Source organism: Zootoca vivipara, chromosome Z2 (assembly GCF_965207765.1).
Source record: "Zootoca vivipara chromosome Z2, rZooViv2.hap1.1, whole genome shotgun sequence".
Lineage (NCBI taxonomy): Eukaryota > Metazoa > Chordata > Lepidosauria > Squamata > Lacertidae > Zootoca > Zootoca vivipara.
The window spans coordinates 31,162,948-31,307,126 of NC_142585.1; the positions used below are offsets into that span (position 1 = coordinate 31,162,948).

Sequence of the window (144,179 nt, forward strand, 5' to 3'; positions counted from 1 at the left end):
GGGCAGCTCCTCCCCCCCAAAAAAAGAAGAGGCCAGGCACTCTGCTCTGCAGCCGCCGGTTACGGCGGCGGGGCGGCAGGCCTCGGGCAGCTCCCCCCCCCGCAAAAGAAGAAGCCAGGCGCTGCAGGGCGCTCTGAGCGCTCGCTGCTTCGGAGCGCTCCGCTCTGCAACCGCCGGTTCCGGTGGCGGGGCGGCAGGCCTCGGGCAGCCCAAAAAAAAGAAAAGAAAAGAAGAGGCCAGGCGCTGCAGGGCACTCCATGCGTTCTCTGCAGCAACAGCAGCCAGTTCCAGGCCCCTCTGGCTGGCTGGGGCGCTCGGCGGTCTCGCATGGAGGTATGTCTTATTTTCGGGGGGTGTCTTAGATCTCACTAATGCTAAAAAATGCTGCCATGGCTTACTTTCTGACTACGTTTTAAAAAGGGGGAAACACGGTATGACAGATGGCCATCTGACTTCTCCTTTAAAAACCTCCAAGAAAGCAAAGCCCAGGGCATGCCGGATGTCTCTGCAGCCAGTAAAAGCTTTTCCCATTGTGTCTCCTCCAGTGGGCATGGAGATGGTTGCCCAAAGGACTAAATCATAGAATTGTTGTGTCAGAAGGGACCTCCAGGGGCCATCTATTCCAGTCCGCTGCATTGCAGGAATCACAGCTAAAGAATCCCTGACAGATGGCTAGCCAAGCTCAGCAGGGAGTAGGAAAACCCAGTGCCACTTGTGGTATCATGTGCACTCTGAGCCACAATTGTGTTTGGCAAAAAATGCCAGCAGAGAGGATGCCTCGCAATTGTCAGGGTCTTCTGTGCAGTGCAATCTCTAGTAGGAGATACAAAGGCTGTACTGTATTGCCATCTTTCATGGATTGTTTAGTTGTGATTTCTCATTGCAGAAGGTTGGATTAGATGACCCTTGGGGTCCTTTTCCAACACTCCAATTCTCTGGTTCTATAATTCCAAGCCCCATATTTGGAATGCAGCCATGTAAGGCTAGTACTGGCTCCACAAAAAGAGATAAAACAGAAATGGGAGGCGGAATAGAATTACATAATCTGTCCCCATCCCCACCCTGTGTGCAAAAAGACACCTCAAAAAGTCCAACACCCTCCTGCCTGAGAGCCGGTGTGGTGTAGTGGTTACAGCATCTGTCTGAGAAGGACCAGGGTTCAAATTCCCACTCAGCCATTAAGTCACTGCTTCTCTGCCTAGCCTATGTCACAGGTTTTTTTTATTAGAGATTAAATGAGGAGGTGGGGAGCCCTGTAAACCACCATGAGCTCCTTGGAGAAAAGGCTGGGATATAAATTAAATAAATTAAATGTATTAATTGCTTACTGAAGGAGTGGTGACAGTGAGAATTAAAAGATTTTTGGAATTTGAAGGATAAGGCTTAAGGTTTGAATGGCATAGATATTTGTGGTATGATAAAAAGGTAAAGGGACCCCTGACCGTTAGGTCCAGTCGCGGACGACTCTGGGGTTGCAGCGCTCATCTCGCTCTATAGGCTGAGGGAGCCGGCTTTTGTCCGCAGACAGCTTCTGGGTCATGTGGCCAGCATGACTAAGCCGCTTCTGGCAAACCAGAGCAGTGCACAGAAACACTGTTTACCTTCCCACCGGAGCAGTACCTATGTTTCTACTTGCAGTTTGACATGCTTTCGAACTGCCAGGTTGGCAGGAGCTGGGACCGAGCAAAGGGAGCTCACCCCGTCACGGGGATTCAAACCGCCGACCTTCTGATCGGCAAGCCCTATTTAACCCACAGCGCCACCCATGTCCTTATGATAAAGTTAATGTAAATTATGTAAATGTAGATGTTAAGAACCACTTTATTAAATGTGTTAAATTAATAATCTGGAATAGATATAAACTTAGGTGATGCACCAAGACACCATTATAGTTTTCACTGCCAGAAGCTTTCTGTAGAAAAGAGTTGATGGGTAAAGAGAAATGGTTAACTTATCAAGAGTTATTAGAGTGGAAGAAAGGGTATTGCAAAATTAAAACAAGGGAACAATTAACAGTGGTTTTTTTCATTTACAATTAGCAGAGAGATTAAAGTTGGATAAAAAGACTTGGGGTATGGAACAAAGTAAGATGGATTTTGTGATACAATTGTGTAATAATGATGAACATGTTAAATCAAAAATGTATAAACTGTTGTTGAAAATAGAAATGGAAGAGGGACAGGTTAATTAATGCATGATTAAATGGGCAAAAAAATGTTAGTAATACACAGATGAAACAGTGGGAACACATGTGGACAAAGGGGTTAAAATACACACTAAGTTATTATTTAAAAGAGAATTTTTACAAAATGATGTACCTTTGGTATCTAACTCCTGATAAGTAATTTAGAATGTTAGAATGCACAAAAATGTTCCAAATGTTTGTTGGAAGTGTCAAGTACATGAAGGGGCATTTTATCATGCTTGGTGGATGTGTAAGAAGCTAAAAAAAATGGATACAAATACATACATTGATACAAATTATTTTGAAGGTTAGCGTTCAACTGAAATCAGAACTGGGACTAATGGATATACAACTAGAAAAAGAGTTTAGGAGATTATTTCAATAAATCATCACAACGGTGAGATTGTTCTATACACAAAGTCAGAAGGATTTATTGTTGTGAGAGCCAGTGTGGTGTAGTGGTTAAGAGCGGTAGACTCATAATCTGGGGAACCGGGTTCGCTTACCCGCCCCTCCACATGCAGCTGCTGGGTGACCTTGGGCTAGTCACACTTCTCTGAAGTCTCTCAGCCCCACCCACCTCACAGAGTGTTTGTTGTGGGGGAGGAAGGGAAAGGAGAATGTTAGCTGCTTTAGACTCCTTCCGGTAGTGATAAAGCGGGATATCAAATTCAAACTCTTCCTCAAAAAAAAAAAAGAAGAAGAAAAAGAAGGACCTGTTGTTGTTGTTGTTGTGTAGTTTAAGTGATGGATATTTATATTTCAGTAGTTTGTGCCACTTGTGAATCTCTTATGAGACTATTTTGGTACTGAACGAATTATAAATAGATTAATCATGTGATAATCAAAAGACATTTCCAGAAACAAATGACAGATATGATATGCAATTCCTGCCTTGCCAGAGGTTTCTCCTAGATTACACTTTCGGCCGCTTCCAAGTCTGTGATTCTATTATTCATTGGAGGTTTTTATACCAAACTTGGATGACCATCTGTCAGGGATTGTTTAGCCCAGGGGTCAGCAAACTTTTTCAGCAGGGGGCCGGTCAACTGTCCCTCAGACCTTTTGGGGGGGCCAGACTATATTTTGAAGGGGGGAAATGAACGAATTCCTATGCCCCACAAATAACCCAGAGATGCATTTTAAATAAAAGGACACATTCTACTCATGTAAAAACGCACTGATTCCCGGACCGTCCATGGGCCGGATTTAGAAGATGATAGGGCCCCCAGGCCTTAGTTTGCCTACCCATGGTTTAGCCACAGTTCCTACATTACATATATTTGGTCTAGATGACACTTTGGAGTTCCTTCCAATCCTACAATTCTAGGACTTCAAGGAAGCAGCTAGCTATGAGGGACATAAAATACCTTGATATCTACTTGGAGACAAAATAAAAAAATTCCTTCAGTAGCACCTTAAAGACCAACTAAGTTTTTATTTTGGTATGAGCTTTCGTGTGCATGCACACTTCTTCAGTTAGAAGTGTGCATGCACATGAAAGCTCATACCAAAATAAAAACTTAGTTGGTCTTTAAGGTGCTACTGAAGGAATTTTTTTTATTTTACTTCGACCCAGACCAACACAGCTACCTACCTGTAACCAGTACTTGGAGACAAGCACTCTTAAAGTGTGCAATCACCAATGATCTCCTAATAGCCTCAAACCTGCCTTGAACCCAGACTAAAATAGTTAAAGAAACTCCATTTCCTCCAAGCAGATCTGTAGCTGGACTTGTCACTACCCTAATCAAGCACCTTACCCTCCACCTTTCAAATGTGGTATTTGTGACGAGACAGTCGTTTTCAATTACCTGATGGTTTAGAGAGGACTTCTTTAAAAACAAAAGAGCCATCTGGATCAGTACAATGGCCAGTGACCAACCAGATGCCCCAATGGGAAACTAGCCAGCAGAATTCTAGCACAATAGCTCCTGTGGTTTCCAGCAACTGCTATTCAGCAAGTATTGCTACCTCCAACCATGGAGGCAGAACATGGCCACTGTGGCTAGCAGCCATCAACAACCTTCTCTCAACAACCTTCTCCTCCATGAATTTCATAGAACTATAGAGTTGGAAGGGGCCTCAAGGTTCATCTAGTCCAACCGATTTGTGCAATCCTCTTTTAAAGCCATCCAAGTTGGTGGTCATCACAGCCTCCTGTTGGAGAAAGTTCCACGGTTGAACTAAGAAGGACTTTCTTTTATCTGCCCTGAATCATCCAACATTCAACTTTGTTGGATGTCTCCAAGTTCTAATATTATGAGAAAGGAAGGAAAAAATTCTCCATTTGCTTTCTCCATGCCATGAATCATTTTATAAACTTCTATCATGTTGTCTCTTACTCACCTTTTCTCTGAACTAAAAGGTCCCAAACACTGCATCCCCTAGATCATTTTGGTTGCCCTTTTCCAACTCTACAATATGAGTATGTTTCTGGAGCCAAATTATAAATTAAATTTCAATCTATTTTTGTTGCATCTGCTGGGATCTCTTAAGGAGCTTTTGGACAGCAGCTTTTGGCTTTCTGCTGTAATCTTTATCTTCTTGCAGTAAGATAAGGCCAGAGGGTGGAGCTGAGTCTTCAGGAGGAGTTCTTAAATGACCAGGGAAAACTCTTGACCAGGCATCCCCAAACTTCAGCCCTCCAGATGTTTTGGCCTAGCTAACAGGACCAGTGGTCGGGGAAGATGGGAATTGTAGTCCAAAACACCTGGAGGGCTGAAGTTTGGGGATGCCTGCTCTTGACTCTGGTTTTGGTGGTGGGGCTTTCCCCCACTGCTTTTCCAAGCACCCGCCCACCACAACAGAAGTTTTCTCCCTTTGTATTTCATAGAATTGTAGAGTTGGCTCCCTATGGTCACCTTGCCCAACTCCTTGCAACACAGGAACCACAGCTGAAGAGCTCAAAAGCCTCTAACAAAGGAGAGTCCACCTCTTCATTGTCAGGAATTTTTTAGCAGTGATTCCTGCATTACAGAGGGTTGAACTACATTATCCTTGGGGTCCCTTTCAACTCTACAACTCCATTATCCCCTTATTCTAAGACTAGAGTGATGGGCTCTGGTCACCAGATTCCAGCCATAATCTGCGTAAAGTGCTGCCTTACTTCACAAGGTTTCACTACTGGAAAAAGTTGTAGCCCAAACCGATCTTCATTGTTAGTTACCTTATCCTAGGATAGTTTACTGTGGGGTTTTTAAAGTTATATGTGATTAGTTGCAGAGGCGTAGCCAGGATTTTTGTTAGGTGAGGGCAGGACTTGGTTGGGGGGGCAGAACCAATGTGATTGATCAGTTAGTTTTTTCTATTGTTTTACTTTACCTAATGGGGGCAAATGCCACCCCACCCCACCCCGCTCCCCCCTTGGCTATGCCCATGATTAGTTGTGATTCTAATTGGTTGGACAAAGTGACCTGTGGGGCTATCTTCAATTCTACAATTCTTGCACACATCAGAAGCCGAATGTTGGAAGGTTTGGGAAAGATGAAAGTGCATGGTTAAACTGCAGAACTTGCTGCCGCAGGAGGCTGTGATAGCCACCAACTTGGACGGCTATAAAAGAGGACTGGACAAATTCACGGAGGAGGAGAGGGCTATTGATGACTACTAACCACGGTGCCAACCTAGCAGTTCGAAAGCACGTCAAAGTGCAAGTAGATAAATAGGTACTGCTACAGCGGGAAGGTAAACGGCATTTCCTGTGCTGCTCTGGTTTGCCAGAAGCAGCTTTGTCATGCTGGCCACATGACCTGGAAGCTGTATGCTGGCTCCCTCGGCCAATAACACGAGATGAGCGCCACAACCCCAGAGTCAGTCACGACTGGACCTAATGGTCAGGGGTTCCTTTACCTTTAACCACGGTGGTTATGCTTTGCCCTGCACAGTTGGATACAGCAATGCTTTGGAATGTGAGTTGCTGGAGACCAGAGGAGAGGGAAGTGTTCTTGTGCTCAAATACTACTTGACAGTTTCCTATAATGGGCATCTGGTTGGCCACTGTGGGAACAGGATGTTTGGCCTGATCCAGCATGGCTCTTCTTAAGCTCTCTTAATTCAGAATTGCACCTAAACACAGACCTTCCAAGTGCCCTATTTTCCAGGGACGTCCCTATTTTCACTGGATAAATGTTGGAGGGTATGGAGTTATGTAACCCCCCAAGCCATCTGAAGGCAATCCTGCATAGGGAAGGTTTTTTAAAGTTTAATATTTCATTATGTTTTTATATATGTTGGAAGGTGCCCAGAGTGGCTGGGGCAACCCAGTAAGATGTGTGGGGTATAAATAGTAAAAATATCGTTATGGAATAGGTCCCTATTTCCCTCAGAGAAACGTTGGAAGGTATGTAAACAGCAACAAATTTTTCTGTCCCCAGCTCGGGAGCTCTTAGAATTTGGCAACAATATCTCAAGAGGCAGCCAATCTGACAGTGAACAGACAGATGGGAAGGCAGACAAACCACTTTCCAAAATATGGAAATAAATCTCAGGATGCAGCAGTTGTGCCACTTGTTTTGGACCTCCTATGGGGTTCCCTTGTGGGTGCTGACTTGAGCACAGCAGAAAACCCTGTTCCACAGGCCATTTTTGGGTCCCCCAAGGCTGCTCTGCTTCTAACCTTTCTGCAAGGCAGCATTTCACCTCTGCCATGCTCCATTACTCACAGCTCCTTGCTCAAGCCCTGCAAATGCATACGTTGATCACAGAGCAATTGGGCAGGGCAGCTGGCTCGCCCAAGCTGGTGCAAGCCAAAACTTGCTGTGTTCAAGTGTGTATCTCTCTCTGCTTGCCCTATTTGCCGCATCACTAATTTTCAAGTGAAAGAGCTCTGTGGCATCTTTGCCCAATGCTATTGGCAGCCTTCAAAAGCAACAATAAATTCTGTGTGGAGTTTTGGAGGCAGCTGACAATTAAAGGGACATAGCACTGTGGTTTCAGGTGGCGCTGTGGTTAAACCACTGAGCCTAGGGCTTGCTGATCAGAAGGTCGGCGGTTCGATTCCCTGTGACGGGGTGAGCTCCCGTTGCTTGGTCCCAGCTCCTGCCAACCTAGCAGTTCGAAAGCACCTCAAAGTGCAAGTAGATAAATAGGAACCGCTACAGCGGGAAGGTAAACGGCGTTTCCATGTGCTGCTCTGGTTTGCCAGAAGCGGCTTTGTCATGCTGGCCACATGACCTGGAAGCTATACGCCGGCTCCCTTGGCCAATAATGCGAGATGAGCGCGCAACCCCAGAGTCGGTCACGACTGGACCTAATGGTCAGGGGTCCCTTTACCTTTTTAGCACTGTGGTTTAAGAACATAAGATGGAGCCTGCCGGATCATAGAATAGAATCCCTAAATTTTTAGAGTTGGAAGGATCCTGAGGGTGATCTAGTCCAAACCTTTGCAATATAAAGCATTGCGAGCAGTAAATGCATTAAAATTATCAGGCCAATGGCCTATTGAGCCTAACAGCATGTTCTCACAATGGCCAGCCAGATGCCCCAAAGTAGGGTGACATGGGCATAGTCAAGAGAGGCAGCTGCCCACACAAATTAAGTAAATCAATAAAAATACTTACCTAGCTGAGGTTCTCCCCCACACACACACACACAACATAAAGCCTGCTTCCCTCCAACATAAATCCTGGCTACTCCCATGTAGGGTGGTCCAACTCTTCAAACCAACTGGACCGCAAGAGTACTTTGACACAGAATCCATGGGATGCACACTGCAGGGTGGGGAGCAAGGCCAAATTTGATGCCCCCCCTCTGCCCTCGCTCTGCTTTCCCAAAGCTGGCGAAGTGAGGTGATGGGCTTTGGGAAGAAGGTGTGAGGCTCTGGCAGGGTCCCCAAACCCTCCTCCCAAAAGCTGGGAAATTGCTAACTAGGTTTTAGGAAGTAGACAGAAGGACTCTAGGACCCTGCCAGAGCCCTCACACCTCCTTCCCCAAGCCCAGAAACCTTGATTATCAGCCTTTGGGAAGGCAGTGTGAGGGCTGCGGATTGGGGGGGGGGAGTGTTGCCAAGGACCACTGACAAAGGCCTTGAGGCCAAGCAATGGGCCACCCTGCTGTAACGGACAGCAATGCCAGACTAGATAATCTGTGGTAAATTGTAGAATTTTGTGTAATTGTACTGTGAGGTGGGTGCACTATATTTAATTGGGGGCAGCTGGCTGAGTGGATCTGCCACAATATTAATTGGTGGTGAAAATAGGTGGGTCCGCTACACCTGCTCCAGAGGGAAACCTTCTAGCAGTATCAATGGCATTTCAAGTACCATTTTACAATCCCATGGCGGGGCAGGGGCTTTTAACTGATTCTTTATGTATTGTTAAACCAGTTTTGAGTCATATATATATATATATATATATATATATATATATATATATGGTTCACTGCTGTAACATCATAATGCTATCCTATTTTTAAAAAAGAAACTTTCCTAATCATTGCAATTAACTACATTGCAAAAATGGCAATGACCCAAGATATATTTAAAATATATTAATTACCATTATCGTGTAATGGTACAATTGTGTAATAGCACTGTTATATAAAAATTAACAACATGTTAATTTTCTATTATTATTCCTTTCATTAAAAATATGTAGCTGGGAAAGCATTTTAGCAATAATTAAAATACTGATTTTTTTTAAAAAAAACCAAAGGTCTTAAAATAGCACTGATCTCAAGCACTTGAGTGAACATAAGATCATAAGGAGAGAGCCTGCTTGCTGGATCAGGCTAGTGGCCCATGGAGTCCAGCATCCTGTTCTCACAGTGGCCAACCAGATGCCGCTTATGGGAAACCCACAAGCAAGACCTTAAGAGCACTCTCCCCTTGTGTGGCTTCCAGCAACTGGTATTCAGAAGCAACCCTCTTTTAAAGCCATCTGAGTTGGTGGACATCACTGCCTCCTGTGGGCATGAGTTCCATAGTTTAACTTTCTTTTATTGATCCCGAATCTTCCCTTGTTCACCTACACTGGGTGTCCGTAAGTTCTAGTGTTAGGAGGGAGGAAGAAAGCCTTTTCTTCTCCATGGCATGCATAATGTTACGGATCTAAGGTAATAGAACTTAAACCACAGGTTAAACCAGGAAATCACCTGGGGAGAAGGGCCATCCAGGTGTAATTACTGGACAATGGCCAGTCATTGACCCTCTGTCTGAGCTCTGAGCAGAGTTAGAAGGGGGAGGTTTCAGGAGGCATGATGTCACACAGGAAAAAATGTGTCCGTTTGAAAAACAGAAGTCTGGATAAGGGGAGCGAGCTGTCAGATGGGGAGCAGTTACTTGGAGCAAGGGTTGTTGGGAAGAAGCAAGGAAGTGGGCGGAACTTCAGGAGCTGCTATGAAGGCCAGAACCATAATGGCAGGCTGGGAATGAGGCATGGAGATGGCATGCTGGATTCTTTGGACCCCACTGTTGTGGGGAACAAGCCCCTCTAGAGATGCAGCACTCTGAACTCTCTCCCAAGTAGACCCAGGTGTAAATATGCATGCAAGTTACAACAATAACAAACCATATTTCTTAAAGATACTAGTCTCTGCTGAGCCTTGATTTCCCAATGGAAACACAACCCTCGGTGGGCTCTGGAACCCCCTTGGAATATTGCTACTGCTCGGCAGATATTAGGGGTGGCGAACAAAACTCTGCAGCAATAATTTTATACGCTTCTACACATGTCGCCTCTTACTCGCCTTTTCCCTAAGCGGAAAAGTCCCAAACACTGCAACCGTTCTTCATAGGGGAGTCGCTCCATCCCATTTGCTTGCATATGCCCGGTGCAGAATCAGCTAGCATATGCCTGGAAGGTTGCCAGCTTCCCCATCACCCGAGCAGGGTTTGCTCTTTGGAGCGGAGTCGCGCTCTGACACATGGCTCCCAGCTGCCACGGCTGGATGCCACGTGGGCTTGGAGAGCTTGTGCATGAAACGGAGCCAGCCAGGGATGAGCCAAGCCTGGGAGCAACACAAAGAGCTGGCTTGTTTACTTCCGTTCGGTGTTTAACAAGCAGGATCTGGTGCAGCGCCTTGTTTACAAAGGATCTTGGCTCTCAGGTGGCGGCAGAGGCGTCTGACGCTTTCTTTCATTTCCTCGCAACTGCTGTCATAGAAGCCTAGAAGCCTAGGGGTGGACGGGACCCCTGGCCCTAGGGGGTCATCTAGTCCAGCCCCCTGCAATGCAGGGCACAGCTAAAAGATTCCTGACAGATGGCCATCCAACATCTGCTGAAAAGCTCTAATGAATCATAGAATTATTGAGCTGGAAGCGATCCCAAAGGACATCTAGCCCAACCTCCCGCAATGTAGGAATTGCAGTTAAAGAATATCTGACAGATGGCAATCCAATCTCTGTTTTTGGGGTGGGGGGGTGGGGAGCTCACCCTTTACAGCTACACCTCTCCTGCTTGTAGGGCCCTCAGCAGGGCAGATGGTCTGTTTCCCCAACTTATTAAGGGCTAATTATCCCTCTATTGGTTTTAGGGGAGGATACCAGTGATATTTGTGAATCAAGGCTCATTCCCACCCCCCTTTTCACCCCGCCTGAGATTCATTTCCCCTTGACCCTCAAGCTGGACAACCCACTTCCAGGGGGAGATTTGCTCACAGAGGAAGACACTGCGGCCTTTGTTTGGACTGCCCTTTTGAATGGAGGATCACTTTTCTCATCAAAAGTTCCAAGTCCGCTACCAAATATCCAAGATAAGCAAAGGCCACCCAGCCTGGAGGATCATTTGAATCCAAGGGAGGAGGAGATCAAGCTCCGTCACAGTCCAGCCTCCACACACTCTATGCCTTCTAAGATTTAGGACAGATAAAAGGAAGGACTTCTTCAACACTGTGCATAATTAAACTGTGGAACTCACTCCCACAGATGGTCACCAACGTGGATGGCTTTAAAAAAGGGCTGGACAAATTCATGGAGGAGGGGGGAGCAATCAATTGCTACTAGCCATGATGACTATGCTCTGCCTTAAAGGCCAGAGGCAGCAATGCTTCTGAATACCAGTTGCTGGAAACCACAGAAGGGGAGACCTGCTCTTTTTTTTTGCAGATCCTGCTTGTGGGTTTCCCATCTGGTTGGCCTCTGAGAGAAGAGAATGAGGGACCATGTGGGCTTTGGCCTGATCCAACAGGGCTGTTCTGATGCTCCTGTGGAACCTTCAGGTTCAGATACACTCTACGTAGAATAATTGAATCATAGAATTGTAGAGTTGGAAGGGACTCCAAGGGTCATCTAGTCCAACTCTCTGCAATGCAGGAATCACAACTAAAGCATTCATGACAGTTAGCCATCAAAACCCTCCAATGAAGGAAGACGCACCACCTTCCAAAGGAGTCTGTTCCACTGTCAAACAGCTCTTAGCACCTGAAAGTTCTTCCTGATGTTAGTTGGAATCTCCTTTCTTGTAACTTGAAGCCATAGGTTCGGGTTCTACCCTCCAGAGCAGGAGAAAACAAGCTTGCTCCCTCTTCCATGTGACAGCCCTTCAGGTATTTGAAGATGACTCTCATGTTACGTCTTAGTTTCCAGGCTAAACATGCCCAACTCCCTCCATTGTTCCTCCTAAGGCTTGGTTTCCAGACCTTTGATCATCTTGGTTGCCCTCCTCTGCACACGTTCTAGCATGTCAATTTCCTTCTTAAATTGTGATGCCCAGAACTGGACCCAGTATTCCAGGTGTGATCTCACCAAGGCAGAATAGAGTGTTACTTCCCTTGATCTGGATGCTAACTTCTGTTGATGCAGCTTAGAATAGCATTAACCTTTTTTCTGCTGCAACACACTGTTGACTCATGTTCAGCTGATGGTCTGCTAAGACCCCTAGATGCTTTCCATATGTACTATTGGCAAGCCAGGTGTCCCCCATCTTATTTTTGTGCAGCTGGTTATTCCTGCCTAAGTGCAGAACATGACTTTTGTCCCTATTGAAATTTATTTTTTAAGCAGATGTTTGGTGGCTATTTGTCATGGATTTGTCATGGATGCTTTAGTTGACATTCCAGCATTGCAAGGAGTTGAACTAGATAACCCTCAGGGTCCCTTACCAACTCTACAATTCTATGACCTTATGGTTTGATGATGCTTCAATGCTTGGAGAGACCTCTTGCCTGAGGTTCAGTGATACTCCAAGGCCACCCAAGAATCAGAACCTGGTCTTAGCTGTGATTCCTGCAATGAAGAGGACTGGACTGAAGGACACTTGAGGGTCCGTCCAACTCTACCATTCTATTATTCTTTACTGGACCTTGAGGCAGGGTCCATCTGCAATCTCCTTCCCCACAGTGAAGCACTCATGGGCCTTCGAGAGGTTCTTTGGGCTAGCGTCTGAAATATTTTCTCTGCTCGGGAGAACCTGACCCCAGTAGGAGAGCCGAGAGCCTCCACCATCCTGTTTCCTTTTGGAATCAATCGATGGCTCTCTTCCTTTGCTGGCTCCGGAACATCGCAGAGACCTGGGAGTCCTAACGACAGTCAATTCTGCAGCAAGAACTTGGCACTCAGCTTGCTTCTTGGGAAAGTGGGTGGGGCAATTACACCAGCCTGCAAGAATTGGGGGTGGAGGTGAAATTCTAGGTGCCTGCACTTCATCCCACCAGAGTCTGAACAGGGCTGAGTCCAAACCATTTCCAGCAGGATTAAATGGGTGAGTGGTGAGGTCACATCCACACCAGACATTCAGGCATCGAAGAGCCACAGTTTCCCTTCCAGAAACCCCTGAGAACTGTAAGAACATAAGAAGAGCCTGCTGGACTGGGCCAATGGTGTAGCTAGTCCAGCATTCTGACCCCACAGTGGCAAAGCAGGTGCTTCTTGTGGGAAACTAGCAAGCAGGATTTGAGCACAACAGCGGTTCTCCCCTCCAGCAGTTTCCAGCAGCACCTGAGAGAACTACCGTTCCCAGGATTCATTTGGGGGTGGGGGTGGGGTGACCAATGTGATTGGGGGGATGGAGAGACTCCCCTATGAGGAAAAGTTGCAGGATTTGAAGGCCAGGGTGGCTATGCTCTGTCTCCATAGCTGGAGAAAGCAATCCTTATCCAGTTGCTGGAAACCACAGGAGGGGAGAGTGGCTCTTGGATCCTGCTATGAGTTTCCCATTGAGACATCTGGCCATTGTGAGAACAGGATGTTGGACTAGATGGTCCATTGGCATGATCAAGCAGGATATTCTTATGTTCTTGTGACTGGCCTGGAGAGCCTTACTTACTTACACTTACTTACTTACGTATTTATTTTATTCATTTTCATTTATAGCCCAGCTTTTTTTCTGCAAAGAACTCAAGGTGGTGCACATAGGTTCTCCCCCTTCTCATCCAATCCCTGCAACAACCCTGCGAGGGTAGCTTAGACTGAGAGGCTGGGACTGTAACATAGCGCCATCCAGTCAACTTCAATGAGTGTGGATTTGAACCCTGGTCTCCCAGGTCCCAGTCTAATCCTCACAAGAACCCTATGAGGTAGGTCAGGCCAAAAGGCAGTGACTAGCCCTCAACATCACACCCAGTGAGCTCCATAGCAGAATGGGGATCTCTGCCCTGCTCTCTCACAGGTCCTAGCCTTGACACTCTAACATTATGCCACACTGGATTCTCCCAGGTTCTTCCATGCATGAACACCCCAGTGCAGCTTTGCAGGGTTGGCGGTCAGGTCAGGTCTTGCATGTTGCAAATGCACTGTACACCACAGCCCTTACATTATGCTGGAAGAGAAAGGAGACTGGCCATCCTCATCCTTACTGCAACATCTGGCTCGGGGAAATTTATCAGCAGGGAATTGCATCATTTTAATCTTTAAAGCATCTCTCTCCTCCCCTGCTAAAACCTTTCCCCCCTGCAGAATTGCTCAAGGAAAGGAGGCAGGTTTTTGGGGGGGGGTGGAATTACTCCCCTCCCCAAATGCGGAGATGGTAAAGGATCTCTTTACTGGCAAGCAATGGGGGGCTGGGAAGGGGCTCCCCAAATGCCATTGAGTGCTGAGACAGAAGAGGGGGGTCTGAACATTCATGTCAACGAGAGATTAGTGGGGGGAGCATTTTAGGTCTCTTGCCAGCGGCCAGGTTGCCATGGTGACCTGCTCAACCTTTCAACATCAAAGGGCTGCCTGTCAGTTTGCTGCCATTGAAGTGGGAGATGGGAGTCCCCCCTTTTTCCTCTTCTGCAAGCCCTCCTGTGGGGCAGGAGCGGTGTGTGGTGAAGAGCAAAAGACACCCTCCTCCTTGAGCAGAAGGCAGACTGGCCTGGCAAGAAGCCAGCCTCTACCCCCACCTTGAAACTGGCGGCCACTGACTTCTGGAAGCCTATAAAGGACCCTCACCTGCCAAGCTGGGGTGTTTGGGAGTGGGGGAATGGAAGAAAAGGAGCTAGCCCTGGGAATTGGGGGCAGGCTTTGTCCCTGTGACAGATGTCAGGATTTCCACTCAACTCAGCTTTCCACACCAACACAGGCTACCCCCACCCCAAGGAACCATTTTTTCGCTCCTTTCAACCTTTTCTCTCCTCTTATTCCTCCTGCTAAAGACTCAGGTTCATCTCGTGGGAATTGAGGGGGGAATGACGCTACTTGCCAGAAGAGAAGTAACGGGGGCCCCACTTGGATGCTTGCAGCCAGCAAGGGAGAACAGCTGATCTGTCCTTTGAAGCACAGATCCCACTGTTGGTTTCCATGATTGCTGGGCGGGGGGGGGGGGAGGGGCGTGGCATGTCCGTACGATGGAATGGCCACATTTTACACATAAGAGACATTCCAGCATTGCAGGGGGTTGGACTAGATGTCCCCCAGGGTCCCTTCCCACCCTACAATTCTATCATTCTATGACATAAAGACATAAGAAGAGATTGATGGGCCCATCTAGCCCAGCATCCTGTCCTCACACTGGTCAAATGCCCCAGAGAACCTAGGAAGCTAGGTAGGCTACCTCTTTGCCTGGAGGCTCCAGAAGAACATCATAAGAACCCCGCTGGGTCAGGCCAATGTGCCATCTAGTCCAGAATCCCATTCTCACAGTGGACAACCATATGCCCATGGTGGGAAACTTACAGGCATGATTCAAGCATAAGAGCCCTCTTCCCTCTTGTGTTTCCAGCAACTGGCGTTCAGAACATTGCTGCCGTCAACGGTGAAGGCAGAGAATGGCCACCATGCCTAGCAGCTGCAAATAGCCCCTTTCCCCATCCAATGTGTCTTTCTCCCTGGCCACCATTTTGAATCTCTGCACCCGTTCCAGGGCTCCTTGTGGGGTGAAAATGGGAGCAGCCACAAAAATGAAATAATGATATATTTTTGCATACATAGAATATATATTCTATGTGGGCCTTTTTCTTTTTTTCTTTTCCTGGGGGAAGGAGGGAAAGAAACATCTCTAAAATTCTAGAGTGTTTTCCAGAGGGAAGGACTTTTATGGAAGGATTTTGCCCAGCTGGTGAGCCTTGCACAGTGGACATTGTAGAATAATGGAATTGTAGACTTGGAAGGGACCCCAAGGGTCATCTGAAAAAATGCTCTGCAATGCAGGAATCACAGCTAAAGCAATCATGACAGATGGCCACCAGACCTCTGCTTAAAAGCCTCAAACAAAGGGGAGTCCACCACTTTCCAAGGGAGTCTGTCTCACTGTTAAACAGATCTTCCTCGCAGAAAGTTCTTCCTTTCTTGTCATTTGAACCCATTGGTTTGGGTCCTCCCATCTGGAGCAGCAGAAAGCAAGCTTCTTCCATGTGACTCAGGTGTTTGAAGATGGCTCTCATGCTACCTCCAAACTCCCACAGTCGTTCCTCATAAGGCTTGGTTTTCAGACCCTTTGTCATCTTGAATCACCCTCCAGCTTATCAATATCCTCCTTAAACTGGGGCACCCACAACTGGACACAGTTATCCAGGTGGAATCTGACAAAGGCAGAATAGTATGGCACTAATTCTTCCCTTGATTTGGACACAATACTTTTCTTGACGTGGGCTAGAATTGCATTGACTTTTTTCTTCTTCTACTGCTGCTGCATCATACTGTTAACTCATGTGAAGCTTGTGTAAGACCCCAGGATCCTTTTCATATGTGCTATTGACAACCCAGGTGTCCTCCATCTCACATTCCTGCAGCTGGTTCTCCCTGCTTAAGTGGAGAACCTGACATTTGTCCCTGTTGAAAGCAGCCTTGGCAGACCTAAGGAATATGTGAAGGCAAATATGATTTTTGTCTAGTTATATTGATATTTTTGCAACCCCATTTTTCTTTCTTTTTCAGCTCATTTCCTTTTGTAAAGTAGAGGAGACACTAGACATTAACATTATCTATACTGCATCTGCTGTCCATCAAAATGTGGTTGCCATTTCTCCCGCATTGTGTTTAACGTTTTCTAAACTATGTGCAAAACTGGTAAGAGAGTATTTTTTAAACGTTTTGTTAGTTTTGGCCCAGTTCTCCAATCTGTTAAGGTCATCTTGAATCCCAAATCGGTTTTCTGAGGCATTACGTAGCTAGCCCTCTTGGTTTGGTGTCATCTGCAAATTGGTTGAGCGTCCCCTCAATTCCTTCACCCTAGTAATTTATAAAGATGTTGAACAACAACAATGGGCCGAGGACAGAACCTTGTGGCACCCCTCTTGTCCTCCCTCCCCCCCCCCGGATGAAGAGGAACCATTAATGAGCCCTCTTTGGGTTCGGTCAGCCAACCAGCTACAAATCCACCTAACAGTTACCTCATCCGGCCCACGTTTCTGACACACAGCAGGAACCTGCTTTACACGAAATGAATGTGGCATCTTATATTCCCTCAAATCCTTTCCACCAAGATTGCATGTGACAGAAAACTCAGCCTTTCTTCACATCTTGCGTGGTGACTGCCATATTAATTTCGCATGCAAGAGCAAGCAGAGGCATAGGGGCTCTTCTCTGGATTGGTGTCACCTGGAGTGGAGATGCAGCATACGGTGAAGCAGGAGCAGAGAGGGCTGTTTACATTGCACAAACATCCCACTATGAGACAGAGAATGGTCTGTAAAATGGCACACCTAAAAAAACACATGTTTTTTAAAAATATATTCTTAGAATCATAAAATTAAAGAGCTGGAAGGGACTCAAAGGCTCATCTCGTGCAACCCCCCAGAAATGCAGGAGTGTTGCATGTAGTCACACCAATTTTTCTCAACCCATAAGGGAGCAGCAAATCCAAAAATTCATAACAAAAGAAGTCCCCTGCTCAATTAGGTCAATGGCCCATCTAGTCTGGAGTCATGTTTTCACAGTGGTCAACCAGATGTCTCTGGGAAACCCACTATGAGGACCTAGCACAAAAGCCCTGTCCCCTCCTGCAGTTTCCAGCAACTGAGATTAAGCATTGCTGTCTCCAACTATGAAGGCGGAGCACAGCCATCATGGCTAGTTGCCCTCAATAGTCGTCTTCTCCATAAAATTCTCATCTTCTTTGGAAGCCACCCATGTTTGTGGCCCTCACTGCCTCCTGCAGAAGCAAGTTCCATAATTATCTATGCACTGGGTGAATGACTTTATCTGTCCTGAATCTTCCAGCATTCAGGTTCCTGGGATGTCCATGAATTCCAGCACTAGGAGAGCGGAAGGAATGCTTTCCCTATCCCCTTTCTCCAGGTTATGTGTATTTTTAGGAATTTTTATGAGCCTCCCATTCGATTTTTTCCCCCTAACCTAAAAAAGTCCCAAACATTGCAGCCTCTCTTCACAGGGCAGTTGCTTCATCCTCTGTATCATTTTGGTTGCCCTTTTCTGAATTGTTTTTCCCAACTCTGCAACATCCTCTTGATGCTTGATGCTGAGGCAACCAAATCTGTACCGAGTTACACCATAGATTTCTATCATGGGGAGTCACTTTGCCCCCTTGATCATTTTAGCAGCCTTTTCCTTTCACCACTGCACCTTGCTTTATCGTCTTTCTGCTCAAAGACTCAGAGAGAGGCACAATTAAAATACGAGAGACAAATTATCCTTTAGGGATCTTAAAGCAAATCCAAAGGACCACAAGAAACTCAAAATGTGCCCTATAGATGTTCCCTAACCCCACTAATGCAGAATACTGCCAAATAGGCTACCAATTATTTCCCAGGCCCAATTTAAAGTTCTGGTTTTGACCCTTAAAGCCTTGTGCAGCTCAGGACCCCAACCTTTTGAGGACCATCTCTCCATCTTCTCTGGCCTCTCTGCAAGGGTGGCAGCTGATGTGCTGGACCACTGTCTTGTCTTGGTAATGGACTGGATAAGAGCCAACAAACTGAAGCTCAATCCAGATAATACAAAGGCACTGTTAGAGGGCGGTTTCCTAGAATGGATGAATGGGAGGTTGTCTCCTCTTGATGGAGTTACACTTCCTCTGAAGGAGGCGGGTACACAGTTTGGGGGTACTTCTGGAGCCACTGCTGTCGCTTGAAGCTCAGGGTGGCTTCAATGGTGCAGTGCCTTCCATCAGCTTCAGCTGGTGGCTAAGCTGTGCCCCTATCTGAATAGGAAGAGGCTAACTGAGCCTAGGGCTTGCCGATCAGGTTGGCGGTTCGAATCCCCATGACGGGGTGAGCTCCCGTTGCTTGGTCCCAGCTCCTACCAACCTAGCAGTTCGAAAGCACGTCAAAAGTGCAAGTAGATAAATAGGTACCGCTACAGGTGGAAGGTAAACAGCGTTTCTGTGTGCTGCCCTGGTTCACCAGAAGCGGCTTAGTCATGCTGGCCACATGACCTGGAAGCTGTACGCCGGCTCCCTCGGCCAATAACGCAAGATGAGCGTCGCAACCCCAGATCGGTCACGACTGGACCCAATGGTCAGGGGTCTCTTTACCTTTTTAACCATTGTTAACTATGCTCTGGTAACCTCTACAAGATGTTATACATGGAGCTGCCTCTGAATATAGTTCAAAAACTTCAGCTGGTGCAGAATTTGGCGGCCAGGTTGCTCACTATACAATGCCAATTTTGGCCTGACTGCACTGGCTGCCAATCAGTTTCCAGGACCAATTCCAAGTGCTGATTTTGACCTTAAATGGCTTAGGACTGCAATACATCAAGAACTGCATCTCCCCATATGAACCAACCCAGACTCTGTGATCACCATCCAAGGCCCTTCTTCATGTGTCTCTTCTGCAAGATCTGGAGGAAGGCAACATGAGAGCGGGCCTTTCTGCAGTGGCTTTCCGAGTGTGGAATGCTCTCTGGGGAAGCTCGCCTGGCACCTCCATTATCTTTAGGTTACAGGCAAAAACATTCCTTTTTCATGAGGCCTTTGTGTGCTTGGGATGCTTTAATGTTACGTTCCACACACACACCCCTAAAAATGCTGACTCTAACGTATATATGTGCTTGGATTTTGGTTGCTATGACCAAAAAAAAGGGGGGCGACTAATCATAGAATCATATAATAGGAAAGCGCACTAAGAGGTCATTTAGTCCAACCCCCTGCAAAGCAGAATTCACAGCTAAAGAATAATAGAATTGTGAGTCTAATCTCCAACAGGTCATCTATTCCAACCCTTGCCATGCAGATATGACAGCTGAATTTAATATTTATTGCTTGACCCAGTTTCTAAAGGAGAACAACAACAACAAAAGATACAGAAGACTATACCAAATTCCATAGGAAAAAAATATTTTATTTAACAATATATCAGGCTCCATCATGGCACCAGGGAATCAAAATCCCGTTATTACTGATTTTTCCAGTGACAATGATGTTATGGTAACTTGGTGAGAACAGTGTGTGTGTTTGTGTGCATTGAATGAATGTCTACGAAGTGACAAGAATGTCAAGGAAAAATTAAAAAGATGTAAGTGTTCCATTTGATGGCACCCATAGAGCCCCCAGCATTCCCTGAGCCCTTGGCACAGAAATCTGACAATGCTGGAAGCCAGGATGGGATCAACCAGTGGCAGCCTCAGTTGTTGCATTCTACGCCCCCCACCCCACCCCCAGCATAAAAACCCAGGGGAAAAAAAACCCTTCTGTGAGGGAGGGGTGTTAAACTAAAGCTTCAAGTTCCCCTACTGCCCGCCCGCCCACCCCTGGTGAAAACATAGTGGGAGAAATTACAAAAAAGGGGAACTGTTTTTTAAACTTGCGTCCCAACAGGGGTGGGGGTGGGGGGCTGGCTGGATGTTGCAAAATTAGGGTGGTAGAGCTGGCAGGGGTGGGCCACCCACCTGGACCACCCAGGCGACTGAAGGAGACTCACATCCAAGGGAAGGAAAAAAGGGAGCTAACATTTATCATTGAACTACAGGGCCAACCTGGGTCCCAGAGGGGAATCTGGCCGAACCCCCTGCAATGTGGGAATCACGGCTGAAAGTGGCATGGGATGAGGTGGCTCACGAAGGATGTATGTGGATGGGTGCAAGGAATGGCACTCCCTCTTGAGAGGGTGTGTGTGTACTTACACAGTAGACACTCACCCCCCACCCCACGAGATGGGCTGGGTCACATCTCTGAAAGGTCCAAGATGCTGGGCTTGGAAGTGTGTGTGATGCTGTGTGTAGATGGCTAAGCTTTTTAGCACACATTAACACACACTTCTCTCTCAGCCTCATCGGCACAGCAGTCCTACCTCCCAGGGCTGGCGTGAATGAAGGGGGTTCTGCAGTCCCAGGCAGGCATGGCTGGTGATATGCTTTGCTTACATGCGGAATGGGGAATGGGGAGGGGGGACGGGACGGGACTAGCTGGATGCAAAAGGTGCTGATTCAGGGAAAAGAGGAGACACTGTACTTAAGAACAACCCTTGGTTATCAATTACCAGAATTCAGGAGCCTTGCAGCTTCACAGTGCTCATTCGCACAGGAGCAAAATAAGGTTGTGGCCGTGACTTCTGCTCTCCCAAGTCTGACCCGGCAGGGAATGTGACCAGGACACAAAGTCGTACTTTGGAATCAGAGAACTGTAGAGTTGGAAGGGACTCCAAGGTTCATCTATTCCAGCCCCCTGACCACTAGAAATTGTGCAGAGCCAATTTATTTCTGAAGGGCAAGCAGGGAACCTAACAATTTCAGGGGGAAATGAACAGCATCCTAAAGGGATTTCAGCTCTGGGGAAGGCTGGAAAAATTTATGAAATGCCATTCCAGCCCCATCCAAACTGGCCATCCAGTTCTGCTCGGTGTGTGGGTGTGTGTATGTGTGACAGATGCAGGACTCCAAAATGAATCTGAAACAACCATTTTCAAACAGAGTTTTTGTTTGCCAACCCAGAGATTGCCAAATGGTCAGTGCCTATCCCATGTCTCCTCTCCTCTCCCACAAAATTGTAGAATCAGAAAGGACCCCAAGGGTCACCTAGTCCAAGGGTCACCTAGTCTAATGATGCCTCTTTTTTTGCACTGGGACTGTTTTTTCCACTGTGGATTCCCGCCTGGCTTTTGGGAGGATAGCACACAGGCAATGACACCCCATGTTTGATGGATGAACCCTGCTAAGCCGGACTGCAGCATGACAAAATGTTTTACACCCGTTCTTGTGTGTGTGTGTTTTTTTTAGGTTCTCATTTGTTTTGTTTTTTTTCTAAGAAAAAGCAACCAGAAAATAATCCAGAGTTTATACAAAACATCTTTACATTATATTTTTTTCCAAAAAAAGACTAGATATTTACACAAAATAAAACCTCAAAAATCCAGAAAGAAATGTTCTTCCGAAGGGGCGGGGTGGGGAGAACAACAACAAAGAAACTGTTTTAGGACCCATTAAGTCAGACACACACAAAAATATCTGATCCTCCTCCTCTCCCCCATTCCCCCTTTTTATTTGGCTGTGCACAAATGGATGAGTTTGCTCCCTTTTGGACGAGGACCAAAACTAACCTTGGTGTTGGAATCTCCTGCAATTTATTGCGCACAAACCTGTGGCGACAAGTGATGTCAAGAAAGACCTTACTTATTAAGGTGGCAAGGATCATGGACAGGAGGTCAAAATTCCCTGTAAAGTCAGTTTTATGGAGGGGAACTGCCTCCCATGTTGTGGTGGACATGTACGTGTGTTTGGTGTATTTCCCTCTATAGGCAAAGATGAAGAATATGCAATTTCCACGGTTTTCTTACAGGAAATCAAGTTTCTCAACGTAGCACATTCAAAGAGAGCGATTTCAGTTCCATTCAGCCTGGCATTTCATACCTTCCTGTTTCTTGTTTGCCTCCCCCCACAGGATCTGCTATCTAAGAAATGTATCTATAAACCCCCCCCCCCTTTAAAAAAATAGCAAAAGAAAAACCCCGGCCCCCTTTTTAAAATGTTGTTTTGAGTCTGACACAAACTCTCCCTGACTTGGAAAACAGTGTGATGACATGGTAAAGCCAGCCTGGATTTGGTAGTCCTTGATTTCCAAAAGTTGCTGAACAGACCCTGGGACCCCGCCTGACCTGCATTAAATCAAGAAAACGGACAGATGTTTTTGTCCAAGGCAGTATGATTCAAGAAACCAATTTGTGCTGCAGGGAAGGTAAGAAGCAAAATGCAAACCACAAAACCTTAGGCTGAAACCAGCATCATCCCTTCCAATCAAGACCTTGGGTTGGCATTTCCTGCAGATATATCTACCACCCATGGATGGCCCACGGCAAATGCCGCTTGAGGCAAAACAGAAAACAGGTGTCCCCCATGCCATCTCCTCCACTGCTGCTGGAGGCGGTTTGGAGAAGTCCCAGTGAGTGGAAGATGAAAAAGGCTGGAGAGAAGCAGGGGTGGCAGCAGCAGAGACGATGGTGGAGGTGGGAGAGAAGCAGAGGAGATGGGTGGGGGTGCTTCTCTGGGGGCCCTGCTACCACCCACATTCTAAGACAGAGGGTTCTCCCCCCCCCAACAAACAAACAAACACACACTGCTTTGAACAGCTTCGAAGGACCCTACATTTGTGGCACCAAGAAAGGGATCGTTTGTATTAGGAGGAATGGAGATTTTCAAAAAGGAAGGAAGGAAGGAAGGAAGGAAGGAAGGAAGGAAGGAAGGAAGGAAGGAAGGAAGGAAGGAAGGAAGGAAGGAAGGAAGGGGGAAAGCTTCAATTCTTTTTTAAATAAAAAATAATAATAGTAACAACAACAACAACAACAATAATAATAAAAGAGACTGTTGGTTATTTGTGGAGTCCTGAGAAACCTGCCTCCTTGGCTGACTTCCACGGAGCATGCCTGAAAAAGTGCAAGGTTTACCTAAAGCCCTTACGGGGTTTCCCACCCACCAATAGCTTCCGGATCCTGCATAGAGATGGGGGGGGGGAGAGTCAGTGCATTGGTGGGGAGGGGCGGTGTGGTGGGGTGAAAGGCAGGAAGAAGCCAAACTGCATCATACATGAAGAAGGTGCAGCTGAAGTAGCCCAACTGGGGAGGGCTCAAGAGTTTGGCTGGTGTGTGTGTGAGAGAGATATATGTGTGCCTGCTCAATTCTTCCCAAGTCCATCAAGCCTCAGATTATTGCCTTGAGCAGGAGTTTGTATCAAAAGGAAGGCAGAGAGGGTTTAAGCTGCATGCTGGCAGCTGTAACGGGGGTGGAGGGCTCCCTTCTGCAGTGTCTTCAGCTCCCTTCAAGGCCTTCCGAGACCACCTGGCCTGGTCCATTTGAAAACAAAATCTACCTACGAAGAGGAGAAATAAGGCTTTGATGCAAGCGGGGCTGGGGGCGGGCAGGCTGCTACAGCCTCAGTGAGGCGTGGGTGCTGGGTCTGTGGGTGCGATGGAGGAACGGTGTGTGTGTGTGTGTGTGTGTGTGTGTCTCCCAGAGTAGTGGGGAAAACCAGGCCTGGGCCTGGGGGGGGGGGTCCTCCTCCCCTATGCAAAGTAAGGCCTCTGGCATGACAAATTCAACCGAACAAATTGAGGGCAAATAGCTCTCATGGGGGGGGGATGCCCCCAAACCTTTAGAAGGTCACAGCCCAGTTGTGGATCAGGCAGATTGGGTGTGTTAGTGATCAAGTGGAATGCAGGGCTCCCCACCCATGGAAAATGTGCTAACCCATCTGGAGACATGGGACATGGGGACAGGTTGGTGGGGAGCGGTCTGTCGCCAGGCGACAAAAGGAAAAGGTTGGAGCAGGGTCTTTGATTGGCGCTTCTGCCCTGATCTGAGCACCCAGCTGGGAATGCTAGTGTGATCAGAGGAGGAGCTGAGCCCCGCTTCTAGTGCACAGCAACAGGGGCCAGGATTCCCGGAGTGCCAGCCGACCATCAAGATTTGTTCCCTCTCTTCTGCACGTGAGGCGAGCCACAGGACAGGCAAGATTCCCCACTCCCACCCCCAACTCTCCTAGGGGTTGTGGAGGCCATGACTACGGTTCCTTCCACTGGGGATGTGCCTCAAATTCAAGAAGTCTGACTGCAATGGGCTTCAGCCATGTTAAGTTGGGCTCTGTCCTATTGCAATAGCATCTAATAAACTCCAGGCCCCTAACTGGATCTGCTGAAGCTTGCTGTAATGCTCTTGGTTCCGTGTTTTATTTAAAAGCTGTTCCCTCACTTGGGTAATGAACAGGTGGTGGAGAAGTAAATTCTTACCACACCCTGGGCAAATAAAAAACCTCAGTGCTATTGCTAAATGGGCTAGGGGGCCACATCAGTGGTGGGCTCTCTCCCTTCCACACCATACAGAGATTGTCTGAGGGATGACGTGGTCCAAAAGTCTGTCTTTTCTGACAGAATTTTTTTTTGGGGGGGAGGTGTTGCTGGGTTTAGATACAAGACCTCTTGTGAGAACGGATATGGTGACGGCTTTCTCTCTCTCATGCAGCAGCTCAGCCCCCTCTAGGCCTCAGACAACTGGCTTTTGTCACTCAAAACCATTTGAGACTGAATCGCCCCCTCCAGCCTCAAAGTTCGTCAACTCCTCTCAGCTTAGTGCTTGCTGGACACACCATGCCAGCAATGTTGGGATGCCTGAGAGAAGCACTTTTGCACACCTCAAGACAGCTTCTGTGGAACAGAAAATGATTATCTTCACAGGCCTGCACATGCATCCCTTTGTTCTCACAAAATCCCTCAAAACTGAAAGCAGACTGCATCATGTGGCATATTCATTGGTGCCAAGAACCAGGAAGCAACATGGTCTTCAGTGCCAGAGCCCCCTGTCTCTGGGGAAAAAAAGGTTGTTAACAGTCCCTATCTGTACAACTTCCGAGAGAGATTAAGGGCTCATCCACATTTTTGCTTGACACCGTATTTTGATCGTATCGTGGACCGATTCATTCCCTCAGGTCTAAGAGCTTTTCTCGCTGTTCTGCGGCTGTGCCTTGTGAAAATCCGGTCTTACCCAGTGAATCAGATCTTATCAGATATGTGGAAAATCTGAAGAGGGATTTTGCTTACCTGAGCTTCAGATCAGCGGGTAAGATTGGATTTTTGCAAGGCACAGCTGTGGAACAGCAAGGAAAGCACACAGACACGGAGGAATTAATTGGGACAAGATGCATTCCAAATAATGGCCAAGCAAAAGTATGGACGAGCTCTAAGAAGCAGGATGAGGACACTGGAAAGGGTAAAACAGTGGGCTTGATTCCTAATACCTAGGGTCACTGGGTCAGAGAGCAGGCGCAGACCTCACTCTATTAGTTTTTCGTCCACGGAAAATGGAAGTGCTGAACTTTGTGATTCTGCTTTCCTTGCGGCAGCAAAACTCGCCTTGTAAGCCAGTGGCTCAGTTCTCCCTGAACAGACCCTGCACAGGAGGAAGGTGGCAGCCCATGCCTCGGGAAAAGATACAAGGCAGCATTCCAAATAGCCCTCCCCAACACCCATTACACACATGATCAAAACTTTGACCCTATTGCCTAACAGCCTGGAGGGGATGGCTCTTTCCTGTTAAGATTCCTTTCAGAACCTGGGCCCCTTTCCGTCTGTCTGTCTGTCTCTCACTGACTACTGCAGACCTTTCTTTATTTTAAAAATCTTTTTCTCTTTTATAAACTAAAAAGAAGACAGACCCAAACCGGAGACAGATGGAGAGAGAGAGAGAGAGAGAGAGAGAGAGAGAGAGAGAGAGAGAGAGAGAGAGAGAGAGAGAGAGAGAGCTGCTCCAAACGTCCAAAAGCACAAGCTCGAAATGGCAAAGAGGGTCATTGGAAGAGAGGGGAGGATGCTGGTCCCCAGGGCCCTGGTTTGACCCCCGGCTGGGGGAGTTATGTGTGTAGCAAATAGTTAAAGGAAGCTTGGAAGGTTGGCGGCAGCGACTCTAGTCCCAACACTCCGCGACTTCAAAAGGAAGTTACAAAAAAGTTTATGTCGCAGGAGAAAGTCAGGACCAGACACCTCCCCTCACTCCACAGGTTCTCCATCTTTGCCACACCGGCAAACAGCTTCCTTTCCCAACTTACCCTGGAGCACCAGGTTTAAGGACAGCTGACCTGGCGTGCACAAACACACACACATTTACACCCTGCCCTGAGAACACCTGAAATCATAAAAGCTTGGAGTAGTGGAATCGAAAACAAAAATGGGAAAGAGTAAGTGACGGCGACGGCGACGTTCCCTGGACACGTCCGAAGAGCGAGGGAAAAGGCACAAAGCCCAAGCACGAACAGCGGTACGTGCTGGGGGGGAGGGCGGCGGCGAAGACCTCGGCACTCCCGAGGCAGAAGGGTCTGCTGGCGAGGTCCTTCTTCTTCCTCCTCGTCCTCCTCAACTACAAAATCTCCGAACTACAAAACTAAATTACTGGAGAAGAGGGAGAAGGGCGGGAGGGACAAGGGTTCTCTGCACTTCACTGTGGCAGCGGGTGGACCGCCTTCCGCCCTCTGCTGTGCAGTGCAGCCGCAAGCACGGTTCGGGCAGGAGGGGTTCCTGGCAGAGGCTGCCCTGCCCCCCTGAGCCCCAGTTTCTAGAAAGCATTTCCAAGGCTGCTGCTCCCTCAAACCTTGTAGTAAATGTTTGCCGGGCTCTGTGGGGGCATCTCCTGGACTATGTAGACGGGGTGCCCGTAGTCCCCGCTCACTTTCTCGTAGTGAGGGCAGTAGTTGTTCTCTGTAGTCCGCAAGGGGATGATGATGTCGCTGGGCTCTGAGCCGCCGCTGCCACCGCACTTGGGGCTGGCCAGGGTGCTGAGTGACAAGGCCTGCGCCCGCTGCTGTGTATGCTTCCGGTGGCGCTTGCGCAGCTTGATCAGCAGGACCACAAGGAAGATGATGATGAGGATGAAGATCACGCAGCCCGCCCCGATAGCAGCAAAGACAGCCACTTTGGAGCTGAAGAAGCCGTCGCCGGGGCTCTGGCCGTCCTGCCCATCCTGGTTGACGGGGTCTGGGGGTGCGAGGGGAGGAAAGAGAAAGATGGGGGGAAGGAAACTTTGGTGAATTGGCTCCGGGCTTGGAAGAGATTTCTAGAGCAGCAAACAACCTAAACCTACTAACCAAATAAAATTAACCTTGGCGATCTTTAAAAGAAGCTGGATTTATTTCTAAACAAATTCAGAATTTGATTATAAAGTAGCATGGAAAAAGGCAAGCTCTGATACCCTTAAAAAAGTTTTGTTGAACACAATGAGGGGGGGAGAAATATGTGGTTTTTTGACATGGAAAGGTTTGTGTGCCAACATCTTTTTAAAGGGTTTTATTGATCCATCAGTTACATTAAGCAATATAGAGTACAATTTAGAAACTAATCCTCTTCTACCTAATTGTTGGAGGGGCTGTAATTAACTCGGTACAGGCATCCCCTCCCCACTAATGTGTATTCCATTATGTTTCAAAACCTCCAATTAATCATGGAATCGCAGAACTGCAGTCAGAAGGGTTCCCATGGGTCATCTAGACAACCCCCCTGCAATGCAGGAATCACAGCTAAAGGATCACAGGATTGTGTGTTGGCAGTAGGCAATAGTCAAAGGGGCTGCAAATTTGCTGTGCCAGATTCGATTAGTGATCTTGCAATTTTGACTAGCTCATGTTTTTTGTTCTTTTAAAGGAAAGGAAGTTACTAGTTGTCATGATGTGTGTGTGTGTGTGTGTGTGTGTGTGTGTGTGTGTGTGTGTTCGATTATATTACAGTTTGTCACCAAAACTATTATGTATTACCCATCCTTGTTTCTCAAGAAGAAAAAGAAAACGAATTAAAGAAAAATAAAATAAAATGGCATGGGGGTGGGGAAGGATCATATAAAATTATATAGTGCTGTGAATGAAGAAAAGGAAACTTAATTGTCATTTACACTGTCATTTTTTAATGATCATGAGAACTAGTATCTTCCTTTCCTTTAAGAAAGACGCCCGGCCTGACCACTTTCCCCTTCTTTTCCTGCCACCCAGCACCAAGCCCCACCTGATTTGAATCTCATACCATGGCACACCCTCTTGACCAAGCTACTGGTTTCCTGGTTGCCGCTTTACACAAATATTAAGGCAAGGAAGGCAGTAAGAACGCTCTAAATAGGTAGGAGCTGATCCAGAAAGTGTGTAGCATTGAAATGAAACTGAGGGAGGTAGAGATCCAGGGACTGATGGAAGATCCAGACTGCAACAGGGACCAAGAGGTGAACTTCCTGGCATATGTCTCTTTCCTGGGTGCCTTGGCAATGATATATAATGAAGCTTTGTGTTCTTAAAGTGGGTCCCAGTGGTGTCATGGTTTCACATCCAATAAAATTTAAGTTTTGTAGAGTTATTTTTAAAAGATGAAGAAGAAGACCCCTTCCTGAAACCATGGAGAGTCACTGCTGCCAGTCCATGTAGACAAGATTGAGCTAGATGTATCAAGACCGTAACTCTATACCAAGGCAAGACTGGAGCCTTATTTTTAAAAGAAGGGCCATGGCAAAAGCAGCTATCTCTATTCCTATGGGTAAGTAGCTCAGTGAGGACAGAGCACTTGCTTTGCTTGCAGAAAGTCCCAGGTCCAATCCCCAATTGGCATCTCCAAGTAGGGCTGGGAGAGAGACCAATTCCTGAAACCCTGGAGAGGAGTTGCTGCCAGTCAGTGTAGACAAGGCAGAGTGAGCTGGACCAAGGGTCTGACACTGCAGAAGGTAGCACCCTATGCTCTTTTACAGCAGGAAAAACAGTTATTTTGTGAATAACTGTTCACTCTGTGGACTAACGCAAAAATGCTGCTTTGGAAACTAGAGGCAGGCAGACCCAAACTGACCATGTTGAAAACCTGTATTTTCATAGCTTTATACTTGCAAGGGGCTGGGTGTTTCCAAGAATGAGTACTTTTGTTTCACAGAAACACTGCACCACGGGGTGCATGGTCTGAAGTATCTCCCTGCATCGTGGGATTTATAGTCTGAAACATTTCCCTGCATTGTGGGGTTCATGATCTGATTCCTATGCTCCTGCTCTGTACCTGGCTTCCCAGGGTCCTCCACAGGTGGGAGCCGGTTGCGTGGGCTCTGTGTGACAATTTTGACTGTATTGTCAGAGTCCTTGCTAGGCCGGCTGGTCGTCAGCTGCTCGGGCATCACAGCATTCGGATCTAGGTACAAAGACAGAAAAAACCGGGATGATAAATCTGGGCCCAGAAAGAGGACATCATCTCTCTTGCTTTGCACCTGACCCTTTGGGAGGTGAGTACCAGGCCGGATTATTTTATCAGCAGAGGAGCATGCAAGGTTAGAGCATGCAAGGTTAGGTTGCTGCTGGGTGTCATAGATCAGGGAGGTCAAGCAGGCAACATAGATCAGGGAGGTCAAGCAGGTGACATGCACTTAAGAGGTGGAAGGAATCCATACAACACTAAAGGATAGGAGTCTGACTTTGAGTTTGACCTGCCACTCTACAATCACATGATCCTATGGCCTCTGTGCTTCTAGTCCTCATGATTACATATTCAATAGTTTGGAGGGCTGTGCAATGTCTGGGAAGGTCTCAAAGCCCCACAAAGCAACGGGGACTGATTCATTTGGTCTGAATTCTGAGGTCTTAGTGTGCGTGCCATGCCTCATACACTGATGGCTATATTCCCTTCCCTACTTGATATATCAAGCAAAGTCCCACTGAACTACCAACTTTCATTTCAACCTGTTAAAATAGTTTCAACGATTGGTCCTTGGAAGTCAATGTTTACCCATGAAGCTGAATCATAGGGTTGGAAGGGACCCCAAGGGTCATCCAGCCCAACTCCCTGCAATGCAGGAATTGCAGCTAAAAAAAATCCCTGACAGGTGGCCATCCAGCCTCTGCTTAAATACCAACAATGAAAGAGAGTTCTCAATTCTGGGAACGAAATTAGGTTTTGGTGCAAGCCCAAATATCCTGAGCCACTGTGCTCTCAAGCCCATGGACTTCTCAGTTGGTGGGACCCTCTCTTCTGAAGGAGGCAGGGTTTCCAGACAAGGGGCTGGGGGACAGTGGTGGTGGAGGCAGCACTGGGAAAAGTCTGGTGTCTAGCGGCAGATCTGATTGCATGCGGTTTCCACTTGGCAGGTCATCTGGTTCCTCTGCCCTCTTTTCTTTTTTGAGGAGCAAGACAATTTCTCTGCTATTTCAGAAACTGCTGCGGTCTCGCCTCCCTGCCTCCTCAGTGTCCCCTGAGCCTGAGCAAAGGGAGTGTCAGAGAAACAGGAATCTGTTCTTTTGGCTCCTGCAACTGCGGCTGATACTCTAAACAATGAAAGAACACAAGAAGAGCCTGCTGGATTCAGGCTGGGGGGGGGGAAGGGGACATCTAATGCAGAATCCACTTCTCACAGCAGCCAGACCCATTATGGGAACCCTGAAAGCAAGATATGAGCACCCTTTCCTCCTGTGGTTTCCATAGCAGCATAGTAATGTAAGAAGAGCCCATCTAGTCTGGCATCTTGTTCTCACACTGGCTGCCCAAATGCCTAGTATGTGAAACCCACAAGAGGGATCCGAGCACAAGAGCCTTCCCACTCCTGCGGTTTCCAGGAACTTATATTCAGAAGCACTGCTGCCTCCAACAGCAGAGGCGGAGCAAAGCCATCGTGGCAAGCAGCCATTGCTAGCCCTTTCCCCCATGGATTTGTATTTTAGAGCCATCCAAGGAGGTGGGCATCACCGCCTCCTGTGGGATGCAGTTCCCTCCTGCGCTGCGTGGAAAAAGTACATGCTGGTCCCCCTATCCGCCTGCTTGTTAGCCGCAAACATGAATGCCCAAATCTCGCTCTAGACACACAGCGGATTCAGATATTTGAACAGCCAGACCTTTGCCCACTTCCTTACTTGTTGGTCGGCAGAAGCCATTTTCAGGCAGAACCCACAAGGAGGGAGGGAGGGAGGGAGGAAGCAAGACCGGGTAAAGCAGGGAGCAGGAGAGCTAAGGCAAATGGTTTCTTTCCCCCCCCCCCTTTCTCTCTCTTTTGCTGGTTGGCTGCAGCCATTTTAGAAGTCTTCAGTCAAAACACTCTGAGCCTCCTCTTAAGCCAGTAAATAAATGCAGCTGGTGAAGAAGAAGGGGGGAGGAGGAGAGCACAGGGTTGGGGGAAGTGGGGGGGCAATGGCGGCCTCATCCTTCTCACCTGCCTGCTCAGAGTGGAAGACTGAATCTGTTCCAGATTCCAAAGTCCGGAGGGAGGAAAGCCTTCAGCCGCTGGTGGGGGCCCTGTTGCTTTGCCTTTTACACATAACTGCCCTTCAATTGCTGCTAGTTTACTGTGTGGCTTTATCTGTAATTTCCCTCACTCTTGTGAGGTATTCCTCAGATTCCCCAGAGGGCAGGGGTGTGCAATACAAACAGAATGATCAATGAAATGAGGTATTCCTTATGACATCTTGGACACACGCATTAAGGCAGAAGCCCCCACCCACTCCTCAGTATTATTATTTATATTGCTATTTGCATTCCTAATTGGCTGCTTACATTTGAGCAGGGTGGCTGGGTTTACAAGCATGCACTGTTTTCGGAAGGAAGGAAGGAAGAAGCCCTTCTTCCCAGCAACTTCCTAGATCAAAGTTGTGCCTTCAGAAGGAGAGGAGAAACCAGCAGAGCTACCACCCCAGAAGCCCCAGCAGTGCAGACTCCCTTCCACGGAGCTGGCTGTGGAGGCACCTCACAAGGGTGCTGCAGGATAGAGCGGCCGGCAGACTGCCCTCTTCCCTTGCCCACCAGAAAAGGCCTTGCACACATGTTAAACCACCGTTTTATAGAATCGCAGAGTTGGAAGGGATTCCCAAGGGTCATCTAGTCCAACCCCCTGCAATGCAAGAATCAGGTGCCCACAGCCAGTCCCAAGGACCATTCTTGACCGAGTTCCCGAACCGCAGGAGAAATCGCATGCAAAGGCTTGGCAACTCACCCTGGCCCACTTTCATTATGATCTTCATGGAGCGTGTCTGGCAGACCCCGCCTTCCCGGTTCTCCAAACCCTCCAGAGACCCGTTGGACGTAGCTGCAAAGCAAGAGGAGATTAAGTAAGGGTTAAGGTGATGCTACACACCCCACCCACCCATATTATTACTAAGTCAAATTTGTTTGTTTGTTTACCCCAGAATTTATACACAGCTTGCTTACTTTAAAAAACTCTCAAAGGGGTTTACAAACGCATAACAACATCACCAGGGGAAAGAACCTTATAAGTGACTTTTGTAACGCTTTCAAAACATAAAATCAACAGTAAAATGAAAACAGAATTAAAAACATCCATCTACATTCTACAAAATTAAGTTGCCTTGACTAAACAAAAAAATGTTCCAAAGTGTATAGGTTCTGCCACACTAAAAGAACAAATTCTCACAGACGCTGAATGCACATTTTGTGACAGTTGTAATGGTCCCCGTTCCGCCGATTGAAGTGGCCAAGTATGTGGGATATGGTGATCTCACAGGTAAACTGGTCCCCAATTTTTAAGGACTGTATATATTAATAGTAACACCTTGAACTCAGCCCAGTAGGAAAAACTCCACATAGAGTACGTAACTAGAAATGCTCAGCCATGCGTTAGAGAAATTGCACATCACTGACTCATTCATCCACAAATGGTGGTGTTAAAAGTGGCAATGCCCCAAAGTCTTTTTATTTTAGGAAAAAGCTTTTTTTGTGAAACACGCCTTATCACAAAACAAAATATCCCTTTGGATGCCAAAATAGCACCTCTATTGTACTACTCAGAAATATCGCAACAATTTCCTCATTGCTCATCTGATCGACTGCTACACAGCTTACTATTTCATGGTATTGCACAAAAGAATTGTATAGTTGGAAGGGACCCCAAGGGTCATCGACTCCAACCCCCTGCAATGCAGGAAACAAAACAAAATTCAGACTTGTTTGCAATCAATCAACACACCTGCAATGAAGGAAAACATGGTTATGGGCCTCTGAGAACAGAAGTGGTGGAATGATACCTTATCTTAACAACTGAAATATAATTAAATAGGCATTTGGTGCTTCTGCGGCAGGTGGGGTGGTTGAAAATGGATTGTTGCTTCTTGCATAAATATGTGAAAATAACAACAATTTAAAAATTGGGTGAGGGGGAGATGGTGCAAAGGAAGGAGAGATCCCAGGTATTGATCTCTTGCAGGTGGCACCCAAGGACGCACTGCATGGGGCACAGAGACGCTCACAGGGGTGGTGGGCAAAGGGAGAGGAGGGGTGGCTGGCAGCAGTGGCACTGGGGCTCCAGGGAAAGGTGGATTTCAAATGGATAAAATTTATAGAATCACAGAATTGTAGAACTGGAAGGTACACCCAAGGGTCATCTAGTCCAACCCCCTGCAATGAAGGAACCACAGCTAAAATCCCTGACAGGTGGCTACCCAACATCTGCTTAGAAACCTCCAGTTTCATTAAAAAAAAGTTTTCTAAAAAGAAGAAAAACCCACAAGTAAAACACAGAAAATGAAAAACATGTAAAAGATAACAGTTCAAAAGTAATTAAACCACAACAGAACTGAAAAGATCAATTTATTGAAATAATGTTAGTAAAAATGGCAAAGCACTATTAAAATGCCCTTTCCTTAAAAAGCACTCAGTTCTCATAAACCCAGAAAAAAGGGCTTTGTCTGCCAGGGGAAGGATAGCCAGGAGGGAGCCAGCCTGGGTTCTCTAAGGAGGGAGATCCTAAGTTGCCAGGGAGCCGCCACCAAGAAGGCCCTGTCCCACATCCTCACCAATCATGCCTGTGAGAGGGGTAGGACTGAGAGGAAAGCCGCCTCCAAAAAAATCTCAAAGCCCAGGCAGATTCATGAGATACCCTGCTTTCCAGATATAGGTCATAATTATCCCTTTGAATTGTGGCTGGGAGCAGACTGGTAGCCATTGGAACTGTTGCAGCAAGTTCCAGCAGCAACTGTTGCAGTTGCTCCCTATAACCAGCCCCAGTCAGTTTCTGAGCACTTTTCAAAGGCAGTTCCACATACTGTAGTGCACGGGTGTCAAACACAAGGCCCGGGGGCCAAATCCGGCCCGCCAGACCTCGTCATGTGGCCCGCCGAGCGCCCCAGCCAGCGGGACCCAGCAGCGGGACCTTGCTGCTGAAGCGCCGCGCTGACAAAGCGCCGACAAACAGCTGGGGCCTGGGGGTGTTAGAAAGGCGCTGCGTGGAGCGCCCCGAGCCACAGCAGGAGAAGGAGGAGGCAGCTTGCCGGGTCAGCGCCCAGCAGCGCCGCACGGAGAGTGCCGAGCCTCTGGGACGCAGCAGTGCTCTGTAGCACTTTGAATCGTCCTCCTCCTGCCACGGCTCGGCGCCTGGAAACGGCTGCTGCTGCTGCTGCTGAAGCACAGACAAAGCACCCAGCAGCGCCGTGTGGAGCTACATGTAGAAGGACCCCAGCATCTCCAGGTACCAGTAGCTCTGCAAAGCTCCTGCATGAAACCCTAGCGAGCCTCCACCACCCAGTGCAGTTACCAAAAATCATTTTTCAATAAATTGTACAATAATTGTACATTTGAATATCTACTTGCCATTAGTCTGACTATGTTTCTGCTTTCAGAGCTAGTTATTACTGACATTATTACAAAAAAACAGTAATAATTGAATGCAGTGGCAATAATTTATGATAATAAAGAGTGGACACATAGTCCTACAGATACAACCGGCCCTTTGAGGGTGACCAAACTGCTGATGCGGCCCCCGATGAATTTGAGTTTGACACCCCTGCTGTAGTGTGTCACAGTAGTCCTGACGGAATGCAATTAAGGCATGAGTCCATGTGGCCAATTTAGATATCTCCAGGGACAGGTCCATCTGAGTTAACTAGGGCACTGAAGCAGATGGAGTGTCAGGCACTTGGGCTGGGCTGGGGGTGGGGGAAATCTGGGTTCAAATTAGAATCTTGTTGGGATACCTTAAGGTGTAGGAAAGTGATTTTAAAAAACAAAATAAACCCCTGCAAATCCATTACAGGTAGCATCCATTTTTGCATGTGTGATGTCCACTGACACACACATCGCTTTCGGTCCTGGAAGGGGGCGGAATGGGGTTACGTGAGACCACTGATGCACGCAACAACCTGGAACGCAACCCCCGCAAAACACACAATCCCAACCCCAACGCATGCTTGCATTCACAATCAACAACACACACACATCCATCTCAATTTGCACATACAGGTCAATATATATGCCATCCGAAAATGAATCCCAATGGTGTCTAAGTTCGTTCAAACGCAGCAAAAATACAAGAGAGAGGTGGTTTTTTTTAAAGAAAAAAGAAGCAACCAACCTCTCAGTCAGCTTTCAATATTATTGTCCGTACTCTCCAGGCTCCAGCAAATGCATCCCAGACACAGAACTAGGGGTGGAACTGTGCAGAGAGGAGAAGGAGCAGGAGGAGGAAAGGGCCAGTAGAGGCATACAATTGGAATGGAACCCCCAAGGGCAATATGGTCCAACCCCCTGAATCGCTGGAATCACAGCTAAGGATTCCTGGCAAACGTGCATCCAGTCTCTCTTTTGAAAATGGAATTGAGTCCTGCTCATGGGCTTCCCAGTGGGGCATCTGGCTGGCCAATGTGAGAACAGGATGCTGGACTAGGTGGGACGCCTTTGGCCTGATCCAGCAATGCTCCTCTCCATGGTCTTTTGGTGCTGATTTTCCACTAATGCAGGGGGTTGGACTAGATGACTCTTACCTTCCAATCCTACCATTCTATGATTCTAAGAAGAATTCCACTATATGTTAGCAGGAACTGACCTGTAGCTTTCTGTGGAACAACATCAAACATTGTATTATGGTGCCCAAAGTTTAACTTGCACACAATCACTGCTAACTCTGGCATCCTTTATGAATGTAAACCCACCAGTTTTCCAAAGTGGCTGTAACTGCAGAACAGAGGGCAGCTCAACTCCCTGTCACCCCTCTCCCCTCCACAATCACCAGTCCAGACCAGAACAACCCAGACTGAATCGCTAGTTCTTGACAGACTGGACGGAGCCACCATCCACAGACCGCAGACCTCCTGATTCTGGGAGGCAGGACTCAAACCACAATGCCAGTGCGGTCAACAAAGGCTACTTCTCTGATTACAAGCTCATCTGCTCAATGCCCAGGGAGGGAGAGGCAGAGAAAGAGGGTCACAGAGAACTGGAGAAATAGAGTGGTTCCACCGATATGGACTCCTTCCAAAAGATTTCCCAGACAGAAGGCAGACCTCGACCAAAGTTCTGAGTGGTAAGCAGGACTCCCTAGCTGGGAGTGACAGAAAGAGATCAATTGCTGTTTTGTTCAACGCAACAAAGTATTGTACATAAGATCCTGCTGAATCAGGCCACTGACCCACCTAGTCCAGCATGCTGCTCTCACAATGGCCAAACACACCAAGAACCCAGGAATCAAGATAGGCTGCCTGGATCAAGCCAATGACCCATCTGCTCCAGCATCCTGTTTCCACAGTGGCCAACCAAATACCTTAATGGGAAATCCAAAAGCAGGATTTAAGCACAAGAGCACCCCCCCCCAAAACCCCTAGGCTTCCAGCAATTGGTATCCAGAAGCATTGCTGCCTCCCATGATGGAGGCAGAACATAGTCATTGTGGCTAGTAGCCACCAGTAGCCCTCTCCCCCATAAATGTGTCCAGTCCTCTTTTATAGCCATCACTGCCTCCTGTGGAAGCAACTTTCAAAAGTTAACTATGTGCCAAGATGGACTTCCCTTTTATCTGTCCTAAACCTTCCAACATTCAGCTTCATGGAATGTCCACGAGTTCTAGTGTTATGAGGAACACTAGAGGAACAGCAAGGAAAAAATTATCCATGCCACCCATAAGCTTATAAACTTCTATAATGTTGCCTCTTATTTGCTTTTCACCAAAATGATCATTTGGGTTTCCCTTTTCTCAACCCTTTCCAACTCCACCATTTCCTTTTTGATGTGAGGTGAAAAGAAATGTGCAAAGGATTCCAGACCCACCCCCAGAGCTCCCTGCCCTGCCCTACCCAATAAAAAAAGTACTATTCAGAATAGTGGCCTGCATGCCTCACCCACTAAGGAAGGTAACAACACAATAAAACTCAGGACAGTAACAGTTGTTTGCACATGTATCCAAAAAATAAATGTGTGAAAAAATAAACATATACATTGATCTAAGCTTGCAGCCAAAAAAAAAAGGATAGACAGCAAAGAATGTTGCACTGAAATTATATTTATGCATTTATATGTTATTAATAATTCTATCTATATTTGTATTTTTATATAACTTCTATTTAGCTGTTATTCTTGCATTGGAGGGGGTTGACTAGATGGCCCTTGGGGGTTCCCTTCCAACTCTACAATTCTACGCTTCTATGACCTCAGAAGGTGGTGGACTCTCCTTCCTTGGATGTTTTTAAGCAGGTTGGATGGCCATCCGTTGGGGATTCTTTGGCTGTGATTCCAACACCGCAGATGGTTGGACTACGGGTCCCTTCCAACAATTCTATAATTCTATGCCTAACCAACAACAACATAAGCAATTGCTTTATAAGGTCAGTCGGGTGGAAAACAGTAACTGGGGAAGATGGGACAGTGGATTTCTACCATAATCGGCTCACTGCTAGAGCTTCACAGTTTAGCTTTTTTGCTGGACGCTTTTCCTGGTGGTGGAAAAAGGCATCTCTTCTTGCTAGACACTTCTATTAAAGAATGCACTTTTAAGTTAGAGGTTGAGATAAAGGACGAAGGCTGCTGAAGGCAGGTAAGGCATTCTTTCTTCTTTTTCTTTTTTTAAGGCTACTGCGCAAGGCATGAAATGAATTCTAGCCAAATCACATGGGTCACTTCTCTTCACTTTCCCTGCTTGGAAGCACCAGGGTGATAATTCTTCTAGACACAGAAAGCGCACAGGGCAGAGGCAGAAGCAGGAGGGAGTGTGCCGGGCCACACAAAGCATGGACATCAGCATTGTTGATGCCTGAACTCGCAGAGCTGGAAAAGGTTCGGAAAAGGGCAACCGAGATGATCGAGAGGATGGAACAATGCCCATGTGGGGGAAGGTTGCAGCATGTGAAGAAAGACTACAGCGTATGGGGCTTTTCAGTTTAGAGAAAAGGTGCTGGAGAGGCGACATGACAGAAGCTTATACAATGATGACCGGCCTGGAGAAATTGGAGGGAGAGAAGCCCACCCGGCCACCCACCTCCGCGCAGCTGCTTCCTAACACTGCAGCTTCATGGACATCCAATGAAGCTGAATGTCGGAAGATTCGGGACAGAGAAAAGAAATCACTTATTCACGCATAAACCATGGAAGTTGTTCCCGCAGGAGGCAGTGGTAGCCACCAAGCCGGATGTCTTGAATAGAGGATTAGACAAATTCATGGAGGAGGGGAGGGCTATGCTCTGCCTCCATGGTCAGAGGCAGCAATGCATCTGAATACCAGTTGCTGGAAACTGCAGGAAGGGGGAGGGTGCTCATGGGCTCGGATCCTGCTTGTGGGTTTCCCATTGGGGCATCTTGCTGGCCCCTGTGAGAAGAGAGTTCTGGGCAAGATAGGCCATTGGCCTGATCCAGCAGACACTCCTTATGTTCTCACAAAGAAGCCTGCTAACTAAGCATCATGCTATCATCCACAGAAGCACTTTTGCCTCCTGAGAACTACGTTAACGAGTAAGAACATAATACCTGTTTTATTTTATTGTATATGTATATGTATGTAGACCTCCTTTTTTCCTCCAAGGAGCTCAAGGTGGTACACATGTTCCTCTTCCTCCTTTCATCCACACAACAATCCCGAGGGGTAGCTTAGGCCAAGAGGACAAGACTTGCCGCCAACGTCACACACAGTGTGCTTCATGGCCGAGTGGGGATTGGAACCCTGGTCTCTCCGAGGTTCAAGTTGAACACTCTAAGCAATACACCACTTGGGTACCATGTAAGAACATCAGAAGAGCCTGAATGGCCCATCTAGTCCAACACCCTCTTCTCACAGTGGCCAACCAGATGCCCCAATGGGAAACCCACAAGCAGGATCCTAGCCTAAGAGGATCCTCTCCTATGGTTTCCATAAAAATGCAAGAGGTTGGATGCCCATCTGTCTGGATTATTAACTGTGATTCCTTCATTGCAGGAGGTTGGGCTAAGTGACACTTGGGGGTCCCTTCCAACTCTACAATTGTGCCATTCCATGAGTGCGTCAGTGCAGACTTGCACAGTCCCTCCTCCCCACACACTCAGGGACACTGGGGTGGGGTTTGCTTGTGTTATTTCCATCTTTCAAAGCAAAATGTGATCTGGGCAGGTTGGAAGATTTGGAACGTACAACACTTGGCGAAAGATAAAATGTAAGGGGGCTCTTAAACAGTAAGCTTTGGACAAAATTAAGCATTCTGAGCTGCCTCCCAGGTTCTCTTTAGCAGGTCTCTGTTATGATTTGGGCTCCAGCGCACCATTAACGTGCCGTGGCTGCAGCAAAATCCAAGCTGCTGGCCTTTTTATGGGGCTAAATGACTCTTGCAGCTGTGCAAGCTGTCTGGGTACTTTTAAAGGAGCAGGTAGAGTAGAGGCAAAACTGCACACATCTTTCCCTTTCCTTTGCATTCAGATCAAACCCGACAAAATCATTAAGTAAATCATATGAAATTCTTTCTGACTTTAGGTCCTACAAGAAATCTGTACTAAAACAGCTGGGGGGGGGAGGTATTTCAGACAGGAAATTCCTTTGGGCTTCCGGACCCAAGAAACTAAGAAGAGATTGCTGGATCAGGCCAATGGAATATCCAGCCTGTTCTCACAATGGCCAAATGCCCCTAGGAATCTAGGTAGACTGCCACTGGACCTGGAAGATCCATAAAAAGAAAGGAAGAGCTTTCTGGATCAGGCGAATGGTCCATAAGTCCAGCATCCTCTTCTCACAACTAGATGCCCCAGTGGGAACTCCACAAGCAGGATGTGAACACTAGAAATCATAGCATCTAAAGAAGCTGAATATTGGAAGATTCAGGACAGATAAAAGGAAGTCCTTCTGAGTTAATGTATGGAACTCACTTCCACAGGAGGCAGTGATGGCTACCAACCAAGAGGATTGGACAAATTCATGAAGGAGAATCACACTGTCAATGGCTACTAGCCAGGATGGCTATGCTCTGCCTCCAAAGTCAGAGAGACAGTAAATGCTTCTGAATCTCAGTTGCTGGAAACCACAGGAGGGGAGAGGGCTCTTGTGCTCAAATCGTGCTTGCGGGTTTCCTCTTGAGGCTTCTGGTTGGCCGCTGTGAGGACAGAATGCTGGACCAGATAGGCCATTAGCCTAATCCAGCAGCCTCTTCCTTTAAGCAGAGTCTTCTGCTTTGCCAATTTTAAATCGTGTTCAACGATTCATTTCCTGGGCTAGATTCAGACATTTGATAGTTTAAATGCCATGCTGACCATTTTCATTGAACAGCAGCCTGCAAGCAATTTAATTAAATATAAATACACTACATTTCCTCACCAGTTGTACTTCAAACACCCTGATGGGCACTGACATTTGCATCTGCCTTCAGGAGCCTTCACCCTTTATCTCATCCAACTGAATATTTAAGGGGAGGGTGTGTGTGCAAGCAAATACCTTTTCTTAGTGATTTAGTCAATTTTTAATTTCCATGTTCTGCATCAGTTTCAATTGCGTTTCTACAATCTGCAAGGCACCCTGGGAATTTTACCAAAAGGCATGGGATGAATCCCTTAAAACATACCCTCGCAGAACAGTAGAGTTGGAAGGGACTCCAAAGATCATCTATGCAATGCAGGAATCACAATTAATTGCAAATGTTAATTTCAACATTAGAATTTCAACATTGCAGTCCATTTTGAAAGGACTGTGGCCTCTCAGCTTAGGAACTAGAGATGCTCAAAATGCACTTCGGCACAGACAAATGTCAGGTTCTTCCCCTTAGGCAGAAATAATCAGATGAACAACTATATGATGGGGGACACCTCCCTTGACAGCAGCACAGGTGGAAAGGATCTGGTGGTCTTAGTAGAAACCACAAGCTTCACATGAGTCAACAGTGTGGTGCAGCAGCAAAAAAGGCTCATGCAATCCCAGGCGTGATCAACAAAAGTTTAGTTTAGGGAATGAATAGCAACCTTCTACTCTGCCTTGGCCACACCCCACCTGGTGTCCTATGGCACCCTGCTTTAAGGAGGATACTGACAAGCTAAAAGGTGTGCAGAGGAGGGCAGCCAAGAGTTGGAAAGGACCCCAAGGGTCATCTAGCTGAACCCCCTGCAATGCAGGAATCACATCTCATGAATACCTGACTGGTGGTCGGCCATCTGACGTCTGCCTAAAATCCTCTAAGGAGGAGAGTCCATAACCTCCTGAGCTTGTGTGTTCCACTATTGAACAGCTTTTACCCTCAATAAGTTCTTCCTAGTATTTAGTCAGTATCTCCTTTCTTGCAATTTGAATCCATTGGTTTGGGTCCTCCCCATTAGGGCAACAGAAAACAAGTTTGCTCCAGCTTCCACGTGACAGCCCTTCAGATATCTGAAGACAGAGACCTTTAAAAAGAAGAAGGGGGCAATTTTCCACTTCCGGAAAGCTATGCTGGGAACTTCTTGAGGGGGGAGGGGATCCAAAATAAACTAAAAACCGGGGTGGGAGGGAGTGCCTTTCCTCAAAAACCTCGGTATCTCGCAAAGCAAAACCTTTACAGAAGTTCAAAGTGGTGTCAGCCAGAACATCTCGTTGCAGGGTGCATTGTTTTGGGCCGTGTTCAGAAGGGCAGGGAACTGGGAAAGAATAACAGAATTGAAGCGTGGGAAGGGATCTCCAAGGGTCCTCTAGTTGAACCCCTCCACACACAATGCAGGAATCCCAGCTCAAAAATCCTGACAGATGGCCATCCGACCTCTATTTAGAAACCTCCAAGGAAGGAAAGAGCATCACCTTCCCGGCAGGCTTAAGCTTTGTGGTTCTCTTTCAGGAACTGACCACCGGACAGACATCCAAATCAAGCATCCTCTCACACTTGATTATCTTGGCTCCGTCGAACCACTTGGCCCGTGCGCTCACTGCAACTTGCCAGGACCTTCGCATTTCTTTTCAAGGAAGCAAATTAAAAAGAAAAATCTTCTCCCTTGGAGAAAAGAAGCTTTTTAATGAAAGCTGTTTAGCATTCAGAAGCTTGATGTTTCGGGGACTCCAAGAGGACGGGGGGGGGGGGGGGGGAAATGTCACACAAGGCTTTTGCAGGCCTTGCTGGTTGTTTGGAAATCCAAGCTCTGAGCAGTGAAAGGAGGAGAAGGAAGAGGAAGATGCGGCCCCAAACATGAGAACATAAAAAGGGCCTGCTGGATCAGGCCAACTAGTCTAGCAAACTGTTCCCACAGTGGCCAGATACCCTTAAGAGCCTCGAAATCTAGATGGACTGCCTCTGGGACTGGAGGTTCTGGAAGAACACAGGGAAGAACTTGTCTGCTGGATCAGGCCAATAGCCCATCTAGTCCAACATCCTGTCCTCACTGCCCAAACAGATGCTCCAAAGGTAGACCAACAAGCAGGACGTGAGCACAACAGCCCTCTCCCCTCCTGTGGTTTCCAGCCACTAGGATTCAGAAGCATTGTGCCGTGGATAGCCCTCTCCTCCTCCATGAATTTGTCTAATCCTCTTTTAAAGCCATCCAGGTTGGTGGCTATCGCTGCCTCCGGAGGTTAGGAATTCCAGAGTTTAACTCTGTGCTGCATTGAGAAGGGACTTTCTTCTATCTGTCCAGAATTTTCCCATATTCAGCTTCATGGCATGTCCACCAGTTCTAGTGTAACGGGAGCTGTTCGATAGTGGAACGCACTCCCTCAAGATGTGGTGGGCTCTCCTTCTTTGGAGGCTTTTAAGCAGAGGTTTGATGGCCATTTGCCTGTGCTTCTTGTTTCCTGCCTTGCAGGGGGCTGGACCAGATGGCCTTTGGTGATCCCTTTCAACTCTACAATATCCTATGATTATATGAGAGAGGAGCATTTTATAAACTTTTATGCATAATTCTATAAACGCCTATTGTGTCCCCTATTCCTCACCTTTTCTGTAAGTTAAAAAGTCCGAAAAACTGCAAGATTTCTTCATATGTTGCAACTGTTTTTTTTATTTGCACTACAACCTGTTTTCAAATGCTGCAACAATTCTTCATAGGGGAGTCTCTCCATCCCCTTGATAGTTTTGGTTGCCCTCTTCTGAACCTTTTCCAACTCCACAATATCCTTTTTGACGTTCCCGGCAGGAGAAGGGGGGGTAACAGCTGTGCCCAGGGTGTTTGGCAGCAGGTGAGAGAATGATGAGCCCCAGGAAACTGCCATGGTCCAGAAAATGCAGCAGATTCTCCACCTGGGTTTTGGAAACCAGGGGCGGGTGGCACAGCGGAAGAGAACAGCCCCCGCCCACCCTCCTTTTAAGCTTCCTCTGGGCTTAAATCCTGCCAGTAATAGAAAAGGCAAGGGGAGAGGAGCTTACATCTCTTGAGGTTTCAGGGGAAGACAAAAACGTGGGTGGTCCAGACTTGCTTTTTACGGCGATCTCTGGAAGTTGGCAGCAGAGAGGTCTTGGGACTCGCGGGGGATCCGAGATCAGACGAAGATCTTTGGCCCACCCAGAGGCTGAGGATCAGTGCTCAGTGGATGCAAGGAGGAGAAGTCAAGGAAGATTAAGGTCAGGCATGAGACAGGACGAGAGACAAAGGAACACAGGAAGCAGCCTTATACTGAGTACTTGGTCTATCTTGCTCAGCACTGTCTATGCTTTCTGGTAGCAATGGCCCTCCAGGCTTTCAGTCAAGGGGTCTCTCTCCCGGCCCTATCTGCAGATGACACTGGGGATTGAACTTGCAATGTAGATGCTCTACCACTGAGCTGTGACCCTTCTGCTAGGAATAAAGGAAGATTCCAGTCCTCATGGTTCTCAATAACAGGCTCAGCTGAATAGGAACATAGGACCCTTATACTGAGTCAGACCCTTGCTTCTCTTGTCTACACTGACAGGCAGCAATAGCTTGCCAAGGATTCAGGCAGAAGCCTATCATAGCCCTAACCAGAGATGCCATTGGGAAAGGGATTTTTCTGCCTTCAAGACTGATGCTCTACCACTGAGCTATGGGCCTTTGTTGGGCAATCACTGCCATGGAAGATCCACTCACCCTGCTTCCCTTTGGCAGGGCTGCTTAAACTCTTGGGTTGCCCTTAGATGAAAGAATATACAGGCATTCCCCCACTTAACGCGCATTCTACTTGCACACGACTGCTTTTACAAGGGTCGCCGCAAAGTAAGTAAAGAATTTGAATGAAACGGCACGCCTACCCTTGCTCGGGTCAGCTGCCTGGAAGTCGCTCTTGGCCACTCGCTTGCTGCAATGTCACTGAATGGAGGGAAGGCATGCTGGGCAGAGGCCCTGAGCAACTTCCAGGCAGCATTCCCAGCGGTGCACATAAGTCTCTTTCCTCCCCACACACGCTCTCTATTAAAGTGGGGGGGGCTCCCCACTTTACACAATTTCTGTGATGCATGCAGAGGTCCAGAACGGAACACCTGTATACAAAAGTATACAGGGCCTTCAAAACAGCAGCTCAGCTTAACAGATTTCACCCGATAAACACCACGACGCAGGGAGAGATTTCAGCCTACAAATGCCACGATGCAGGGTTGCAAAAGGGCTGGAAATTCATGGAAATGTCCAGCACCTCGCAGTTGTAAAGTTATGAAAAGACAGGTTTTCTCCAGTATGATTTGGAGCATTACAGATTTTGGCCTGACAGCCTTCAGCTCCCAAAACAGCAATCTGCTGTTCTGGGTGTGCATTATATGTTAAGTAGTTTTTGCTGCCTTTAAGATAGCAAAGGAAGACAGGAAGTTTCCTCATACCATTGTCAGACTATTGGTCCATCTAGTTCAGTACTGTCTACACTGACTGGCAGCAATGGTGCTCCAGGGTTACAGGCAGGGGTCTCTCTCCCAGCCCCAACTGGAGGGGTTGAAGATGGGAGTTTCTGCTTGCAAGGCAGGTGCTATAGCTCTACAGAAAGTGTTGCAGGGGTTCTGTTCAAGCTTCAGACTCCTTCCCATCTCTTAAGCCCCTCGCTGTCCATTGTCTCCACTTAGTCCTACACAAGTTAAGCTAAAGGGATTGAGCTACTCCTGCAAGCAGGATTTGAGAACAAGAGCCCCTCCCTTCCTGCGGTTTCCAGCAACTGATAATCAGAAGCCTTACTGCCTCCAACTATAGAAGCAGAGCAGAGCCACTGTGGCTAATAGCCATCAATAGCCATCTTCCATTAATTTATCCAATGCTTTCTAAAACCATCCAAGTTGGTGGCTATCTCTGCCTCCTGCAGCAGCGAGTCCCATAGGTTAACAAAGGAGGACTCTCTTTTGTCTGTCCTAAGTCTTCCAACATTCAGCTTCACAGAAGGTCCACAAATTCTGTAGTCACAAGAAAGGGAGAACAGCTTTTCTCTGCCCGCCTTCCTCAAGCTATGCATGATTTCTTAAACTTTTATTGTGCCGCCTCTTCATCGCTTTTTCCGTGTGCTGAAAAGTCCCAAATGCTGCAACCTTTCCTCTTGAGGGGGGGGTCAACTGATTGTTTGGGGGTGCCCTTTTCTGATCTTGCTGCAACTCTTGATATGGTGGAGACTGGAGAGGAGGCATTTGAGAGGAATCCAAAAAGCCAGCTTCCCAACCTTTCACATCAGACCCTTCACCTTTCACTGCTCCCCATCTGCCTGAGGATCCACCTGCCCTTTGCGAGGAAGTGACCTACTCACAGCAGAAAGGGCATCGTTCTACTTGGAACAGACAGACAGAGACAACAGGCCACCAATCACCCACAAGTGTGGGGAGAAGAGATACAACAGCTGACAAAAGAGATTCCTCAGCAATGAATATCTGAACATAAGTGCTGGATCAGGCCAACGGCCCACACAGTCCAGCATTCTGTCCTAACCAACCAGATGCTCCAATGGGAAACCAGCAAGCAGGATCTGAGCAGGAGAGGCAATGCTCTCCCCTCCTGTGGCTTCCAGCAACTTGTGGCATTCAGAAGCATTGCTGCCTCCATCTCAACAGTCCTCTCCTCCACAGATTTATCAAATCCTCTTTCAAAGCCATCCAAGCTGGTGGCCATCACTGCCTCCTGTGGGAGGGAGTTCCAAGATTAACTAAGCTCTGAGTAAAGAATGGATTTCTTTTTAGGTGTCCTAAATCCTCCAAATAGTCAAATCCTGGGATATGGGACCTGAAATGAAAGGGGCTGGTGATGCCCTGCTTGCCTCCATGGAAGCTGTTCTGATTGCTCTACCCACTTACCTCTATAGCCATCAAGTCCCACATCCTTGCCCCCCCACCGCAATCATCACATTGAGCCCCCTGGTGCTGCTCTCAACCCCAAACAAGCATCCCAATAGGCTTCACCCCAGGATATAGGTGAAACTGACAAGGCCCACTTTTCATTTTCACGACTGCCAGAAAGTGTTATGTTGTTAATGCAATCTTGTTCTATTTACACTGCTGAAATGTTGTTCGTTTACAATGTGTTATATATTTGCTACTGTGTTGTTTTCCCATGGTGCTATTATGAAATTGAATTTGCAATGTTTGATTCTGAGATGCATTCCCGTTTTTTCTCTGCTGCTTTGAAAAGCAGCAAACAAATAAAACTGGAAGCTTCCAGAAGTCCTAATACAGCACATAGTTAACCTATGGTATTCCCTCACGCAGGAGGCAGTGATGGCCACCAACTTGCCTGGCTCTAAAAGAGGACTGAACGAATTCACAGAGGAGAGGGCCGCTGGTGACTAGCTAGCAACGATGGCTATGCTCTGCCTCTGCGATCAGAGGCAAAGATGCTTCAGGGCCAGATGCTGGGAGCTGCAGGAGGGAAGAGTGTTAATGTGCTCAAATCCTGCTTGTGAATTTCCTACAGGCATCTGGATGGGCAACTATGAGAAGCGGATGTCATCGACAGCCCTCTCCTCCATGTCTAATCTTCTTTCAAAGCCATCCACATTGGTGTCTATCGGGGCTTCCTGGGGGAGCAAGTTCCACAAATTAAATATGCACTGTGCTAAAATATGCATTGTGCTTCTATCTGTCCTGAATCTCCCAACAATCCGCCTCAGTGAATGGCCATGAGTTGTGGGGGAGAGGGAGTTTTTTCTCTCCCATTTTCTCTAGGCCGTGCATAATTTCATAAACTTCTTTTGTGTTGCCTCTTCCACACCTTTCCTCCAAACTAAAAAAGCCCACAAAGATCACTCTCGTGAGCAAGCAGCAGGCTGTGTCTTTGCTCCTTCCTAAGATGCTCTCAAGTCCCCAGGCTGGCTTCCTCGCTAGGAGAGAAATCCCAGATCTAACAAGTCCTTGTTCCTCCCATATAAAGGAGCCCTTGAGAGAGATGTTGCACGCTGGGACTCTTTGCTCTTGAGAAGCAATGGCAGCTGTGGGGAAGCCGGCAAGCAGAAGTGGGGGCGGGGGCGGGAGGGTGAGACTCTCTCCGGAAAAGCATCCCTCGGCCATATAACTGGAGCAGGTGGCAGGGGCTGAACGGCATGGCAGCTGTGCAAACCCCAAGGAGCAACACAAGGCTCGGGTCTGTTCTAGACCTCACGACGGCCTGGGATGGCTCAACGCGGCAGACTTTTTGGTTTGGAGCAGAGGCAGCACGATAGAGATATTGCGTCCAGTTCTGGAGGAGGATAAAGAAGGTGCGCAAGAGGAAGGCAGCCAAGAGGATGAAGGAGACCTGGAAACTAAGCCTTTCAAGGAACGGTGGGAGTTCTATCATGACACCTTTTCTCTAAACTACAAAGTCCCAAATGTTGCAACTGTTCTCCATCAAACACATATTCAATTCTCTCCCAAGTTACCCCTGCTGAATATGTGGAGACATTTCACCAAAAGGAACTGACTTGGACTCCCCTATCAGGAACGGTTGCAGCGTTTGGGGCTTTTTGGTTTGGAGAAAAGACAATAGAAGAGACATGATAGGCGTTTATAAATGGATGCAAAGCATGGAGGAAGGGGATAGAGAAATGTTTTGCTCCCTCTTTTCTAACACTGGAACTCGTGGACATCCCATGAAGCTTGTGTTAGAAAATTCAGGACAGATAAAAGAAAGTCCTTCTTCAAACAGTGCAGTTAAACTATGGCACTCACTCCCCCAGGAAGCAGTGATGGCCACCAACTTGGATGGCTTTAAAAAATTGGGCAAATTCATGGAGGAGGAGGAGAGGGCCATTGAGGCCACCAGCCATGACAGAGTCTCTGCTCTGCCACCAGAGGCAGCAACCATCCTAATAACAGTTGTTGGGAACAGCAGGAGGGGAAAGGACTCTTGTGCTCAAACCCTGCCTGAAGGTTTCATAGAGTCATAGAATTGTAGAGCTGGAAGGGGTTCCGGGGGTCATCTATTCCAACCCACTGAAATGCAAAAATCTCAACTAAAGCATCCATTGAGGCATCTGGTTAGCCACTGAAAGAAGAGGATGGCCTCTTTTGGCCTTGTCCAAAAGGACAGTTCTTATGTTCTTATGGAAGAAAACCCAGCATTCAGTCCTCTAGCCCAATGGACTTTAACTGGTCCAGACCAAAAACCAGACCAAAGTCCAGACCCACAGCCTGCAACACGAAACCCACTTTTACATCTTGACTTTTGATTACTACTAACAATGCACACTGGTCATGCCAAAATTGGGACAGGCGGAGCAGCACCCCTTAGCGTTGCTACAGAACAGAAGGCAATGATATGGTGCGTGTGTTTTATGCTGAATCTGAGCAGAAAAGTTGAGAGGCCATTGAAAGTCAGTGTTTTTTGCATTCTGGGTGGTCTTGATAGCCAAAGACCGGCCTCATTCAACCCGTGCATGGGGGGATGGGGGGACGGACGACAGGAACCTTTGAGGGGCCCAGCCCAGAGAATCACTCTGGACCCTGCCTGCAAGCCCAGGACACAAACACACATTTCAGCTTGTGAATAGGGGTGGTGTTACATCTGATTTAGGATTAGGACTAGGATTAAGTTTAAGGTCAGAGCTGGGGCTTACCAGGCTTTTGGGGAACAGAATGTTTTTAAAGAAAGGGCTGATGCTGTGATATTTTTATTGTAACGATACGTGTGTGTTTTAATAAATCTTTGATAGATAGACAGACAAGAGATACAGGCGCGCGCACACACACACACACCATTATGCGCATTCCACTCAAGCGCAACTGCATTTACATGCGTCACTGCGAAATAAATAAATGATTTTAACCAGGAAATGGTGCCGAAAGAGCAGGAGAGAGCAGGGGGGCAGGGAAAACAGCTTGCATGGCCGCTCCAAGTGTCTCACTGCCCGCCCCGCCCCCACTCACTCACTCACTCACTCTCCTTGGCCTTCTTCCTGGCTATCAGGGTTCTCTTGCCGCGGGGTGGGGGGGGGCGTGCTCCACACCTTCACAAGCCCCTCCCTCCCTTGCTCGTATCCATGTTGTTCCTTATGCCCTCTCCCTCGCCACCCCACAAGAAGGGCAGAAACATTATTTCTTGAGGGTGGGGGAGAAACTAGATGAAAAGAAACCCGTCTCCAGCAACTTCCGAGACTAACAGGGGGAGCACCGAAAGGCCCCGCAGCGGCACTGGGCACGGGAGCCACCCAAGCTCCAAACCCCAAGCTCAAGTTTCCGATCATCAGAAGCAGACAAGGGCACATTGCAGTCCGGGTGAAGGCAAATGGGATGGACAGTTATCAGCTGAAAGAGTGCTGCTTCCCAGCCTCTCTCAAAAGCACCCCTACCCACGTTACACAAATTTCACATATACGCACAGAGTCCCTGAATGTAACCCCCGCGTAAGTGGGGGGACGCCTGTATATATAAAAATTATACTAATGTTTGATTGCTTTTTTAATGGTTCCTTTTCCCCTCTCTGTTTCTAGCTGGTTCTCTTTTAGCTATGAAGCCACCTTGAGTCTCTGTCAGTGGGAAAAGGCAGGATATAAATATGAATATACTAATGAAAAGTAGTCGGGCAAAATAAGACCAGAGGGCAAACAATGCAGCCGGGGAGACTCACAGGTGATGAAATAGTCCTGGTGCCTCTTGAACTCCAGGCCCATGTAGTTGGGGCTGAACTCCTGGAACTTGATGGTGAAGCGGATCTCCTGGTCAGGCCGGTTGCAGGTCACCAGCACGTTGGGGTCCATGATGGTGCTGCAGGAGTCTGCCTGGCCACGCTTCACCAGGTAGAGCTTGTAGTACTCGTAGGGCCTGGAGGGCTCAGCCTTTGGGCAGATAATGTCCAGCTTGTCCCCAATTTCTGGGTAGATGATCAGTCCCTTTCCAGACACAAACCTGAGAAAGGAGAAGGAAAGATGTTAGAGCAATGATGATGGTGGTGGTTGCAACTCCTACAATACAGAAATCACAATTGTTGTTGTTAGGGTTGCCAGACTCAATAGAGGACAGGACTTCTGTGCCTTTAATTGCCCTGCTCTCTTTTGAGTCTGGAAACCTTAAAGAGAAACCAGCAGACCCTTTGTTTAATTTCCACTTTTAATTATCCCACTTTTCGCCTTAAGGTCCCAGGGCAGGTAACATCATTAAAACAAAACATTAAAAACAGTTTTTATAAATGTCCAAAATGTTACTGGGGGCATTTTTGACATTTAAAAAACTGCTTCTAATGTGCTTCTAATGTACATATCTGGATATAGATAACCTAATTGTCATAGGGGCTGCAATAAACTTGGTGCAGATGATCATTTATAGTGGACTTGCTCAGTCAGTAGAGCATGAGACTCTTAATCGTGGGGCTGTGGGTTTGTGCCCCATGTTGGGCAAGATTTCTCCACTGCAGGATGATGATGATGATGATGATGATAATTTATACCCTGTCCACCTAGCTGGGTTTCCCCAGCCACTCTGGGTGGCTTCCAATAAAATATTAAAATACAATGGTCTGTTAAACATTAAAAGCTTCCCTAAACAGGGCTGCCTTCAGATGTCTTCTAAAGGTTTGGTAGATGTTTATCTCTTTGACATCTGGTGGGAGGGCGTTCCACAGGGTGGGTGCCACTACCGAGTAGGCCCTCTCCCTGGTTCCCTGTAACTTGGCTTCTCACAGCGAGGGAACCACCAGAAGGCCCTTGGCGCTGGACCTCAGTGTCCGGGCAGAACAATGGGGGTGGAGACGCTCCTTCAGGTATACTGGACCGAGGCCATTTAGGGCTTTAAAGGTTAGCACCAACACTTTGAATTGTGCTCAGAATGATCCTCATGGTTCCTTCCAACTCTACAATTCTATGATACGATTCCAGGGCAAGAATTATCGAGGGATGAAGGCAAAGAGAAGGAAGAACTGGACATCAACTTAGGTTCTCAAAGGGTGTGACTTGCCACACTGGTGTGGCAGGAGAGGATGACAAGTGTGGAGGGGGAAATTCAAGGGCAATCAAATAAACATTTGAACATTTCAGTGTAGTATAGTATGAACACACACACACACACACACACACACACACACACAACCCAGAAACAATATCCACACCTCTCTTCAAGAGCACTGGCTACTCTTCTACAGTTCTCCATGACATATTGTTGTGAAAAGGGAATTTCTACTCTGACAAATATGAAAGATCAGAAGAGAGGAAGGCTTCTTTGTGTTGAAGAGGAGATGAGAATTTGTCTGCCTCGAAGTAGACCTAATATAAATGAGATTACCTGGCAGATGCAAATCCACAGCTCTGAGTTTGTAGACGTACTTAAGGTACATATGGAAGAGGCTCATTTATAATTACATTTTGGGAATGATTCATGTTTTTAAGTAGCCACATTGTTTTATGCTTTCTGCATATCCCATGATCATATTATAAAGTAATCCTGTTCTATGGTATAATCAAGCACTGCTAGCTGTTTCTTTTTTGCTTTCCAATGCATTTCTTATCAATAAAAAAATGGGTGTGGCACGAGCAAATTTTTATTCTGAAAGTGTGGCCCAGAGGAAAAAAAGTTTGGAGAACCACAGACTTAGGCTAACGACCATAAATCTGTTCCTGGTGAAAGATAACTCAGGAACAGATGTGAAGGTAAAATTATCCTGACTGCTGCAGGGCAGAAACAGGGGGCTCCAGGAGGGCGAGGGGAATAGAGGGGAATAGTCGTGTGGGCCCAGATTGTTGGTTGCACCCTCCCAGTCAGGCTGTGAGGCATTACTTCTTTCCCAAAGCAGGGGGGAGGGGAAGAAATGCCCTAACATCTTAGGAATTGAGATAGACAGCCTCTGCAGCTAGAGGTTCCATAGGAGCTTGAGAAGAGTCCTGCTGGGTAAGGCCAAAGGGGGACCATCCAGTCCAGCATTCTCTTTTCAAGGTGGCTGGCCAGATGCTCATTATGGGAAACCAGAAAGCAGGGTCTGAGTAAAAAAGCCCTCTCCCCACACCAATTTCCAGAAACTGGACTTCAGAATCATTTCCATAAGGTTAATACTTTATTATTATCTGTTTGGAGCTGGGCTGTGTTTGTATTTCTGCTCCTCTAGCCTGTGATTCAGAATATGTTCAGAATGTCTGAAAGGGGATGTAAAGGTAAAGGTAAAGGGGACCCCTGACCATTAGGTCCAGTCGTGACCGACTCTGGGGTTGCGCGCTCATCTCACATTATTGGCCGAGGGAGCCGGCGTATAGCTTCCAGGTCATGTGGCCAGCATGACAAAGCTGCTTCTGGCAAACCAGAGCAGCACATGGAAACGCCGTTTACCTTCCCGCTGTAGCGGTACCTATTTATCTACTTGCATTTTGACGTGCTTTCGAACTGCTAGGTTGGCAGGAGCTGGGACCAAGCAACGGGAGCTCACCCCGTCACAGGGATTCGAACCGCCGACCTTCTGATCAGCAAGCCCTAGGCTCAGTGGTTTAACCACAGCGCCATCTGGGTCCCTATAATTATAGAGGAATCCTATAATTGTAGAGTTGGAAGGGAACCCCAGGGTCATCTAGCCCAACCCCCTGTAGTGCAGGAACCACAACCAATTGCAGAGAGGGCGAGAGAAAATAAGGTCTAGGTATGCAATGTTGCAGGTAACTATGGCACGGAGGCCGTAACGCTGCCCAGAGCTTTTAAAAGGAAGTTGTTCATAGTCTCCCCTCCTCATTGCCTTCTGACAAACCCCACCCATGTACAAAGGTCCCCTTCCCTGCCTTTTGGCAGCCTGGTGACTCACCCACGAAACCACCCCACAGATCATGAGATTGAGGCCCGATTCTCAGAAGCAGCTGATAAGATGTGTAAGCGTTGCGCCCCAGCTCACAAGACTAAACACTCCTCCGTCCAAAGAAATAAAAACCCAGCAGTGGGAGAGATGGGAAGCAGGAACCTCATTCCATCAGCATTGCTGAAAACCCAGCTCTATCAGCTGCTGAATAGTTTAGAAATCAATGCCATAATTTTTATTTTTCCTCTTCCCTCCCCCTCCCTTTTTCTTGCGTGTGGTTAAAAAGAAAAGAAAGAAAGACTGTAAGCCTGCATGGGCAGGGACTGTCTCATTTTCACTGACTGCATGTAAGATGAAGAGCAGGGTGCAAATGCTCTGAATAAACAGATTAAAAATTCTTTGTTAACCCATGCATATAGATGAAACACACTGGATATTCAAAAAACTCAATCCAGGATGCCAAATGCAGGGGTTGCAACATTCATATCCACAAAAATTAAGACAAATTTAAAGTAATTGTGAAGAGTTATACTCTGCAGGGATTATATTACACAAATCCACAGGCCCACCCCTTGACCCAAACCCCTGGGACTGGAACACAAAGAAGGAGGGGATTCTTTGCCCACCCACCCCAGGGTGGGTCCTATAAGGGAATTTTTAGCTGGGATTCCTGCATCTCAGGAGGTTGGACTAGATGAGCCTTGAGGTTGCTTCCAACGCTACAGTAGTATTCTTCTGACTTTATGCATCACAATCCTGAGTGATTAACACCAAGGTTCTGTCCTGGGCCCAATGTGTGCACAACCTGAAAGAAGGAATTGAGGCCAACCAAGATGATAAAGGGTCTGGAAACCAAGCCTTAAGAAGAGGAACAGTTGAGGGAGCTGGCGATGATCAGCCTGGAGAAGAGGAGACTGATAGATGGCATTACAGCCATCTTCAAATATATGAAGGGCTGTCCCATGGAAGATGGAGCAAGCTTGTTTTCTGCTGCTCTGGGAGGATCTGAACCAACAGATTAAAATGACAAGAAAGGAGATTCTGGATAAATACTAAGAAGAACCCCCTAGGGGTAAGAGCTTTCTGACAGTGGAACAGACTCTCATGAGAGGTGGTGGGCTCTCCTTCCTTGCAGGTTTTTAAGCAGAGGTTGTATGGGCCACCTGCCAGGAATACTTTAGCTGAGATTCCAGCATTCCAGATGCTTGAACGAGACGGCCCTCGGGTTCCCTTCTAACTCTACAATTCTATGTTTCTGTGTCCCAAAATCTTTGCTCCAGGTGTTAAAACTCAGGCAGAAATGAAGGGAATGTAGACTAACTTAAACTAATTGGGAAAAGTCCGCTCAGGCTTCCAGACATCAAGTCCCACCCCCTTCAATGCAGGAATTCCAGCTAAAAAATATTGGAGAGACAGCCCTTAACCTTTGCTTAAAATTCTCCAAGGAAGGAGGGTGTGCCTCCTTCTTCAAATGTTGTCTGTTCCAAAGTCCAATGGATCTTACTGGGTCAACATATTCCTCAGGCTGCTTACTAGCAAAATTCCCTTATACAGTGGTGCCTCGACTTACGAATTTAATCCATTCCAAAGGCACCTTCGTAGGCCGAAAAATGCCATTGGAAACGCAATTTTCCATAGGAATGCATTGGAAACGGAAGAATTCCTAAGTCGAAGCAACCCTATCTAAAAATTCGTAAGTCAAAAAATCCCGCCGCGGTTTCCTTTTGGATGTTGAGACATTCGTAAGCGTGCAGGCATTAGCTCCATTCGAAAAATTCGGTTGTCAAGTCGTTTGTAAGTCGAGGTACCACTGTATGCTTATGTCCCCCTCCCCCCCCCTCAAAAGGTGTGGAGGGAGGCTCCTTGCTATTGCTTTTGGCCAGTGCTTGTGCTCAAGATCAAGAGCCCCCCTTCCTCCAAAGACTCCTTTGTGCTCAGACTTGGGGTGTGGGGGACAGATATGGAAGCCTCTTTCACCTTGGAAGGAGGTGTCGGGTGCCAGGTGAGGATTCCCACATTGTTCCTAGAGGTGTTTTCTGGTGGTTAAAGTGAAAGTGCCCCTCCTAAGACCACTGAGTTGAGTAAACAAAGAGAACTCTGTTGGCCAAGGGGCCTTGGGGGGCAGGCAGCAGACACTCTTGCAGAGAAGAGGGGGGAGCGTTAAGGGCAATGGAAAGCCTCAAGCTCACCACCGGCGCCGACCAAGTGGATAACAGAATCATCCCTGTGTTGCATGGGGCTGGACTAGATGACCCTCGGGTTCCCTTCCAACCCTACATTTCTATGGTTCTATAAAAGCACAGAAATTCACAGATTATTTAGCTGTGGTTCTTGCATTGGAGAGAGTTGGACTAGATGGCCCTTGGGGGTCCCTGCCAACTTTGTGACTCCTCTGCTTGAAGACCTACACCTTAAAGCAATGGTTTCCAATAGTGGGTCCATGCAACCCACCCAGGGGTCCGTGGCACATACCTGTCAACTGCCCAGGACATCTTTTGGGGTAGGGGTGGGGAGATGCTTTCACATGAGAGCATGGTGCCAAAAAAGCATGTCTAGTGCAGTTTGGGGCACTGTGAAATCACAGGGGACGTGGGAGCCCAGACCAAAAGTTGTGCATCTCAGTTTTTATACTTGCATATGTTGGAGGGTATGGGGGCACCATTCACATAAAAACTACGACAGAGATAACAGCATTTTAAAAAGTAGGGGATCCATAGCTTGGCTTTTGAAAAACAGAGGGTCCACTGCCCTAAAGATAGCAAATGGGGCCCAACAGTTAGTGGCTTATGACCATCAGCTTCTCATGGGGGCTCAGGATGAAATCTCTGAAGAGCACTGAGCAATTCAGCTTTAATCCCCACTCACTCCACACAGTGGTTTACGGATTCCCAGAAGGGGCTTAAGCGGAATTCGATCTCACAGCCTAAGTGCCGCATCTGGCTTGATAATCTGGGGACTCCCAAAGATATACGTTAACAGATTGCACTGGGACAATCCTGCCTCCATTAATAGAATCACAGAATTGTAGAGACGGAAAGGGTCATCAAGTCCAACCCCCTGCAATGCAGGAATCTCAACTAAATCATGCATGACAGACGGTCATCCAACCTCTGCTTAAAAACCTCCAAGGAAGGGGAGCCCACCACCTCCCGAGGGAGACCGTTCCACTGTCAAACAGCTCGTGCTGTTAGAAAGGTCTTTCTGGTGTTTAGTCAGAATCTCCTTTCTCGTAACTTGAAGCCATTGGTTTGGGTCCTACCCTTTGGAGCAGGAGAAAACAAGCTTGCTCCATCTTCCATGTGAAATCCTTTTGGATAAGTGAAGATGGTTATCATATCTCCTTTCTTTCTCCTCTTTTGCACAACTACTTAAATCACTCCTTATAAGGCTTGGTTTCCAGACACCTGCATCACCTTGGTTGCCTTCCTCTGCACAACTTCCAGCTTGTCAATATCCTTCTTAAATTGTGCTCGCCCAGAACTGGACTCCTGGTGGGGGTCTGACCAATGCAGATTAGAGCCGTACTATGACCTTGATAAGGACACAAGACTTCTGTCAATACAGCCTAGAATAGCATTAGCTTCCCCCTTCCTCCAGCTGCATCACACTGTTGACTTGTGTTCAGCTTGTGGCCTATTAAAACCCCAAGATCATTTTCACATGTCCTACTGGCAAGCCAGGTGTCCCGTCCCCCCCAATCTTATATTTGTGCAACTGGTTCTTCCTGCCTAAGTGCAAAATCTTACATTTGTCCCAACCGAAATTTGTTTTGTTCATTTTGCCCCATTTTGTATGTTCTTGTGGATCCTCCAGGCCAGAGGCTTTCTCTCTATTCCTAGGCTGTTAGGAGCATTTCACCACTGTGAAAACTAGGTGCTGGGCTTGATGGGCCATTGGTCTATTCCAGCAGCCTCTTCTTACATTCTTATGAAACTGGAGAGCACCACAGTTCAAGGAGGATACTGACAAGCTGGAACGTGTCCAGAGGAGGGCAACCAAAATGGTCAAAGGCCTGGAAATGATGCCTTATGAGGAACGGCTTAGGGAGCTAGGTATGTTTAGCCTGGAGAAGAGAAGGTTAAAGGGTGATATGATAGCCATGTTCAAATATATTAAAGGATGCCATATAGAGGAGGGAGAAAAGTTGTTTTCTGCTGCTCCAGAGAAGCGGACACGGAGCAATGGATTCAAACTACAAGAAAGAAGATTCCACCTAAACATTAGGAAGAACTTCCTGACAGTAAGAGCTGTTTGACAGTGGAATTTGCTGCCAAGGAGTGTGGTGGAGTCTCCATCTTTGGAGGTCTTTAAGCGGAGGCTTGACAGCCATATGTCAGGAATTTCCTGCTTGGCAGAGGGTTGGACTGGATGGCCCTTGTGGTCTCTTCCAACTCTATGATTCTATGATTCTATGCTCTTAAAAGCATCCTATTTCGATAGAATTCTTCCAATGCTTCTGCTTGTCCTTGGGTCCAGCATGCTGGGTTTGGGAACCACCAGAATGAATCAGAACAGCAACACTGTTTAATTTTTTGACTTCTTCTTCAGGCAGCTTGCTGGCTCCAAGTTCAGGATCTACCTTAAAAAAAAACCTTCTTATCCCCCTTTCCTCCCACCTCCTTCCTCCTCTGAGTCACAAACAACAATGGCATTATTTGATTTTAAAAAAAATTCTTGGAATTGCTACCTCACCCGCTGATTTTCCATCTTCCTCCACGACTCAACATTAATCCTCAGTCCTGCTTATTTTAGGGTGCTAAACCTCCCACAAAAGCAGCCACAATCACCCAGCAGGTGACCATGTGTTTGTAATCAGCTCATGAATATTCACTGGCCTATTAGCATAACTGTACGTCTTGGGAATATATTTCCTAATGGGAATGAGTTTTATAAAGGGCGGGGTGGGGGGGGGGAGATGTTGAATCAAGCTCATCCAACAGGAAATAATGTCTCCAGAGGCAGCCTCATATTTTATACTGCACTGTAAAGAGCTTCTCTCAGCATTTCATCGGCACCTGATTTGAACACAAAGAGCTGAAAGGCTTCTCCCATCCATTCTCCTGCATTACAAAAAAGGGTTAAATCACAGCAGCAAATGCCTTCTGAACTAATGGCTTCAACACATTATTTCTGAGAGATGGCCCTTGGGGTTCCTTCCAACCATACAATCATATGACTGCCTTTCCCCATTTGAACCAACCTGGACTCTGCATTTACCATTTGAGGTCCATCTCTTTGTGCCTCCTCTGCGAGAGGTTTGAAGAATGGCAACACAAGAACAGGCCTTTCTTGTGGTGGCTCCCAGCTTGTGGGATGCTCTCCCCAGAGAGGCTTGTCTGGCACCTTCACAACATATCTTTAGACACCGGACAAAAACATTCCTCTTCTCCAAGGTCTTTGGCTATAGCCTTTAAAATGCAATGGGAAGGGAGAACTTTGTTTATGTTTGTTACTATGGTATGTGTTTTTATACAGCCCCGTGATCTTCAGGTTGAGGAAGGAAGGAAGGAAGGAAGGAAGGAAGGAAGGAAGGAAGGAAGGAAGGAAGGAAGGAAGGAAAGAAAGAAGGAAGGCCTTGGAAGGTAGAGAATTCTCCTTCCTTGGAAGCTTTTCAACAGAGCTCAAATGCCTGTCTCTTAGGGATTCTTGAGCAGTGATTCGTGTACTGCAGAGGGTTGGACTGGAAGACCCTTGGGGGTCCCAATCTACAGTGCTATGATTCATTTGAGGTTTTAAAACAGAGGTTGGGTGACCATCTGTCAGGGATCCTTTAGCTGTGCTCCCTGCATTGCACGGGGCTGGATTATATGGCCCATGGAGACAATTCCAATTCTCCAATTTTAGGCGAAATGCTGCTAGGTGTTGCAAGACATCGACACCCTGCTCCAAACCCAGCCCTCCAACCCCAATGCTTCTATTGCCTGGGGAGCAAGGGTGGTGGTTAAATACTCCTCTATTAATAAAGTCCAGGGAGCTAAGGAGAGGCTATGGGGCTGCCTTTGTCCCCTGCTGCCCTCTCCACTCGACCTGGACCCCTGGACCCCTCAGAGACACACTTTGAGGCTATTCTTCCCCCTCCATGTTTTTTCACTTTTAACGAGGCTCAGAGACAAAAGGGGCCCACCTCCATGTCCTCCCTAAATGGATTTACAAGATGCATCAATGGGGCAGAAAAGAGGTTCCCTTGGCAACCCCTAAGCTCCCCCCTACACCCAAACTCAGCTCCCCTCCTCTTCCCAGCCGCAAATGTTTGGAAATCTGGGAGGAGGAAAATCCCTCTGTGGTTAAGGAAAACCTGATGCTTTGGTTAACCCCAGAAACCCCCCTCCCCCCCCAAAAAAAAGCAGCTGCCATTTTGTAACTTGATTAAACCAACAATGCTCCCTCCCCATCCCCAGTCACATTGGAGTCCCCTTTGTGCGCTTGAAAGGCACCTCATTTAAAAGGGGGGGGATTAGGCATTGGGGGTGCCAGGACCGTCCTCGCCTCTGCCCTCCCCCTGGCTGCCCAAGCAAGAGAATTCTGGGAAGGAAGGAAGGAGCATGAAGACCTCCGTAAGAGCTTCAGTAAGAGGGAGAACAGCAATGGAGGTGGACGCACAAGAAGCTGCAGCAACATATAGCAGTGATTCCTGCATTGGAGGGGGGTTGGACTAGAAGATCCTTGGGGGTCCCTTCCAGTTCTAAAAGTGGAACACCCATGTGGAGCAAGGGTTTGGAATTAGGGCCCAAGGGCTGACTCGTAAAACCGTTTCATAGAAGTTTACACCTAGGGTCATCTAGTCCAACCCCCTAGAATTCAGAGGGGAATACCAGCTCAAGAATCACAGAATCCTAGAGTTGGAGGGGAGCTGGCCTATGGGACAGAAGATTTAGAAGGGGTGGCAGGATTGCACCCTTCACACAACTCGAGGGCCGTCAGATGGAAGAGGGGAAAGACTATCTCGGCAAGGGTAAGGAGACCAAGGAGAGAAAGGGGCAGATAACGTTATTGGAGAAAAAATGACAAAAGGGATGCAGTGTGATGCAGTGGTTAAAGCTGGGTTCTCAGAAAGATAAAATGAGGATTGGAACCTGGGAGAGACCAGGGTTCAAATCCCCACTCAGCCATGAAGCTGACCAGGCGTTCTATTTCCAGGGTGGTGGCAAATCTTGTTTCTGGGCTTTGTGTTGTTTTGCAGACACCACCAACCACTTCAGTAAAATTCACACGTTCAGAGAGGCAACCACACTGCAGATGACAAAGATATAACATACACATGCAAACACGCCCTTCCTAAGCAAATCCAGGCAGTTCCCGATGTCATTGCAGAACACGCACTCAGTAAAAAAAAAAAATTAAGCCTTAAGGGTTTTCTTCCGCAAAGGACCGGGGCTGAGATGCAGAGCAAGAGAGGATTCCCAGGCCAGGTTCACACCCTCAAGCCACAAGCCAGTCAAAGCCTATGAGTAGCACAGAACCTCCCTGGGGACTGGGACTAGGGAGGAGAGACCAGCAGCTGCTTCAATAAGGCCTATTCCTCTGGATCTTTGTGTAAGGCAAGGACATAAAAAGAGCCCTCTAGATCAAGCCAGCAGCCCATGTAATCCAGAATCCTCTTCTCGCAGTGGCCAAATGCCCACAGCAACTTACATATCTGGGTAGACTGCTTCTGGGCCTGAAGGTTCCATAGAAGCACCAGAAGAGAGCTACTGGGTCAGACCGAAGGGGCCCTTTAATGCAGGAAACACAACTAAAGAATCCCTGACAGATCACCTTCCAACACCTGTTTTTTCAAAAGGGGAAAAACCACCAATGAAAGAGAGATGAAGGTTGAAAATATTCCAAGAAACATCATAAGATTGCCTTCCAAGAGGCTGTTTTTGACCTGAAAGCTTTGAAAAAGATGCATAGAATTTAAGAAACGTATTTTTTTAAAATGACAGAGCAGAGCCAAGTATTGGAGATTTCCTTATGTGGATTAGAAATTTTACTCCCTGGCAGGTTGCCGTCCAACCTCTGTTTGAAAACCTCCAATCATATCACAGAATTGTAGAGCTTCATTCAGTTGCACACAGTGGCACCATTAAGGGCAGGTGCTTCCGTCTTCCCATGGGCCTCTTAGAGCTGTGTGGGTGTCCTGGGTGTGGGGAAGGGTTTGGGTTTGACGAGGCAGCACTTTGAACTTTGCAAATAGGGTGTGAGCACGCAATGCATATATTACTGCAAGGGTTTGGCAACAGCATGCACAAGTCTTCAAAGTGCTGAAGGGCCATTTGATGGAGGACTGGAAACAGGTTTAAAAATAAAGCAGTGTAAACTTGATTGGCTGTGTGTCTCCTTTTCCAGACAAGCGTTGAGTAAGCCGCCTGAAGCTGGATCAAGACCAAGTGAGGACCAGTGCAGGCTTGCATCGATTCACTGGAAAACTCACACTCCCTTGGGGCTGGTTCTGACAAAGATCTGTACTCAGCCTTAGCAAAGCCTAAGTTGGAGTGCTGTCCTCCCTAACGGAGTCAAAGAACAAGGGGGCAAAGCTGGAAAGAACAGCAGTATACTTGACTGGAGGTTTGGAGAAAGTGATGAAGAAGAGCCTTTTGGATCAGGCAAACGGCCAATCTCATCCGGCATCCTCTTCTCACAGTGCCTGAATACATGCCTGGATTCAGGTTCTGAGCCCAACAGCAGGATTTGAGCCCAACAGCAACACTTTCCCCTCCTGTCATTTCCAGCAACTGATATTCAGAAGCATTGCTGCCTCCAACAGTGGAAGCAGAGCAAGTAGCCATTTCATAACCCTCTCCTCCATGAATTTGTCCAATGGCTAGCCATCCAAGTTGCTAGCCATCACTACCTCCTGTGGGAGTGAGTTCCACAGTTTAACTATGTGCTGCATGAAGACGGACTTCCTTTTATCCATCCTGAATCTTCTAATGTTCAGCTGCAATGGATGTCCACGAGTTCTAGTGCTATGAGAGAGGGACACTAGACTTCTGTGGATACAGCCTAGAATAGCATTAGCCTTTTTTGCTGCTGCATCACACTGTTGACTCATGTGGAGCTTGTGGTCTCCTAAGACCCCGAGATCTTTTCTGCATGTCAAGCTGAGAATCCCCCATCCTACATTTGTCCATCTGATTACTCCTGCCTACTTGTGGAATCCTCCTTCGGTGCTTGTTTTTTCCTTTGCATCCCATCTGGAGAGGGGACTCTCCCTTATTTAGCAAGTTCTCATCTGCATCCAGACTCATGAGTACAGGGGAAAGAGCAGCCTGGAACTGGTCCCACAACCACCCAGTATCAGTGAAAGTGCTTACTCCAACGTAAGCTCAACAACACATCGGCCACCCAGACATAAATAACCATCACTCTAAGTGCCTTGTGTAAGAGTGAGATCATACACAGCATTTATAAAGCACCTGAAATGTGCTTCCAGACTGGATTGCCGCAATGTGGGGCTGCCCTTGAAGACGACTCAGGAACTTCAGTGGGTTTGAGGTCAACAGTCAACATTCTTTTCTCACTGCATCAGCTGCTGGAGAAATGCCGAGAGCAGAGATGCCCTTTGTACATCGCCTTCATAGACCTGATGAAGGCCTTTGACCTTGTCAGCCAAAACGGGTTCTTCACGCTACTCAACAAGATAGGGTTACCCACCTAAGCTTCCACAAAAACATGTGCAGCGCCGTCCAATATGATGGACCATCCTCGTCCACCTTCCCTGTAAAGAGCGGTGTGGAACAGGGCCATGTTCTCGTCCCAACCCTCTATGGCATATTATTCTCCCTGTTGCTCTCATATGCTTTCAGCTTGACAGAAGACAGTGTGTACCCCCCAAATTCACAGAGGTTTGTTCAACATGGCACATCTCTGCATCAAGACAAAAGTATGGCAGGTCCTTTTCTGAGACGTCTATGCTGGCTTGGTCATGTCCGAATGGAAGATGCTCTATGGGGAGCTAGCTTCAGGCATCAGGTCCATTGGCAGACCACCTCTGTGTTACATAGATGTCTGAAAGCGAAATATGAAGGCTGGTGACATCAACCCCGCTGTTTGGGAATCCCTTGCAGACAACCACAGTGCCTGGAGACAGACAGGTTGTGTATCTGCAGCACTGGCCAGAGGAGGAATGACCACTGGGAGGAGCACAGGCAGAAGAAACTCCATGGTGCATCTCTAAAGGTGAAACCAGATGCCTTCATCTGCCCCAGCTGCAACAAAACATCTCTCTCCCTTATCAGCCTCTAAATTTGGCTTGAATCCTAAATACCTGAAAGGCTGCCGCCTTCCCTACCTCTCAGATGCTGAGATTGGCAGAGGTAGTCTTTGTAGCCCTTCCACATTGGGTGGGAGGGCTGGCCTGGGGCCTTCTCTGTGGTGGCCCCTGAGCTGTGGAACACCTTTCCCACAGAGATACATCAGGCATCATCATTGTTCAGCTTTTGGAGAAAGATGAAGAGGCACCTCTTTACCCTGGTCTTTAAAGATCCTAAGAAGAGCCGCTGGATCAGGCTAAAGGGGGCCCATCTAGTCCAGCACCCTGTTCTCACAGTGGCCAACCAGATGTACACGATGGGAAACACACAAGAAACACCTGAGCGTAAAAGCAACTGCACCCTCCTGTGGTTTCCAGCAACTGGCATTCAGAAGCATCGCTGCCTCCAGCCCTGGAGGCAGAGCATAGCCACTCTGGCTAGTAGCCATTGACACCCGAGATGTGTGTTTTCAGAACCCGCCCACCCCCCAAATTCTTGTGAACATAATGCGGTTTAACAGCTTTTAATTCTGTATTAAAAAATCTTGCAACCCACCCTGGGGCCCTGCTGGTGAAGCATAGGTTAATAATTCAACAGCAACAGCAACAATTGACGGAGATCCACTTGAATCCCAAGGTTCCTGGCACGCCGTCAAACACACTTTTTCTTAGACCTCCAAGCTGTGCAGTTGCTCTTTAACAACTTCTGGCCAGCAGCTCCACTACTTCCCGCTTCCTCCCCAAGTGAAATTCCAGAGTGCAATCCGCCTCCCAAATAAAGACTGGGTCCCTTTCCAGCACCTACCAGGCTAATTTCCTGGCCCAGCTACCAAGGGCTAATGACCACCATTGTCCGTTCCGGATCCCCAGATTCCGTTTGTTCAGTCCTCGGCCTCCAAATAACCCAGCAGTTAATTATTTTCCGGCCCCAAACAAAGAGCTTCGCCTCCTGAAACTGGTCCAAAGCCTTTAGCAGCACCTCAGAAGAAGGTGGCATGTTCTCCTTTGTTGGAGGCTTTTAAAAAGACTTTGCATGGCCACCTGTTAGGGATTCCTGAGATGTGATTCCTGCACTGAAAGAGGTTGGACTGGATGACCATTGGGTCCCTTCCAACTCTACAATTCTCGGATTCTATGATTAATTGTAGGTGATTCAACAGAGGTTGGATGACCATCTGTCAGGGATTCTTCAGCTGTGACTCCTGCATTGCAGAGAACTGCACTTAATGAACCGGGGGGGGGGGGGGGGGGAGAGATTCCCAACCATACAATCCTATAATTCTACCTGTGCAACAGGACTATGACTTCTCCACTCCACCTATCTCAGGTAATTCCCTCCCCCTCCCGATCTCCGCCCCCCCCCAGGAGCCGGCTGCACAACGACCCTGCATGGAGTAACAGCCCAATTAAGACTGGAGCTAGCTTCTCACCCCACCCCATCCTGACTTTCCTCCCAACAGGGAAAGTGGGGGAGAAGTGGAGAGTGTCCGTCTGGCTCACCCCCTACCACATCCAGCAACCCCCTCACACACAAAAATATAAAATGGGCATGTCAATGTGATTATCTCCATCAATGGGTCCCCCATGCTGAGAATGAGGTAACAGGCAATTCAAAAGAGAGGCCTTTGTTAAGAGGTTTTGTGGGGTGTGGGGTTTAATGGGGGGGAGAACAAAAGAGGCTGATGAGAACTGACGGAAGCCTGAACAAAAACCGCCTGAACAAAACCCGTAAGGCAGCTGAATGCCGACATGGGGCGATAATTGGAAAAGTGAGACAATGAGGCGCTGGGCCTGGTTTTAAAGTCCCAGCCTGCCCAAGGAGGTAGTGGGGGTGGGGGTGGGAGAACAGACCCCAGGGCTCTGCTGGGATCGACAAGGAGGGAGGGAGCCCCCTACCCAAATACACAAAGGACTGGATTACTGCAACAAGCTCTATGTGGGGCTTCCCTTCAGGATGCTGCAGAGTGATTGCTGACAGGAGTGACACCTGTGCTCCAGAGATCTGCACTACTTGACCACTGGCTACCAGGCCAAGTTCAAGGTGCTACTGTTAGTATATAAAGCCCTTAACTTGGGACCAGATTACACCTGTGTGACTGCCTGATCCCATATGTGCTCCCTCAACTGCTTCAACCAGTGGAACTGGCAACAGTACAGGTGCCACGTAATCCTCACTCTGCTTCTGTAAAGACTTGATCCTTTAGTGCAGTGGCTCCTACACTTTGGAACTCCCTGCCTATTCATATCAGGCAGGCTGCACTCTTTTCAGCGCATGCAAAAACACTCCTGTGCAAAGTTGATGCATGTCTTAAGCTGTTCTCAATCTATTGTTACTTTAACTTAATGAGAATTAAATTATTCTTGTTGATTTGTCTTATTGATAATTCTATCGTTTTATATTTTTTCGGTAAATCACTTTGAAGTGTTTCTTCTTCTTTTTTATCAAGCGGTGTATAATTTTAAGAAAAAATAAACAAACAACATTTCTCCCCTGCAAACGGGGAACTTGCTGAAGAAAGGAGATTTCCCTACCCCAGACTGGGAAGGAAAGGAAAAAGCAAGCACTGAGAAGGGTTTTTGCACTTGGGCAGGAATAAACCAGATGCACAAATATAAGATGCGGGGCTACCTGGCTTGACGGCAGGACATGTGGAAAAGATTCAGGGGCCCTATTAGGCCACAAGGTCAACATGATTCAACAGTGTGTTGTACCAGCAAAAAAAAAAGGGGGGGGGGAGCTAGTGCAATTCTAAGCTGTATCATCAGAAGTGCACTGTCCAGATCAAGGGCAATAAAGTCCAACAGAAATAGTAGTAATAAAAGAAAAATCTGATGATTCCAAAATCTGGATACTACTGTCCCAAAGGAACTGACAGTAGGCTCATCAAATTTTCAGGGGACACCAATCTGGGACGGGCAACCAATACTGCAGAAGATAGAATCAGGACTCAAGATGACCTTAACAGTTAATAACAATAACTCTCCTTCATTGGAAGCTTTAAAACAGAGGTTGGGTGGTCACCTGTCAGAGAGATTCATGAGCTGTGATCCCTGCATTGTAGGGGGCTTCTCTAGATGACTGTTGGAACTCCCTCCCAACTCTACAATTCCATGATTCTATATACTATAAGGGAAACCAGAAGTCCTCTTCTCTCTCCACCCTAAACTGCATCCAAAAGCACAAGGCTTCCCAAGCTCGCTGGTTATGCTTTCAGAAAGCACAAAGGAGAATGTGCTTTACACACACACACACACACACACACACACACACACGTTCTGGCTCTTCTTGCAGGCTCCCCGCCAGAGAAAACCTTTCCCCGTCCCACCACCCAAAATTCCAAATGAGCATAGATTCCTTTGCAAAGCAGCAGGGCTCCAAACAACAGTTAAATGATCCGACAGAAGGGGATCAGGTTCCTCTGTTTGCATTTGGCTTATGAAGGCCTATGGAGCCCCTTCTCCAATGATTTTCAGGAGGAGGGGAGGGATAAGGTTGGATGGGAAGGTGGCTTGACCCAGCATGATTCCCACTCCTTACTTGACCCCCAAGAGAAAGACAAAGAGGAAGGCAGAACACACACACATCCAGCTTCCAAAGCAAAGAATGTCTTTGGCATCTAACGTCAGCGTTGGCAGCTGAGCGCCTGGTTTGGAAGATGGGGTGAGTCTCGGCAGCAAAAGTAGTCGGGGAACTTGATTAGGAGTCCAGTCTCCAAAGAGTATTGTACAAAGAACATAGAACCGTACAGTAGGAACTGACCCCACCCCCCAAAATGCAGGAACCACAGCTGACATACAATGGTCCCTAGGAGATCAGGCCAGTGGCTCATCTGGTCCAGCATCCTCTTCTCCCAGTGGCCAAATACCCTAAGCGACCTACGAATCTATGGGCCTGGAGATTCCACTACGGCAGGGGTCAGCAACCTGCGGCCCATGGGCCATAAGCGACCCATGGGGGGTCATTAAACTGACCCCTGAACCGACCCCTGAACTGAGCCACCTGTTCAGCAAGTCCCCACGGCAATCGTGTCTGCGCATGTGCAGGCGCAGAAAATCACGGGCGGGCACGCGATCCGGCCCACGGAGGGATCTTTGCTGGAGTGAACCGGCCCAGGCAAGGTAAACCTTGCCGACCCCTGCACTACAGCATCGTAAGAGACCTGCAGAAGAGGGCATCCTAGTCTCACCATGGCCAAGCAGGATTTGAGCAGAAAAGCACTCTCCCCTCCTGTAGTTTCCAACAATTAGTATTCAGAAGCATTGCTCCCTCCGAGCTAAGATGTCCAACATAGTCCTCCCCTTCCTCATCCAATCCCCACAACCCTGCAAGGTAGGTTAGGCTGGGAGGCACTGACTTGCCCCAAGTTCATACCTAATAAGCTTCATGTCCAACTGGGGATTTGAACCCTGATCTCCCATATCCGATCTAGTCCAAAACTCTGACCACTACACCAAACACTCTCATTTTACCTCTTGTTGTTATGTTATTTTAATCTACTTTTAATGCTGCACTGCAATGAAACATTTAATGTAGCAAGGTGACAAAATTCACTGGAGTCATTTACAAAAAAAAACCTCCAACAGCCAGCTGCAGGGGGGGGCAGTGTTAAAAACTCATTATATTTAAGCTAATTGCCAAACGGCACCTTAAATCTACGTGTTACAGCTGCCAGAATGAGATGTCTTGATGCCATTTTTCCCCTAGTGAAATTTGTTGTTGTTCATTTCATTTCTATACCACTTTATACGTTAAAGAAAAAATCTCAAAGCGGTTTACAACACATTAAAACACCAAATCTAACCATTCAGAATATTTCAAGGAAAGTATTTCAGATCCTTCTCTAAATGTCATTTTACTTTCCCTATATTTATTTCCCTACTTAATTTATAGAGCTGACCCATAGCTGAAGTACCCTAGGGAGCCACTGTGGTGTAGTGGTTAGAGTGTTAGACTAGGACCTGGGAGATCAGGGTTCAAATCCCCAGTCATAAAGCTCACTGGGTGACTTTGGAGTCAATCACAGCCTTTTACCCAACCTCAGAGGGTTACTGTGGGGATTAACCTGGGGCGGGGGGTTGAACCCTTTACTTCTTGGAGAAAAGGGTGGGATATAAATGCAATAAACAAACTCTTCTGCTTACCTGCTTAAGAAAGCTGGGGGGGGGGGAGGCTAGATGGAGACAGAAATCACCAACCTGACATCCAGAGATCACCATATGGTCGCAATTGAACCTGCACCAGTAGCAAAATGCACCTGGCTAACTTCAAACACTGGGAAGAAGATCCAAGTGTGTGCATCCCACCCCCCAAAAAATCTCCTTGCAATTCAACAGGTGGGAGAAAGCGGCAGGATGAAAAAAACTCCCTCTCTAAGAGCAGACCATAATACCCCTTTATGTCCCCTCTCTGAAGTAGCTTTTGGCTTCTGATTTGGGAAAGGAGGGAGAAGAGAAGGGAGGGAGTGCAGAATTCAGGTAGTAGAAATGAGGTTTATTCCAACACTGGGGAGAGTGGTTTGTTTTTTTGGCATGCGAAAGAGTCCTCCCCAGTTCTGAGGCCTCTCAGAGCCTCAATGGGAAAATGGGCCAGAAACCTTTTTTGCTTCTGCATCACACTGCCGACGAAAGTTAGGTTTGCATTCCACTAAAACCCCCTAGATCATCTTGATCTCCCTCCGGTGTTAGAAATTTCCCAAGTGCCAGGTGCATTTTCCGACTGGCAGGGGTCCAATTGTGACCTCATGGAGATCTCTGGGTGCCAGGTTGGTGACTGACATCTGCATTTGGCAGGTGGCCCCTCCACTTTTCTTAACCAGGTAAGCAGAATAGGTTATGTATTGCATTCATCTCCCACCTCTTTCTCCAAGGAGTTCAAGCCTCTCCCTACAATGACCCTGTGAGGTAGGTTAGGAAGTTGGGAGCGGCCCAAGGTCACCCAGCAAATTTCATGACGGAGTGGGGACTTGAACCCTGAACTCCTAGTCCAAAATCTAATCACTACACCACACTGGCTTCCTAGAGTACTTCTACAGTGGAGCAACTACCGGTATATAAATTAAGTCGTTAATAAATAAAAGAAAGCAAATTGTCACTCATAGAAGGATCTCAAATATGCTCCTTGAAGCCTGAAATTTGTTTTATTCGTTTTGTTTGATGTTTTAATGTGTTGTAAACTGCTTTGAGATTTTTTGGTAAAGTATATAAAGTGATATATAAATGAAAGAAGTATTTTCATCGGGGGGGGGGGTGCCTAGACATTCCACTGTAGTGACCATAACTTAGGCTTAAGGTGGCATTTGGTGATTAGTTTATGTATCTGAGTTTCTAATACTGTCTCCTTCCTCTAACCACCTTGCAGCTTGTCAATATCCTTCTAAGCAGAAGTTGGGTGGCCACCTGTCAGAGGTTCTTTAGCTGTGAATCCTGCAATGAAGAGGGTTGGACTAGATAACCCTTGGTGTCCCTCCACAATTCTATGATTCTTAAACTGGAGTGCCCAGAACTGAACTCAAGAACCTTTAAGAACTTGGAGGTTAAAGCCACCCAAAGTGCAGGTCCACAAGAAGCCGGGAAAGCTGGTTCTGGGTTTTGCACACAGCTCAGGTGCATGGAAACCTTAGCAACAGTGAAGTGACACATCACAAGTGGCAGGTTCTTACCAGAGAGGACTACAAACATCCAGATTTCCTAGCTGCTCTTCCCTCTGTCTCCCCAAGCAAGTGTTGGGAACTCTGGAGGAGGCCAAAAACTTTCTTGTTTGTTTTGGCAGAGACAGACAGGAGGCACACAAGCTGCTGATCCAGTCACCGTTTTGGCCTTCCTAGAACACCTATAAATTCATACTCAGCTCCCTCAGAAAACAGGGGTCACCCGTCCTCCTGGAGGGTGGCCAGGCATCCCCAGTTGTAAAGAAAAAAGAAAAAAAACCCTTTCTCCTGCAGAAGAAAAGGGCTTGATTCCTCAAGGATATGCTGAACTGGCAAGGAAATAAATACAGCCTTTTTCACTTAGCAAAGATTATTCATACAATCAAATTTTTTGGCAATGCACCCGTGGCTTCAGATTTCAGCCTCCTGTATGTCTTTCCTTTCACTCACTGATTTGTGATCATGTGACAGTATCATAGGGGGTTCTACATGTGGAAGGGACCCATGGGTCATCTAGTCCAACCCCCTACCTTGCAGGTATCACAGCTACAGCAACATGACCACATGATAGCACTGAGCAATTGCAATTCGTATCTGGGTGAGCCATCAACCCCTCCCAGCCATCTTTGGGCTGTTCATCTACCAGGTTTCATTCATTGCTTGTTTCATTCATTCACTGGGGGTGCCTGGCGTGACAACGCTCCATATGAAAAGGATTTGTGGGTCTTCTGGTAGACCAAAAACCTTAACATGAGTCAACAGTGTGATGCAGCAGCAAAGAAGACAGAGGAGAGGGCTATCCATGACGACTGTGCTCAGCCTCCACTGTTGGACTAGGACCTGGTAAAGACCAGGGTTCAAATCCCCACACAGCCATGAAGCTCACTTGGGTGGCTGACCTTAGGGGCCAAATCACTGCCTTTCTCTGCATAACCTCCCTCAATGAGCTGTTGTAGGGAGAGAACTATGTATGCGAACATGAGCTCTTTGGGAGGAAAAAAGGTGAGATATAAACGCAATGCAAAGAGTCCGCCCACATGAGTTACAGACAGTGGTCCTCAAATCAATGCTATTACAGTAAATATACTAAGCACTTAGAACTCAGGTCTCTTGCCCATTTCCCCCATCTAGTCCGGCATCCTGTTCTTACAGTAGCCAAAACCCCTTAGGACTCTAGATTTTAGCAACTGGTATTTGGAAGCATTTACTGCCTCTGACCATGGAGGCAGAGCATAGCTATCCTGGCTAGAAGCCAACAATAGCCCTCTCCCCACGAAATTCCCTAATCCTCTTTTAAAGCCCTACAAATTGGTGGTCACCCCTGCCTCCTGTGGAAGAGTTCCAAAGTTTAGTTTGAAGTGCTTCCTGGGTTGGATTCAACCAGAGATGGTGAGAGGGAAGGAGGGAGAGAGGGAAGAGAGGGGGAAAGAGAAAGTGGGAGACAAAGAAAAAGAGGGAGAAAGGAGAAAGAGAAAGAGAGAAAAGAGGTTTCCCAAAATGTCTGCCACCACACAGAAAACAACTTTGCATGTCAACAAACCCAGCCTTCTGTCGCAGCTGTGAACTGGGAGGATTTTCTCCATGGCAACCATTTCCCAGGAGAGGCCTTGTGAAGTGGAGGCCGTGACCATTCTGAGCCTGCCATTTGCAAAACCTGATCCCCAAGCGAGCAAGAGGCTCCTTCTGGTCCTTGCAGGCGCCGCTGCTGGCCCTTAGCTAAGATCCTTACATTCCCTTTAAAATCAGCTCCTTCAAGACTGGAATACCTCTGCTTACGTATCCCTCTGGATATGTAAACTTCGGGTTGCAAACGCGGCAAACCCAGAAGTGTATACTTCCAGGTTTCGCCATGCGCACATGCGCGAAGCACTCAATTGTGCCCTGTGCGTGCATGAGCAGAAGGGTGCCTCCGGTTACGGACTTTTCAGGATACGGCTGGGCCTCCGGAATGGATGCAGTCTGTAACCAGAGGTGCCACTCTACTGCAATGGGCTCTTCTGTTGTGCTGGATCCAGAAGCTGCAGCCAGAGCAGGATTCTGCAGCCCAGTTGCTGCAAGGCCTTGTTGTATATATAATCCCTATACAGTACTCAAAAGATCTGCACTGGTTCTCCATTTGCTACTAGGATGAGTTCAAGTGGTACAGGTGGCGACTATTATGTGTGGGGATTCTGTTCCTGACCCCGGTGCACATCAGCGGAAGACACATAAGCGACACACACGCACCCGTGTTCCGCCCCACACCATTTTTCGGTCCACTTCCTTGACAGCAGCAACAAGTGTGTGATTGCGTATCAATTGGACATGCATAAAATGATCGCTGCCAATATACAAAGCCCTTAATAATTTAGGACCGATTTACCTGTGAGACTGCCTTACCCCACAGGAGCCCACACAACTGCTGCAGTCCTTTACAGGTACGGGTACCACATAATCCCCATTCTGCATTTGTAAAAACTCAACTCTTTTATTGTGCTGCCACCTCACTGTGGGACTCCCTGCCTTTTGATGCCAGGCAGGCGCCTTCACTACCGGTATACCATTTACTGTTTCTATTGTTGTTGACCATGTTTCTAATGGATCTTTCTCAATATCATTTTAATTTCTATTAGTGTGTAATTACATTTTAATGTAATTTCCTGCGTTTTGAGCTTTTTCTATTTTATCTTGAATCCCGGACTGGTAATAATAGTAATGGGAATAATAGTAATGGTAATAATAAATCAATATTCTAGTGTGGAAGCAGCCAAATTTTGGAACTCCCTGACTATTGATATCAGGCAGGCACCTTTGCTGTACACTTTTCAACGCCTGCTAAAAACATTTTTTTGTTTTAGACAAACCTTACCCTTTTACCTGGAATGCTGGTGCGTGTTTTTTAGTTTAATTGAATGTTTCAACCATTTTTACCAATCATCCTATTGATTTTTAGTCTTTTTGCAAACTGCTTTGAGGCAGGAATAGATTTGGAAAGGAATAGATTTAATTGGCAATCACGACAATGAGAGCTATTATTGGCTCCCACTGCATCTGCTCAGTTTCCTTCAGCAGGAGAGGTCTCTAACCTGCCTCCACCTCCGTGGGGTCTATTTTTAAACCTCAGACGTCCTTTCTACCTGAGTGGGTTCAGCAGATCTCCAGGGAACAGGAAAATGGGATTGCTGAGCTTGTAAAAGACAAAGACAAGACTGCCCTCAGATAGACAGCAGAAATTAGAGGTTAACGCAGTTCTCTCCTAACCAACCCAAACCAAAAGCATTTGGAGAGGTTCCAGTTTCAAGCAAATACAGACGTCCATGTGCAAATACTTGCACAGTGTTAAAACAAGAAGGATATTGATAAGCTGGAAGGTGTGCAGGAGGGCAACCATGACGATCAAGGGTCTGGAAGCCAAGCCCTATGAGGAACGGTTTATCTGTGGGTTCTACATTCTAGGGGGTAGGACTACTAGATGACTCTTGTGGCCCCATCCAATTCTTTGACTCCATGAATGAGAGAGTTGGACATGTTTATTCTGGGGAAAAGTTGGCAGAGAGGGGATATGAGAGCCACCTTCAAATATCTGAAGGGCTGTCACACGGAATATGGAGCCCATTTAGAGAATTTTTTTTATGCCTTTCCAACGCTTAACATGGATCATCACAAATCTATTGCAAAAAACCCCAAACAGAACAAAAAAAGTTTATTTTAAATGTTTATATTTTTTATATGCACTTTCAGAATAATTGTTTTCTTTTCCTATTCCATGTTTCATTTGTATAATAAGCAGGGCATAGATATGCAGATGACACAACCTTGATGGCAGAAAGTGAGGAGGAATTAAAGAACCTTTTAATGAGGGTGAAAGAGGAGAGCGCAAAATATGGTCTGAAGCTCAACATCAAAAAAACCAAGATCATGGCCACTGGTCCCATCACCTCCTGGCAAATAGAAGGGGAAGAAATGGAGGCAGTGAGAGATTTTACTTTCTTGGGCTCCTTGATCACTGCAGATGGTGACAGCAGTCACGAAATTAAAAGACGCCTGCTTCTTGGGAGAAAAGCAATGACAAACCTAGACAGCATCTTAAAAAGCAGAGACATCACCTTGCCGACAAAGGTCCGTATAGTTAAAGCTATGGTTTTCCCAGTAGTGATGTATGGAAGTGAGAGCTGGACCATAAAGAAGGCTGATCGCCGAAGAATTGATGCTTTTGAATTATGGTGCTGGAGGAGACTCTTGAGAGTCCCATGGACTGCTAGAAGATCAAACCTATCAATTCTTAAGGAAATCAGCCCTGAGTGCTCCCTGGAAGGACAGATCGTGAAGCTGAGGCTCCAATACTTTGGCCACCTCATGAGAAGAGAAGAATCCTTGGAAAAGACTCTGATGTTGGGAAAGATTGAGGGCACTAGGAGAAGGGGACGACAGAGGACGAGATGGTTGGACAGTGTTCTCGAAGCTACGAACATGAGTTTGACCAAACTACGGGAGGCAGTGCAAGACAGGAGTGCCTGGCGTGCTATGGTCCATGGGGTCACGAAGAGTCGGACACGACTAAACGACTAAACAACAACAAAGTTGCTTGGAGTGGGGGCTTGTACATCAATACAAATCCCACATAAAACCCTTATGTGTTTTTAGGGTTTTTAGCTGGTCTGCACTTGTTGGGGGGCCTGGGGGGGATTCACCCGGGCCCAAACCCACTCTTGGGGGTCCTTAGTGCGAATGATCCTCCCCTGGGATCTGTGGCTCCTCAAGGAAAAGGTTGCTTGCTGATGCACTGAGCTGAGCCAGCCTCCTCCTGCTTCAATGTAGTTTCCAATTTTTATTCCTCATTCTAAAATAAGTGACTCATTAGCCATGTGCAACGCTCAGAGCGAATTCCAGGCTTGTACTGGCACGAAACATTCATTAAGCAAATCAGAGAGTTGCAGATTCAGCATAAGCAATGTGGGGATAAATTTCTAAGTGGAGATACCCAGGTCAGAATGACCCACAGGCACCTCCAAGCCCTGGAGCGAAGGAGTCCCAGACTGGAGAACTTGGCTACAGCTCACCCAATTACCGCATTTTTCCGTGTATAGACTAGGTGGGGGTTTTTTACCAAAAAAATAGGTTTAAAATTGGGGCTCGTCTTATACACAGGTAGTGCTGAGGGCTGTTTTCTTAATTTGGGATACCCAAAAATAGAGGGTATCTTATACATGGGGGCGTCTTATACACAGAATTTCAAAAGGGGCAGATGCCAGGTTCTGCACTTAGGCAAGAATAATCAGATGCCGAAATATTGGGGAGGGACGACGACAATCCGGCATTACAGCAGGACATGTGAAAAGGAAGATGAGGTCTTGGGAGACCACAGGCTTAACATGAGTCAAAAGCAAAAAAAAAAAAAAGGCTCATGCAATTACAGGCTGCATTAACTGAACTCAAGTGTCCCAATCAAGAAAAATCACAGCACTACTCTATACTGCTTTCATCAGACCCCACTGGGAGTTCTGGTTCTGGGCACCACAAAATTCTAAGTATCATAGAATTGTAGAGTTGGAAGGGTCCTGAGGGTCATCTAGTCTAACCCCCTGCAATGCACGAATCTCAATTAAAGCATCCTTGACAGATGGCCACCCAGCCTCTGCTTAAAAACCTCTAAGGAAGGAGAGCCCACAACCTCCCAACGGAGTCCATTCCACTGTCAAATGGCTCTTACTGTCAGAAAGTTCTCCCTGATGTACAGTTGGAATTTCCTTTCTTGTAATTAGGAATCCATTGGTTCACATTACAAGGAGAATATTCAAGAAGCACATTGGCAAGGTTGATTGTGTGCAGCAGAAGGCAACCAAGATGACAAGGGTCTGGAAACCAAGACTTAGGAGGAACAGTTAAGCTGTGATTCCTGCATTGCAAAGCACTGGACTAAGATGACCATCAGGATCCCTCCCAGCTTGTTTTCTGATGCTCCAGGGTAGCACCAATGGATTCAAGTTAAAATAAAGGAGATTAAGACTAAACAAGAAGAACTTTCCTGATGGTAAAATCGTTCTGAAAATGGCGTGTTAAGGATATTCAGAATTATTGAGTATTCAGAAGCATTCCAGCCTTCAACTGTGGAGGCCGATTACAGCCACTGTGGCCAACAGAAATTAATAGCCCTCTTAGCCCTCTCCCCCATGAAGTAGACTTCATGGGGGAGAGGGGTATTAACTTCTATTGGCCACAGTCCTGCTTTAAAGCTATCCAAGTCTGAGGCCATTGTGAGCTCCTGCAGAAGTAAGTTCCACAGTTTAACTAACAAGTTTTTCCTTCTAACTCTCCTGAATCTCCCAACATTCAGTTTTGTTGGATGTCCACTTTCTCCAGGCCATGGATAATGTCATAAGCCTCTATCATGTTTGCCTCTTGCTTATATGCCCTCTAAACTAAAAAGTCCCAAACAATGCAATTTTTTTTCATGCACTGCAACTCTTCTTTTATGGAAGTTTTTAAACAGAGGTTGGGTGGCCACCTGTCACAGGGGAGTCACTCCATCCCCTTGACAGTTTTGGTTGCCCTTTCCTGAAACATTTTCAAATATCCTGTTTGAGGTGATGTGACCAAAACCGTACACAGTATATTCCAAACGCACCAAAGATAATACGAGATTGTGATACTGGAAGCTTTATTTTCGATTCCTTCCCTAATGACCAGGGAGTTTGCACCCATCAAATAAAGGGGACCCAGAGTTGCCCTATTATCTCCAGGTTTTGGGGAGGGAGGGCAGCAGCACCTGGAGTGGGGGGGGAGGAAGGAAGAGGGAGCGGGCCTCATCCAATCACATTTGCCTCATAGACAAAGAAACGAGGTCACACAAGCTCGGAGCCTCTGAAAAGGAAAGGGAGTTCATTACTTGTCAAGCCCTTTTCAATGGGGTGGAATGTGGGAGGGCCCCCTTTTCAAGGGCCAATCCATCACCCACAGCTGGGGGGAAGGGAGGTGAGAGAGAGGAGGCCCTTTGCAGAAAACACACCACCCTGCCAGCCTTGACAGCTGGGAGTGGAGATGCTCAGTGCAGATGCAGATCTAGACTCGCAGGGCAAAACATATTCTGGTGGGTCTCGAGGGAGAATTGCCCAAACCATGTAAATCAGGGTGGTCCGACGTGCAGCCTTCCGCAACATTTGACGCCCCCCCTCCCTCCTTCAAGCTGCCTTCCCAAAGCCTGGTAAGTGGGGCAGGCTCTGGGCTTTGGAAAGGAGGTGGGAGGGTTGGGGGGGTCATATTCAGGCCACTCTCCAGCACCACCATGGTGCAACAAGGCAATGTGCGGCCCGCAGGTTCTGTGATGAAGTACTCTTGTGGCCTAATTGTTGTGAAAACGTGGGTAGAACTGTAGAGTTGGAAGGTAACCTGCAATGGTCATCTAATTCCTGCAATGCAGGAATCTCAACTAAAGCACCCATGACAAGTACGGTAGCCATCCAACCTCTGCTTAAGAACTTCCAGGGAAGGAAGGCACACCACCTTCCAAAGGAGCCTGTTCCACTGCCCAATGTCTATTGCCCTCAGAAGGTTCTGCCTGACGTTTCGTTGCTTGCAGTTGGTTGGACTAGATGACCCTTGGGGGTCGTTTCCAACCCTAAAATTATTTTATTCTGTGCAACAATTCTAGAGCGTTTCTTTGCAGGGGGTTTAAAGCCCTTAAAGCAGAAATACGATCCCGTTGGGTGGGAAAAAATAATTGCTGGAATGAGGAAGGCTTCAAAAACTAAGAGGGAAGAATGAGCAATGCATTCAGCAGACTAAGCAATCCAGCAGGACCCTGCTAAATGGGGAAATGATCTGCAATAATTATTCCAGTTGTCTCTCTGGAACCAAAGTCCTGCTCAGAGAGAAAGAGTCTGAAGGCAGGAATGGATCAGGGACGCTCTACAGCAGGCATCCCCAAACTGCGGCCCTCCAGATGTTTTGGCCTACAACTCCCATGATCCCTAGCTAACAGGCCCAGTGGTTGGGGAAGATGGGAATTGTAGTCCAAAACATCTGGAGAGCCGAAGTTTGGGGATGCTTACTCTACAGGTCTAGAGGGGATCCCGGAAGGTATAGGGATGCCAGCAAAGGCCCCCGGCAAAGAGTGGGGCCACAGCAGGCTGGCAACCCCTTGTGGAAAAACAGTTCGAATTCCAACATGCTAGTATTCAGGTAGGGGCTGGAAGGCAGGTGGAGATGCCTGCGATACTCACAGGGTCTAAGAGGATGGGGAAATGCCCTCTTATTTAGAGCCTGCTGGATCAGGCCAAAGGCCCATCTCGGCTAGCACCTTCATCTAACAGTGCCTAACCAGACACATGCCCTTAATGGGAAACCAACAAGCAGGATTTGAGCACAGCAGCACTCTCCCCTCCTGGGGTTTCCAACAATACCTTCAGGAAAAAAAACGCTGTCTCCATCTTTGAAGGCAGAGCACAGCCATTGTGGCCATTCTCCTCCATGAATTTGTCTAATCCTCTTTTAAAGCCATCCAAGTCTGTGGCCGTCACTGCCCTCCTGCAGGAGTGTAACCAAGGAAGAATTTCTTTTATCAGTCCTGAATCTGCCAACATTCAGTTTCGCTGGATGTCCACGAGTTCTGGCGTCATGAGAGGAATAAAACATTTCTCTCTCCAACTTTCTCCAGGCCATGAATAATTTTATAAACTGCCACCATATTGCCACTTTCCCCGCTTTTCCTCTGAACTGAAAAGTCCCAAACACTGCAATCTTAATTCATCAGGGCATCACTCCAACCCCTTGATCATCTCAGCTGCCCTTTTCTGAACCTTCTCCAACTCTGCAGTGCAGTTGCGATTCCTACGTTGCAGGGGGTTGGACTAGATGAGCCTTGGGTTCCCCTCAAACTCAACAATTCTATGATACTTTCTGAGGTTTGTTGGCCAGTACTGTGCACAGTAACTCATAGATCGGATTAGGGGTTTCTGAACTTTCTCTCCCCCCCACCACCACCCACCCATCACAGCTGGGTAGGAAATCTATAACTGGTTTTATCCTGGACTTCGCCTCCAAGATCATTTCACTGACACCCACCCTAAGTGCGTCTGCCTACTTTGAAGTATTTGGCAACACTTACACAGAGATACAACCTTTATTGCATTTCCTATGAATCACTGTAACTGCATATATATTTTTCGTAACAAAAGTAATTTTATGCTTTTTACCCTTTGCTGGGGGGGGGGGGATCTTCCATTTTTAATTGGGTGAGTTTTCTTTCAAGTTACTGGTTCAGTCTCCCATTTCTTCCTTCCAGATATATTTTACTGGCAGACAAAAAAAAAGGACTCTGAAAGCAGGAGTTGCCGGGGGGGGGGGGGGGAGAGAGAACCAGATGCAGATTCATTTCAATAGCCCAGACACTGTGTCCTACCCTGTAGAGGAGTCGTTAGGATTACAGATAGCCAATATCATACAATTTCAGAACTTTAGCTCAGAGAAGAGCTGAGAGGTGATATCATCATCATCATCATCATCATCATCTATTTCTTTATCCTCTGTCCTTTTCCTGAGAGGAATTCAAGGAGGCTTAAAAATAAAATAAGAATAGCTAAAAACATAGGGAAGGGGAAGCAATAATTTAAGAACACTTAAACATTATAATTAAGTGACATATATAATTTTTAATAAATCATATTGCATCAAAATATAGATATAAATAAAGCTCTATTAAAAAACATATAATCACAATAAAAGCAGTACAGCACCAGCCCTTTCACTAAAGCAGCTGGTCCCCAAGCAGCCTGTTTTCACCTGCTGAGAGAAGGATAGCAGTCTGGCTTTTCTGTGGAGGGAGTTCCAAGCTGTCTGAGAGGGGCCACCACCGAGAAGGCCCTCTCCTGCGTCCCCCACCAAGTTGAGGGTGGTGGGACTGAGAGAAGGGCCTCCTCCAAAGATCTCAAAGCTCAGGCAGATTCAGATGCAGGAAAACAGTCTTCCAGATAGCCTGGACATAAGTTGTAGGTATAAGCCATCTGAAGATGGAACAAGCTTGTTGTCTGAAGCATCGGATGGGAGGACCCAGATTCAAAAACAAGAAAGGAGATTCCAACTGAATGTTAGGAAAAAACTTTCTGAAGGTAAGAGCTTTTCCACAGTGGAACACGGTCCCTCAGAAAATACTGGACTCTCCCTCATTGGAGAGTTTTAAACAGAGGTCAGATGGTCATCTGTCAGGGATTCCTTTAGCAGTGGTTGCTGAATTTCAGGGGTTTGGACTAAAAGGTCCTTGGGAGTCCCTTCCAACTCAACAATTCTAAGATTCTTTTAGGAAAAGAGAAACCAGCCTCCAGGATCACACTCCCCCCCCCCCCAACACTTTTAGCTGCTTGCACATTTTCAGGAGCATAAGCAAATTAAGGGGACTTCTGAGTTAAAGGCAGCTTTTCAGTGCTGCCTCTCTTACAAGTCTGGCATCTGTGTGCCTTTCGGTGGCCTCTGGTCAAGCTATTTCTGCAGGGCAAAGTCTTGGCCTGGGGGAGGCTAAGACAAGCTTGTACAATACATAAGAGCTTGCTGGATCAGGCCAGTGGCCCACCTACTCGTGTGTCCTGTTCTCACAGTGGCCAAACAGATGCCTCTTGTGCAAAACCCGCAAGCAGGATTTGAGCACAAGATGCACTCTCTGCTCTTGTGGCTTTCAGCAGCATTTGCTGCCTCCAACAGTGCAGGCAGAACATAGGTATCCTAGCTAGTAGCCACCAATAATGCTCTGCTCTCCTCCTTGAATTTGCCCAGTCCTCTTTTAAAGCCACCCATGTTGGTGTCCATCATTGCCTCCCGTGGGAGCGAGTGCCGTGCTAAGTGAAGAAATCCTTCTTTTTATCTTCCAACATTCAGCTTCATGGGATGTCAATGAATTCTGGTGTTCTGTGAGAGGGAGAAGAACTTTTCCCTACCCACTTTTCCCATGCCAGGCTTCTTCTCTATGCTAAAAAATCCCAAATGCGGCAACCTTGATAATTTTGGTTGCCCTTTTCCAACCATGCACTATTCTTTTTCAAGTGAGGGAACTAGAATCATACACAGTATATTGCAAGTGTGGTTGGCACCAAGAGATTTCTCTAATGGAATTAGGTTACCGGTAGTTTTATTTTCAATTCCTTTCCTGATGTACAGCCATCAAGTTCCCTTAGCTGGGAGGCAGAGAAAGAAACAAAGAAAGAAATCATCTGGGCATACACAGAGTGAGCAACATCTTAAAAACACGCTTCTCTCCTGGGAGAGGAAGGTGGCCTGAAATGGACTCCCTGCTTCCCTCTCGAGGGAGACCGAGATCATGTTGGTGGCAAAACTAAACAAAGGAATTGCACTCCTCACAAAAGCAAAGCTGAGTTTGCAGGCAGGCCTGCAGGCAATTGCACACTTTTTCTTTTAATTAGCAGGAACATTTGCAAACTGCCCTCCTGTTCCAAGTGAAGACCAATAGCTCCCACTCCTGCACCTCCCCCCACACACACTTGCCCTGTCTCAGCCATTTCAGGGGCTGCTAGCTTAAGAGACCATGTTTTTAATCAAAGGGAAGGGAGAGAGCACCAAGCACTTCTCTCGCAGCCCTGCCTCTTTGGGGCCCAGGCAGAGAGGGCCGTTTTGCAGAGCAAGAAAGGAGAATGCAAATGTTCAGAAGGGCTTGCAAAGGCAGGGCAGGACCCGGCAGGAGCAAAGAGCATCAGAAGAGCTCTGCTGGATCAGGCCAATGGCCCATCTAGTCCAGCACCCTGTTCTCACAGTGGCTGACCAGATGGCCATTATGGGTTTGAGTGCAAGAACAAAAGGTGATTTGTTAATAAAAATATATGGAACTCAATCTCTTCCTGCCATTACACGCCTCACTTTCTCAGCCTCCTTTCCTACAGATATTAAACAGAGAAACATAAGAAGAGCCTGCTGGATCAGGCCAAAAGGGGCTCACCTAGTCCAGCATCCTGGTCTTGCAGTGGCCAGCCAGTTGCCCTAATGGAAAACCCCCAAGCAGGATTTGAGCGCAAGAGCTCTCTCCCCTCCTGTGGTCTCCCGCAACTGAGATTCAGAAGCATGGCTGCTTCCAGCTGTGGAGGGAGAGCATGGCCATTATCCCGGCCAGTAGCCATCAACAGCCCTCTCCTCCAGGAATTTCTCTCATCTTCTCTTAAAGGCATCCAAGTTGGCGGTCATCACTGCCTATTGCGGGAGTGAGTTCCATAGTTTATGTGTGAATAAGTACTTTGTTTTATCTGTCCTGAATCTTCCAATGTTCAGCTTCATAGGATGTCCCCACTGAGTACTGAGTGTTACGAGAGAAGGAAAATGTTTCTCTCTCTGCTTTCTCCAAGCAACGCGTCATTTTATAAACTTCCATCATGCCCTCTCTTTTCCTCACCTTTTCTCTAAACCAAAAAGTCCCAAATTCTGCAACCTTTCCTCACAGGGGAGTCGCTCCATCCAACAGAGGTTGGATAGCCACCTGTCAGGGGTTGGGCTAGATGACCCTTAGAGTCCCTTCCAGCTGTACTATACTATATGCAACTATGATTAAGGAGCACCTTGCAGGGAATGGGAGGCTCTTAATTCTGCATCAACACATGGGGGAAGGTAAGCCTACTGACATAAGGGGGGGCTCTCTGTTGTCCTCATCAGCTATAAAAAGCCAAGCTGGGCTGCTTCCCAACTCTGTTTCCCCATTGAGATATCGCACCGACAGCATTCAGCTGAGCAGGGTTGTGCCCGTTACTGTAAATAGACCTTTGTCAAGGGCCTCTGGCTAACTGCCGAGAGCAAATCTGTCCTCAGTCCTGAGCGAGCTCAGTTGTCCACCCTCAGGCTACTGGCCGGCAGGAGGTGCGGGATGCTCGACAAACAGGGAGGGAGGGAGCAGGTTGTAGAACTTTAGAGTTGAAAGGCAGCCTAAGAGACATCTGGCCCAACTCCTGCAAGGCAGGAATCACAGCTCAATAATCCCTTCACAGGTAGCCAAGGAATGGCAATCCACCATCTTCTGAGGGAGTCCACTCCACTCCACTGTATATCAGCCCTCCATGATTGCTCAAGAGACTTCGGATGGAAGCAAAAATCCATCCAGCCCACAATATTCTACTTTCCACAGCCAACAGGAGGATGGAGGAAATAAAGAATTACGCCCCCATCCACTTGCCAGCTTGCAAGCCCATGGCATTTAGAGGTAGAATTTTCCTGCACATGGAAGGTATACACCAGGCATGCCCAAACTGAGGCCCTCCAGATGTTTTGGCCTACTACTCCCATGATCCCTAGCTAACAGGACCAGTGGCCGGGGAAGATGGGAATTGTAGTCCAAAACATCTGGAGGCCCGAAGTTTGGGGATGCCTGGTATACACTGTGGCTACTCAACTAGCTTGGAAAACAATTGGGAAGTGAGAAGAATGTGGAAGGGGATCCAAGGACCATCTAGTCCAACCCCTGTTTCCCCACCCTGCCCCCAGAAATAAAATCAGGAATCACAGCCAAGTTTATTTTGGCTTGCCTGGCACCACCATTACTCATCTTTAGGTGCCAGGCAAAAAATTCCTTTTTGCCACACCTTGGCTTTTAATCATCTATTGCCTTTTTGCGTGGGTGGGATGTTTTAACATAGGGTTTTTTTAAGGAAAAGACACACCTTTCTTTCTCTGTCTCTCTCTCTCACACACACACACATCCCTGTACATATACATATACATATATATACACATACCAAAAAAAAAAATACAAATGCTGGTTATCATGTATGTATGTGGGATGGGGGGTTGGGTTGTTGTTGTTGTTGTTGTTGCTTAAAATATTGTAAATCACTTTGAGTTGCCCTTACACCATGCTGCCTCAGTGGGAGAGATGGGGAGAAAGCTCATTCCATCAAAAATGCAGACCCATCAGCCCCTGAACTATGGCAGCTGCCCACTGCAGCAACAACAGTTTAGAACAGGCATCCCCAAACTTCGGCCCTCCAGATGTTTTGGACGACAATTCCCATTTTCCCCAGCCACTTGTCCTGTTAGCTAGGGATCATGTGAGTTGTAGGCCAAAACATCTGAAGGGCCGCAGTTTGGGGATGCCTGGCTTAGAAACTGCTGTCTGAGTTCTGATATTTCTGGTCCCTCCTCGTCCCTTTTTTCCTTGTGTGCTGTGTGTGTGTGTGTGTGTGTGTTTGTTTGTTTGCAAGATTCTTAGCCTCCATGGACTGTCTCATTTTCATTTTTCATTGAGGCTGCTCTGGGAGCCTTTTTGGCTGACGGGAGGGGATGAAAACACTCTGAATAAATGAAATGAAAACGAAATGTAATGTTTAGGGAGGCTTTTAATGTTTAATAGATCACTGTGTTTTATTTTTCTGTTGGAAGCCGCCCAGAGTGGCTGGGGAAACCCAGCCAGATGGGCGGGGTATAAATCATAAATTATTATTATTAATATAATAATGGTCTCCCCAGGCTGCAACATCTCAACCTGGAGGCAGAAACTTTAAGGCTCTGCTGTCTCTTGTCTCCCTGATATGGGGAAAGGTCAGGTGGCCGCCTGTTGGAGATTCTTCAGCTGTGATTCCTTCACTGTAGGGGGTTGGGCTGGATGACCCTCAGGGTCCCTTCCACCCCTAAAATTCTGATTCTATGCTGACAAGGCCTCGCTTCTTTCAGTAATCGCACCGCAGCATTACAGATTCAGCACGAGGGAAGCCCATAAAAAGAGATATAGGGGGAGCAGCCAATGCTGTGATCCCTCCCACCCACCCACCCGCCTGCAACCTGACAATGGTATGGCGTGGCACACCTGATGTCTCAGGTGAAACAACACCTACAGCCTTCCCTTTTCCCGATCCCAGGCCCGAGGTCCTGTCCAGCTCCTCCTCCACCAGCCTCTTTTCTAAAGTGGAGCAAGGCCAATATGAAGCCCTGCGCTCCTCTCAGCACCAGAGGAAATGAGGGGCCATCATGGGTGCTGGATGAGGGAGGCCTCCTGGTCTCATAGAGGCCAGCCAGATGCACCAGGGTGAAACCAGCAAGTACAAACAAGGGAGCCCCTCTCCCCCTGTGCAGTTTCCAGCAACTGCCATTCAGAAGCATCAGGCTTTGTAAGCACACAATTAGATCCCATGTAGCTCAGCATCCTGTTCTCACAGAGGGAGACCATATGCCTTTTGCTGGGAAACCTGCAAGGAGGATTTGAGTGCAAATGAACTCCCCCTCCTGAGGTTTCCATAAGAACACAGGATGAGGCTGATTGGATCAGGCCAAGGGGCCCATCTGAGACAGTATCCTGCTCTCACAGTGGCCAAACAGATTTTCTCCATGCTGTGCCTAATTGAATACACCATGTTTACTGACTAAAATGGCAAGAAGGAACTTTGAATTTTTGTGAATAGTGAGGCCGGTCAGGTGGGGAACAATCCCTGCGGGAAATAACCAGACCCGAGCACAAGAGTCCTCTCTCCTGTGGTTTCCAGCAACTGGGTTTCAGAAGCATTGCTGGAGGCAGAGTATAGCCATTGTGGCTAGCAGCCATCAATAACCCTCTCCCCCTGAACAAATTTGCCCAATCCTCTTTCAAAGCCATCCCATTTTGTGACCATCACTGCCTCCTGTGGGAGGGCGTTCCATAGTTTCATAGTCAACATCTGGTCGGCCACTGTGTGGACAGGATGCTGGAATGGAAGGATGAACCCTTGGCCTTATCCAGCAGGTTCTTCATACGTCCTTATGACCTCATCACAAAATTTCACCCCTTGGCTCAGGCCGTCTTAAGCGCCCCTGGCGCCATGGTGCGATGGATCCCTCCGGCGCCCCCGCCCCATTTCCCGGCACCCGTAGGGCCGGCCCCGCCTTAGCTCCGAGATGTTGCCCCGTTACCCCAAATCGAGCAACCCCGGACGTCTGGCATTGCAGAAAAAAGGATGACTGAAATCACCCAAGCAAGGCCATTGTTCTCCTTTCCCCGGAAAGATATTTGCTAAGCAGACTTCCCCCTTCAGGCACGAGGGGATAAAATTAAAACCAGACCAGCGTCTGTCTGTCTGTCTGTCTGTCTGACACACTCACAGACACGCGCATATATACAGGAACTTTTCCTGGAAGGAAAATTCCAAAAGACGATCAAGAATAAATAGTGAATTTAAAACGCAGAACGAATCGTAAGCGTTTCACGAATTATTCGAGCCATCTTTGCCCTGCAACTACAAAGAAATAAATGTTTAGATATGATGAAAAGGTAGAGAACTCCGATTCCATTATCTCTACCAAAATACAAAATAAATGATTGCTTGCTTATCTAGAAGCAATGCTAGGTGTCCCCTTCCAAGTCTACAATTCTATGATTCTATAAAACTGAAGATTTTAAAACAGGTAGTAAAATCTGGTAAAGCGGTGTTTGTTCCTTCCATCAGATATTTAACTCAAGAATGTTAGCCAAAGAAAAGCTAAAAGTTCTCCCACAATCCTGGCTTAGGTAGCATTCAGAAAGTTATATATAAACTACTGTTTTAGTGTAGCAGAAGTTATGTCAGAGCGAGGAAAAGAAAAGTGGAGGCAGGAGTAGTGCACAGAAATTTGAAACAATTTCATTTTTTTAAATGATTTTTATTACAGTTTTCACAATACAATAAAATACTATTTGGAGCACACAGAATCAAAAAGACAAGAAAGAGAGGATAGAGAAAGGGAACAAGACAGGAACAAGAAAGGAAAAGAAGAAAAAGAAGAAAGGAACAGAGAGATAAGAAACATTAAAGATAAAGGGAGAAAACTTCTGGTTTTCTGTCTGCTGGTTACATTAGAAATAGATTATTTAAGGTGTTAGTATCCATCTTTTCTACATTCTGTTAAATCATATGAAATTTTGAACCATTTAAAGTTATTTTCTCAACACCACAAAGTGCAACACCATTTCTACCAGGTTGGAAAACTCCACACTTCTTGTTTTTCTTTTTAAAGGATATAGGCAATTTGTTCTGAAAACAAATATTAAATCACAGCACTTATGGAGGCCAGTTAGGTGGGGACAAAAAAGGCAGAACCACCATTATGTGCTCCAGAGAATCTCCTGAAATGAAGCACAGAATCACAGGGTTGGAAGGGACCTCCCGAGGGTAATCTAGTCCAACCCTGGCAATGCACGAATTGCACAGCTAAAGAATCTCCTACAGACAACCATCCAAACTCTGCTTAAAAACCAGCAATGAAAGCAAGTTAGTGCAAGGTTTTTGGAATTTGATTTTGACAGAAGTGATCAATATTACTAAAGAAACTGCTATTTGTTGTCCAGAATGAATGCTACTGATTATTTTCGATGATACCAGTATCAACAGAACAGCTTTTATATATGATCTTGGCAGCTCAAATGGTCATCACAGCTCTATGGAAAGCAGCCCAAAATCTTAACACTGGACGCTTGGTAGCTAGCACTTGCTCTGTAATAGAGCTATAGAGGAGAAAAATGCACATAATTTGATATTTCAACAAGGGCTAGAATAACCAGGCTTTTTGTATGGTTTGGCATTTCTTTATGACATATACAATGGAAGCATCATTTCCTAAACAACCCTTGTCAAAAGACTGGCAAATCTGGAATAATCAGATAAAGCTGATATTCTTTAATTGGACATTGCTATTTTCACCCAAGTACAGTGGTGCCTCGCTAGACCAATTTAATTCGTTCCACGGGTCTATTCTTATAACGAAAAATTCGTCTAGCGAATCCCATAGGAATGCATTGAATTTTTTGGGATTTTTTTTGCCCATAGGAACGCATTAATTGAATTTCAATGCATTCCTATGGGAAACCGCGATTCGCTAGACAAATTTTTCGTAAAATGAATTCGTCTAGCGAGGCAACCTCCGCTAGAAAAATCCTTTCTTTAAGCAAAAGTTTTGTCTTACAGGGCGTTCGTTAAGCGAGGCACCACTGTGCAACCAGCCTTATTCTATGCGCCTATTTTATAGCTTCACTTTTTGTCTGTCAATCTTTACCTGTCATTGTAACTGTTCTGTTTTATAGAATAAAATGGAAAGCTTCACAATAAACTAACCTCCACAGAATTACAGAATTGCAGAGTTCGAAGGGACCCCCAAGGATCATCTAGCCCAACCCCCATGTTTTCATGTCTTCTCAAGGCATCTGAGAAAGGGGAGAGAATCCAAACTTCCTTTCCCCCACGCTTTCCATGCACAGCTCGCACTTTAATGCTTTTTGTTTTCTCCAGAGCTTTCGCTGTGAAAACCCGCTCTTTGAAAGCTCAATGAGAGCAAACAGCAATCCACAGAAAACCTGAATTGCTGTTTGCTCCAATTCAGCTTCAAACAGCGGGTTTTCACAGAGCATGCTCCAGAACAAACATACAAAAAGAGGGGGTGAGATTCTGAGCTTTACAGCTCAATGTGTGGAAAAGTTGGTCTTTAAAACTTAAAGAGTTTGCTTGTTTTGTAATACACACACTTCCTCAGCTGAAGTCTCTGACCATATTATTTTGGTGGGAACTTAACAAGATCTCCAACCACACAGAAGGGTAGGATGTTCCCCTTCAAGGTATTCTCTCCCTTGCCGACCTGCCCTGCAAGACAACCACAGACTGCTCCTGCCACATCCTCCAGCCACCCCAAATCCAAAAGTGGGAAAGCATGTGCCAAAGGAACTGATCCACTGAGTACAGTTCCAGCCACCTCGCTTCTAAAAGTATACTGCTGAGTTGGGACAGTTTCAGAGAAGGGGAAACCGAAATGACCGTAGGGATGGAGTGGCTCCCCTATGAAGAGAAGTTGCAGAAGTTGGGATTTTTTAAGAGTAGAGGGGGAAAGGCGACATGACTGAAATTTAAAGAATTATGCCTGGCATGGAGAAAATGGCTAAAGGAAAGTTTTTCTTCCTCTGTCCTAACACTGTAATTCATGGACAACCAACAAAACTGAATGCTGAAAAACTCAGCAAGACAGAAAAGAAAGTGCTTCTTTTAAGTGCATAGTTAAACTATGGAACTCCCTCCTCCAGGAGGCAGTGATGGCAAAAGGTGATGATGATCATGGCAAAAGGTTCTCCAACTGTTGAGAGACCCTAAATGCTGGCTTGCTTTGAGAACCAGATCTCGCAACTCTGGGACTTCATATTAACTGGACAAACTGACAACCCACGTCCCGAGAGAGTCGAACAGGCTAGAAAACCCCGACTTTTCAATCAACCTGGTCTTGTTTTATTACATATGCAACATCGACAGAACATAGAATCCTAGAATTGCAGCGTTGGAAGGGGTTCAAGGGCAATCTACTCGAAAAGCACGCAAAAGTCATAGGCCTCCAAATACATTTACTGAACAATATCTTTGTTTTTAAAAATGACTTAAAATCAAATGCAATTACAGTAAATAGGCATTTGGTGCTTCAGGGAGTTGGGGGGGGGGTAGCATTGTTCAACACTGATGGAAGTTTATAAAATTATGCGTGATCTGGAGATAGTGCAAATAACACTTGGAACTCATGGGTGCCCAGTGATGCTGAATGCAGGAAGATTCGGAAATAACTTCTTAGTTACCGTAAATTCTGGGACTTCTGGCCACGAACCTAGATGGTTTTGAAAAAGACAAATTCATAGAGGAGGACACAGCTATCAATGGCTACTAGCCACGCTGGCTAAGCTGTGCCTCCATGGTCAGGGGGCAGTGACAATTCTGAATCCCAGTTGCTGGAAACCGCAGGAGGGGAGAGTTGCTCTTGTGTTCGAATTCTGCTTGCAAGCTTCTTATAATGGAAATCTGGCGAGCGACACTGATAACAGGATGCTGGACTAGATGGGCCATTGGCCTGATCCAGCAATCTCTTCTTATGATCTTATGTTGTATGAATAAATAAAGACAATAAAATACTTGGCAGGGAAGGCCTCCCATCATACAGAAACTTTCTAGCTGTAATTTGGCATGCTATCCCTTTTTATTTGGAAGCGGTGACCAATCATCCAACAAAAGGCTCTCAAAACTTCAAGACCCACATCGGTCCAGTTGTATCTAAAAACGCACCCCCACCCCCAAAGGGAAAAAAAACCTTCACTCCTCAATAGAGACCCCTGCGTGCATTAAGATTCCAGGCTCTTCCAGAATCCTGCTCACGAATTCTAGTTCCACCCTTAAAAACTGATCTGCTAGATTACTGGGGGGGGGGACCACCTTCTTCAATTTCTTCAATCAAAAAGTTTCCCCTTTTTCAGCAATATGTCTTCCAACAACTTGATGCAGAATGATTCTTTTTGTCGTGCTCGGAGAAACGTAGCAGCTAAAAATTTTAATAAATACTAATGTTTTTGAAGGCTGGAGAAAATGGGTCCTTTCCCAACTATGTGACTTGAAAAGAATATGATCTCTTTCCCCCCCCCCCCCAATCTCTCCCTCCCTCCACCTTCTGGGATTTGTTCCCTGACGGACAAAGTGGGGTTAGTTCACCCTTGATTTTTTTTTCCCACCCTAAAAGAGATAAACAGACTTATAAGATAAAGGATAGCCGCTCCCAAAACATCCTGATGAAATCAGTCTCCAAACGTCTCCGGATAATTAGCACTCGAACTGGGAATCTAAACATCTCTCAGAGGACTTTTTTTTTTTAAACTCTCCCAGTTGAGAGGACTGTTTGGAAAGAAACATCTGCCATTGTTAACATTTCTTTTGCACAACCCAAGTACAGAGGCAGGCCTGGAATTGCACTGCAATTGTTTTAATAAAAAGGAAAAATGTGAGGTCCCAGCAGTGGACTTACAGGAACCCAGAAACCAATGTTATTTATTTATTTCATACTGCTACATTATCAAAGCTATTGGCAGCAATATAAAGATAAGCAACAGCCCAGCTTTTTTGCACTCCCAAGTTGCTGGGCCGCCACCCCCACCCCCACCCCACTTAACTTCCATTAACGTGGGTGCAAAAAGATGCACTTTCTATCATTATCACTTTGTTTTTAATTATTTGTATGTCTTGCACTGTTGTTGGTAATGTTTCTTAGTGATCACTTTAGGAAACCACTTTACTTTTTGGAAATCAAGCCGCCTGACCAAATATATTATTATTAACATCATTAGATTTATCCGCTGTCCTCCCGAGATGTTCAGAAAGTTGATGGGAATTTTAATCTGGTTTATTGTTATTTCAACTTTTCATCAGTCTGAAACTATCGTCCTCCTTTTTTCTCAGAGACAATTTTGTTATCTTTTTTGTAAGCCACTTTGAGGATTTCTTTTTTCTTTTCTTTTTTTACAATCAAGCAGGTGTAATTTTTATGAAATAAATAAATAAATATCACATGGAGGGAGGACCCACACACTTTTCTCTACATCCAAGGATGTTTCTTGCAACTATTAAAGTATTATTTCATTATGATGCCATGTGCATATTCCATGGAATATTGTATTGTGGGGACAGACAAGTCTCTGCCCCAGGGAGGTTACAATCTGCATTTTGATGAGGGAGAAGTGGAAGGGCTGAATCCAAAACCTGTCCTCCTTGCCCAGCACAAGGTAGTACAATAGGTATCTTGAGTTAAAATTATTTGGGGGGGGGGAGGAGAACCCGGGAAGACTGGGAACCAGGCACTTAGGGAGACTTTCTGCAAAGTCAAACTCAGGAAACCCCACAGCTCCGTAGAGAGAAGCGGGTGATGCTTTGTGTCTGCAAACGCCTGCCAAACATTTCTGCAGCTGGATCTGACAGACAGAGGCCAGCCAAGGCGGCATGCAGAAGGTCTGTTGGACAAATCAACACTATGTTGGCACTATGTTTACCATCTATTCCTGGGTGTCTCAGTGGTTTTTCCAGAGCGCAGCCAGTAATAGCCTTTTTTGCTTCGACTCACTGAAAACTCAAAGTCTGGGTTCTGGGGTTCAGCTACTCTTGACAAGCCAGGTTTAGGGGTAGCCCCACAAACCACAGCGGGGCAGGGGATAAACCTGACCCCAAGGGTCACTTGGTGCCAGACAGGGAAAGAAGAAATATGGGTGGGTCAGTTTCCATTTGGTGTGGGTCAATTTCCATTATCAGAGTGGGTCAATTTTGGGCACCCTATTCAACAGCATTCACCAGGAACAACTCCCTTCCCAGCCACACCCAAGAGTGGGCGCCAGCATCCAGTTTGGGTGCAACCTGAGATGACACTCCCCCCAGGTGAAGTGCTCAGGGCCCAAACAGAGAAGCCAAGGGGGAAGGAAGTAGGTGCCATACAAAAACCCTCAAACACCTTGAGAGTGTGGCATTTAGCCCACCACCACCACCTTTAACTCAGCTCTCTGCCCCATTCCAACCTCTCCCTGCACGCACACATACAACGCCAAGCCAAAACCCACTTTCCTGCAACAAAAGACCCCGTCACCCAATTTGACCCCTGCATCACAGGAGGTTGGACTGGGTGACCCTTGGGGGTACCATTCAACTCAAGAAGCCTCGTTTTAAAGCGGAGAGAAATGGGTGAAGAAGGGATTCCCTGTGTGTAGCATTTAACAGGGGTGAAAGTTAGACAACTCCTTGGAGGGGAAAGAATTAATCCGTCGCCTATTAAGAGAAAGAAACTCCGACTGGGTGCCAGCATCCAGTTTGGGTGCAACCTGAGATGACACTCCCCCCCAGGTGAAGTGCTCAGGGCCCAAACAGAGAAGCCAAGGGGGAAGGAAGTAGGTGCCATACAAAAACCCTTACAAAAATAGATGGAAAAGAGGAGGCGCCCCCCCCCTTCCAACACACACCAGGAGACTCCTTTGTCTTCCACAATCTGGACAGTGCTGCCTTGATATTTCCTCTTTGCTCATTTGCGATTGAAAATCCAATTAAAAATACATTCATAAAGAACACACACGCAATTCGGACTCACTCGGTTTTCTATTTCAGCAACAAAGAAGTGCCATTCTCCTCCAAGACAATAAATGAAAATTGGGGAGAGGGTTAAAAAATTAAGAGGGAAATGCAACCACCCACTCAGGTGCCCCTTTCTCCTCCCCGGGAAAAAAACCGAAACCGGACTCGGGACACGCCGGCGCCTTTCCGACGAGCGGGAGCGCCCGCTTCGCCCTCCGAGGCCGGTCAAGGGCGCAGCAGGAACAACGCGGGAGGGGGAGAAGGGGACTCCAGCGCCCGCCCTGTCCAACCCAGCCCCGGCAGAAGGGATTCCTGGACAGAAGAGCCCGACGGAGCCGCTCCCGAGTTGGGACTGGAAGATGCAGCCGGTGCTCCCCGCTCCGGCCTCGGCCGGCAGCCTCCCCAGCCCGCCCTCCGTCCCCGTCGAGGCTGCACGTACTTTGGGTTGGCGGCGCTCCAGGCGACGGGCTCGAGGCTCTTGGCCAGCAGTGGCGGCGCCAGGCGGCACAGGGCGAGCAGCAGTCCCAGCAGCAGCCGACGGCAGAGGAGGCGGCGGCCGTCGTGGGTCCCCTCCGGGCGGCCCATCCTCCTCCTCCGCCGCCTCCGCCGCCGGCTTTCCGGCGCCTGCGCTTCCGACTCCCCCTGTTAAATCCACACCACGGACGAAAAGTAAATCCCCGATCCTCCACGGCGCCTCCTGCGGCGGCTTCAGGCAGCTCCCATAGCCGGCTGCGATTCCTCTTCCTCCGGCCAGGCTAAGCAATCCTTCCCGGGCTGCTCCTCCTCGCTGCGCTCCAACGACGCGCACTCTCCGGCCGCCAAACCCCGACTGGCGCGCCGCGCACCCCTGTCCGCGCTCTACACCCGCGAGCAGGCGGTCACCGAGGACAGCCCCGGTGCGGCGGCCAATGGCGGCGCAGCGGAGAACGGGTCCTGTCGTGAATGACGGCTGCAGGAGAAGGAGGGAGGAGCGGGAGGCCACGCCCAGCTCGAGGAGGCGCGGCCGCGGCAGACGCTCCCGGGGACTGATCCCGCGCCTGCTGTTGCTGCTACCGCTTCTGCCTCGACGGCAGTGACTCGTGCGCTGCACGGGCCGGCTCACGAGGAGACCTATTCCTACTGCGAGTCCTGACTGCTGCTTGCTCTCACAGGAGCTTGACTAGCGAGGGATAAAGGGAAGGGAGGCAGCCGAGCTTTAATATTAGTGTTAACAATTTATTAGTGGTATTATGTCATTGGGATTAATATAATAATACTAATTAATTTTGATATATATTGTTTTATTATAGATTGTATTATTGGTGTCAACATATCTTTATTTATTAAGCAATAATAGTGTCTATACTAAGCATTTATGAATATATTAATATCGATAAAATGTTTAAAAGATTTCATATAGTATTGGTGTATTGTTAATTTATTTACTGCCCACCCTTCACTCTCATGGACTGCAGCATTAAAACACAATATTAAAAAACCAATTTTGAAACAACTTCCAACCATAAAGGAGCAAACATTTCCCCAGCTCCCCTCACACTTGCCCTGCAAGGTAGGCATGGCGGTGACACCAATATGCTTTGACAAATGTAGCAGCCTGCCAGGCCAGAGTGGAGACTTTCCTGCTTTGGGGGACGGATGGGGGGCCTCGTTCTCCCTGCTTCTTTCTTTTCCCCTCCCCTGAGTAGCCTTTGCCACCTGGGGGCTCTCCAAGCCATCAGAGGTAGAGGGGAGCGCAGGCCCAGCTGAAGATGGTGCTGTGGGGAGTGGATTGAACTCAGGGCCTCCTGAAAAAGGTGGTCAGTCGGTCTGCCTCTTCCAAATGAGCCTTGAGTCGTAGAATGGTAAGGTTGGGAGGGACCCCCACAGGTGTCAGGTAACCCATCCCTCTGCAATGCATGAATTACAGCCCACCTGGTTCCTTTCAGCAAGCTCTCCCGAAGAGAATAGAAGCCTGTTCTGCTCTCACCTGGCTAGAAGGCACTGCCTCCACTTTATTCATAATTACCGTTTTAGGGGTGAGCTGGGGTTTTCTCAATAGGTGCAGGGGCTAAGTCCCAGTTCAGATGCAGCCCTCTGCTAACCTGGCCAGGTCTCTTGGTACAACATGTCCCTCCCTCCTCTACATTCCCACCACCCCCTCCTCGGATGTCCCACATCTGCCAGTCCAGGATCACACAGCATAGAATCATAAACTTGTTGGCTTGGGAGGGACTCCCAAGGGTCTGATACAACCCCTTCAATGCAGGAACCACAACTAAGGACTCCCTGACAAGTCTCCACCCAACCAGGTCTCTGCTTGGACAAAACTTGAGCTGCCTTTTTTCTCATTGCAAGGAGACTCCCAATGAGGGGGGAAAGCCTGAAAAAAAATCCTTTCCATGCCTGGAGCAACCCAGATTATAAATACACAGTACTGATCAAATGCAGTGGTGAAATCTGGGGGGGGGGGCTGCTCCAGACCCATATCCCCTGAAATTTTGGGTTTTGCCTCTTTCCAAGCAAGTTTGTTTGTTTATTGCATTTCCATCCAGCCTTCATTTAGCACCTTTATAATAGCACCTCTTTACTCTGTTTTTTTTACATTTGAGGTTTGCATTCTTATTTATTTTATTGCATTTATTTTGCACTATTTCTGCAAAAGGGTGTGTCGTATGTGGTATTTTCCCTTCTCATTCAATCCCCACAACAATCCAGTGAGGTAGGAGAGGCTGAGAGTGAGTAACTGGCCCAAGGTCGCCCAGTGAGCTTCATTGCCAAGTGGGAATTTGAACCCTGGTCTCTCCCAGGTCCTAGTCCAGCACTCTAACCAGTACACCACACTGTCGTCCTACAGAATGGCTTCTCCCCTGCAGAACTACACCAATCTGAAGCCCTGAATTGTGTTTTTCTTCAGTGAATAACTTATTTGAGGGCAATTTTAACATATAAAAGTGAAGATTTTCAGTGCCTTGTTGCTTACATTTGTATCAGGGATGTCCCATTTAAAGGGGGTCTGGAAATGCATTCCCCCCCCCAACCACCCAACCTATTATTAGTGGGATTATGAAAGGGAAGTCAATAGCACTTCTCAAAAATGAACCAATACCTCCCTCTGGTGGCCAGGAACAGCCACTACTGGCCTCATTCCTGCTCCCCCTTCAGGTAAGTCATTCATTGGAACCGTGGAAAGAATCAAAATATAAAACCAAAATACTTGTCAAATTGCATTCTTACTGCCGCATGTTTATTGATTGCTCCAAAGAATATAGGGGAAATCATGACATGAAGAGCTTGCCTGGTACACTCATTTTTTGGAAGGAAAAGGCAGCCACTTTTTTCTCCCTTTGTTTGTTTGTATCTATTTCTTGTAACGGTAAAAAGATACAAGTTTATAACATCTTATAAAAACTACAGTACAGTTTAAAAGGGCCAGGATAATACACACCCTGCCTCAATTCCCAACCCTATAGCAAAATAAGTGAATTATTGAATACGTTAGAAAAAGAATATTGGTATATCTCTCTTCCACAAATCTCTTGAAAAATTAGTGATAAGCAACATCTAAAAATTGGTTGGCAATGTTTCTTGATGTAGAATCATAGAATTGTTGAAAGGCACCCCAAAGGACCATCTAGTCCATGGTTTCAGGTATAGGTTTATGTTTCCGTATATCTTTTAAGTCATGTGCACAACATCTCTTGCTCTGTCATTTCTTGTGATGGCACCCTCCATTTACCTGTCTGTATCTCATCACAAATATCCAGATAACCAGCTTTACCCTTTCTTCTGGTGAATGCAACATCCCATGCTAGCTTTGTACTTAGTAAATCAATAGTAAGTAAATAAGTAATAGTAAGTAAATAGTGAATAAATAGCAATGCTTCCTTAATATTTACTTCCTTACTACCGGTATTTATTTACTTCCTTACTATTTATTTACTTACTATTGACTTACGATTACTTATTTACTTACTTATTTACTAGTAAGCTAATAGTATGTAAATAATAAATAAGAAAAATAACTAAATAACCAAATAATTAAATAACATTCAAAGGGGATGTGTCCAATGCTAATCCTACTCAGAGTAGAAACTAAGTATGGATGGGACTGAGCTGCCAGGAGTTGAGAAGTCTTCCACCCTGGGATGGAGGTGATAAAATGAATGAAAAGCTGAATGGGTGATTCTATATGTATATATTCCCCATTTGGATAAGAGCAAAATCACCAGATTCTGTGACCTAAGAAGAGCTTGCTGGAACAGGACAATGGCCCATCTCATCCAGCATCTTGATCTCACAGGGGTCAACCAGATGCTCCAATGGGAAAAACGGAAGCAGGATCTGAGCACAAGAGCCCTCTTGCCTCCAGTGGCTTCCAGCAACTGGTGTTGAGATGCATGGGTGCCTGGCTCCCAGGGGAGGCCATCTCTACCAGTCGATATCAAGCAGCTGCCTTCCCTGCTAAAAACATTCCCAGATGCTTAGGAAGTTGAAGCAATTTTAACCTGGTTTTAGTATTTTAACTTTTGTATGTTTTAAAGTAGGGTTGTGGATCTTTCTGGATTTTATTGTCTTATCTTTTGTAAACTGCTCTGAGGGTTGTTGTTGTTGTTGTTACAATCAAGGGGCAAATAAGAAACAAACAAACAAGGATGGAGCAAGTTTGATTTCTCCTGCTCCAGGGGCTAGGACTCGAACAAATGGATTCAAGTTACAAGAAGGGAGATTCCAACTAAATATAGGGAAGAATTTCCTGGCAGTAAAATCTATCTGAGAGTAGAACATACATCTTTGGAAAGTGGTGGGCTCTCCTTCCTTGGAGGTTTTGAAACAGAGGCCAGATAGACACCTGTCAGGGGTTATTCAGCTGTGGTGCGTGCATTGCAGGGGGTTGTGCTAGGGGGACCCTTCCAACTCCACAATACTTTGATTCTATCTCTTTGTGCACACAGCCTAGGAGGACTCAAAGGCACCTCTCTGCCCCCTCCCATCCATCCATTAGCCAATCTGCCCCCCCCCCTACTCTGGGATCCTCAGCACAGAGACTGGCTCAGAGCAACCCAGACAGGCCCAGCCTTGCCAACGTCAAACATTTCGGGAAGCAAGTCATAAAACCCAGCCAGGCTTCACAACAAGTTCAAACAGACCAGGCAAGGTCTGGCCACCTCATAAACATCCAAGATAAAAAAGGAGGGGAAGGGGGAAACACCTAAGTTCTTTCGATGCTGGTCTGATCTTCTCCCTCCCCAATAAACATCTGTGGGGGCTGCATTTGGGAAAACCTCAAATGTGCTAGCATTCCCACAACACTGTCACAGGGTCGATATGTAGCAGCTGAGTCTGGAGGACCAGAGAAGGCAGCAGGATTATGTAATGGGCTCCACCCCCCACCCCCCTGTAGTCATAGAATCATACAATTGTATGGTTGAGAGGTTCCCCCTGCAATGAAGAAATCACAGCGAACGAATCTCTGGTAGATGGCCACCCAACCTTAGCTTAAAAACCTCCAATGAATCATAGAATCACAGAACTGTAGGGTTGGAAAGAACCTTGAGGGTCCTCAGTCCAGTCCAGCCTTCTGCAATGCAGGAATCAATCACCACCCACCTTTGTAGTGCTGCGGCATTTTGGCCAACCAGGATCAGGGCTATCCAGGGTTTAGGAAAGGAAGGTTTTCAGTCAGGGGAGGCCTGGCCTGAAAGCTCCACCTTGGCCCCTTTGGGATCTATGGCATCTCTGTAGAACAGTGGTTCCCAACAGGTGGTCCGGGGACCCACAGGGGTCCGCGAGCTATGCCAGAGGGGTCCGCAAGATGCTATTAGAATAAAAAATATATTAAATATATTTCGTATGATAACAGATTTTTTGTTTTGGCCACTTCCTGCATGAGCAGAGTCTAGCGCAAAACTAGAATTAGATAGAGGCAGTAGTTCTGCTATATGCCGTTAGGTGGCGCTTTACAAACACTACTGTTTTGCAAAGAGGCAGCGCACACATTCTACTAACGCTCACCTCCCCAAGATGCTTTGCGCACGTCGGTTTCATTTGTGCGCTACTGCGCAGGTACCCTGTCTTCTCCATTCCCCCTCCCTCCTCCCTGGCGCGTGCTGCCTCTTTGCAAAACAGTAGTGTTTGTAAACAAAGCGTTGTTTTTCGCGGAAGCTACAGTTCGCGTAGTTAAAAATGGGCCGTTGGTTTAAAAGTGGTTCGTTAGAACGACAAAGGCCTACAGATGAAGAGGAAGAACTGTAAAAAAAACGTATAAATATAAATTATAAAAAGACTCTTAATTTGGCTCTCACTTTTTAATTTTAGGATTAGGAATTAATGGGGGTCCTTGTCACAATAGCAGCTCAATGAGGGGTCCTCGAGAAAATTTTGTTGGGAACCCCTGCTGTAGAACACTATGAAAACATAAGAAGATCCTGCTGGATCAGGGCCAATGGCCCATCGAGACCAGAATCCCGTTATCACAGTGGCCAGCCAAAGAGAAAGCCACTAGCAGGACCTGAGCAAAAAAAGCACTCTTCCCTCCTGTGGTACTCTAACCACTATGCCCTGCCAGTTGCCCCAGTGGGAAATTGAGGGTTCTAGCACAAGAGCAATTCTTTCCCCCCCCCTTTGCGGTTTCTGATATTCAGAAGCACTGCTGTCATAAGAATGTAGTAATAGCATGAGGCTCAGTTGGATCAGGCCAATGGCCCATCTACCCCAGCATCCTGATTATAGAATTCATAGGATTCATAGAATTGTGGAGTGGGAGGAACGGGACCACGAGGGATGTCTAGTCCAATATTCTGTAAGGCAGGAAGGTGGGACTCAAACCCCAAAACCCCAAGATTAAGAGTCATGCTCTATTGACAGAGCTATCCCAGTCTTTCTCGCAGGAGGCAACCAGATAATCCCAGTGGGAAACCGGCAAGCAGGATCCAAGCACAATGAAAGCTCTGCCTACCTGTGGCTTCCAGCAACTGGTATTCCAAAGCATTGGTGCCTGCAACCATGGAGGCAGAGCCATAACCATGTGCTGTGTTACTTTACGTGCTCAATTGTTTTTTCTTTCTTTCTTTCACACTGTGAATTGCTGGAATATTTGGCTAGCCTTGTTTGTTCTTCATTAAATTATATATATATAAACACTTTCTGGTTGCGAAGAGAGACCACAGGCTGTCTTGCCCGGCCAGTCGCTCCCATGCAAGACAGAGTTCTCTTTTGTTCTTTTTTCCTGGGCAGGTCCCAACACCCGTAATCATAAGGTTGGGGCAGGCAAAGGAACAACAGAGGCAGAACTGGGAGCAGGCCCAGATCCAGGCAGGAAGCTGGAAGGGGAAGGACTCCCCTCCTAAAGGATATGGCAGAGTTGGGGATTATTAAAAAAACAAAACGGTTCAGAAAAGGGCAACCAGAAAGTTCAGGAGGCTGGAGCAATTTCCCTATGAAGAAAGCATGTGAAGAAAGGTTTCAGGGTTTGAGACTTTTTAGCTGAGAGGAAAGGTGGGGGAGTGGAGCCACGATAGAAGCTTATAAAATGAGAAAGTGGTCAGTTTTCCTCCCTCTTTCTCAAGAGGAAAATACTTCTTCTCACATCGCATAGTTAATCTATGGAATTCCCTTCCACAGGAGGCAGTGGTGGCCACCAATTTAGATGGATTGGACAACTTCATGGACCCAGACCTCATGGAGGAGGAGAGGGCTATTGCTGGCTACTAGCCAGGGTGGCTCTTGTCCGCCTCCATGGTCAGAGGCAGTAGTGCTTCTGAATACCAGTTGCTGGAAACATACCCTCCAGCATTCCTCAGATGAAAATAAGGACTTTTCTCACTCCCCCAACAACTGTCCCTCCTTGACCCCCCCCCATTTTTTTTTGCCTCCCCTCACCCTGATAGAGCATTTCCCATCAGAAGACGGGCAAATGCCACCTTCACTACACCAATGGGAGACTAATGGGCACCCAGCGCAGTCAGGCAAGGATCGGTGTGAAATGTTCAAACCATCTTGCCCCGGTGAGCAACCTCACCGCCAAATTCTGCATCAGCTAATTTAGACAAAGAAAAAAAGAAAACACTCTGGTTGAAAATGGCACACAGGTCCCCCCCACCCACACATCTTTGGCTCCTGAGCCAAACGGGAGCACATCAGAAGAAGCTTTAACCTGATATGAACCCTCCAGGCTGACAGTCAAAGGGACGCCCAGGCAGTTTCCCCTCCAACCTCTTCTGACAGAGCATAATTGGCAATGCAGGAGTCACAGCTAAAGAATTCCTGACAGGTTTTCCTTTCATGTGGCAGCCCTTCAGATATCTGAAGATCACTATCATGTCACCTCTCAGTCTCCTCTTCTCCAGGCTAAACATCCCTGACTACCTCAACTGTTCATTTTGTGAGTTTGGGCGCGGCCCTCCATTCTGTTGAGGTCAAATTGAATCCCAATTCTGTCTTCAGGTGCATTAGCTCCCCCTCCCAGTTTGGTGCCATCTGCAGATTTGTTGAGCATCCCCCTCGGTTCCTTCAATCAAGTCATTTTCCAGCTGCTGGTATTCAGAACCATTCACTGCTTCCAGCTGTGGAGGCAGCGCATAGCTGTCCAGCCATCAATAGCCCTCTCCTCCATCATTTTTCCTTTCCGGATGATCCCATGCTGTCATGGGCATAGCCAGGATTTTTTTTGGGGGGGGAGTCTTTATGATGGGGGTGGGGCAGAACCAAGTTATCTGTGATGCAATTGGTCAGTTAGTTGTATATATTTTTTTATTTACTTGATTTACATCCCCCTGGCTACGCCCATGTGCTCCGTCTTAACAGATTGCGTGAGTGGAGGGAGTCAGGTGTGTGCATGCAGCTGCTGCACACTGAAACCCATGTGGGGAGGGGGGTCTCTGCCCCAGCAAGCAACCTGCCATGCCAAGCCCTCCCCTCCAGGCCCAGGGACTGCCACTCCAGGTGCCTGGGAACAGGATCCAAGCCTGGGAGCTGGAACAGCTTCAAAGCTGCCTGTAGGGTGGAGCGGGGGTGGGGGGGTGCTCCTGGCGACCGCAGGCGGGAAGACAGGAATGTTGTGGGGTGTTGCTGTGAGAAAGGGTGTCGGCATCAGGAGAGGCCTGTCACTCAAGGAACAAAGAGGCAAAGAGCGGAGGCTTCCTTTCCAACTCCCAGGGCTGTGGTAAAAAGGGCAGTGGCAGCCCTGGGAGAGGTGGGGCTCTCAAAACAGAGGAGCCCTGCTGGATCCAGCACCCTGTTCTCACGGGAGGCCAAATGGCTTTGAGAACCTAGGAATTGAGATAGACTTCCACTGGGCCTGGAGGTTCCACAAGAACATCAAAAGAGCTTGCTCCCCACCCTCTGTGCTTTTAGGATTCCCCAGCAAAAGTTCTTCCACCTTAAGGATTGTTCGTGGAGCTGGCTACCCTTCTGAGGACTTTTCCTGTGAACAATTCCCAGTCCTGTCCCATCCACTGCTCAGCGGGGCTTGGGATGTCACTTGACAATTGTTTGCAAAAGAGAAAGAGAGAGTAGGAGGAGGTGCATGTCCCAGTGGCAGACTTTCTGGAGCAGTGCCTCAGCCAGAAGAAACTTTCCTCATGGTCTGGGCCAGGAACGAGCAGGTGGTGCCTAGGCAGGCATGTGAGGAAGAATGGGAGGTCATCATCTTGTCTCCCTGCAATTGCACTGAGGAGCCGCATGCACACAGCAAACCGCTCTCTTCTCACTCATCTTTCTTGATGCTTGGGCACCAGGATGGGCATGTCTCTGGAGGTTGGATATTGTCCCTATTTTCATCTGAGGAATGTTGGAGAGTATGCAAATGGCACTGGTTAAATGGCACTGGTTAATTTTTTTTTAAAGAAAGAAATCCTGCTGTCAAAACTCAGCCAAGAGGTCTATAAACAAGACTGGTTTACTGGGCCAGAGTTAAACAGGACATGGCTGGCTGCTTTGGCTATTGGATCTTTTCTTTCTCCTCCCAGGAGAGCCAGTGTGGTGTAGTGGTTAAGAGCGGTAGACTCGTAATCTGGGGAACCAGGTTCGCATCTCTGCTCCTCCACATGCAGCTGCTGGGTGACCTTGGGCTAGTCACACTTCTCTGGAGTCTCTCAGCCTCACTCACCTCACAGAGTGTTTGTTGTGGGGGAGGAAGGGAAAGGAGAATGTTAGCCACTTTGAGACTCCTTTGGGTAGTGATAAAGCAGGATATCAAATCCAAACTACTTCTTCTTCTTCTTCTTCTCCTTCTCCTTCTCCTTCTCCTTCTCCTTCTCCTTCTCCTTCTTCTTCTTCTTCTTCTTCTTCTTCTTCTTCTTCTTCTTCTTCTTCTTCTTCTTCTTCTTCTTCTTCCAGCCTCTCACCCTGGGAGACCAACTTTTCCCTGCTCCCCACCGGGGTCCCTCCATCAACCATATCATCATCATCATCATCAGTTTATTGTTTGTATACACCCATCTGACTGGGTTGCCCCAGCCACTCTGGTGGCTACTGACAGAATATTAAAAACACAATAAAACATCAAACATTAAAATCTTCCCTAAACAGGGCTGCCTTCAGATGTCTTCTAAAAGTCAGATAGATGTTTATTTCCCTGACATCTGACAGGAGGGCATTGCACAGGATGGGCACCACTACCGATAAGGCCCTCTGCCTGGTTCCCTGTAACTTTACCTCTCACAATGTGGGAACTGCCAGAAGGCCCTCGGAGCTGGATCTCAGTGTCCAGGCTGAATAATGGAGGTATACAGGGCCGAGGCTGTTTGGTGCTTTAAACCTCAGCACCAACACTTTGAATTGCACTCAGAAACATACAAACAGCCAGTGTACATCCTTTAGGACCGGTGTTACATGGTCCTGATGGCTGCTCTCAGTCACCAGCCCAACATCCCCATGAGTGTACAATCACTGTCTGGAGCCTAATAAAGAAAAAAGGGAATAAAATGAAGAGGAGAGAAAAAGAAGAAGAAAAGAAAGAGAAAGAAACAGGCAGAAGAAAGGAAAGAAAGAGGTGTCCATAAGACCACCCAGAAAGCAACGCTGAGCAGGAGTTTAATTTGGCAGGTCTGTCCCCAAAATGCTTGCCCCACCCCAGACCTCCTTGTCCACCTGGGAGGCTTCTTGGCGCAGCCACCTCCTCAGCTGTGCAAACAGAAGGCTGTGTCTTCGGGCTTCCAGCCTGCAAGATGGGACACTTGTTTAACCAATTCTCTGTCACCAACGGCCTACCTGCCAAGAACAGAAGAATGTAAAAAGAGCCCTGCTGGATCAGGACAAGGGGATCCTGTTGGCTAACCAAGTGCCTTATAGAGAATCCAGCAAGCAGGACCCAAGACCAAGAGCCCTTTCCCTTCCGATGGTTCCCAGCAATTGGTATTCATCAATGTTGCTTCCTGCAACCAGGGAAGCAGAGATTAATTTGACGATCCTCTTGCCCTCCCATCACTGCCTCCTGAGGCAGTGAGTTCTACAGTTTAACTGTGTGCTGTGTGAAGAAGTACATCGTTTTATCTGTCCTGATTCTTCCAACATTCAGCTTCATTGGATGCCCACCAGGTCTAGTGTTAGAAGGGACCTATCTCAGTGTCCTGCCCGCAGGGTTGGTGTGTTCCATGGAATCCCAAGAATGGCCTTGCACAGTGCTGGTGCCCTAGAGGTGGGGTGCTCTCCCTCCATATGTTTGACTAAGGTTACACAGGTGCCCTTCGACATCAGCTTAAAACATGATGTTATAGAATGGAAGGGGGCCCTCCCCTAAACCCTAGAAATTAATAAATGGTAGGTTTTCGATTATTTGGATTATTGAAGGGGAAAACGGCAGGCCAAGCCAGGGCCTCACCTGGAACAGAGGTGTTAAAAGGTGTTGATGGCCTATCAAAGAGGAATCTTGGGCCTGGGCAGACAGAGGCTGCCATGGTGATGGGGTATGTTTTTGAGGTGACAGGAAAAGAGAGTCTTTGGGGCAAGGTATGCTGGGAGGAAGAAGGGAGAGAAGAAAGACTGGGATCCATCTTGGGCAGGCTGGCTGAAGGCTGGCTGGGAAGGATGCATTGGACTTCAGGGCTGCACTGCTGTGAGGAACAAGCTCTGCTTGAGATGACCATGCCGTAAGATCTCCGTGCAGTCTCTGGCGTGTCTCAATTCTCCAAAGGAAACACAGACCCTGGAACACCCTGGAATATTGCTACCACTCAGCAGAGACTGGGGGGTGGCACCCAACTTCTGTAACACTATTTATTTTTCCAAGCTTTTAAGCACTTTATTGGGTATTGAGATTATCTCTAACTTCTGGCATTAGTATACTGATATGCATTGTCATTCTTGACCTGGGGTCAAGAATGACAGAGGGCAGGATCAACATTTCTTTAACAAATAAAGGAGGGGATTGGAGGAATTTCGACACAGAGCTAGGGAGTGCTAAGTCCTTCCCCCACCTCCTTATCCTCCCTGAACCCCCAGGCTGAACAATGATTGCATGGATGAACCCTACTTGGCTTCCCCACAATAAAAGAAAATGTGGGTGTGAGTGAAGTTTGCACTCAGGTTCTGCTTATTGGTTTCTGATTGAGGCATCTAGTGGACAACTGAGAGAACAGGATGCTGAACAAGACTGGGTCTCCTTTGGCCTGACCCAGCAAGAATCTTACTAGTTTCTTATTTCTTCATGTACCTGTCTGGAATGGGGAATGACCGAGGCAAGGAGCACTAGGTGCTGTTCTGCTTGGGGTCAAGGCCCTGCGGAATCCTAACAGAGGCTGGATTTAAAATAATCAAGAGATAAGGTGACCTCTGGCCCCATATGCAAACTCACCAAGGCCCGACCATCCGAGGTACTGATAACCCAGAGAAGATGCCATCGTTGCAGTCTAGGCAAGAACGCAGAGAATCAGAATCTAAAGCTGCAGCATTGCCTCTTCCCTTAGAAACCTAATGGGGAGCAATTTTGGGTGGAGTCATTTTTAATTAGTATTTTTTTTGTTAAAAAAAACTTTTTTAATTTGACACAGTTTTGCGGGCGGGGAAACAATAGGGAAGAAATGGTGAATCACATTTTGGTGGGCAGTGGATATAAAGAAGAATAGAATCATGGACTGGTAGAGCTGGGAGGGACCCCAAGGGCCATCTAGTCCTAACTTCTACAGTGCGGGAAAATCTAAAAAGTATAAATGACTGGTGTACCTTCACAAAAGGAATGCAAACATAGCAAATGAGCTGAAAGAAAGGAAAAACTGGGGTGCATGAAAAATGTCACCATAACTCTGCAAAAACTGTACCGTTCTCACGCATTACATATATCTGCCAAGACTCGTGTCCAGAAGTGTTAATTTTGATTTGATTTGATAGTTGTGTTCTGCATTTCAAACAGCAAATGTTGAGCTCAATACAGCTCACAGTAATCCTGATAACACTGGAAGGGGGAACACATACGTTGTGTCTCTGCTGCAATATAAAACACAATGGTAGGTAAATGCAGCAAAGAATGTTAGAATAATTAATGCAACTCAGTCCAATCATGACTCAGTTCAACGCTGAACTGATGATCCAAATTGCAAGGAAGGAGGTTCTGACTAAACATTAGGAACAACTTTCTGAGCCATTCAACTGGAAGGTGGCATGCTCAGTTTTCTTTTCTTTGAAACAGAAGTCCGATGACCATCATCTGTCAGGGATTCTTTCGCTGTGATTCCTGCATTGCAGGGGGTTGAGCTAGATGATCCTTGGGGGCCCCTACCAACCCTATGATTCTATGATTCTATAAAATACCTAGAGGGCTGCCACAGGGAAAAGTTGAGCAAGCTTGGAGTTGTTGCTCCAGAGGGGAGGGCATGATCCAATAGACTGAAATGACAAGAAAGGAGATTCCCACTAAACATTAGGAAGAACTTTCTGATAGTGGAAGGTGGTCGTTTTGGTTGTCCTTTTGTGAACCCTTTCCAACTCTGCAACCTCTTTTTTTCAGGTGAGGTGAGCAGAACTGTACACAGTATATTCCAAATGCAGCCATGCCATAGATTTCTAGAACTGCATGATGATATTGGCAGATTTATTCTAAATCCCTTTCCTAACACCTTCTGCATCCAGCCAGATCTCATGCAAGGTAGTGATGCCTGTGTGAAGGAACCAAGCTAGTTGTGATTCCTGAATTTAGTTGTGATTCATGTATTGCAAGGGGTTGGGCTAGATGACCCCTGATGTCCCTTCCAGCTCTACAATTCTTTAAGCCCCAGTTTCGTGCCTTCCTGGCTGTGACTGCAGGATTTTTGTGTGTGTGTCTCATTGTTGTTTCTCCGAGAGTGGGGAGGGCCTGCCTGTAAATCTTCTCCCTTGGCCCATCCTGCCTAATTTATGCTCTCCATGGGGCCCTTTGCACTCTTTCATCCTTCCTCCTTAATACAAACCAGAAATTTTCTTTGGCTCAGAAAGTCCTGCTGCATTTCCTCCCACTGGTTCTCCCTTCCCCACCCTCATTCCCGTTTTTTTCTTTGCAGGGTGCGATAAGGACAAGATTTATACAGCAGAGGAAGGAGGCAGGGGGCAGGGGGTTAAAGACCCACATTTTTTTGAGATGCAGGTCAGGGAGGGGGTCTTTGAAGATAAATTTAACTGCCTCTTATCTTTTTGCTGGGGAGGCATCAGGAAAAGGTTCACAGTGAGGGAAGGGGAAGGAGATGTGGGACAAGCTGCGAAAGTGGAGACTGTTTTTAATAGAATCAGAGAACTGTAGGTTTGGAAGTCACACCCATAGATCATGTAGCCCTGTCCCCTAGTCTGTGCCAGTTTGGGGTTCATTATAACAACATTGACCAGGCTCAATAGCCCATGCACAGGTTAATAACTCTTCCAAAGGATTCAGATTTTCTGATGGTAAGAGCCGTTCAACAGTGGAATAGACAGTCGCAGACTCTCCTGCATTGGAAGTTTTTGAACAGAGGTTGGATGGTCATCTGTCAGGGATTATTTAGCTGTGAGATTCCTGCATTGAAGGTGGTTGGGGAAGGTGGGAACCCTTGGGTCTTCACTTCTCTGATTCCACTCTGCTGTGGCCTCAGGCTATAGACATAACTCTCATGGCTTATAAGGAGCTGGAGGATTTGAAACCTAATACCAGATAAAATGCGGGAGAGGGGGAATTCTGACAATTCTCCAGTGTTTAATTGCCGGGATGTGTGTGGGTAGGATGGTGTTACCACAGGTGCTAGAGGCAGATGCCCATGACCTTACTCTTTTCCAAATAATTCTACAGCTGGAAGGAACCCCAAGAGTCATCCATTCCAACCCCCCTGTGAGGCAGGAATCACAGCTAAAGAATCCCTGACAGGTAGCCACCCGACCTCTGTTTAATTATCTTCAGTGGCAGCCAGGTTCTGACTTGATGGACAAACATCCCCCAAACCTTTGGAAGCTCAGAGGTTGCATCCTGCATCACTACAAAGGTCATTTCCCTCAGGTTTCCTCAGAGGTTTGAGGTTCAATCCCCTGACCTCTGTTTCAGCAGATATTAGTGATCTGTTCATGTGTTTCCTTTGTGGACAAAGACAGCAACCTTTTTTTTTTCATTTTTTGGAAGTCTGCCGCCCAACAAGCTCCTAACAATATTCAATCAACATTCATTTTGGACAGCAAATAATAGTTTATATAGCAATTGTCTTCGCCCAAAAGGAAGGCATTGTCCAACCTGGTCATAACAGAATAAACAATGGCAGGAGGGAGCTGCTGCCTCAGATAGGAAAAGAGGTGGATATGTAAAGGAACAGCTAGCAACTTTAAATGGATTCAAATCTGATGAGGGCCTGATGAGCTGTATCCAAGAGTACTAAAGGAGCTTGCGAATGTAATCTCAGAGCCTCTGTATATAATCTTTGAGTATTCTTGTAGAACAGGTGAGTTCCTTGCAGACTGGAGGCAGGCAAATGTTGTCCCCATCTTTAAAAAGGGGTGGGAGAAGAAGACTCAAGTAACAAATAATTGGTGAGTTTGGCATTGATACCAGGAAAGATCCAAGAACAGATAATTCAACAGTCAATATTTGAGTATTTAGAAAAGGATGCTGTGATTACTAAGACCCAACATGGGTTTCTCAAAAACAAGTCATTCCAGATGAATATCATTTCTTTTTCTGATAAGAGTTACTAGCTTGGTAGATCAGAGGAATGCTATGGACATAGTGTAACTTGATTTCAGTAAGGCTTTTGACAAAGTCTCCCATTATATATTTTTTTTCAGAGAAGCTAGATATGGTAAATGTTGGGTGAATTTGTAGCAAGTTGACTGACCAAACCCAAAGAAAGCTCACTAATGGTGCCTTGTTATCCTGGAAAATGGGGAGAAGTGTGGTGCTGCAGGGTGCTGTTCTGGGCCTGTGGTTGTTCAACATCTTTATGAACAACTTGGATGAATGAATTGAGGGGGTGATAATAAAATTTGCAGATGACACCAAACTGGAAGGGCTACCTAATGCCGCAGAAGACAGAATTGTGATTTAAAATGACTTCAACAAATTGGAAAACTGGGCCCAAACTAAGAAAATGAACTTCAAGTGGGACAAATGTAAAGTTCTGCACCTAGGCAGGAAGAACCAGCTGCAGAAATATAACATGGGGGTTACTTGGCTTGCTTATAGTACATGTGAAAAGGATCTAGGGGTCTTGGTGGAACACAAGCTGAACATGACTCAGCAGTGTGATGCAGCAGCAGCAGCAAAAAAAGCTAATGTTATTCTAGGCTGCACCAACAGAAGTCTAGTGTCCCAGACCTGTCAAAGGAAGTCATAGTACCACTCTATTTTGCCCTGCTCAGACCACACCTGGAATACTGAGTCCAGTTCCCCCCCCCTCTCTCTCTCTATATAATTTTACGTAACATCGTACCCTCGTTTTATCTCTTTGGCTTGACTGAGCCCTTCCGTCTGATGGTTTACAAAATTAAACTTTACATCTTTACATTTTGCTTCGTTTCCTATCCTTGTTATATCATTACCTAGAATATTATATTACTCAACCTGAATACGTAGCAATTTCACCTTACAGATCTTCAGATAACCCTGCTAATGATGTTAATTGCTTACAGTTGTCTTTCAAATATAATATAAATTTGTTCCAGTCCTTTTGGAATGTTTAATCTCGCTGGTTCTGGATTCTTCCCGTCAGTGTCGCCAGTTCTGCAAAGTCCATCATTTTCATCTGCCACTCTTCTTTTGTTGGTAACTCCTGTTGTTTCCATCTTTGGGCTAACAACATTTTTGCTGCAGTTGTTGCATACAGTATAGGAACAATTTTTTTTATCTTGTCTCGGTATCTCTCTACCCACTACACCTAATAAAAAAGTTTCTGGTTTTTTAACAAAGGTGTTTTTAAACATTTTCTTTAACTCGTTATATATCATTTCCCAGAAAACTTTTACCTCTTTACATGTCCACCACATATGGTAAAAAGTACCTTCCTTTTTACCTTTCTACATTTCCAACACTCATTTTTTGTTCTATACATTTTGGCCAGTTTAATTGGTGTTAAATGCCATCTATACATCATTTTTATAACACTTTCTTTAAGCGTACTGCATGCTGTGAAGTTAATGCCTTCATTCCATAACCTCTCCCAATCTTCTAACAGTATATTACTGGGTACAGTTCTGGGCACCACAATTTAAGAAGGATATCGACAAGCTGGAGCATGTGCAGAGGAGGGCGACCAAGATTATTAAGGGTGTGGAAATGGAACCTGATTGAGGGAGTTGTATATGTTTAGGCTGCCGAAGAGGAGATTGAGAGATGCAATTGTAATGGCCACCTTCAAATATCCGAAGGGCTGTCACATGGGAAATAGAGCAAGCTTGTTTTTCCATGCTCTGGAGGATAGGGCCTTAACCGACAGATTCAAGTTGCAAGTAGATTCTGACTAAACATCAGGAAGACCTTTCTGATGGCAAGAGCTTTTTGACAGTAGAATTGACTCCCTTTTAAGGTAGCGGAATTTCCTTCCTTTGAGGTTTTTAAGCAGAGGATGGATGGCCACCTTCATGGATGCGTTAGTTTGGATTCCTGCATTGCAGGGGGTTGGACCAGGTGACCCTCAGGGCCCTTCCAACTCTACAATTTTATGCTTCTATAATATTTATCATTTCTGTCCAATCTTGCAGCAACTTAAATTCCCTCCATCCATGATAATTCATACCAAGTTTATCGCAGCCCCTCCAACAATTAGCTGATATTGGCGGCAGGGGGGGGGAGGGGATTACATTCGCAAAGGAATGTAATGATATCTGTGTAGTAATTCCAAGGAGTTTTTCCGAAGAAAACTGGAAACAGATTTTAAGATTTCAAAAATTTTATTCCAATTCTTGGGAAGATTTTGTTTGCAGCTCATGTTTCTTCAACTCCATTTACGTTAGCAAACATCTCTTTCCCCCAACCCCAACCCCTGCATCCTGTGACATTCAATTCTGTTGGGATTCGGCCGAACTGTTCTCTGGTCAAAAGTACACCCCTCCAACCCCAACCTACCCCATGATCAAAACAGATGTCCCCCCCCCCCGGCACTCCAAACTGTGTACTCTCACCATGATATAGAAGCTTTTGGTTTGGTTTAGTTTTCATGTGTGTGTCTCATTAAGTTCTATGTTGCTGTTTTCCTTACATGGCTAAAATTGAATAAAAATACTTTTAAAAAAATACTATGGAAAAGAAAAAAGGAGATTGTTCGTAAAACGGAGTGAAATATCTGCTTATTATTATTATCATTATTAAATTTATCTATCACCTTTCATTCCAGCAACGGCAATAATACATAAGAGGTAAAGGTAAAGGGACCCCTGACCATTAGGTCCAGTCGTGACCGACTCTGGGGCTGCGCGCTCATCTCGCATTATTGGCCGAGGGAGCCAGCGTATAGCTTCCAGGTCATGTGGCCAGCATGACAAAGCTGCTTCTGGCGAACCAGAGCAGCACACGGAAACGCCGTTTACCTTCCCGCTGTAGCGGTCCCTATTTATCTACTTGCATTTTGACGTGCTTTCAAACTGCTAGGTTGGCAGGAGCTGGGATCAAGCAACGAGAGCTCACCCCGTCACAGGGATTCGAACCGCCGACCTTCTGATCAGCAAGCCCTAGGCTCAGTGGTTTAACCCACAGCGCCACCTGGCTCCGTTCATTCCAGCAACGGCAATAATACATAATAACATACAAAGCAATAACCCAGGTCCCAGACTGACACCCTTAATCCCTACATCACACTAGTGTATCCCACCTCACAGGGTTGTTGTGGGGATTAAACAAGGAGGGAGGGCATCACATATATCACCTCAAAATCCTTGGAAGGAAAAAAGAAAGGTAGGATACAATTGCAACAAATAGACAAAATAAAGAAAAACTGAGCTAGGGGGTTAAGAAAGACTTTTGAATCTGACTTGTGAATTTACACCCAGCTGGCTTTTCTCTGTCTCAATTGGCTCTAGGACAGGAGACCATATATCTGCCAGAGAGTTATCTAGGGATTTGAGCCCTGCCTCCCTTATCTCCATGATATAAGCCCCTGGTCCTTTCTAGGTATCTTGCCCTTTTTTGAACCAGGCCCCATCTTATCAGTGGGGCCAAATCCAGGCTCTGCCCTCCACCACCCTCCTTGGTCTCTGCAAGACTGATGGGCCATACCTTTGATGAGGCAGGGGTGTTTCTGCCATAGGCTTGGATCCCAAAGGGTCATCTAGTCCAACCCCCCCTGCAATTCAGGAACCCAGCCTAAGAATCCCCAACAGGTGGCTGTGAAACCTCTGTATAAAAACATATAATCAATCATAGCATTGTAGTGTTGGCAGGGACACCAAGGGTCATTAAGTCCTTACAATGCAGGAACTGGAGCTAAAGAATTAATGTAGGCAGAAGGAGAAAGGGTCACTGGAATACCTGGGAGAGAGAAAGATCCAGCCCACAGCCATGCTTTTGCTGGACTCATATTTTGATCAGATCCTGTACTGATTAATTCCCACAGGCCTGATAACTTTTCTCATTGTTAAGAACATATGAAGAGGCTGCTGGATCAGGCCAGTGGCCCGTCTAGTCCAGCATCCTGTTCTCACTCTCCTAATTACCCTAACAGCCTAGGAATCAAGATAGATTGCCCCTGAGCCTGGAAGTTCCACAAGAGCACCACAAGTGGCCTGCTGGAACAGGCCAATGGCTCACTTAATCCATAGTCTCCATCTGCCCCCCAAATGCCAGGACCATCACAAAAACCCTATCACTAGGGCTGGGCAATACCTGTTCTTCAACGTTGTGATATATTACCAGCTAACCATTGTGATATAGTGAAATATCACTACATCTGCTGTGTTGGCAGTGGCCGGGGAGGCAACAGGGATTCACAATATCTTGCCACTCAAAATTCTGAAGTTGTTATTACAATCTGAACTTCAAACCAGTATTGATATATCGCCCAGCTCTAGCCTTTATAGATCATAGAATTAAAGAGTTAAAAGGGACCCTGAGGATCATCCAGTCCAACCCCCTGCAATGCAGGAATATGCAGCTGTACCATATGGGGAACCTTGGTGTTATCAGCACCATGCTCTAACCTACTGACACAGCTTCTCTCTTTGTTACACAGTCCTGAATTCCCAAGCCAGAGTGGTCCAACACCCAGCCTGTGAGGCCTTTTTGCTGGTCCTCGAAGAAGCATCGCTAGCACCAGCAGTCATTCTATTCCATTTTTATTGCTATATTCATTCTAGGTGTGAAGAGGGGACAGCCCCCTGATTGGCAGGGGCAAGTTGCAATTGGCTAAGACCTGAAGAGCAGGGCAAACTCTCAGCAAAAGGGATCTCCAATCTGAGGAGCATCTGCATTGCCGCCTTTGCATGCAGCTTACTTGAGGGCTTGGCAGCTGAAGGAGGCAGTGGATGGCATCCTGCTCCATGGCACTCCTAACTGAACTCTTGGAACCAGAGCAAAAAAGCACATGGAAGGCCAAAGGGAGCCCTTCTTGACTTCTTGCCAGCTGAAATGGGCTGCTTGCTTGTTTCCTTGTCCTTGTGCACCATCTAGTGGCCACTGGTTCAGTTGCAGTGGTTGAACTGTGCACCAGAGAACCAGAGAATTGTCCAGTTGGGAAGAACATAATAAAGCAGAGCCAATACGCCCACAAGGTGGGCTGAACAGTGCCGGATTTATGTATAGGCTAAGTAGACTGAAGCCTAGTGCCTCTAAATTTAGGGGGCCTCCCCAGCCTGCCTCCCGCCCCCCCCCCAGCGGGCAGTTTCCCCTCTCCCAAAATTGCAAACCCAAGACTTCATGCAAGGGCAGGGCAACTTGGGCCCCGCAGTTATGAGACTCCAGGCCAGCCAGTGGAGCCCTATTTGAAATTCTGGGGCCCAACTTGAAAAAAATTGTGGGGCCCCAGTTCACAGCCAAAGTCTACAAAATCTTAGAGATATAAATGAAATCCATCTAGATTGCCCTATTGCTCCAATTTATTTCTACCCCGCCCATCTGGCTGGGTTTCCCCAGCCACTCTGGGCGGCTTCCAACAAACTTTAAAAATACCAGTACATTAAAACATCAGTCATTAAAAACTTCTCTTAAAAGGTCTGCCTTCAGATACTGTATCTTCTAAATGTCAGACAGTTGTTTATCTCTTTGACGTCTGATGGGAGGGCATTCCACAGGGCGGGCGCCACTACCGAGAAGGCCCTCTGCCTGGATCCCTATAACTTGGCTTCTTGCAGTGAGGGAACCGCCAGAAGGCCCTTGGCACTGGATCTCACTGTGGGCAGAGCGATGGGGGTGGAGATGCTCCTTCAGGTATACAATACTTCAACATCAACACTTTAAATTGGGCTCAGAAACGTACTGGGAGCCAATGTAGGTCTTAGAAGACCGTGTTATGTGGTCTCGGCAGCCACTCCCAGTCACCAGTCTGGCTGCCACATTCTGGATTAGTTGTAGTTTCCAGGTCACCTTCAAAGGTAGCCCCACGTAAAGCACATTGCAGTAGTTCAAGCAGGAGATAATTAGAGCATACACCACTCAGGCAAGACAGTCTGCGGACAGGTAGGGTCTCAGCCTCCATACCAGATGGAGCTGGGAGACAGCTGCCCTGGACACAGAATAGACCTGCGCCTCCATCGACAGCTGTGAGTCCAAAATGACTCCCAGGCTGTGCACCTGGTCCTTCAGGGACACAGTTGCCCCATTCAGGTCCAGGGAGTCCCCCACACCTGCCCGTCCCCTGTCCCCCAAAAGAATACTTCTGTCTTGTCAGGATTCAACCTCAATCTGTTAGTCGCCATCCATCCTCCACCTGCCTCCAGACACTCCAGCCCAAACCCCCTGGTGATCTCTCCCAGCGGCTTCATGTTAAAAAGCATGGGGGAGAGGACAGAACCCTGAGGCACCCCACAAGTGAGAGCCCAGGGGTCTGAACACTCATCCCCCATGACCACTTTCTGGACATAGCCCAGGAGGAAGGAGCAGAACCACTGTATAACATTGCCCCCAGATCCTCTAGATGGTCCAGAAGGATCTTATGGTTGATGGTATCAAAGGCCGCTGAGAGATCCAGCAGAACTAGGAAACAGCTTTCACCTTTGTCCCTAGCCCACCAGAAATCATCAACCACCGCAACCAAGGCAGTTTCAGTCCCATGATGAGGCCTGAATCCCGACTGGAATGGATCCAAATGGTCCGCATCCTCCAGGCATGCTTGAAGTTGTTCAGCAACCACCCACTCAATCACCTTGCCCAAGAATGGAAGATTTGAGACTAGGCAATAGTTGGCCATATTGGCTGAGTCTAAAGATGCTTTTTTCCCCCTTAAGAAGCAGTTTAATGACCACCTCTTTCAGCGGGTCTGGCATTCACCACCTCGCAGAGCCCATCACCCAGTCCTTCCCAGCTTGCTTTTATTAGCCAGAATGGGCAAGGATCAAGGAGACAGTTGGTTTCACTCGTCCAAGCAGCCTGTCCACATCCATGGAGGTAACAGATTAGAACTGATTCCATGCAACTTGACCAGACAGGGTTCTAGCCCTGCTCCTATGGTGCAGTTTATCTCTTTCCAAATCTGAGCGGCTTTGTCCGCAAAAAACTTTGCAAAATCGTTGCAGGAGATCTTGGGGTCTTTACCAGGCCCCGATGGCAAAGGTGGTTCCATTAAATTTCAAACCACCTGAAAGAGTCTCCTGCTACTATTTTCTGCAGATGCAATAGATGTGGTGAAGAAAGTCCTCTTCACCGTCGCTATTGCCACTTGGTAGGCTCAACGTTGAGCTCTAACCTGTGTCTGGTCCAATTCAAAATGAGTTTTTTGCCACCAGCACTCTAGCTGTCTCAGTGATTATTTCATTGCCCTCAGATCCATGGGAAACCACGGGGCTGTCTGAGCTCCATGCAATCAGAGAGGGCGCTTTAGAGCCAGATTAGTCAATAGCCCTGGTTAACTCCACATTCCTTTGGGGCCTGGGCCACCAGGGAATCCCATAACCATGGGATAAAGCATCCCCTACCACTCTCTAGAAACCATTTGGATCCATTAAGTGGAGGAGGCGGACCATCCGAATTGGTCCCACCTCCCAGCAGAGGGGAAGGGTCGCAGAGAAGTCCAGTTGCACCAGGAAGTGTTCTGACCATGGCACTTATTTTGTTTCACTTTTACTTAATGTCAGATCACCCACGGCAATAGGATTATCTTCGTTTTCCTAAAAATTAATGCTTATTCCATGAAAGGTTTACCAAGTTCAGTCATTGCAAAAGTTTTTCAGTGTTAATTTTAACATTTATACATTTTTTAAAATCACCATGGTATTTAACAATAGTGTGTCCTTTAGAGGAGAAATTGTGAATTGCAGAATTTTAAATACCCATCATCATCCTTGACTTCACTCAATTTTGTTTATAACTCTTTTCCATTTTCTTCTAGTCGTGAGGGTGGGGGATTGGGAGGGGCCTCACAAGTGGAGTAGCCTAGGCAGTGGCGGAGCTTCATGCTCTGGCACTTGGGGGGGGCAGAGAGCAGGCAGGGGAGGAGCTGGCGTGTGTCCCGGGGGCGGGGCACCCCGCCTGCAGGGGCATGGCGCCCAGCGTGGGCGGGGGGCAGCCGCGATGGCACCCCACCGGGATCGTGCTGCCAGGGGTGGTGCACTCCCCTACACTCCTCTTCCTCTGCCAGAGAGCCTCTCTTCATCTAAATCCGGCCCTGGGGCTGAAGCAGCTCCATCGAGTGGTGGAACCCCAAGAGGTAGGACCCCAATGGGCACCCCACCTGCTCAACCTCTGGTGAAGAGGTGACAGAAACTTGCAGCGAGTTCTTGCAATGCCTCTATGAAATATCATTAGACCACGCCAGAACCTGCTGCCACCACTTCGCAGAAGCCTCTGCACAAACTGGAGTCAGGCCCGGCTCACCCATTGACTCTAGTGGTGCAATGCACCATGGCGCCTGGGCGATCAGGGGGCGCTGAGGGGCGCCCCAGCAAGTGGGGGAGCTTCGCGGCGGCCTCCCTTTTCCCTCCACCAGCCGCGCCGCGAGAGCAGGGAGGGCACTAGGACCCTGTTCCGCTCTGCAGCGCCAGGGTCATCCCTCACCCGGCACTGCGTTTCATTGGTAGAGGTGACGCCACATGGCACCAGTGCTTTGGCCTGCAAATCAGGCTGCTGCCTTTTGATTTGATATATGGGCAAGAGCAACAGAATTTAAAATTAGTTACATGTGAAAATAGCCTAAGAAGACCCCCTGCTGGATCAGGCCATTGGCCCATCTAGTCCAGCATCCTGTTCTCACAGTCACCAAACAGATGTAGAGCCTATGAAAAAAGAATGGAGCATTTGGGCCTACCGGTACTTAGTTTAGAGAAAAGGTGAGTAAAATGTGACAAAACAGAAGTTTATAAAATAATGCATGGCAAGGAGCAAGGGGATAGAGAAAAGTTTTTCTCCCCCTCTCATAAGACTAGAACTCAAAAGCATCCCATGGAGCTAAATGTTGTAAGACTGAAGATGGATAAAAGGAAGGACATCTTGACACAACACAGAGTTAAACTGTGGAACTCACTCCTACTGGAGGCAGTAATGGCCACCAACCTAGATGGCTTCAAAAGAGGAATGGACAAATTCATGGAGGAGGAGAGGGCTATTAGTGGCTTCTAGCCAGGATGGTTCTGCTCTGCTTCCAAGGTGAGAGGCAGCTATGCTTTTGAATAACAGTTGCTGAAAGCCACAGGCGAGGAGAGCTGCTCTTGTGCTGCGACTCTGCTGGCTGGTTGACCACTTTGAGAAGAATATGCAGAACTGGAGGGCCATTGCATAGGCCTGCTGGATCAGGCCAATGGCCCATCTTAGTCCAGCATCCTGTCCTCACTGTGGCCAACCAGTTTTTGACTGCTAACCAGTGTTTGAGGACCGGGACATTCGCAGGGAAACCAAAGTGCTTGTTTATAAAGCTATTGTGCTACCAACCTTACTATATGCTTGTGAAGCATGGACCACTTATAAACACCATCTCCAACTCCTCGAAAGATTCCATCAACGGTGTCTCCAAAAAAATTTACACATCACTTGGGAAGACAGGCGAACTAATATCAGTATACTGGAAGAAGCAAAGATCACCAGTGTTGAAGCAATGATTCTTCAACATCAACTTCGTTGGACTGGTCATGTTGTGCGGATGCCTGATTATCGTCTTCCAAAGCAGCTACTCTATTCCGAACTTAAAAATGGAAAGCGTAATGCTGGTGGTCAACAAAAGAGGTTTAAAGACTGTCTCAGGGCAAATCTTTAAAAATGTAGTACAGTATAAACACTGACAACTGGGAAACACTGGCCTGCGAGCGCTCCAGTTGGAGAACGGCCTTTACCAAAGGTGTCATGGGCTTTGAAGAAACTCGATCTCAGGACACAAGGGAGAAACATGCTAAGAGGAAGGCATGCTTGGCAAATCCACACCGTGATCAACTCCCACCTGGAAACCAATGTCCCCACTGTGGAAGGACGTGTGGATCCAGAATTAGCCTCCACAGTCACTTACGGACCCATTGTTAAAATCGTGTTTATGGAAGACAATATTACTCAGCTACGAGTGATCGCCAAGGGAAGAAGTAGAAGCCTCCGGTTGCCTTTATTAAATTATACACAGGGCTAACAGAATGCAAAACACACACAGAGGGGGGGGAGAGGGAGAGGGAGAGAGAATGGTGGGGGGAGTACAGTCGATTCAAAACCCACTGTGATTCCTGATTTGATGTCCCTGTTCAAAGTGGTGATGACTTTTAAACCATGTGGTGGCTTGAGACCAATATATCTGAAGGGCTACCTGCAGCAGGAAAATGCTAAGATCATTGTTAGAGCACTGGAAGCCTGTGTGCAATGCAGCTTGCAAAATATGAGGTTTTGTGTCAGCTAAAACAGGCAGGGTAGGGATTTCCAGCTTCCCAGGCTATCCCTGTATCTTTAACCTGATGAGCCTGCCTCTCTACTGTGAGATATGAGCATCCAAAATGCTAAGCAAAGCATTAATACTCACAAGGGCTTCAATATTCTAAGAAAGAATCTTGTGAGTGAGGTCAGATAGCTTGGGCTTGAGGCAGTTTTATAAGTTGTTACAGTCATATCAGTTAATAACAGCCTTTTTGTGTTGTTAGAGCAGTAAGCCTGTTCTGTTCTGCTGCTGTCTGCCTCATAGTTAGTGTATGCAAGGATTTTTGTCTTGGTGGTAAATCTATGTAATACATGCCTACATGCCTCATACATATATATATTTAATCTAACTAGTGCAAGGATACTGTGAGAAAAAGTCATTTTTACTTAAACTTTAAAAGAGCACCTTGCATAGTATTTATAGGAAGGAAAAGGGAACAAACAAAAGCTAACTTTCACATAAGCTCTGTTAATGGGAATTAAATATGACTGCTAAACAAACTAACATAGATTAAATTTCAAAAGTGTGAAACAGCAAAAATAACATTAACCTATTTTTCCCCTAACTAAAATTTAATTTCCACAACTACTGATATTATCAGGTTGCATCCTGCTTGCAATTTCCTCCTCCTCCCTCCCTCCCTCTCAGACAGTAAGGTAAGAGCTCAACTTTAACTATTGTTAAATAGTTTTATCTTTAACCACTGTTAAATTGGGTCTCCACTTGGTACTGAGCCAGGTTCAAGGTCTTCATATTAATTTACAAAGCCCTAACCAATTTAGGGTATACCTCAGGGACGACCTGAACCCTTACATATTCCAACTCAGTCACTGAAATCACCCACAGGAGTGTTGTTGGGTGTTCCCCAACTTGGTGGGGCTCATTTGACAACAGTGAGAAACCAAGCCTTTAGTGACCAGTGGAACTCTCTACCACTTGAGATTAAGTAGGTGCTTTGTATGCCAACTTTTAAATGCTTGTTGAAAACTTTTCTATTCTGGCAGCCCTACACAGGCAATTAAGAATACAGCCTTCCACAAAGATTAATTGATGTCTGTTTTTAACTCCTTAAATGGTTTTAATGAATTTTATTGCTATAAACCACTTTGATTTTTTTATGATATAGCAGTATACAAATATTTCTACAAATAAAATAAACTATCCTCTAAGAGACCAAAGGAGCAAGCATACCAGCCATGTTCTTCTCTAGATTAGTTAATTAAACTGGAATTGGAAACAAAACCCATTCAAAGAATTTTTTGGATTGCAGAGTTGGAAGGGAGCCAAAGGGTTATCTAGTCCAACCCCGTGCAATGCAGTAACTTTTCCATCCAAGCTACTATGTGTTTCCTACAATAAATAACTATCATTTTCTCACCAACAGGCTTGTATTTGCAACAAGCCAAGCCAACTTTCTAACAAAGATTCACTAGTTCAAAGTGTTGCTGTTGACCTAAATGGCCTCAGCCCAGTATACCTGAAGGACACTGAGGGTCCAGCGCTGAGGGCCTTCTGGCGGTTCCCTCACTGCAAGAAGCAAAGCTACAGGGAACCAGGCAGAGGGCCTTCTCAGTAGTGGCACCCGCTCTGTGGAACGCCCTCCCATCAGATGTCAAAGAGATAAACAACTACAGTACCTGACATTTAAAAGACATCTGAAGGCAGCCCTTAGGGAAGTTTTTAATGTGTGACATTTTAATGTATTTTTAATCTTTGTTGGAAGCCGCCCAGAGTGGCTGGGGAATAAATTGTTGTTGTTGTTGTTGTTGTTGTTGTTGTTGTTGTTGTTGTTGTTGTTGTTGTTGTTATAGTTCACAAGCTGCGTACTCCACATACCAAAAAGGCTTCCAATAGGTAATCAACCCTGTAATCCCATTGTGATGTATTTACGAATTTCATTTCTATCCCATCTTTTTCTTATAAGAGCTCAAGGTGGCATACATGGAAGGGAGGTTAGGCTGAGAGGCAGTGACTAGCCCCCAAAGTCATGCCCAGAGGCTCTCTTGCCTGGGCAGAGGTCCCCAGAAAAAGATCAAGCAGGGGAAGATTTATCTGGGCTCTGAGGATCCCTCCTATCCTCAGAGACCACTTGCTGCTCCCCACCTTGAATGGCTTTCTGCAGGATGAAGCTATTTTAATGGTGTGATGCAATTTCTGTTGATGGGCACTTGGACTAAGAAAAAAAAACCATGCCATTTTGGTGTTTTACTACTGCTTAATTGATTTTAAAAATGGCAAAGTGATTATTTTGAGTTTGTTACACATTTTGAAGAAAGTATTGGTATGAAACATCCCAAAGCTTTGGGGGAACTGATCATTATTGGGGGGGTTAAGGAAAGGGGTTTTTAAATAGTGCTGTTCATAACTATCTGTATTTCAACCACACTGATTTAATCATAAGCAACATTGAGTCCCAGTCTGGGGGGAAAGTGGACAAGAGGAGGAGAAGGAGAAGTCTAGACAAACGATACAGCCAGTGGTGACATAGTGATTAGAGTGGTTAGCTAGCTCCTGAGAGTGCCCAGGATTTGAATCTGCACTCAGCCATGAAGGTCACTTGGTGTGACCTTGGGCCAGTCACCCACTCTGGCCCACCTCACAGGGTTATGGAGTCACTGAATCTTTTCCAGGTTAAACATCCCCAACTCCCTTAACCGTTCGTCATCTGGCTTGGTTTCCACACACACAGCTTTATTGTGGTCCATTGGCCCAAAATGCACAGTAAAACAAATGGCATATATCAACAGTTATTAAGGCGTAAGAGTGGCCTTGCTAGCCAACAGAGGAGCTTTAGCCCATAGATACTGATTTCTGATTCTTCCTGCCTCTGAGAGAAATTGGGCTACAACCAGTGTAATAGAATCAGTCTTATCCTCAAGGAGAACCTTAACATAAAAGGAGTCAGCAAATCCAGGTTGTTCTGTTAATATTGGTTTGATTAGATGCTGTCTAACCTGTTGATACAGACCTACAGTATAATAAAATGTGTTTCATACATTCAACATCCTGGGAGCATGGGCACAGCCAGCCACTGCATCATAGCCTGTCCTACCTTACATGATTGATGTGAGGTTTAAAAGAGGGGACGAACTGTTATGCCGGCTTGAGATCCTTGGGGGGGGGAGAATGTGAGGTATGTCATTATTATTACATTTAAATTCTTTTTACTGTTAATTATCAATACAAATTATTATTATCAAATAATTGTTATTATTATTATCAAATAATTGTTACAAAAGGAGCATGTGCACTGATTAAAATCTACATTAAAAATAAAAAATTCTTTTCTTTTTTTAAAAAAAACTGCATTAAAACATCCCACCCATGAGAAAAAGGCCACAGAAAGTTAAGAATCAATGGCATGGAGGAAAAGGAACAGTTTTTGTTTTGCTTGGCACTTAAAGATATGTAATGATGGTGCCAGGTGAGCCTCCCAGGGAAGAACCTTCCACAGGTGGGGAGCCACTACTGAAAAGGCCTTGTTCTATTGTAATAAATGAAAAATAATAACTATTATTATCCCCCATCAGAGTGCAAAGTCCAACCAAGCAGGAGTGACTGTCTCAGCTGCTTCAGACTCTCAGATGGGGGAGGCACAGGATGTGATAGAGACCGAACAGAGGGGGCCCCACAATTGTCATGATCCATCCCTCGAGGGGAAATGGACCTTTACAGGTTCTGGGAGGTAGACGAACTGTAAGCACCCTCCTTTGTAAGAAGGATGCCTTTGAGGGGTGTGGAGGTGCTTCATAGAATACAGTACTAGAGTTGGAAGGCAACCCAAGGTTCATATCGTCCAACCCCATGCAATGCAGGAATCACAGTTAAAGAATCCCTGACGGGTGACCGTCCAAACTCTGCTTTAAAACCTCCAACAAACGAGAGCTTGCCTCCTTCCCAGGGAGTCCCTTCCACTGACGAGACAGCAGGCGTCCAGGCGATGTAGGAGCAGCGGCAGCGTGTCCCTCTTGGCGAAAGGCTGGCCGGAGCTGTCCTTTCAGAACCACGACTTCCGCGGAGCATAGCTGTCAACCCTCCTGTTTTTTTGCAGGAAACTCCCTTATTTCTATCCATTTCCCGCTGCTATCCCGGATTGTTAGATATCCCGTAAATTTGCCAGATTTCAAAGGAAGCAGCTCCTCTCCCTCCCCCTGGGGAGAGTCCGTGGTGCTCCGACGGGCTCTGCCGAGCTAGGAGAAGGAACTCGTGGAAAGAATCCTCCCAGGCGGAAGGGGGCGCTCGTTGCTAGGTGCCTTCAGGGTGCAGGCGGTGGCTTATCCCAGAACTGTTCCCCTCCCCCTCTTCCCCTTTCCCCCCTCCCTTCTTTTCCTTCATTCCATCGGTCCACCTGTTGGGGTTGCGCTCGCACACCAGGGGCACAGGCCCAAGCCTCATGCCCCTCGCGCTTCCCTCACGGTCTCAGAGCAGGCCGGGTCCGGCTCCCTCCTCATTCTCCAGCTGGCATCAGCGATCCCACCCAAGTAGAAGCAGGAGGAGAAGCCCCTGAAGCTGCTGCGGGAGATGAGCAAGTGCTTCAACTGCCACCAGCGCAGCCGCACCTACACCAATATGATGGTGGGTAGCTGCGGCAGGAAGAGTTTGCAGCTTTAACCCCACACACCACCACCTCTCTTTCCTTGGCCGGCCCCCTCAAGCACAGACGCTGCTGTTGCAGCCACCGGGAGCTCCATCACTGCCATGCAGGAACCGCATGGAGAGAAGCATTTGCCTCGAAGCTCAGCTGCTCTTTGTTGAACGCGGTGTCTGCGAGGGGCAGATGGAGCCCAGGGCTCCCCCAACCCCAACACACACACACACAGCCCTTGAACTTCTCTTCAACACCCCTTTATTGGCACACACACAAAAACACACACCCCTTGGCTTGATTCAGCACACACACAGCCCTTGAGTTTATTCAACACCCCCACCCCTTTATTTGATTTAACACCCCCTATACACACACACAAGGGACTCAGGTGGCGCTGTGGGTTAAACCACAGAGTCTAGGGCTTGCTGATCAGAAGGTTGGCATTTCGAATCCCTGCAATGAGGTGAGCTCCTGTTGCTTGGTCCCAGCTCCTGCCCACCTAAGCAGTTCAAAAGCACATCAAAGTGCAAGTAGATAAATAGGGACCGCTCCGGCGGGAAGGTAAACGGCGTTTCCGTGCGCTGCTCTGGATCGCCAGAAGCAATTTTGTCATGCTGGCCACATGACCCAGAAGCTGTCTGTGGACAAACGTCGGCTCCCTCGGCCTATAGAGCGAGATGAGCGCCACAACCCCAGAGTCGGACACGACTGGACCTGATGGTCAGGGGCGCCTTTACCTTTATACACACACACTCCTTGACTTGATTCAACACACACACAGAGAGAGACACAGCCCTTGAGTTTATTCAACATCCCCCACCCCTTTATGTGATCCAGCACCCCCCTACACACACACACCTTGACTTGATTCAACACACATACACACAGCCCATGAGTTTATTCAACACCCCCACCCCTTTATTTGATTCAACACCCCCTACACACACACACACACACACACACACACACACACACACACACCCCTTGATTTGATTAAACACACATACACACAGCCCATTAGTTTATTCAACACCTCCTTTCTTTGATTCAACACACACACACACACACACACACACGCACGCACACACGCACACATGCACACCTTGACTTGATTCAGCACCCAGGAGAGCAAGCCCAAGCTGAATGTGAGAGGGTTTGTTTATGGGGCAGCAAAGGATATATGCATTTGGGATCATATGGAGTGCATCTCTCCCCCCCCCCCATTAGAGAATACTAACTGGGACTAGCCGTCAAAGGTCACAGATCAGAGATGCTCATATTTTTCATCAATATAGCAGCTAAAGGTAATTATCTCAGGTCAGAGACGTTACTGTTGTTTATTGATACAGCATTTAAAGGTGATCTGTGAAACCCAGTGATACAGCATCCTCACAGAAAGTAAGAAGCTGGAAGTACCGGTAGCTTCTTCATTATGACTTTTCTGTGGCAAACTCCCCCCCCCCCATGCAGTGCTAGTCGCCATGCAGTTGTTCCACAGTATTTTCTTGTTTAAGGTTTTTATATGGTGCTTTCTGTCAGATGTGACTTCAAAGCTGTTTCCAGACAACAGGGAAATCCATATCAATAAAATACTTACAGGGCAATTCAAATATCAGCAAGAAAACAGGAATGATAAGCATCAGTTCTACAATACAAATAGAGACTAGAAGCTATGCATGGCTTCCAAAAGCACAAGAAAGCAAACAGATTATTTATTATTATTAAATTATTACTATAAATTATTACTATAAGTCTGAGGGCAGCAAAACATAAAGATTATGGAATCCCATAAGCCATAAAAAGGCTACAAATACCCTTAACAGAATAGCACAGGTGTGTGTGACAGCCAGCAAGGAGTAATAGGGTTAGGGTTGTTGGGAGGAGGGAAGGACGGTGTGTAGCCTGGTGTAAATTAATTTTTAGCCTGTGGGGATTACCGCAGCGTGGACTGTCCCTGAGAATTGTAGACAGGTGAGGATGCTGATCCCTTATTTTCAAATCCGAAACTTGAGAGCTATGCCGCGAAGAGAGGCTGTTGCGACAATGGAGATGCTCGGAACCGTCGACGGAAGCCCGAAGCCGTTTCTCCGTCCCTCCTGGGGAAAAGTTGCCCGGAGAGGGTGCCTGGAAGGGGTAATGGAGGGGGATTTTTTGAGGGGGCCCTGATTGGAGGCGGACACCAGAAGGAATCTCTGCCCGCTGCCCCACTAGCTGTCGGGCCAAGGGAAGGAGGAAGCGCGCCGCTGGCTCGAGGGGTGTTGGGGCCGGTAGCAAGCAGCGCGCACGCGCCCTCGCGCAGCAGCAGCGGCAGCAGCAGCCCACCCCATTCCTCAAGGTGTTCACGGAAGATGGCGACGGCTTGAAGGCGAGCGATGGGCAGGCGGAGTTCCCCCCGGCGCCAGGCTCCTGCTCCGCGACGCGGCGGTCCGGAGGAGAAGCGGGCGAAGGCGGAGCGGGCGCGCGGCGGGCGATCGGGAGCGAGCCGGCCGGCCAGGCCCCGTCGGAGCTGAGCGGGGATGGAGGGGAGGGGGAGAAGGAGGAGGGCCGAGCGGTGACGGACGGACGGAGCCGGAGCCGGGGGATGCCGACGCGCCGGGGCCGGCCATGGTGAGGGGCCTCCCGTCGTCGGCGACGCAGCACCATGCCCTGCCCGGCGGGAGCCCTTAGCAGCAGCAGCAGCAGCCCCGCGGCGGCAGCGGCAGGAAGAGGCTGGGGGCGCCCTCGGGGCGGGGATCGGCGGCGGAGGGCGCGGCGGCGGACGGGGGGCGCCGCCGCCGCGCGTCGCCTCGTGGCCGGGGATGCTTCTGCCGCCGCCGCCCGTCGTCGCCGAGCCACCATGCCGCGGAGGAGGAGGAAGAGGAGACCGGTGACATTACCGGGGAGGGGGTGCGGAGAGGAGCCCCGAGAAGGAAGAGGAGCCGGAGCCCCCCCGCCGCCGCCCCCTCCAAAAATATGACCGGCGGCGCCGCCTCCCAGAACCGCCGCCGTTGCATCCGAACCCCGCCGAACCCCCCCGAGAAACCGTGCGCCGACTCGGAGCGGGCCCAGAAATGGCGCCTGTCGCTGGCCTCTCTCCTCTTCTTCACCGTCCTTCTCTCCGACCGCCTCTGGCTTTGCGCCGCCGCCGGGGCCCAGCTCAGAGCCCAGGATAGGAGCGTCGCCCGGCCGGAGGCCGTGGTGAGGAGCGGTGGAGGCGCAGCCCCGACAGCGGAGGCGCAGCTCTGCCCCAACCAAGACTTGAGCTCAGCTTGTGGCCAACCGGCCGCGCCTCCCAGACCAGAAGCCGCGGCGGCGAGCAGCCCCGACGGCACGGCGCAGCCCTGCCCGGACTTAAGCTCTGCCTGCAGCCACCGCCGCCTCTTGCTAGGGCCGCCCGGGCCCGCCTTCCCGGTCGCCGCGCCTGCTGAGGCGTCCCAGCCGCAGCTAGCCTTCCTGGAGCTACACTTCCGCGGCCTGCGGCTCCCGTTCTGCCAAGACTACACCGTCTGGGACCTGCTGCTAGGCATGGCCGCCGCGGAGAGTTTGGACTGCAGCCTCCGGAGCCTGTTGGCCGACGTGGCAGCGGCGGCAGGCGGGGCGCAGCGCGGGGAAGCCTGCAGCAGCTGTCTCGAGGCCTACCAGAGGCTGGACCAACACGCTCAGGAAAAGTACGAGGAGTTCGAGGAGCTGCTGGAGAAGTACCTGCAGGCCGAGGACTATTCCGTGCGCTCCTGCCTGAGAGACTGCAAGGTAGGGTTGTCGTCGTCATCGTTGCTTCTGTTGTTGTTAATTACATTTATAGACTGCCCTGTTTTCTCTAAGGAGCTAAGAGTGGCGCACATACCATATTTCTCCCTGTTTTATCCTCACAAGAACCCTGCAAGGTAGGCTGAGAGGCAAAGACTGGCTCCCAAGGTCACACCCAATGAGATTCATGGCCAAGCGGGGATTTGAACCCTAGTATCACCCAGCTCATAATTCAGCCCTTTAACCTCTACATCATTATGCGACCCCTGAGTGGAAGCTTTTATTGTTTAACAGACTATTGTATTTTAATATTTTGTTGGAAGCTGCCCAGAGTGGCTGGGGAAACCCAGCCAGATAGGCAGAGTATAAATTATTATATTATTATTATACACCACACTTGCTTTCAGTTGTGAGAATTTGTAGAATGGGCGTTTGCCCCAGGACCTGAGACTGCCTTCCAGGCCCCCTCATCTCGCATGGAAGGAGTCTGGGCTTTCTCCTATTTCATTACATTTCTCCATTGCACTTATTTCCACTTTAGGGGCCAGCTCCTCCTCATTTAATCCCCACAACGATCCTTCAAGTAGGTTAGCTTCAGAGAAGACAGTGGCTGGACCCCAAGGTTGCACCCAGTGAGCTATAGGGCTGAGCAGCAATTTGAACCCTGGTCCTCAGGTCCTCATCCTCATTGATCCTTGAGAGGTAGGTTAGGCTGACAGGCAGATACTGTCATCATTGTCCCCCCCCCCCATGAGTTTCCTGGAGCAGACTCCAGAGGGGGCGGGCTCTCACAGGTCTGTATTCCAACCTTCTAACCATTATGGCTCTCAGGGAGTAAGCGACTTGTTTTGCCTCAGGGATGACTAGCAGACCCTGTTTTGAGCCCAAGGGTGACTAATATAACCCCATTTGCTTGCCCACACCTGCCTACCTTACTCATTTGAAGTACCCTGTGGGGGAAGAAAAGGTCTTGTATCCCTGCTTGAAGGGTGAGTCCAGGTTGTGAGGGAGGTAACATGGCTCGGATCTAGGTGCAGAATGGAAATTTAGTAAAAGCACAGCAGGAAAATGTGGTGTTACAAAGCAGGGAAAACAGAGGGTCAGTGAATTTGGGGAGGTTTGCCATCAGTGGCTGCTAGCTATGATGGCTATGCTCTGCCTCAACAGTGAGACAGGAATGCTTCTGAATACCAGTTGCTGGAAACCAACTCTCAGAAGTTCATGTGTCTTCCATAGTACCCAGTTACATTATGGGACTCAGGCAGGAGGCACTGGTGGGTGGCTGTAAAAGAGGACTGGACAAATTTTTGAAGAGGAGAAAGCTATTGATGGTTGCTGGCCAGAATGGCTATGCTCTGGCTCTACTATCTGAGACAGCAGTGCTTCTGAGTACCGGTACCAGTTGCTGGAAGCCACCAGAGAGGAGAGTTGCTCTTGTGCTCAGGTCCTCCTTGCAGATCTCTCTTTAGGGTATCCAGTTGGTCACTATGAGAATTCTGGACTAGATGGGCTTTTGGCCTCACCTAGCAGGCTTTTCTTATGCTCTTGTGCTCATGTTCTGCATGCTGGTTTCCCGCAGGCATATGTGCCCCTGTCGCAAGATGCTGCTGGACTCCAACTCTCATCAGTCCCAGTTGTCAGTATGTCTAGAGGTCAGGGAGGAGGATGGGAGTTGTAGTCCAGCAGCAAGTGAAAAGCTCTGTACTGTGGCAACGTTATTACTGCTATCATTATTAATTAAATATACTAGTCCCAAAAATGGGACGCGGGTGGCGCTGTGGGTTAAACCACTGAGCTTAGGGCTTGCCGATCAGAAGGTTGGCGGTTCGAATCCCCGCGTCGGGGTGAGCTCCCGTTGCTCGGTCCCAGCTCCTGCCAACCTAGCAGTTTGAAAGCACGTCAAAGTACAAGTAGATCAATAGGTGCCGCTACAGCGGGAAGGTAAACGGCGTTTCCGTGTGCTGCTCTGGTTCGCCAGAAGCGGCTTTGTCATGCTGGCACATGACCTGGAAGCTGTATGCCGGCTCGCTCGGCCAATAACGCGAGATGAGCGACGCAACCCCAGAGTCGGTCACAACTGGACCTAATGGTTAGGGGTCCCTTTACCTTTACTAGTTTCAAAGTGACATACAATATTTTAAAGGAATGAACAAACATAAATACATTGAAACCATTTTTTAATGTAAAAAATCAGCCATGTATGACTCTTGGCTTATTGCTGATATATACTGCAAATAAAAGAAGAAGCAGCAGCAGCAACAACAACAACAATCATAATTTATTATTTATACCCCACCCATCTGGCACCTTGTAAGGTCCGCTTACAAGAACAACAACAATTTATTATTGGTACCCCGCCCATCCGGCTGAGTTTCCCCAGCCACTTTGGGCGGCTTCCAACAGAAAATAGAATAAAATAATTGATTAAACATTAAAAGCCTCCCTAAACAGGGCTGCCTTCAGATATCTTCTAAAAATCTGGGAGCTGTTTTTCTCTTTGACATCTGATGGGAGGGCGTTCCACAGGGTGGGCGCCACTACCGAGAAGGCCCTCTGCGTGGTTCCCTGCAACTTGGCTTCTTGCAACGAGGGAACCAACGAAGGCCCTCGGTACTGGACCTCAGTGTCCAGGCAGAACGATGGGGGTGGAGATGCTCCTTCAGGTATATTGGACCGAGGCCATTTAGGGCTTTAAAGGTCAGCACCAACACTTTGAATTGTGCTCGGAAACGTACTGGGAGCCGATGTAGAGCTTTCAAGACCAGTGTTATGTAGTCTTGGCGGCCGCACCCTGTCACCAGTCTAGCTGCCACATTCTGGATTAGTTGCAGTTTCCAGGTCACCTTCAAATGTAGCCCCACATAGAGCGCATTGCAGTAGTCCAGGCGGGAGATAACTAGAGCATGCACCACTCTGGCGAGACAGTCCACAGGCAGGTAGGGTCTCAGCCTGCGTACCAGATGGAGCTGATAGACAGCTGCCCTGGACACAGAATTGACCTGTGCCTCCATGGACAGCTGTGAGTCCAAAATGACTCCCAGGCTGCGCATCTGGTCCTTCAGGGGCACAGTTACCCCATTCGGGACCAGGGAGTCCTCCACACCTGCCCGCCTCCTGTCCCCCACAAACAGTACTTCTGTCTTGTCAGGATTCAACCTCAATCTGTTAGCCGCCATCCATCCTCCAACCGCCTCCAGGCACTCACACAGGACCTTCACTGCCTTCAGTGGTTCTGATTTGAAAGAGAGGTAGAGCTGGGTATCATCCGCCTACTGATGAACACCCAGCCCAAACCCCCTGATGATCTCTCCCAGCGGCTGCATGTAGATGTTAAAAAGCATGGGGGAGATGTTAATAAGCCAGAACCCTGAGGCACCCCACAAATGAGAGCCTAAGGGTCTGAACACTCATCCCTCACCACCACTTTCTGAACACGGCCCAGGAGGAAGGAGCGGAACCACTGTATGACAGTGTCCCCAGCTCCCAACCCCTCTAGATGGTCCAGAAGGATGTTATGGTCGATGGTGTCAAAAGCCGCTGAGAGATCCAACAGAACTAGGAAACAGCTCTCACCTTTGTCCCTAGCCCGCCAGAGATCATCAACCAGTGCGACTAAGGCAGTTTCAGTCCCATGATGAGGCCTGAATCCCGACTGGAAGGGATCCAAATGGTCCACTTCTTCCAGGCATGTCTGGAGTTGTTCAGCAACCACTCGCTCAATAACCTTGCCCAAGAATGGAAGATTTGAAACTGGGCGATAGTTGGCCATATTGGCCACATCTAAAGATGGTTTTTTAAGAAGCGGTTTAATAACCACCTCTTTCAGCAGGTCTGGGAAGGCTCCCTCACAGAGAGAAGCATTCACCAACCCGTGAAGCCCATCGCCCAGCCCTTCCCAGCTAGCTTTTATAAGCCAGAATGGGCAAGGATCAGAGAGACAGGTGGTTGGTTTCACTTGTCCAAGCAGCCTGTCCACATCCTCGGAGGTAACAGATTGAAATTGATCCCACGCAACTTGACTAGACAGTCCTCTAGCACTCCCCCGCCCCGGCCCTGCTCCCACGGTAGAGTCTACCTCTTCCCGAATTTAAACGACTTTATCTGCAAAAAAAACTTTGCAAAATTGTTGCAGGAGATCATGTGGCCCATACTGGGCCCCGATGGAGCAGGTGATTCCACTAAACTGCGTACCTCCTGAAAAAGTCTCCTGCTGCTGTTTTCTGCAGATGCAATAGAGGCGGTGAAGAAAGTCTTCTTTGCCGTCGCTACCGCCACTTGGTAGGCTCAACATTGAGCTCTAACCCGTGTCCGGTCAGCTTCAGAATGAGTTATCCGCCACCGGCGCTCTAGCCGTCTCAGCGATTGTTTCATTGCCCTCAGATCCGTGGAAAACCATGGGGCTGTCTGGGCTCCATGCAATCGGAGAGGGCGCTTCGGAGCCAAACAGTTTATAGCCCTGGTTAACTCCACATTGCAGCGGGCCACCTGGGAATCAGCTGAAAGGCCATCAACATGGGATAAAGCATCCCCTACCACTCCCTGGAAACCATTTGGATCCATTAAGTGGTGGGGGTGGACCATCCGAATCTGTCCCACCTCCCTGCAGAGGGGAAGGGTCGCAGAGAAGTCCAGTTGCACCAGGTAATGATCTGACCATGGCACTTCTTTAGTTTCACTTTTACTTAGTGTCAGATCACCAACATCCAAAGAGGTAAACACCAGGTCCAAGGCATGTCCATGGCAATGAGCTGGGCCAGACTTATTCAGGGACAGCCCCATGGACGCCATGCTTTCCACGAAGCCCCAAGCGGCCCCTTGTAAGGTCCGCTTACAACAACAACAACAACAACAACAACAACAACAACAACAATTTATTATTGGTACCCCGCCCATCCAACTGAGTTTTCCCAGCCACTCTGGGTGGCTTCCAACAAAGATTAAAATACATTAAAATGTCACATATTAAAAACTTCCCTAAACAGGGCTGCCTTCAGATGTCTTCTAAAAGTCTGGTAGTTGTTTATCCCTTTGACATCTGGTGGGAGGGCGTTCCACAGGGCGGGTGCCACTACCAAGAAGGCCCTCTGCCTGGTTCCCTGTAACTTGGCTTCTTGCAGTGTGGGAACCACCAGAAGGCCCTTGGCACTGGATCTCAGTGTCCGGGCAGAACGATGGGGGTGGAGATGCTCCTTCAGGTATACTGGGCCGAGGCTGTGTGTGTGTGTGTACACACACACAAACTCGATTAAAACTTATCATGTGTGCAAAAAAGGTCATAGTTAAAAGCCAAAGACCTGGCAAAAGAGGATTTTATTTATTTATTTTTGCCTGGGAGCTAAAGATATAGAATCATAAAATTATCATTGATATTAGTAAGGTTACCAGATTTTTTTTCAATGAATCCGGGGACACTTTAAATACATACATACATACATACATACATACATACATACATACTGTATATTCCTGCGTATAAGACTACTTTTTAACCCAGGAAAATCTTCTCAAAAGTTGGGGGTCGTCTTATATGCCAGGTCGTATTTCTTATACGGCGAGTATATCCCAAACTCTATATTTTAACTGGAAAAGTTGGGGGTCATCTTATACGCCAGAATATACGGGTACATACTACACCTTCGGGACGTTGATGTTGCAGCAGTGGTGGTGGCAGAGGGGCCAGCCGCTGCCTTGACCTCAACTGCCACGTTTCCCCTTCCTCTGAGGCTTCTATCTCCTTTCTCCATGAGCCTGGGCAGCTCCTGAGTTGTTGCATTCTTCGGTGGTGGTGGTGGTGGGGAAGCAGTGTGCAGTGGGTCAGGCATGGAAGGTGGAGGAGGAGGGCCAAGAGTGGCGGTGAGGCTCAGGCAGCGCGATGCCTCCTTTCCCATTGGAGCAACCCCAATCCCATTCCTACTAGCTTGCAAGCAGGAGTGGGCAGGGATCCCCCAGCTGGGAAGGGAGGCTTCACACTGCCTTTCGGAGCAGCCCCATTCCAACTCCTACTTGCGTGCAAGCAGGAGGGGACAGGGATCCCTCAACTGGGAAGGGAGGCCTAACTGATAAGCCCCCCTCACAACTTAGTTGCTGGAGTCAGGGAAGGTGAAGGCAGCCCAGAAGCTGCTCTTTGAGCCCCTGCACCACCATCATATGGGGACTTCCGAGCAGCTCCTTAAGCCAGCCAGAGCCAACTGGTCCAGGCTGCTGAGATTGCAGCCGCTGCGTTTCCCAGGGACATTAGATGAAATCCGGGGACACTCCGGGGATGGAATTTGTCCGGGGGCTTATTCACAAATGCGGGGACTGTCCCTGGGAAACGGGGACGTCTGGTAACTCTAAACTAAGGTGGCTCAATTGGAGGTTTCCAAACAGAGGTTGGATGGCCACTTGTTAGGGGTGTTTTCACTGAGATTCCTGCATTGCAAGGGTTGGACTAGATGAGCCCTGGAACGCTTCCAACCCTACAATTCTATTATTAATTAAAAGCCAAAAAGACCTGGCAGAAAAGAAATGTTTTTGCCAGGCACTTAAAGATATGCAATGATGGTGCCAGAAGAGCTCTCATTGAGGAGCACATTCCACAAGCTAGGAGCCACTACTGAAAAGGCCCAATTCGCACATGGCATACCTGCAGACCTCCCATGGAGGAGGAGCACAGAAAAGGGCTTCAAATGATGGTTGTAGGGTCCGGGGCAGTTCCAATTGGGATGTATTGGGATCCTAAGGCACATAAGGCTTTTTAGGTCAAAACCAGCACTTTGAATTGGGCTTGAGCTTGAGATATTTTAGCTGCAAAGAAGTACCAAGGACTAGGAAACCCATTTTTGTGATGGTATCTGAAAAATCTTGTGGGGCGAATTCTTGCAAACTCTTCATCCAAATGAGATGGCCTAGTGTTTGGTGGCTGTGAAAAAGGCAAGCTCAATGCTAGGGGTCATAAAGAAAGGAACTGAAAATTGAAAACTGCTGGTATCATAATGCCCCATTATGCAAACCTACAGTCTGCATTTGTGAAGAGTTCTGGCTGCCTCACCTCAGGAAGGATATTGTGGAGTTGGGATAGGTTCAGAAAAGGGGAAGTGAAGCAGTCAAGGCAATTGGAGCGGCTCCCCAAGGAGAAAAGGTTGCAGCATTTGGGACAGTTTGGAGAAAGGGGGGGGGGGTGATATGACATGATAAAAAGTTTATACAATGATGCATGGCATGGAGAAAGTGGATGGAAGAAAGCTCTCCTCTCTCGCTCATAACATTAGAACTCGTCAGCACCCAATGTCGGAAGATTTGCAAAAGATGAAAGAAACTCCCACAGAAGGCAATGATGCCCACTATAGTGGAGAAGGGCTCTCAATGGTTACTAGCCAACATGGCTCTGCTCTGCTTCCACAGCTTGAGGTAGCAATGCTTCTGAATACCAGCTGCTGGGGACCACAAGTGGAAAGAGTCACTCTTGTGCTGGGATCCTACTTGTGGGTTTCCCATTGGAGCATCGGGTTGGCTCCTGTGTAAGCAGGATGTTGGACTAGGGGGGGTCATTGGCTCTTCTTCTGTTCTTATGAGTGGCAACCGTAGCCTCATTTTCCTTTTGAACAGACAGGAGTCCCACCACTCGCCTTGGCTTCCAGCCTCCAGGAGTGCAGATCACATCTAACCATGGATTTAGCTTATTTACTCACTGCATTTTTGAGGGACGCGGTGGTGCTGTGGGTTAAACCACAGAGCCTAGGGCTTGCTGATCAGAAGGTCGGTGGTTGGAATCCCCGCGACAGGGTGAGCTCCCGTTGCTCGGTCCCAGCTCCTGCCAACCTAGCAGTTCAAAAGCACCTCAAAATGCAAGTAGATAAATAGGTACCGCTCCAGCAAGAAGGTAAACGGCATTTCCGTGCGCTGCTCTGGTTTGCCGGAAGCAGCTTAGTCATGCTGGCCACATGACCCGGAAGCTGTACGCCAGCTCCCTCAGCCAGTAAAGCGAGATGAGCGCCGCAACCCCAGAGTCGGTCACGACTGGACCTGATGGTCAGGGGTCCCTTTACCTTTACCTTTACTCACTGCACTTACACCCCAGCTTTCCTCCAAAGAGCTGGAGGTGGTGCTTTAATTGTTCTCCCCCTCCTCATTTAATCCTTAACACCACCACTGTGAGGTGAGCTAAGCTGAGAGAAGGCTGCAACAGGCCCCTAAGGTCACACCCAGCAAACTTTGTGGCCAAGTGGGAGTTTGGGTCTCCAGGTCCTAGGCCTTATTTAATCCCCACAACAACCCTGTTAGGTAGGTCATGCCAAAAGGCAGTAGCTGGCTCCCAAGGTCACTTCCAGTGGGCTTCATGGCTGGAAGAAAATTTGAACCCGTCTCTCCCTGGTCCTTAGTCCGACACTCTAACCACTACACCTCGCTGATGCCAGGGAGGGGGCACTGACTTAGTCTTGGGGGAATGTCTTCTTCTTGAACCAGTTCATCCCAAGTATCCATGTTGTGGTGTCAGGGCAGCAGCTCATAGCATTTCCCCACAGCTTCATCCTTTTCCCCAAGGCAGAGGTTTGCCTTATAAAGTTGGAAGGACCCAAGGGTCACCTAGCCCTGCAGTGCAGGAATCACAGCTTTCTTGTGTGTTAAAAATGGGTGGGACCACATATCTCTCTCTACCCTCATTGTCTGATTCCAGCCTATGCAAGGATGTGATTCAGAGAGAAGGAAGTCCTTCATGCAGCACATAGTTAATCTGTGGAACTCCCTCCTACAGGATGGTTTTAAAAGAGGATTAGGGAAATCCTCTTATGATTCCTCAGTGCTGCTCTGGCTGGCTGCTCCTCCCTTGAAAAGCAGAGCCGCCTCCTTCATTTCTTCCGCACATATTTGCATTGCAGCATTTCAGTTTATTCAATGCTTCCTCTTCAAATACTCCTGAGTATAGAAATGCAACTCTAGCCTAAAATATACATGGATTAAAATGGAACAATAAAAACAAGAGTATAATTCTTAGAAGCAAAGCAACCCTCTCTTTCCCCCCACCACCACCCGCAAAAAAAAGAAGAAAAAAAGAAAATTATCCTTTAAAGGCAGCAATTATTGGGAATTGCAATATTATTGCAGCTAGAGCATCTGAATTGGGTCTGTTTTATAAATCATGAATATGGGGAAATGAGCACTGCTAATGAGATGTTTGAGCATCTGTTCAAGCTCGGCACACACGGTAGCCCTTCAAGGCAGGCTAGAGAAAAGTTCACTCTCTTAGACAGCATGACCTGTGGGTGGGGCATGTCCACACCTCACATTTCCATGGGTTTTATAGCATATTTCAGGGATGCTTTAGTTGTGATTCCTGCATTACAGGGGGTTGGACTGGATGACTGTTGGGGGCCCCTTCCTTACAACTCTACATTGGCTATTCTCAAGCAGAGTTTGAATGTCTGGGATTCTTTAGTGGTGATTCCTGTATTTCAAGGGGTTGTTCTCAATTACCCTTCTGGGGGTCCCTTCCAGCTCTACAATTCTATGAATTGCATAGGAAGAAGGATTGTCCGTCATTTCCCTTCAGAAGCCGCCAGTTTCCTTCTCCTGCTGGGAAATCCTGGTCCAGCCGCAACACTCAGCTCATGGCTGCCATGGCAACCACATCTGCTTCCCAGAGAAATGTGCAGGATGCATGTGGGGGTGGGCACGTCAGGGCAGCGCAACCAAGTTTGGGGGAGTGAGCAAGTGAGTGGTAGCCACAAGCAAAGGACGGGAAGGGAGGAAACAGCCCCTCTCAAAACTTCCCCTTCTCTAGCGTTGCCGAAGAAGAGGCAAGAAGGATATCCCCACCACCACAAACATTTGGAGCCTGATGCTCCTTATTGATGGTGTCGCTGCTAAATGAAGCCCTTTATTGATGGTGGTGTTAGCATTATTCTTTAGTGCATTTGTTCACTTGTTTACATAATGCGGAACCATAGAATTGTCTTGTTGGAAGGGTACCCTGAGGGTCATCTAGTCCAATCCCCTTCAGTGCACAAATTGCAACTAAGGAATCCCTGACAGATGGCCATCCAGCCCCTAGTTAGAAACCTCCAGTGAAGGAGAGATGGTGTTCTTAGATCATAGAACTGGAAAGGGACAGTGAGGGTCATCTAGTCTAAACCCCTTGCAATGCAGGAATCACAGCTGTGCTGTATTGCTGTGCTACTCCATTATAACATGACTCCATTTCTTGAGAGTTGCTGTCCACCAACTCTGGTTCTCACAATATATGGAAGCTTAACCATGCATAACTGCATCCCAGATTTTAGTTATCCATTCTCTCTTGAATGGAGTTATCACACACCCACACCCATTTTGACAGATAATGAAATCAAACATGAAACGAAGCAGGATGATGGTGCAGAAAAGAGTGTAGCTAGACAAAGGGGGGGGAGAAAGAGGCTGCCCGCGGTGGGGAAGGTAGCATTTGGAAGCAAATAACTGTAGTAAAAAGGTAAAGGGGCCCCTGACCATCAGGTCCAGTCGTGTCCGACTCTGGGGTTGCGGCGCTCATCTCGCTCTATAGGCCGAGGGAGCCGGCGTTTGTCCGCAGACAGCTTCCAGGTCATGTGGCCAGCATGACAAAGCTGCTTCTGGCGAACCAGAGCAGCGCACGGAAATGCCGTTTACCTTCCCGCCTGAGCGGTCCCTATTTATCTACTTGCACTTTGATGTGCTTTCGAACTGCTAGGCAGAGCATCATTATTTGTAAAGCCAGGGGCAATATTTTGAGAGCTGCTCTGGTGCCAACTTGAACTGTGTCATGCAGAGGAAATATTAAAAGGCAGGTTTATTTACCCTCTCTGCGACCTGTGCACATTGACTAACTACTAAGAGGAGATAAAGGGACCCCTGACCATTAGGTGCAGTCGTGACCGACTCTGGGGTTGCGGCACTTATCTCGTGTTATTGGCCGAGCGAGCCGGCATACAGCTTCCAGGTCATGTGGCCAGCATGACAAAACCACTTCTGGTGAACCAGAGCAGCACACGGAAACGCCGTTTACCTTCCCGCTGTAGCGGTACCTATTTATCTACTTGCACTTTGACATGCTTTCGAACTGCTAGCTTGGCAGGAGCTGGGACCGAGCAACGGGAGCTCACCCCGTCGCAGGGATTCGAACTGCCAACCTTCCTTCTGATTGGCAAGCCCTAGGCTCAGTGGTTTAACCCACAGCGCCACCCGCGTCCCAGAAGAGGAGATACTATGGAGCTTTATCTCTTGTTCCTAACCTCTGTGCTTATACTTTGAACTGGTAGCAAAAATGAGTGAGTTCTGGTTAGGTTTCAACTGCTCAGCCTAGTGTTCAAACATAGGAGCAAGAGGCAGCAGCGCCACCTGCTAGACCCTGGACCCCCACAATCAGCGAAGGCTGAAATACAACAGGAAGAAGTCCAGCAGGTGAAGCTCTCGTGGCCATGGCTTATAAACAGGGCATTTAGCAAAGAGTTTGAGGGGGGTGCCTGGAGTGCTGTCTCACAAGGTTTGTGGGACCAAGAGACATGGATGGCGAGGGAGCTGTTGCAGTGATCTGCAGCACCTGTTCTGTGTTTGTCTTCCTGACTGAGAACGTGCAAAAGTCCAGGTCGAGGCATTCCTTTATTTCTCAATGGTTGGGGCATTTGAACACTGTGAGAATAAGATGCTAGACCAGCTGGGTCACTGGCCTCATCCAGCAGAGCTCCCCTTACGTTTATTCCAAATCCAATTGCAGGGGTGCTGGGTTTACATTCATTCTGTACAGTGTTTCTCTTTATTCCTACCTTCAGAGCATGCAAGGCTGCTCCCTGTTGAGTTCACACCTGTGTCAACCTTGTGGATCCCATTTTTCTAATGCTCCCTTCTCCTTCCTCCCTTCCTGCAGGCTGTCTACAAGGCATGGCTGTGCTCTGAGTACTTCAATGTGACCCAACTGCAGTGCCAACACCGGATCCCATGCAAGCAATACTGCCTGGAGGTGCAAACAAGATGTCCCTTCGTCTTGCCTGACAATGACGAGCTGATCTATGGAGGGTTGCCTGGCTTCATCTGCACCGGTGAGGCTTAGAATCTATGTTATAGAATCAGAGAACTGTAGAGTGAGGAGGTGCCCCCAGGTGTCATCTAGTCTAACCTCCTTCAATGCAGGAATCTCAGCTCAGAAATCCCTGACAGACAGCCATCCAACCTCTGCTTATGAACCTCTACTGATGGAGAGCCCACCACCTTCATTAGTCATAGAACCATAGAATGGTAGAGTTGGAACCCAAGAGTCATCTAATGCAGGAATTGCAGCTGGATAGACCTTGGCAGACACCATCCAACTTCTGCTTAAGAACTTCTAATGAAGGACAGCATACCACCTTCCGAGGGAGTCTGTCCTACTGTCAAACAGCTTGTATTCCCTGCTCATTGGAATTGTTAGATTTGTATATTTGGACAAAAATTATTCTGCTTGTCCAAGATACTACCGTATCCACAGGGAGTTAGCCTTGGACTTGTCCAAAGCCTGCCTAGTGTTTTTGGGTTTTTTTTAAAAAAAATAAAGATATTAACACAATTACCAACCCAAAAGTGAAGTAGCAGGGTACTGTATCATCCCATATCCAAAGCAAGCAAGCAATAAATGAAGAGATAAAGAAATGGTGAGACCCACCAATAAAAATTGATACATTCCTACTTCCCAAGTTGGCATGGATGGTAAATGTTGAGCATCTGTGTCCAAAGCACTGGAAATGAAAGTCCCACCAGGTGGCATAGAAGCCTCCTGGATCCCCCACCCTGGAAACACACAGCTTATGTGTCATTTTCCCCCACAAATGCCAAAGTCCTTAGGTTCTTATACCACTCAGCCAAATGCATATTTTTCAAGCTTTTCCATTGCTGGCCCATTGAAACGCTAGCACTACAGGGGGTTGCAGATGACCATTGGGATCCCTTCCAACTCTTCAGTTCTATGATTAAGGGCTTGAATTCACCCTGTTTATTTCCCATGTGTAAGGGGGTGGGCTTACAGGGAACAGCCACCCCTCATCAAATCCAGCTCTTCGAATGGCTCGGACAACAGCAGAGGGACAGGAGACAGGAAGGAGGAAGTGAGCGGAGCGGGCCAGGGCTCAGGCAGCATACAAGAGCTCTACCTGCAGCCTGTGATACCAGCAAGGAAGGAGGGGCCAGCAGAGAGTTCCAGCGGGGAAACAGCAGAGGGGCGTCCTTTCAAATTCACCCTGGAACTGAGGCGATCAGTGGCTCGCAAACGCAGGGGGAGGAGATTTGGGGTCCCCAAACTACTCTGCTGGGAGAGGATCCAAAAAGCGCCATTGGGAGAATCTGATAGTACTGAGTAGACATGTTTTCATGAAACTCTTGCATTATAAATAACTTTCACAATAAAAGTATTAAAGACAAGCTGGTTTGGAGTGTCATTGCTCGAGGGTAGCCAGCAAATGCCCTGACAGCATGTGTTGTGCATTAGTATAGAGACAAAGGAAGCAATAAGCCATTCCCTCCAAATGCTTGCTTCTTCCTTTTTAACTGCCTATTTGAGGGTTCCTGTAGCGCAACCCTGGTGAGCTCTCCTGAAGGTAGCATTTAGCATTTCCTGATTCCACCTCTTCCTTCTCCTCCTTTGTTTCTGTTCTCATCCTGCCAGGGTTGCTGGAGAAGGAGCTGCCTGACCAGGAAGCCAAGTGCTGTGATTTGCGGTGGGACTCCTGTGACCGGCACCTGGAAGGCAATCGCAATGCATCTGCCAAATCGGAGCCATTCCATGACCAACAACACAACACCCCCCATCACCACCAGCAACGGCAGCAGCAGCACTACAACCTCTACTATCACCACACCCAATACCACCACCACCACCCGTCCTTGCTGCCAGTGTCTGCAGGGTCCCGCCTCAGCAACAGCAAGATCCGGTTCTGCGTCCTGGTCCTGATGCTCCTCCACACCATGGTGTCCTTCTCGAGCGTGCACAGCAGCGGGGGACTGAGCTTGGGGGCCTTCCCCACCATGGATGAGACCCTCGCAAGGGACGAGTGAACCTCCTCTGCAAGGCAGGGAAAAAGGAAACCTCCAGCTCTTTTCTCACCTGGAGGAAAGAAGGGGTTTGGGTGGGCACAATGAAGCTCTCCCTACAGTGGTGGGGGTGGCGGCGCAGGACTGGGGGTGACACAGACAAAGCCACCCCAACGCAGAGCCCCCTCCCACCTACCCCCCCCCCAGAGCAGGTTGTTGCAGGGCCCGCCCTGCAGCGGGTGAGTCTCTGAAGCGTTTGGGGTGCTGTGGGAACAAACTCTGAAGAAGGGATTGTTCAACAGCAGGCTTCAGACTGGGCCTCTGGGGGGGGGGGAATGCTCAGTGAGCAGCAGGCCTGAGGCTACGTCTCGGGGGGGGGGAATGGTTCAGCTAGCAGCAGGCCTTAGGCTGGGCCTCTGGAGAACAGTTATGTTTGCAGGAAGCCTCAGGCACGGCCTCTGGAGAAAAGGGTTCGATCGGCTGCAGACCTCAGGCCAGGTCGGGGGGGGGGGCAATAGTTCTGTTGGCAGCAAGCCTCAAGCTGTCGGCCTTCTGTGTCATAGAGGCTCAAGAGTCTGAGGGAAGGCCCACAGTGGGGCTTGAAAAGAACTGCCTTCTGTGGAAAGGCACCCCCCCCCCGGCCCACCAAGGGCCACTTCTCTGGCCGCCGCCACACATAACATGTCTAATTTATGGGGCCACGGTGATCTCTTCCCCATACTGGGTAACTTGCCCTAGGGGCAAAAGAAACGGCTTGGCAGAGATCTGTTGTGTTTTTTTTTTCCTCCCCCATCATCCTCTCAGCCCAATCCAAACTATAATTGTGATGGTGCACTGCCCTGCTGCCCCCTGCCCCCAGCTGTAGGACCCTCCATCAGTCACTAATAATTCCCAAGCAACCTTTTCAGTGCTCTCAGTCGAGCCATGTTATGTGATGGGTTGGCCCTTCAGCATTGCAGTGGGCTGGACTAGATGGCGCTTGGGTTTCTTCCAGCTCTTCTATGATACGGTTTTTCAAGTGCTCCTTGAATAGCTTAAATTGAGGGCATGCCTGCATCACCCTTGTCCTCCGGGAGATGTCCTAGGACATGCCACCACCAGCAGGTCCCCTCCTGCTCCTCCCCCCACCCCCGGTGGTGTGGTCCAATTTTTCCATTTTTGGAATTGGTTTGGCAATCACTGGGAGTTCCCTCATATTTGAAATAAGAGTTTTATTGGCAGAACTGCAGCTTGGAAGGGAAAGGGTTAAATTCATAGAATGGTATAATTGGAAAGGGTCTCAAGGGTCTTCTAGTAAAATGCCTGCAATGCAGGAATCCAATACAGTAAATCACTCCTGCCTTCCCACTTTCTGTGATCCTGATAATGATTTAAAAACAACAACAACAACCCACACCCTTTCCGTTGCTGCTAGTCAGGCTTTTTAAAGAAACCATTTTTTAAATGAAGCCTTTAAAGTAAGGTCTCTTTTGGCCCAGAGCAGTCAAGAGACATATTCCCCTTTTGAACCTGGAGTTTCTCCTTGTTATTTGAACTGTCCCTGCTCTACTAAAGAGAATTTCCCCCAATGTTCATCCAGTAATCATAGTATTAACATCATCATCATTATCAAGAATCCCCAACAGACAGCCATCTATCTCATGTTTAGAAACCTCCAGTAAAGGAGAGTCCATCCACCACCCTCCAACAGTTCTTACCCATTGAAAGTTCTTCCTAATGTTTAGTTGGAACCTTCTTTCTTGCAATTTGAATCCTTTGGTTCGGGTCCTCACCTCTGGAGCGTCAGAAAACAAGCTGGCTACATCTTCCCTGTGATAGCCCTTCAGATATTTGAAGAGCTCTTATGTGGCCCCTCAGTCTCCCCTTCTCCAACTCCCTCAGCTGTTCCTCACAAGCTTTGGTTTCAAGACCCTTGATCATCTTGGTTGCTCTCCCCTGCAAACCTTCCAGCTTGCCAGAATAGAATGTTGCTATTCTTTCCCTTGTTCTGGACTCCTTAGACTTCTGTTGATGCAGCCTAGAATTGCATTAGCCTTTTTTTGCTGCTGCATCACACTGTTGACTCGTGTTAAGTTTGTGGTCTGCTAAGACCCCATTTTTTTTTACATGTACAGTGGTACCTCAGTTTAAGAACAGTCCGGTTTAAGAATGATTCGGTTTACAAACTCCGCAAAACTGGAAGTAGTGTCCCAGTCTGCGAACTTTACCTCGGTCTAAGAACGGAATCTGAATGGTGG

The 144,179-nt window shown here is 47.5% G+C and overlaps 2 protein-coding genes and 1 pseudogene across 3 annotated transcripts in view; 2 read left to right on the forward strand and 1 right to left on the reverse strand.

The window, feature by feature from the left end:
• Positions 1-19,759: 19,759 nt before the first annotated feature.
• On the reverse strand, positions 19,760-94,221 carry EFNB1 (ephrin B1). 2 transcript variants are annotated; one of them, XM_088664702.1, is made up of 6 exons: positions 93,725-94,221; positions 50,477-50,754; positions 43,938-44,030; positions 32,337-32,429; positions 29,426-29,554; positions 19,760-27,385 (listed from the first exon to the last, which is right to left on the reverse strand). In XM_088664702.1, exons 1-6 carry the CDS (start codon positions 93,868-93,870, stop codon positions 26,997-26,999), a joined length of 1,128 nt encoding a protein of 375 aa, XP_088520828.1. In that variant the 5' UTR covers positions 93,871-94,221; the 3' UTR covers positions 19,760-26,996. The 2 variants fall into 2 exon arrangements, with proteins under 2 accessions (XP_088520828.1, XP_034969099.1); XM_035113208.3 differs by lacking the exon at positions 43,938-44,030 and having other exon boundaries at positions 93,725-94,213.
• On the forward strand, positions 28,422-28,685 carry LOC118083479 (protein S100-A6 pseudogene; annotated as a pseudogene).
• Positions 94,222-127,182: 32,961 nt separating the features above from the next.
• The window catches only part of NALF2 (NALCN channel auxiliary factor 2), a 20,099-nt gene continuing 3,102 nt past the window's right edge, over positions 127,183-144,179 (forward strand). The window contains exons 1-3 of the mRNA XM_035113946.3: positions 127,183-127,959; positions 139,811-139,982; positions 141,578-144,179. The exon at positions 141,578-144,179 is cut by the window's right edge and continues 3,102 nt beyond it. Coding sequence (XP_034969837.1) covers positions 127,183-127,959; positions 139,811-139,982; positions 141,578-141,966 — 1,338 coding nt within the window. The 3' untranslated portion in view covers positions 141,967-144,179. The remainder of the gene's footprint in view (positions 127,960-139,810; positions 139,983-141,577) is intronic.

Bases quoted from the DNA above. Each gene is read 5' to 3' on its own strand.
- EFNB1 (XM_088664702.1), bottom strand. From the start codon at position 93,870: ATGGGCCGCCCGGAGGGGACCCACGACGGCCGCCGCCTCCTCTGCCGT. The intron at 32,430-43,937 runs GCAAGTCTGGAC...CTTGCTTTGCAG, and splicing joins TCCAGAGATCGCCGTAAAAA to CTACGTCCAACGGGTCTCTG. The intron at 29,555-32,336 runs GTGAGTTGCCAA...CTTTGTACCTAG, and splicing joins CATAATGAAAGTGGGCCAGG to ATCCGAATGCTGTGATGCCC.